Genomic DNA, 144,179 nt, shown 5'->3' on the forward strand with positions numbered 1-144,179 from the left:
GGCGAGGGTGCCCCAGGCTGCAACACCTCCCCCTACTCCCCGCTGGACCGCCCCCCCCCCCACCTTTGGCAGAGCTGCCCAGAGAGATCACAGGCAGCCACATGAAAGGGAATTTTTCCCAGGCAGAGATGAAGTTGAAAGCTGCCTCCCACCACCCCCGCCTGCCCCTGCTGTGCCAGGCCAGGCTGCTGAGCTCCTGGTGCTCAAAGGAAGCTTGTGACACCTGGGAAGGGGTTGGGGGTCAGAACCCTCACCCAACATGGCTGCTTTCTTTCCTCCCAGGAACAATGGCAGAGACATTTCCCCCACCTGACCGCCCACTCAGCTTTAGAAGTTGCCCCTTCGTCATCCCGAAAGCCCTCACCCACCTGAAGCCAGGCCCCAACATGGTCAGGAAGTCCTTCCTCAAGGCTAGCTTCATCTCAGCCAGGCTCAGAGCAGCTGGGTGGGGAGAACGCCTCCTGCTCAAGTGGATGAGAGGCCGCATCCTGCATACATCCAGCCTCTGTGATGTCCAGGGCTGGGGCGTGCAGCTACCACCCCTTCCTGCTCAGGTTGCCCTGGCCTAGACCACGCGGCTGTGTGGTGACTTCCCCAGACATGTTGTCTTGGAGGTCCCAGACGACCTTGTGCCAACAATCTTTCGGCGGAGGTGGGGTGTGTGTGTGGATGCCAAGAGCCAAAGCCAGGGACACGTCCAGGCCTGAAGGGGGGTACGTGGGGATGACTGTGTGTGTGCGTGTGCCAGGCGTAGCCAAGTCCCCAAGAACTTGGGCTAAAACTGATCCCTGGGGATTCACCTTACTAGATCCCTGCAAGGAAGAACAAATAACCTGAACAGGCAGCTCAGTGCCCACCCCCAGCCAGTCCTGCTGGCTACTTTGTAATGATCGGACCTGATGCATTGAGGTGAACAGAGAAGGTGGTCCCAGGTAAGTGAAGGTCCCTGGAGGTCCAGATCCCGAGGTAGGGTGTACAATCAGGCAGGTGAGGTGCTCCAGTACCGGCCACTTCCAGATGAAGAGCATTTCCATCCCGTCAGCCAGGGCTGCCCCCCTTCTGGATCCAGACGGCCTCACTTCCCAAGAGATCCCCCCTCTAAATGTCCCTGGGCCATCCGTCCTCCTTCCTAAGGTAGTCCCAGACAACCCCTGCCCAGCAACAGCCCCCAAGCCAGGCCCCAAAACCGGACAGCAAGAAGCCAGTGGTGCTTCGTGACACAAACATGCATTCGTTTTATTCACAAAACAGCCTGGTTTCCTAAAACAATACAAACAGCATGTTCATCAGCAGGAAGCTGGCCATGGGCAAGGGGGCCCAGGCCACCGGGGGCCCCTGGGCACCCACCCCCACCGGCAGGGCCCACGCAAAGAAGCCCTTTCTTCTGTTGCCATCAGTGAGGCCAGAAAAAAAGGGCTCATTTTCTCTAAGGGAAGTAGCCAGGATCAGAAATATCGAGACATGAGCTTCCCAGATCTCAATGGATAAACGAACAGAACTTTTGTTTTTGCAAAATCATCACTGTTAGGGTTGGGGGGGGGTCCCATTCTGGGGACCGTGGGTACAGCGAGGCTGGCCTGGGCCCGGGGGGTGGGTGGGCTGCTCCCTCCCGCTCTGTGAGCTCCTTGCGGCAGCTCCGCACGCGTGGATGGATACAGAGGGGCTTCGACACGGCGCCATCAACATTCTCTTTATAAACGTGAGTGGATTCTCCAGGCAAACTATGCACTATTTCATGGTCGGAAAGAATCAAAGGAAGTTTAAATGAGGGTGGAGTTAAACTGTGCTAAATTACAGTAGTGCTTATTAGTAACTAGATTTCAAAAGGTTACAGAAAATTTACATTCTCTACACAAAAACTGCATCTCCTGCACAGACAACATCGACATCGACACAGGAAGGAAACTGATTGTCCATTCTTTGCCCAGGAAGTCTCGGTACTTTACAGATTCGTCTTTACCTCTTTTTGTTGTTGTTGTTGTTGTTCTTCCGAAAAAGCAGTTAATTTTTTTTCTTTTCTTTTTCTTTTTATACTAGGGACGTGGAGATGTTAAAACGACAACAAAAAATATATATATAAAAACAGGAATGAAATCTGTGAGAGAATATTTTTGGTTCTAAAGACGGGTGCATCCGTTTGTCTTCGCCCGAATCCCTTGCCGGAGACCACACGAGCAGTGACATTGCACGGAGAGGGCAGCTTTGGGTTCCCGCCGCCGTCACTGAAACCACCGGAAGGCGGCTCCCGTCGGAAGCATCACCTTCTGGCGGGGGCGGGAGACAAAAACAAGGAGAGAGTTCAGTCAGGGTCCGGCGGGGCCTGGTGCAAAGACGTTCCCCTGTGGATGGCCTCATGGCGGAGGAATGGGCATGGAGTAAAAGCAGCCACCCCTTGGAGTTCCTGCCATCCTGGCCAGGCCAGAGAAGCCTGACCCGCTGGACCACCGGAGAACCTGGAGCACCGTGAGGCCTCCTGAGCCGCTGTGCCCAGGAACCCTCCTTCCAGACAGCAAGCCCCCTTTCCCTGGTCCAAAGGCTACAAGCGGCAGGTGGCCATGATGCATCTGGGAGCTGTGTTCACGTTTCTGTCGAATGAGTGTGTATGCGTGTGCACTGGATGCATACAAGGATGTGTGCCTTGAGCTATGCTACAGTGTGTAGTGTGTTTGGAGCTGTGCTGAGAAGGATGGATGCTTGCTGTGTTTATTAAAAGGCTGCATCTATAATAAGACTGTGTACAGGGCAGGGTGTGTGTGTGTGTGTGTGTGTGTGTGTGTGTGTGTGTGTATCTGTCTGTCTCTACATGAGAGGAGAGCGGGTGCTTTTGTGTGCATACAGGTGTGTTTTCTGGGCAGGAGAACAGATATGAGGTTTGGGGCTAGGGTGAGTTGGGGGGGATAGCCATGGCTGGGATGCCATTATTGTTTTCCAACCATTCTGGACATTTGCGTCAAGCCCACTCGTGGAGGGGCGGGGACAGGGCAGGGACAGCAGGCTGAAAAGATGCTTTTGTACCCAGGCCTGGCACCACAGCTAGGCTCTCATGGCTGGGGGCATGGGGACAGGCCCTGCCATGAGGGTGGAGAGAAAGCAGCATGGGAACCCTTCTGCTTTCTCAAAGCCAATCCCATAGTGGACAGGCTTTACCCACATCCCAGGCTCAAGCCACCCTGTAACCCCAAGCCCATAGGAACCCTGGCCATCAACTATGCAGCCAGACTGAACTTGGGGCCGCCGGGCACCCCAAATAGGTCAGCTAGGTACCTAGCGCTAGGGTCTTCCAGGCCTCAGAGCACAGCAGTCAGCACTGGAGCTGCTGTATCCTTGGGTGGCCTTGGGGGAAAGGCTGGGCTCTGAAGGGGCAAATGAAGGACTTATCCCTCAAAGCCAGAGGGTCTACAGGACAGAACCCCTCACATGGAGCAGGGGAGAGTCCCAGAATCTTAGGTCACAGACTGGAAGCTTTACGACATGTCTGAAAGTCAGAGACTTAAGACCTGTGTGGGAATCTCAATACCTGACCCAGAACTCCAGGAGGGGTTCAGAATCCCGGGGCCTGGAGGGATTCTGCTAGGTCCCTGACTGGAATTACATGCTTGCCTAGGTTGCAGACTACAACCTAAGGGCATCTCGGGATGTGGCTCTGACTCTTGGGGCAGTGAACTGCCGTCTCGGAGCCTGGCCTAGGACCCCAGAGCCCATGGACAGGCCGGGCATCCCCCAGACACTTGCCCAGGCAGGAAAGGTGGGGATGGGGGGCGGGGGTGGGTTTGGACTGCCAGACAGACCCAAGAGCCCACACACCTCCCTCTAAGGCGCCGTTACCTCCAGAGCAGCGGAAGGCTTCTTTTTGAGTTCCTCACATTTTCTGAATTTGCAAATCTGATGGCCAGTCTTTCGGTTCCTACAACTGCTGCACTGCTCGCAGTTGATGCGCCGCCGGCAGGGCGCACACATGCCGCAGCGTTTCCGCTTCTTCTTGCCCGAGCTGATGGCGGAGGCCAGCTCTCCCTGCATGGGGTACTCGGCCAGGCCGGCCATGTGCAGCGCGCTCTCAGCCAGGAACACGCCCGCCGGGGTCATGATGAAGAGGCCCGGGTTGATGGGAAAGGCGCCCAGGTAGGGGAAGTCGGACTGGCCATTGAGGGCTTCGGCGCCCGCCACGGCCTCCATGTCGGGCAGGCCAGCGCCCGCCTCGCTCATCAGCGGTAGGTGCTCCTGCACCACGCGCTTCAGCATCTCCGTGGACTGCGCGAACTGCTGCAGCGTCAGCTGTCCCTCGGCTGCCAGCTCCGTGGCCCGCTCTGCCTTGCTCAGCAGGCTGGCCACAGCACCACTTTTGTGCTTTGAGGTAGGGTTGCTTTTGTCCACAGCCATGGCCGCCGCCAGGTCGTGCCCATTGGCCAACAGGGAGGCAGCAGCTGCGGCCGCGGCAGCCTTTTCGGCAGACTCCCCGCCCATCATGCTGCCACCACCACTGCCACCGCTGCCCCCAAAGGAAGAGTAGTGGGAGAGAGGGCGGGAGCGGCGCAGGCTCTTGTTGAGAGGTTCACTGATGATGCCGCTCTTGTTCCGGCGCTCAGGGGGTGGTGCGTCATCCGCCACCGAGGCTGGCGCAGCAGCCGCCGCCGCTGCACTCTTGTCTGCCACTCCCGCCTTTGGGCCGCTGCCACTGCTGCCATTGGCGTTGCTGCTGCTGCTGCTACCGCCGGTGTCCTGGGGGCCGCTGCCGAGGCTCGACATGGTGGGGCCGAGGCCCAGACCCCACTGGTGGGGGAACCTGCCAACTGCGGGGAGTCCACAGATGAGCACCGGAGTCCTGCTGCCCACGACAGAGATGCCTGGTGGGCTCTGCTGCTCAGCGCAGGCACATGGTCAGGCGTCCACGTGCAAGTGTCTTCACTCTGTTGGCACAAGAGGATACAGGGTCAGGGCCTCCTCCACCACCAGCTGTATCGCCACTGTAACCACCACAGCCGGGCTAGGCATTCATTAAGTGCCAGCCACAGTTAGGAATTTCTAATTTGTACTACCTCAGTTAAGACTCACGAGAAACCCACAAGTAGTGGCTAGTAATACCATGTTTCACAGGTGAGGAAGACGAGGTTTGGGAGAAGAACTGACTAGCCCATGGATAGATACACAGCCACCAAGTGGCACGGTGGAGGCTCAGCTGGGTCCCCCTCTGCCCTGCCAGGGTCTGGGAAGACCCGATGGAGGCAGGCAGTCCTTCCTGTGCCGGGGGTAGGAGGGAGTGGGAGAACTTTATTAACCTCAGAGGTTACCCTCTGCTTCCTCATCTTTCACTGACCCAACTATGGAGAAGAGGGGTGGGCACAATCTCTGAACAGCTTGGAGACGCAGACCAAAAGGTATGGGAAGCCGCCCATGGACGCTCATTAGAGATTCCTAATACACATTAATTATCTCAAGGCCCTGGCAAGTTCTGCAGGTAAAGAAAACTGACTTTGTTTAACAGAGTTTGCCAAAGAGAGCGCAGAACCCTTATTTCAAGGAGCATGTACCCTCCTGCTAGAGGGCAGGCAGCAGTGTACCAGAGGACAAGCCTTCTCCCGCAAGAGCAGGGGGGTGGGGGGTGGGGGGCTTGTGCACACATCAACACACACTTCCCCCTCTCTCTCTAACCTTGGGACCCTTGTCTCTACTCAGGCCTCACTGCTATGTGCCAGCCTGGCTCCCAGATGGGTCTGGATGGAGGTCCCAGTGAGAGCAGAGAGGACTGTGGGCCCGAGGGACCTCTGGCTGCTGCCAAGCTGGGACAGAGAGTAGGTGTGACCCTCTAGGGAATGGAGCCTGTTCTTCAGCCACGTCCACGTGTCTGAGGTGCCCCTTCCCAGGACAGAGCCTGTTCTGCTCAGGCCCCAAGACTAAGGCATGTGAGCAGCCAGGCTCCTTGGCCAGGAGCTCTAGAAGGAACTGTTCCAGATGGAGCCGAGTGGTAGTTTCCTCATCAGCCCTGGCTCTCTAGCGTCTGCCTGCCATGGCCCAGCAACCCCCAGGAGAGGGGTGGGAGGACGGGGCCCAGCCCCGAGCAGCTGGCTACTCAAGGGGGAGGCGCACATCTGGCTGGGCCTGTCCGGCCCTGGGCTTAGGGGCGGCACACACTGCATCTTTGTCCCCAGGCAACCCCACCATCCCCCAGTCACAGGACTCAGCCTGGCCCGGGAGGTCATCTAGTCCAACACTGTACACTTACAGAAGGGGAAATCGAGGCCCCGAGCAGGCAGGGCCCCTGGCCCAGGACTGCTAAGGAGTGGCCACGAGGAGGAGTGAGTGCAGGCGAGGGAAAAGCTCTGTCTCCAGGGTGAGGTGAACGGCAGGCATCAGCAGCCAGCCAGCCACTCCCTGCCTCTCTCCAGCAGGCACGGGCCCACCTAAGCTCCTTCCTAGTGAAGGCGGATGGGTGGTGAGGAAGAGCTGGGCCAGCTGGCAGATTCCACCAGGACAAACCCAGGAGGGTCAGGCAGGGTGTCCAGGCTGGGCTGGGGGTGTCACAGAGGTCAGATCGTAGTAAGAAGAAGGGGGTCACACATGCCCTAGGATTGCTGTGCTCCCTTCTACCTCCTAAGGCCCAAGCCCAGGTTGGCTGTTGGGCCCCTGTCCTCAGAGATCAGTACTCCTCCAGGCATCAGTGACCCTGGCTAGGTGTTGGGGACAAGGGCCAGTGAGATCAGGGCCAGAGACTGTCATGCCAAGTCACCTAGCCCTTGCCCATCGAGCTCAGCTGCTCTGCCCTGGACCATAGCCCCAGGAGCCCCAGACACAGGCTGAGGGGAGAAGACAGAAGAAGGCAGACGCCCGCGGGCTGGAGATGTGGGGAGGGAAGCAGTCTGCGCCCTAGCCCCTCTGTGTGTCCCCCGCCTCTGCGGCCTGCTGGCTGGTGGCAGAAATCGATAGCTGCATTAACGCTGCTCTTGCTCTACTCCCTCCCTCCTCCCAGCTCCAGGATCTGGCTTTGCGTGTGGGGCGGGCAGGTCAATTAGAAGTCAGCTCCCTCTGACACAGACTGCTTTCAGGGCTGGCACTCTGGCTAAGTCTCTCTGCTTCTGTCTCCATCCCGAGTCTCTCTTGGTGGGGACCTAATCTCATGTTCTGTTCATCTCTGGCCTCCTCTTTGAATCTCTCTGATCTTTCATTTTTCTGTCCTTCCTCAGGGACAATTCCCCCAAGCCCCCCCCCACTCCCCCACCCCCACCCAGGTCCTGGGACATGCTGACTTCGGGCCCAGAGGATGTGATATGTCATTGAACAGGTGCTGCAGGCAGAACACTGGTTTGTCAGCCTCAGAAAGTGAAGGTGGGGGGTACACGAGGGGGCTGGCACACAGGGCAACTCAAACCCCAGAGTGGACAGATACCAACGTCTAGTCCCCAAAGCCTGGTCCCCAACCAAGCCTGTTCCAGATCTGTCCCTGTACCCGGCTCATCTCCTTCAGACCCTGGGAAAAGCTGATGCCCTGGTCCCAGTGGACCACTGACCACAGGGCTCACGTGCCCTACTCATGGAAGGGGAGGACATAAGAGAAGACCTTCTCCCAGGCCCCGGCCTCTACTGCAGGGCACACAGCAACCCCCTCCCAGGCCAGGAAGGGCCTGGCAGTGCCCAGGCGGCAGGGGAGGAGCTGGGGCTGCGTTGAAGCGGAGCGGGAATGAGCGGGAGGGAAAGCTGGCGGGCAGGCGGGCGGCGGCGGGCGCATCCATCATCGGCCCTGCCAGGAACGCATCCAGCCCCCAAAAAGAAATACTGCGCCTGAGGAGGGACAACAAAGGGCTCCGTTTCATCAGTAATGCGGAGCCAGCGCCCCGCCGCCCCGCCAGCCGCGGTCAGCCCACAAAGGACCCCTTTGTCCATGCAGGAGCCGGGCCGGCCGGGAGCTGGGACCAGGGGCTGACGGGCGGGGACAGAGCCCAGGGGGCGGGGGTGAGGGGGGGAACCCAGGCATAGAGCGCTGGGGGGCAGAGGGGGACATGGGGCCAGAAGAATAGAGACAGGTGGTGGGGACAGAGGATCACGAGACAAGAGAACTCGAGGGGTGGGTCAGACAAAGGGACTGAGAGAGGACAGGGCAAAGGGTCAAGGTTAGAGGACAGAGCATCATAGGGAACACAGACTGAGTTAACTGGGCTCAGAGACGCAGGGTGCCTGGCCCAGCTCAGAGACTAGAGGATCTAAGAGACATGGAAACAGAGCCCTGAGGAGACAGTCCCAGATGCAAGGACCTGGGGACCAAGAGAAGGCAGGTGGACATGCCTATAGGAGAGGCAGGCAGAGGCAGAGGTCAGGGGAGGCCAGATGAGACCCAGCTTGTCTCGAGCCCCAGCCCACTCTGGCCCAAAACCTGGGAGGAGAAAGGAAGGAGGGCTGGGGGTCAGTGGGTTCCTGGTCTCAGGGCCAGGCTGTGGGCCCCACCTCCTATGGGCTGGAGCTCACCTGGCTGAGCTGGGAAGTGAGGGACAGTCAAAGCTGGGCCCCCTCTCCTGACAGTGGAGCCACCTCTGCTTCTACCCCCAGGCCCTGGCCAGCCCCAAAAGACACGGGACACCGTCCCTCCCTAACCAGCTCTCACCAAGCGACTCTCAGGCTCCCTTAACTAACCGACCCTATCCGTTAGCATTTATTGAGCACCTACTGTGTCCCAGGCCCCACACTCTCATGCTTTACATGTCTTCTCTCCCTCCTTGACTCCTCCCCAGTACTCAGGGAAAAAGGAACTATTAACCAATTTCAGAGATGAGGAAACTGAGGCTCAGGGAGGTTCAAGCTGTCAGGCCAAGGTCAAACAGCCGGTGCCCAGTGGGGCTACAACTTGAACCCAGAGCCCAAGTATTAGTCACCCTGCTCTGTGACTGCCTTTGTTCTGCCAGGGAAAGGTGACCCAGCTACCCCGAGGCTGCCCCCACCCCCCCAGAGTTGTTACCATGCCTGTCACCTTTACATGGTCGGGTGGATAAGCTGTTACAGACCCCAGGGGAGTGTTCCCACCTGGGGGGCTTGGAGATACTCAAGCAGGAACCCGGAATGCTGGGCCAGTGACATCATAATGCAAGCTGGCAATGAGGTCACCAGAGGTGGTGGCAGAGCTCTCACTCCACCCTCAGTGCCAGGGGAGCCAGGATTCATCCCCAGCAGGGCTCTGTCCTGAGCCCTTCAGGCCACACAGCAATGGGGGAGGGGGGCAGGACAGGCGGGCACTATGGGGTGGGATGGTGCTGTCTGCACGGAGACATGTACACAGGTGGCCACAGTGAGATGTTCTAGATGTTCAGTTGCACACAGCCTGCACTACCTACCCGATAGCGGCCCCATGCCCTGTGGTCCTGGGGAGACAGTGCAGGAAACAGACCGGCACTGCTCTGGAGGGGTACACAGGAGCTGGGCTGATGGTCACATGAACTGATGTGAAAAGAGAGAGCAGGAAGGGGACTGAGTGGGGCAAGGGGACCTTTCTGGAGGAAAGGGCTGCTTAGCCTGTGAGTTAAGGATAAGGAGAGGTTACCAAAGTAGACACGAACCTGAAAGTGTTCCTAAGAAATGGGGAAGTGGGTGCGAGGTGTGGCTATGAGGTTGGCAGGGTCCCAACGGGGTGGGGCTTGAGGTCAAGGACAGGATTTTTTTTTTTTTTCTTTTGCGGTACGCGGGCCTCTCACTGTTGTGGCCTCTCCCGTTGCGGAGCACAGGCTCCGGATGTGCAGGCTCAGCGGCCATGGCTCACGGGCCCAGCTGCTCCGCGGCATGCGGGATCTTCCAGGACCGGGGCACGAACCCGTGTCCCCTGCATCGGCAGGCGGACTCTCAACCACTGTGCCATCAGGGAAGCCCAAGGGCAGGATTTTTTTTAACAGATTTGCTGAGGTACAGTTTTTACTTACTATAAAATGCACCCATTTCTAAGTGTACAATTCAATGTTTTTTAGTAAATTTACACAGTTGTGCAACTATCACCAATACCAAGGGCAGAGTTTGCACAAGGCACCATCCCTCCCCTACTCCTCTGCTGGCTGGAATAGCCTCCCAGCCGTCCTGCCTGCTGAAGGAAGGCTTCCTGGAAGAGGTGGCATTTCATCAGGGCCTTCAGGACCCCAGGCACTGGCCCAGCAGAGCCTGCCGTCATCTAGGTAGGCCCAGGTTGCAGACTCACACACCCTGGCTCATCGCACCCTTCCCCACACTTCCATGCCCACTCCTGACATCCCTGCTACACCCCTTCACGACCCCTCCAGCCACCTTGATGGGCTGGTGTCCTTGGTCTCCAATGGAGGCAAGATGGACAGACTGACTGATGGTGGGCAGGCCAGTGGTGGCAGGGAGGGCAGACCACAGGCTACGGTGGTTGAACTGAGCTGAGCAATTGGGTGTGTGTGTGTGGGGTTTCCATCTCTGATTTCCATGATTCAGCCTGGGGAGTTTCCAGAGGGAAAAAAAAGCCCTACTCAGGCCCAGGGAGACACACATGGGGACACTGGTCTTGGAGGCCAGGAGAAATGCAGGCCCCGCTGGAGAGCACAGGGCACGTATCCAGCTATGGATGGACACACACATACAAGGACACATTGACCACTGTTAGCACCCAGCAGATGGCCTGGGGTGGGACACGCCCTCAATACCACTAGGCCCTCCCTAAGACTAACACCCCAAGACCAACTGCCAAGGACAGAATGGGGGTGAGGGCTGCAATCCTATTTCCCTGACTCCATACCCCCTGGCCTTTTATGCCCCTATTCTCAAGGCAGGCTCAACCCCCTTGCCTGAGAACTGAAACATGCTGCTGAGAAAACCCAGGAGCATAGGGGGCTCTGTTCGCCCTTACAGAGCTCCCAAAAGGAGCTGGATGAGGGGATCAACCCATTTCATGGACAAAAAACACTGAGGTCCCGGGCAGGAGGTATTCCCTGACGTGGGGCTCTGGGGAACGAGACAAGGGTCCTGGGACACCACTGATAAAGACAAGGCCTGCCTCAACAGGTACCTCCTTTGGGCCAGGTTCCTTCTCTGGAAGAGTCAAAGGACCTGGAGGGCCCTCCTTGCTGTGTGACCGTGGCATATGGCCTCTGAGCCAGTTTCCCCATCTGTAACATGGCATCATGAGGATAAGAGCTTTGTGTATGGAGACCTTCCTATGTGCCAGACAATGGACATGGCTTGTCTCATCGACTCCTCATACCCACCTGCTGAAGGAAGTACTATGATTGCCCCATTTAGAACAGGCAGTTTGATAAGCAATTATGATCTGGAGAAAATGATGGCCTCCCTGTTTGGTAGCTCCTGGATCTTAGACTAAGGTTTCCTAAAGTGGAGATGTCTGAGCTGACACTAGCCTGGGATCAGAGCCCACACACTTACTTAGGACCTCCCTCCCAGTGGGCCTCACCACAGGACAAGCCAGGGAAAGCCAGCTCAGAGACATGTGGGCCAAGGAATTGGTGGGGACAGGGCACATATCCACAGGACTGGCCAGGGGACTGAGTCTGCAGGCCCAGGTTTGTGGCTCCATCCTGTCCCTTCCTGTTGACTTTGACACGCTGCCCCACACTGAGCCTCAGTTTCCATCTGTAAAATGGAGAAGAATGGTTCTTGCTCCTCACCCCAAACTGCAGGAGCCATGAGCCCAGAAGGGCCCATGTGGAAGGAGGTGGAGAGATACAGAAAAAAGTCTCCGGAGAGTGAACACCCCCCTGCCCCCAACCCAGAGGCCAGAACTGGCTCTTGATGTGATTTTCAGATGGGGAAACTGAGGCCTGGAGAGAAGGGTTTTGAGCAGGCCAGAGGGTTGGGACCAAGCCGCAGATGATGTGAGGGTTACTGGGGTGAGCATTCAGACCCCTCCCTCTCCTATCTTCCCAGAGGACACGATAACAGCGGACCCTAATAATGAGCACTCACTCTCTGCCAGGTATTGTGCTAAGCATTTCACGTGCATTTTCTCACTGAATTCTCTCTGAAACTTGCTAACTAGTATTAGCCCCATTTACAGATGAGGCTCACCTGCCTAAGGTCACAACAAGGTCAATAAACGGCAGAGCCAGGATTTGAAACCAAGACTCCAGGCCTGGCTCTCCAACACCGGCCAAAGGCTCTGAGGCACGTTTTGGCTGGAGGGTGAGGTCCAGTTCAGCTCTCAGCCTAGGGGAACCCTCTAGGTTTCTCAAGGGTCCTGGCGGGGTGGTTCTCAGGCTCCGGGCAAAACACGTTGGGATGCTGTTGCAGAGAAGTCTGCAGCTGTACCCTAGGGCCCAGGAAGACAGGGGAAGGGGCTGCGGGTGGGCCGGACGGGCCAGGCTGGGCCAGAGCTCCGGGCATTCCGGCGGCCTCCGCAGGAAGCAGAATGGGACGGAAACCGGCTCCTGCTCCTCCCCCAGAATCCTGCGGGCAGCCCAGCCGGCCTGCACAGAGGCCCTCTTTGTGCCGGCCCCAACCCGCCACCCGCGGCTGGCCCAGGGTTTTGAGTTTCCTGGGGGGTGGGGGCCCCCACCACTGCTAAACCTCCAGCTACCTCCCCCTCTCAGGGGCGGTCACAGCAGTCTGCAGCTGGAGGAGGAAGTGAGTGACGGCCAGGGCTACCCCAGAGACCCCGGGGGGCCTTTAGTCTGTCCACATCTCATTCCCCCAACACTTACACACCCTAATTGGGGGCTGGAGATGGGCAGAGGGACCCAGAGACAGAGCCTGAGAGACTCCCCTGAGCCCGCTCTCCCAGCCAGTGCCACCAAGCCCATCCTGACCCACCCAGAACCCTCCCATTCCACTCCATCTCAGTGCTCTTGTGCCCAAGATGGTGGACCTCCATGGAGGCCGGCCAGGTGGGTAGGGTGGCCCTTCTGTCAACCACCATTTCCTACTTTCCAGGGGCTCCCTGGACACAAAGGGTGCGTCAGAGGGGAAGCCTCAAGCTCACTTCAACATCTCAGGGGACAAAAGCTCCTTGGGTGTTGTAACTGCTCAAGGAACACTGGGCCCCAAGGAGCACACTTGGATTGGAGTGTGTATGGTGAAAGCAGCCCTAGGGACAAGTATATCTGTGTGTGTCCACCTGGGAGGTGTGTCAGAAACCTGTGCACGCTACATGCACAAGAGTGTGTGCGTGTGTGTGCAGTCTCAGCTGTCACTCTGTGGGTTTCAGCGCTGATGTACACATCAGTGTATATCAGTGCTGATGTACACATCGGGCTTAGATACCAGTGGAGGTGGAGGTCTTTGCGTGACTCCCCTGTGTGTACGAGTGGAATGTGGCTATCTGCATCTGTGGACGTACGCGTATGACCGAGGGTGCTTGTGTCCAAGTAGAGTGGTTTACGTGGTGGCTGGACGTTTGTGGGTTCTTCTGGCCTGTGAGCGTGTTCGCGCGCGTGCAGGCGTGCATGCGCTCATTGTGAGTTGTCTCAGGGCCTCTGAAGGGTTCTGGGATGTGAGTCTGGGGCCCACCTGGCGTGGGGATGGTGCAGACAGGAACTGACGCCAGGTGCTGGGGCCCCTGTGGAAACAGGAAGTTGCCCACAGGTACGCCTGGGCTGTGGTGGAGGCTGGGCTCTGCCCAGGTTCAGTTTGTCCCCCTGAAAAACCAACCCAGGGTTCCACTGGCCAAGAACCTGTCCCAGCCCCGAGGGAGGCACCTGCCTTGTCTGCCGTTCAAGACCCGACAGCTCTGCCCAGCATCTGCCTGGCCTGAGCGTGGAAAAAACTGGAAAACAAAAGCCCCCAGACCGCAGGCCCTCCCTGCAGAGGCATGGGGGAGGCAGGCAAGAGGCGGGAGGATGAGGAGGAGGGAGGGAGGTGGCGCTGCAGCCCCGGAACACAAAAATAATGAGGCGAGAGGGGCCATGGGGCCGAGCCGGCTGGTTCCGGAGTCGCTATCTGACCTTGACAGATGCCACAGCTGAGCGCCTGGAGAGGAGCCGCCGCCACAGTGCTGCCTGCCGAACAGCCTCCCCAACCCGCCACCTCCCCCAGGCTGGGCCAACGGAGGTTCAGGCAGGCCCCAGCCACAGGCAGCCGCCCCACCAGGTGGGAGCAGGGAGACCTCAGGGTGCAACCCAGTCAGGCAGGGGGGTGGGGTGGGGGTATGGAGGCAACAGAGTGGGGGCAGGGCCGCTGCAGGGCACGGGAGGCGGCAACTGGGGTCTCCTGGGGGCACCCTGGCCCTCAGGTGCAGCTATGTGTGTGAGAGACACACAGAGCATGCTACTGTGCTTGTATAGCTATGAGGCTGAGGGTGTGTGTGCAAGAGAAGCCAAGTGTGAGTGTGGGTGTGACGGGGACGAAGCTCGTACTTGGGTGCACGTGTTCTTGGGGACACTGATCACTCCCCTGTGCCCTTCCAGAGCCACAGCTGTGCTGGTGGGAGCGAGCCACGCTGGGGCCGGGGGTGGCAGGGTGTGAAGAAAGCCACAGGCGCCCCGCACCAGCAAGTTCTGTCACTTGCAGATGGAGGAGAGGTGGCCCTGTGGCCTGCCCGGGCCTCCCCTTTCTCACACCATGGTGGTGCTCCTGGGCACAGTGATGGGCTCGGGCTTGGACACCACCACTCTGGGGACACCAGTGAGGGGCTTTGGGTATGAGCTGCTAGAGGGGATGCTGGGCTGGAGGCGGATTAGCAATTCTAAGCACTGGCTGCATAATTAAAAAATCATTACGGCAGGCGGGCGGGCAGAGCCGAGTGTGAGCTCGCGCTCAGAGAGGGTGGGGACACTGCCATGGCGCTCCCCCTCCCACCGCTTCCCTGAGGAAAAATCCCACCTGCTAATATAATTATGGAAAAACACAAGCACAGAAATTCAGTTTCAGCAAACGACGTGCGTTGAGTGCCCAGGGCCTGCCTGGCCCTCAGCACAGTGAGTAGGTTGGTCACCAGTGCCCAAGGCTCCTGGCAGGCCCTTCCGGGTCCATACTCCAGACCCCCACCTCCACCCCGTCAGCAGCCCCCAAGAGGGCGGGCGGGGGACATGTAAAGCCCAGCTCCTCAAATTACAAATTCAAGAGAAAACTGGCCTGTCCTGATAGTGGACAGATGGGGAAACTGAGGCTAAGGAATCTGTATAAGCTTATTGTATTTGTGGCAACGCTGAGAGGAAGAGTCGGGTCCCGCTTCACCAATGCAACAGCTCAGGAACTCAACCCCATCCCCATCCCCATCCCTTCCCCAGTATCCCTCCAGCTTCCCTATCTCATCAGTCATCCCCCAGCCCCTTCCACTCCCGCTGGGACGCACAGATCTCTCCGGAGACTGAACGGGACTGTTCAAGCCAGGTGACCCAGCACCTCCCAGCGCCTACCCATGCCGGGACCCCCAGCCTCCTAGTTCAGGGACAGGGAGGGGGACGACGGGGAGCCCCAGCCTCCTAGTTCAGGGACAGGGTGCCCTGGGCTCGTCTGGGTTAAGCTAGGCCAGCAGGGCTGGCTCCCGCCACAGGAAAGGCAGCCAGGTCTGGGGCACAGGCCCCAGGATGGCAGGAACAGCAGCCATAACCTCCGGCCTGGAGCGGGCGGCGGGCGGCGTTGGGAGGGGAGCCGGCCCTAATTAGTCGGCCAGGGACCCGGGCGGGCGCCGGGGCGGCAGACGCAGAAGCAGAAGCCGGAGCCGCGCAGGCACGTCCGCGGCCGGGAGGCGGCGGGGAGCCGGGAGGCCGCGGCGCCCTGGGACGCAGTGGGACAGGCGGCCTGGGAAGGCCCGGGCGGAGGAGATTCCGCACCGAACAGGCCTGGCTTCCCTCATTCCTCGGTGCCACCAGGCGCAGCAATTAGAGGCTTTCAAAGTTTGTTCTTAATTGGTTTCATTTTTGCCTCATAAATGATTCATGGCCCTGGAGGTCTGGGAGGCAGAGAGAGTGGCAGGGGAAATTTGGGGAGGCTTCCTCTGGGAGCCAGGCCCCCTACCTGAGGCTGGAGAGGGGGCTGCAGCCTTAGCCCAGTTGATGATAGGGCCTGGGGAAGCCTTGGGCAGGTGGGATCCTCCAGCAAAAATAAAAACCCAGGCCCTCTCCTTGGGGCACTGACTAATTAGGAACTGCAACTTCTCTGTAGATCAGAGCTCTGCATCCAGGCCCAGAGCCACCGCAGCTGCTGGGGCCCTGGGAGGGTGAATAATAATGTAATGATAACAAAATAACAGTGTCAATAGTCATAATAAAGATGGTGAACACTTAAGAAGGAGTTCTCACAATGTTTTGGACACGAAGCTAAGAACATCTTTTTTAACCACCCATCCTACACCCCCCAAGCACTACCAGGAAGAGGTACCAGGAGCCCCATTTTACAGATAAAGAAACTGAGGCTTGGAGAGATTAAGGTCTCAGGAGCCTGGGGCTCAAGGCTGGACACTGGGAACACTGCCTGCCAGGTGAGTTAGGAGCTGCAGGTCCCCAGGAAGCCTGCAGAAGATCCCACACCCATCTGGGCCAGGTTAGCTCTGCCCCTCACAAGGCTGAGCAATGTCCTCACAGGGCGTCAATTGGCCCAGCTGTCAAATAGGAAAGCAGGAGCCCTATGACCCCCACCCAGTGCTAACTCTGTGCTGGGCATGTGATCAGAGAGATGTCATGGATCCCACCCTCAGGAAGCTCCCAGTCTATGGACACACACAGAGAAGGGTTTAATAAGAGCCTGTGCAGAGAACTCCGAGTGCTTAGCCAGTCACCTGCTGGGAGCTTCTTGGAGGTAAGGTGGGCAGAGGAAGTTTCTCCCCTTTAAGCCCATACCCAGCCCACTCAGGATGCTCAGGGAATGGGTGTGGTCCATTTAAACCCTAGGCTAGAGGTCAGACCTTGAAGAAACCCAGAACTACAGACTACATCAGAGGGCTATGGGATGCAAAATGCCCAGCTCAGCCTGCCCACGACAGTCACTTTTATTCTGAACAACTATGAGAGGTGAGGCCTACACAATTAACTGCAGGGCCCACTTGGTCCCTGGGGACATCCTGGAGGTAAGGAAATGCACTAAACAAATGCAAGAGTAGATGCTGTATGGACTCCCCCTAGAGGCCCCTGGGCTCTGGGCCGCTAGCTGCTGGCTCTTGGGTGCTTCACAAATATCACCTCCTCGTGTGTCCTCCAGCTCCAGTCCCAGCCACATGCACCAGATTCCCCTCCAAAATCTTGGCCTTCTCAGGCTCTGGCACCTGCACAGTTCCATTGGCTCCCTGCTCTCCCACCCATCCGGCCTCACCAGGCAGTGAAATAGTCTGGTGCCAAAGTCAGATGCTTCAAGTGGTTATACCTCCCCGTGCCTCACCACAGCCCTCTGCGTGGCATATATGATCACACCTGTTTCCCAGATGAAGAAAATGAGGCTCTGAGCAGCTAAGGCACTTACTCAAGGCCACACAGCTTAGGGGAACCCAGACCCAAACATCTTGAAAGCCCATGTGCCTCACCTTGCTGGCCTCCTACAGGTCATATCCCTGACCTGTCCCAGGCCTGGCCACCTCCTGCCCCAGCCCCAGCCTATCCTCAGTAGACAAAGACTGTAACAGAGTCCACATTCCTCCGGACACTAGAACCTGGTCAGGCTGTTGTGGTCCAGGGCCCTGCAGGGGGTCCAGGAGGCAGTAGGGTTCCCTACATAACCCAGGGAACCCCAGGGTATGGGGCCTCCTGCCTCAGCCCAGCTGGGTCATCCTAAGGATTGGGTGGGGTGGTGGGAGAAGTCCCCATATGCACATACAGGGTACCACAAATGTCTGAGGAAGGGGAAGGAGGCAGCACAATGATGCCAGGGAGGAAGGGGTTGGCCATGTTCTCTGGCCCTCTCTTTGGGGTACAGTCAACTTTAAGGCTCCTATCACACACATTTGGGAGGGGGCTGCCTGTGGAAGTGTTCATCCCTTGGGAAGAAGCCCAACTTTTATACACCCACTACATCCTGCTGGAGAATATAGCTGAATGCCTTGTCACACCCTCTGAGCCTCAGTTGCTTCATCTGTACAATGGGCCCAATAATGTCCCTTGAGCTCTATGGAAAAGACTTTGGGAATAGGTTTAGAGGTTTCCCTTGAGAAAAGGGATTCGGAAGAACTGGACAAAACACTCAGTAGTCTATGTTGGCTGGGGGCACTTGAGACACTGTGGCCAGTGTATAGTAGAAGCTTGACAATGGCCTGGTGAACACACAAACAAGTGGCTGAGTTCAGAGTTCAGAGTTCAGCTTATCAGGTCCAGGTGACACACCCTTCCCAGGTGTCCCCTCTGGGCCAGGACACTGGTCTGCCCAGCCAGGTCACCGGGATCTCCCTCCCCAGCCTGCCCGGGAAGCTGCACGTCCCAGGCGGGTCAGCACTGACGTCAGTAGGACCAGCTGGGCGTGGAGCCTGCCACCTCTGGAACCACCAATTAATTAACTTTTTCAAATTAATTTCCCAAGGAAAATTCCATAATTACATCTGTCTCCATCAGCCTGAGCTGGGCAGGCGAGAAGACCCCGCAATGAGATAGAACATGACCATACTAGGGGGTGACCATACTAGCCCCAGGAAGAGGTCAGAGAGGCACTGGGGGTTGGGTTTCATCCTGGCAGGGTGAGTGCCTGGCCTCCTTATGGATGCTGAATGAGGGGAGGGGGCCGAGAAGCCAGAGCCCCCCAGCCAGGAGGTGGAAGGCTCAGGGACACCCATGCCTGCCCAGCTCATCCTGCTGCCCCCACCCCCCACCCTGTGCCCCCAAACCACAGTGGGTCTTGGCAGGGCCCAGTAGCAGCACCGGCACCGCAAGGCTGAGGAGGCCGCGACTGCAGCGTTCTAATTTCCCAAAGGGGTTGAGATTAATTAGCTCACACACAGGCGCAGAGAGGAGAGGAGAGTGGGAACAGGGGCGGGTAGCGTCAGGCGAGGAGCTGGCTGGCGCTGCCCCCACCCGCCCAACAGGCAGTCAGGTGGCCTTGACAGCCTGGGTGCTCTGAAGGTCAGTGGCCAAGCCGGCTGAGCCAGCAGACTGGCACTGTCTCCTTCCCAGAAGCCCTGAGACCAAGGTGGGGCGGTGGTGGTGCAGCAACCAAGAGGACAGCTGGTGGGTGTGGTAGGTCACCATGGATCGAGTCTGTGCCAGGTGCTCTGTCCACACCATCTTGTTTTATTCTCCCAGCAGCCCAAAGAGGTAGGCACCATGGCCTTCCCATTTCACAGATAAGAACACTGAGGCTCAGAGCTGAGTTCAAGTAAAGTCACCCAAGTTGTTGATGGTGAGACTAAAATCCAAGTTGGCCCATCTCTAGAGCCCACCTTGCTCCCCCTGGATCCCGTGCTGACATGAGGTCTGCAGGAGCCCTGAGCCTAGGGGACCTGGTGACCAGTTGCAGGTGCAGGGCCTGTGAGTGCGTCTGTCTGACTGTGACTTACCTCCACCTCAGAGAATGTGCAGGGCAGACTCTCAAGTCATTTTACAGATGCAGAAACTGAGACCAGAAAGGGGAAGTAACTTGCCAAACAGCACAGGGCCCCAAACCCAGACTTTCTGCCCCTGTTTAAGGCCAGCAACAACTTCCAGAAATATAAACCCGACTCAGTGACCTTTAGTGAGCCCTGACCCAGGGCCACGCTGTGCCTGGTGCTCTCTTTAGCTAACCAGCACACTGATTGGGGCGGTGGGGGGCGTCACTGTGGCCCCTGTGTACCGAAGAGGAAGATAGCTCCAGCTCAAGGGCACTTTCTTAACTACTCCCTGCAGGGCTCCCCAGAGAGAGGAAAAGAGTCCCCAGGAAGGTGGGGGGTGGGGACGGGAGAGGTGTGTGACGCTGACCAGGCCCCTAAGCAGCTCTCACAAGACTAGCAACTGACCTTCCCAGAACTTGTCTGCAAGGAGATCCCTGCAACCCTAAGGAGCATCAATCTGCCCCCTGGGGAATGCCCTGACTCCTACCCCACTCCCAGTGAATCATGTCTGTAGAAGACAAGGGCAACAGGGCTCACCCTCCCCAGGCCTAAGGGGTCAGCAGTCCCAAGGTTCTTGGGTCCAAGCTAACAGAGGGCCCTAGGAGAGTCATGGGGCTGGGCATAGGTGGGGAAGGGGATGGCCCAACTAGGAACATTACTCATCATGTGGATTATGGGAGATGGGTAGGAGTCCCCCAGAGGCACAGGTTCAGGCCATGAAAGGGTCCAAGTGGGGGGTTTGGAGTCAGGGTTCCTCTCCCACTCTGCAGCCTCCAGCTAGGTGACCTCAGACCTTGATCTTGCTGAGCCCATTCCCTGATCTGTGAAATGCCCACCATGACAGCCCCACCCCCACCAGGGTCCTAGAGAGGCTATATGTGAGGTTCTCAGTGCGGGGCCAGCATGCACAGGCGCTCAATAAGTGAGAGCTGTGTTGTTATTTTTACTGTCAGCATCAGCCAACACGAGAATGAGTGTCAAGGACAGCTCAAGCCAGGAGTGCTGGGTAATCCAGGTTGCAGCCCCAGTTCTGCCACTGTTTGCCTTTGAGCCAATCCCTCATGCCTCAGTTTCCCCGGCCTGAAACAGAACATTCCCTGCCCTGTCCTCGTACCTGCAGGAACACGGGGAGGTGAGCACACGGTAGGGTTCTGAAGGCTACAACGAGGGCAGCACTCAGCTGTCCTTTTCTGGCCACAGGAATAACCCACCACTACTTCCTGTCAACCTTTCCTCCTACCTCCCTGGCCCCCCAGACCTGCCTGCTCTATATCAGCACTTCTTCAAACTCCCACAGTCCCAATAGCCCTTCCACAGGTGTATACTAAGCCCCTCACCACCCTGCAAAGGCCACGTTTGCCACCTGGAAGTCCCTGCTTGAGTCTAACTTGTGGCCTTGCTACCTGTTGGGGGTTAGGGGATAGAAGTCTTGGAACCATGGCTGGCTCTCTGTTTCCACCCATACTGTGAAGCCCCCAGAAATGTCCACCCAAGGACCCTGGGTTCCTCTGCCCCGGGTCCAATCTATTCCCAACCCTCCCCCTCTCTGTGGCCCCAAGCCCAGCCTCTCCACTCCCACACCCCAGCACTGTCATCTAAGAACAGTCCTAGAGAAGGATAAATCCAAGACATTCTAATCAAGGAGTCCTCATTGTGGGGTACTACTCCCAGAAAAATGCCAGCTTTGGTGGAGCAGACAGGTGGAGGGGAGGGCTGGACTCACCTGGAGATCCAACTGTTACATGGTGAGAACCACAGCCCACCACCTACTTCAGCTCTTGCAGTTTTAAGACACAGAGATAAGGGTCATACCCATTTTACAGGTGGCAAAAGTGAGGTCAGAGAGGTTGACACACTGGGCCATGATTTACACAGCAGGCAGTAATCAAGCTCCAAGTAACCAAGCCAGGTGTGGAGCCCAGGCCTGTCCAACTCCAGAGTCAATGGCTCAGGAGACATCCAGTCCTCCTGACTGGCCACTGCTGTTTGTTTTCTTCAGGATGCCTGGGCCCCTCTCTTCTCCCCGATCACTGTCCAGGCCTTTATGGTGGAGACCTATGGGGCCAGGAGATGGGAGCCAACATGGGCCCGAGTTCACCTGCCCCTTGACCTCTGCTAGGCTGTCTCAATCCTGTGGGCCCAGAATGATCTGCAGTTTGAGTGTTAGGTGACTGTGTCCAAAGCCGTCAATGACCATGAAGCCACCCATATCAGACTCAATTCTCTCATCTGAAAAATGATGTACTTTTCAGTGTATGAAAAATGGGTATACCCCCAGTTCTGCTCACTCCAGGGAAGGCAGGCACCGGCCCCAACAGGCAGCAGAAACATAGAGGCTCCCTGAGGGCATCCCTCTAATGCAGCAGCCCAGCCCTTCCTTGTACTCAGGCCAACTCTGTATCCATTTTGCAGGCCAGGGACTAAGAACCAGGGGCTAACTCCGAATTCTAAGTCTCAGGGTGCTGGCTGCAGGGCAGGAGGGGATGACGAGGGGCTTGGGAACCAAGAGGACAGAGGAAAACGGGTGCCAGGGTGAGCAGGGAGTGTGAGCTGACCTGAGGCACAGCCCCCTAGATCAAGGGAGTCTCATTCCTCCCCAGTCTCTGGCACCCCCAATCTCCCAAGGACCCAGCTCCCTGAGTGGGGGGAGCAGCTGGCCACTTGGCGCTCCCAGGAAAATCGATTCTCCATGGCTTTCCTTCTCCAGCCTTTCCTCTTCCTAGCTCCTCTGCATCCCTCCCCCATCGACCCCCAACAGGCTCTGCCTGGACCAGAGATCCCCATACTGGAGGGCAAGTGGGTTTAACACTTCCACACCTGAGACTTGGGCCTCCTCCCCCAGAGAGCCAGCCTGAGGGGTGGGAAAATGCCTCCCTTCCCGTGCCCACCTTGTAGAATTCAGCTGACTCTACATGGCCGAGGGCTGGGCCTCTTTTGTGTGTACAGGGGCCTTTGAGTGAATGGAGCCTCAACTACGCTGAGAGCGCACATGTGCGTGCCAGGCTTGGTGCCGTCAGCGCCCCTGGCCCAACTCTCCGCACCATCTGGGTGAGCTGTGGCCGGAGGACGATGGCCTGAGGCCGTGACAGGATGGAGCAGACACACAACTGCCTTATTGGAGCCGTGTCCCAGGGGCCCAGCACGCCCACGTGTGACTCTGTTTACCCATTCACCTCTGCGTGTGCCAGTGTGCGTGTGCGCCAGAGGCTGGGGCCATGAGTGTGACAGAGAGCGTGCTTCTGGAGTGTGCACAGTGAATGTGACTGGGCCGTGCCCGTGGGGGTCAGCCGTGTGTGCTGGGTCGTGTGGAACGACGTGTGCTGAGTGACCGTCTGTCCCAAGCGTGTGCCCCCGGGGGTGCCGTGTGGGGCGTGCGTGAGTACGCGCTGCCTGCCAGGCCGCAGGGCCTCGTGGGGCTGCTGGGGACCGGGTGACTCACGTCTCCTGAGCTCATCCTGCCGCCAGCCCGCCTAGCTCACCCTGCTCTGCTGGGCTCATGGCCGCCAGCGCAAAGGAGGGGGTGGGGGGAGGCTCGGGCAGACGCGGCAGGGAGGCCAGCTTGATAAATAACCTGCTGCTTCCCCAGGCCTCTGAGAAGGGGAGGCTGCATCATGGGGAGAAGGGGAGAAGCGGGGGGGAGGCAGCCCTGGCCCCCACAGCCCAGGCTACGGCTCCGGTTCCTGTTTCATCGAAACCTGAGCTGGGAAAAGCCTATCGGGTCATCTTGCTGTCCTGCCGGCCGCCAGGCCCAGGCAAGCTGCCCCTCAGGGGACAAGCCCGCAGCCTGGCCGCCCAGCCGGTGGGTGGGTGGGTGGGGGGAGGATATTTCTGTCCAGACTAAATGCAGCTCTAGGCCTCTGTCTGCCCCCCCCACCAACAGCTGCTCCCAGGGGCCCCCTGGCTCTGCAGGACTGACTAAATATAGCCCCCCACCCTAGCAACCCCCAATGTTCACCTCTTCCCATTGACCCCACCCTCATGAGGGTAGGGAGAAAGCCAGGGAGCCCACTGTGTGACCCTGGGCCAGTGTATGCCCCTCTCTGGGCTCTCAGCTAGGAAACATCAAGTATTACTCAGCTCTAGGCCCTGACCTGCCTGAAAGGAACTATCGGAGAGAAGACAAAGGTGACTAAATTGGGGTCTTTGTCCAGGGAGGTAGGGGCTTAGGTCCCCTCCTTCAAAATGACTCCAGCCTGCTTCAGCAAAAGAATGCCTGGGGGAGCCCTCCCCAGCATCCCAAGTACCTTTAGGCTTATAAACATGGCCCCCTTCACCCTGCCTATTCCTTGCCCAGGCTGGGCAATACCAGGCTCCTCCGACCTGCCTCAGCCGGACCCTGGCCAGGAAACAAGTCGTGCCAGGCTTGGGGTGGGGGGAGATGCAGGAGCGTGACAGCTGCTATTTCCTGCAGGCCACAGTTGGGCACAACCCGGATTCCTGCCTGGCTCCACACTCCACCAGACAGCCTCTCCCAGGCTCCGGCCCTCAACAGGGCACCCCTTCCCCAGTGTCAGCACTATCATCAGCCAGGGTCCCGGTCCCACTCCTCCCACTCTACTGATACAGGCAGGAAGAAGGTGCCGGATGCACCTTCTGGCCTGGGCTGGGGAGAATGGTGGTCTCTCCAGGGTTCAACAGGCGGGGGAAGCAGCCCCAGCTTCCCTCCTCCTGCCTGCCTGCCCACCCGGCTGCTTCCCCCAGCCCCACACGCACCAAATTCCCCACATGCCTGTCTGTCTCTGACAGCTCGCGCAAATACTTGGCTGCGCGGGCACCCGCTGTTCTGAGCCCGCTGCGCCTCCTCCCCTGCCTTCCCCCGGGGGCTCTGCAGACGCAGCCAGGGATGGGAGGGGGGCCAGAGCCAAGAAGCTTGGTGGGCAGTAGGGGGAGTGAAGGCGGGAGGAACCAGTCTCAATTCCGAAGCACCAGCCCCGGCCCCCAGGCCTGGGGGAACTGAGGGACTTGGGAGGCCACCATGAGCCAGCCCTGGTTGGGCGGCAGCTGCTGACGCCCCCGCTGCCCCCCGGAACCTCCCAGGAGGACCTTCCGGAGGCCTCCCACTCGCCTCAGCCGATGAAACAGCATCTGCCGCTCCTGCGGTGGCAGCTCAGGACAGGGCGGAGGGCACCGTGAGGCCCCTGGGGAAGGCTTTGAAATCTGGACTATGGCCCGGCCCCTCCTGGCAGCCCGGCCCGCCACCACAGGCCCAGCCCCAGAGCGTGGGGGGCTGTGTTCCAGCCCTCCTGCAGTGTGAGGGGCACACCTGCCCAGCTGCCAGGCCTGGGACGTCTCCATCCGACTGGCTGGGGGCCTTGTTTGCCCCAACTATCCTCCTTCCTGCTTGCCTCACCTCCCTCCCAGGGGACCAGTGGAGGAAACACTTCCTGAGAACAGCTGGGATTTTCCGCTGGACATTGCGCCTCGCTGGCCAGCCCCTTATCTCCCCCCACCGGCACCACCCTCATTCCTTCTCCCAGAGTCACCCCTTTAGCTAAATTATACTCCCACCCCGCAACCAAGGACACCCCTCCTCTCCCCACTACTTGCCTCAGGATCCCTAGTACCCAGCACATATCCAGGCACAGAGCAGACAATGAATGAATGACCTCATGGAATGACACGCTCCATTTTGCAGATGGGTATATCGAGGCCAAGAGAGAGCCCAGTGAGCTAGGTCTCCCATCCAGGGTTCTTCCTGAAGGAGACTCTGTCTGCAGGGCCCTTCTCTATCATTTCCCACCCACCACACTTTCTGCCCCAGGAGCCCATTCAGCCTCCCAGGCTACTGGAGGCATCAGGGCGACTCCAAGCAGAACTTCTCAGTGCTCTGGGTCCAAACGCCCAGCTGGCTATTCAGTACTACTCGCCCAACTCTCCCACAGCGTAAGGGTGGTCTTAAAAAGAATCCCAACTGTATTGTCCTTGTGACGCTAGACTGTGGGGTAAAGCCTCCTCTCCCCATTGCACAGATGGGGCTGCTGAGGCCCCCAGGGGAGGGGGAGCTGCAGGCGGCCGTGAATCAGAGGGGGAGCTGGGAAGCCGCCCGGCCCTGCCGGCTGTCGCTGGAAGCAACAGCCTGCATTTCCTCCTCACACTGGTGCCTCGGGGAAGCGTGGGCAGCGGGCAGGCAGGCACTGCCGTGAGGACCCCTCCTGTGCCTGCAGGCCAGCCGCATCCCCTTGCTGCCTGACTGGGCCCACACAGCCCACTCCCCAAGCCGGCTTCATCTACAAAGAGGGGTAGACCAGAGGCAGGACTGGGTTTCTGTCTAAGGTATGAACTCATGTCACTTGAGGGCACCACAGGGAAGCCCCTCCCCTCAGATCCTCAATGTTCCTAGCATCAAACAAGATTGAAACATGACCATTCACGCATCCTTCCAGCAGTAAAGCCCATGGCTCTGTGATTCTAGAATCCCAACACGACAAGAATCCTGACAAGAATCCCTCAGCTCCAAGCATTCTATGATTCTAGACTCCTGTGCCTTAAAATTCTAGGCCACCAAGAATGGACGCTGCCTGGAAGAAAGGGGGCCAAGCCCACTCCTACCTGCTGCTATGTGCCCAGCTAACCAATTTCCTATCTAGCTTTGGGGGAGGCGAGTCTGGCAGGAGAGGGGCTGGGTTCTTCCATCAGGGTCAACAGGACCCGGACGTGAGGCTGCGGGGCGGGCGTGGGGGGTTATAAGCCTGGGGATACAGCTGGTCTAGTCCTGGAGGACAGGCCACCGCCTCGTGGCACACACAGCCACTGACGCTGCAGCTGTCAGGAAGCCCAGCCCGCGCCAGAGCAAAAGTGGGTGGGTAGGAGTTTGTGAGCCTGCACCCTTACCCTGTAGCTCAGAGGGAGGACGGGCGTCAGGTCAGGGCTGGTCTCCCTGCTTCTCAGGTTCCAAGCCAAGCTCCACGCTTCATCTTCCTGTCTTCACCACCCACTGCTTCCTCCTTCCCACCACAGTCCCCTCACCTCTCAGGCTCCCAGACCAGCTGGCAGCCAGCCAGGGCAAGGTTCCCAAGCCCATTTGATTGATGGAATAACTGAGGTCCAGGGAGAAGACATGACCTGCCCCAAGGGCTCAGCCTCAGCAGCCTACTGGTCTCTGGCTGCATCTCTCAGCCCTGCCCCCCAAGCTCACTTTCCAGAATCCTCTACAGGGCCAGTGGGTCTCCACAGCCAATCTGTGGATCTCTCTGATCACCAGCATAAGCACATCCCCCATTCTGGTGTCCCTTGAGAACACTCAATTCCACAGCCAATCACCTGGTCATTCATTAATTCATTCTTTCATTCACCCAACTAGCCAATCAGCCCATCTTCCCACCAGATGCCAGGCCCCTTGCCAGGAGTCTGGGGGCCTCGAGAAGGAAAGAGAGCACGGCCTGTATTCAGCAGGCATTTACAGAGTGCCTGCTGTGACCAGGCAGTGTGGACCACCACACTGGACCATAGAGACCAACCCTGGCTGTCCTCTTGGTGTTTATAGCCAGTCAAGGGCTCAGCCAGGACCCAATCCCACTCGTCAGTGGCAAGTTCTGAGGCAAGTCACAAACTGTCCAGCCTCAGTTTCCTCATTTGTATATGGGAATGCTAACAGCACCCAAATCACTGGCCTACTGTGAGCATTAAAGGAAGTGAAGGCTAGAAAGCTGCTCACACAGTGCCTGCCCACAGGAAGGGCTTAGGATGGGTTAGCCATTGTCATCACCATTGTTATGACCTATTATGATCATTACAGTAATAACTGGGGGACAGCAGTTGATTAGAGCAGCAGCTAAAGCTCTTCAAACACTTAGCTGGTGCCAGGCACTGGGGGTACAGGAAGCAATCACTGCCACATCCCATTGCAAGGCTGGCAAGGAGCGGGCTCAGTTAAATCCCATAAGCATCTGATGAATGAGGGACTCAATGACAAGAGGCATGGCCCTGCCTCCAAGGAAGGTACACTCCATCATGTGTTCATGTGTGCTGCACATGTATGTGCAAGAACTTAATCATGCATATGAACGCGTCTATGTGGGAAACCTGGGAGGTCCAGCAGGTTATGTGGGAAGCGGGGTAGCAGTGAACAGAACGCAGTTGCTGACGCCGGCTCAGGCCCCCCACCCTACCCCACCCAACCCCTGCCAGTGATCATAGCAGAGCCGAGGGGATCATGGCAAAAGCAAGGACCAGGCCCGGTAGGGAGAGGCCCGGAAAGATGCTTTGCATAGTTCTGACCACCAGATTACAGGCCTAGGCTAGGCCCCTAGGTGGAGGTGTGGAGGCTGCCAGGTGCTGTCCCACACGAATCAGGCCCCAGCGCCCGCACTTCATGCCTGTCCTGGCAGGGCACATGAGGGTTCCTGCTGGCAGACGGGGCAAGTCCGAGGAGGTCAAGGGAGGTCATGGGGAAGAGAGGGAACAGCGGGCCCAAGGGCCATGTGGGGTCTGCTGGACAGGGGAGGGTGGGTACAGGGCTCCCCCGGGGCCACCGGGCAGGCCTGGCTCTGCCCTGCTGGGGCCAGCAGCTGGAGGGAAGTAAATATAGCGCGGGGCGTCCCGGCCACATTCCTGGGAGGCCAGTACGGCCCGCCTGCCCGCTGCTCTAGGCAGAGCGCAGCAGCCAGGGCCCAGAACTGCCACTGCCCTCTTCCCAAACAAACAGAAAAATAAATAAAACCAGCTCTCATGGCCAGCACAGCTGGGGGGAGGGGGCAGGAAGGGGTGGACCCAGGAGGGGGGGCAGACAGGCGCACCAGTTGCTGCGGTTTCTGTTCTGCTGGGAAGGAGAAGGCCAACAAAAGAGGAAAATGGAGGGAAAGGGCAGGGAGATAGTCAGAGACGGGAGAGGAGGGGAGAGAATGCGCAGGAGAGATGGAGGGTGTGACAGGCAGAGGTGCCAGGGAGGCAGGTCAGGAGGGACAGGGATGATGTCAGGGCTGGTTGGGGGAAGGCAGAGGCAGCCTTGGGGTCAGTAATTCAGCAATCCAGCGACACGGATGCCCCTGGGTGGGGGGCAGCAGGCAGACAAAGGGGGCCTGTGCGCTGGGGCAGGGGGCCGGCTCCAAAGGCCATGAAATATTAAAGACCCTAGGCCAATGAGTGACAGAGGTCATAGAAATAAGGAGACTAGCAGGGAGATACAGGGACCCTGAAGCAGACCCCCTCCCAAACCCGTGTCTGTCGCCCTCCATCACCTCCTGAGCAGAGCAAGTCTCCCCCAGCTCTCCTCCTGCTGTGGCTGCTTTCTGTCTTTCCATCCAGACGGAGGACAGGCAGAGGATGGGAGGGGCCGTAGGGATTAGTGATGGCAGGGGACCTTTGCGGTTCCCTCTTCCCTCTGGCTGATCTGCACGCAGCCGGCCTTCCAGAGCTGCCAGCCACCCTAGTAAGAGGGCCAGGAGGCCTGTCAGCACAGCCGCTGCCACAGGCGCCTCCTGGGGAAGAAGGGGGTAGACATCCAGCTTCCCCTTTACAGAAAAAAAATCAGCCAAGCCACCACTTTCCACAGAGACAAGCAGGAGGGAAGGCCATGCCTCACAGCTCAGCTGAGCCAGCGAGTAAACGGGCAAGCAAGCCAGCAGGTAGCCTTCCTACCCACCCAGGTCCCATAATCAGCCTCATGACCTTGGCCAGTCCCCTTGTCCCTGAGCCTGTGTCTTCACCAGCCCCACCCCACCCAGGCTTGGTGTGAGGAAAGAAATAAGAGAACAAGTAATACTTTGAAAACCTGCAGGGGCAGCTGGGGCCAAGCAACTGCATGCAGATAATCCTGTGAGGTCAGACCCATTATCGGTCCCATTTTACAGATGGGGAAGAGAAATCCGGAGAGGCAAAGTGATGTACCCAAGGTCATACACCTGGTAATTAGCAGAATGGAGACAGAAATGCTAACCATGAGCCACGTGTTCTGTCTTCCTTTTCACTGGGGGATATGAAGTCCTCATCACCATAAAAGCCAACTTTTATTGAATGCTGACTGTGGGTTAGCCACTGGCGCTGGGCACTGCACAGCCATCCCTGTGTTAATCTGAAAAAAGCCTTGTGAGGCAGGCACCTCTTATTATCCCGTTTCAGGGATAAGGAAACTGAGGATCATAGAAAGAACACATACGGACCAAAGGTCATATATCCAGCGAGGCAGTGACATGGCCAGGATTTGGAGTCAGGTCTGACTCCTGAGTCAGTGGTCAAATACACTTGCCCAGGCAAGGTCAAGGCAGGAGGTTAGGAGGACCCAGTAGAGGGGAGCCCAGTGATCCTATTGGTGCCTGGAACAGCCAACAGGAAAAGGTCAAAAACAAGGTCACAACTGCTATGCCAGGGGTCGTCAGCAACTGCTCTGGGAACAGGAGATGGGCAGAGCCTGTGGGGACCCACAGTGAGGGCACTGCCTAGGGGCCTGGCCAAAGTGATCTGCCTGGTCTGGGTCTGCCTACCCAGAGCTCATGTACCAGATTACACAAGCCCCTTCCCCTAGCATGGGGATACTGAGGCTGGTCCAAAAAGCCCTGTCCTGTTGGCCCCCAGGGCTGCAACAAGCACCCCAGGGCCAGTGTGCCAGGAACTAATCACCCCCACCTCCAGAGCCCTCAGTGCTGGCAGAAGAGGGGGCAAGATCCCCTCCCTCCCTCCCAGGCCCTGTGAGCCCAGAGGGAGGCCAGCATCAGAGGCAGGAAATGAAGAAGAATTTGCGATCTAATTGAGCTGGCGGGGGATTAGGCGGCAGAATGCAATTACAGGGGCTGGAGCAGGGCCAGGGGCACTGACACCCCGAGATGTGGCCTGGCCCAGGTGACTGGGCCTAGCCAGTCTCTGGCCAGAGACACCCTATGGGGGGTGGGTGGGCAGGGAGGGGGAGACAGGGGGCAAAGATTGGGGCCAGACCGCTCTTCAGCACACACAGGACTACAGGGTTCCAGCTCCATGAAACACCCAGAAACAAGAAGTTTTCCTGAGAATTCTCCCCCAGGGAACAGTCCTGTGGACTCTCCCATGGGGAGCAGAAAGATAGGAACACGCGCTCTCACAGGCTCCACTCATGCATGTACACACACGTGTTCATGCTCCCAGGAAAGCCCTGCAGATCCATGTTCACTTGCAGGGGGACAGACTCCCAACCTGCAGACACACAGCAATGGTCCTTTGCTGCCAATGGCTCCACCAAAGGGGGGAAAAACACAAAACAAAACAGAAAAATAAACCCATGACCTTAAAATCCTTTTATTCCCATAATCACAGGCTGCCATCGCCGTGGATACGTGCTGTCACCCCGGCCCCAGCCTGTCTCCCTCCATGGCTTCCAAAACTCCCAGCAGGCAGGCAGATGGGGAGGCTGCCCAGTTACTGCCAGGGAGGGCAGGGGAGGGGAAAGACTGGGTGGGAGAGGTTCAACATTACATACACTCACACACTCAGGGCCTCAATCAGGGAGAGAGAGACAGAAAGAGAAAGGAACATAGACACCAGCCACCAAAGACAGACATAGACCATTGTCAGCACAGCTCAGATATGCCACTCCCAGAGTCACACACACTTTCTCAATTCAGATACACCACTCAGGGAGCGAGACACTCCGCTATTCACAAGCATATATAAAACACACAGATATACACAAATTATGAACACACCCTCTCCAAAATTCTAAGCACACAGAACTCAGAATATACACATTCCTAGATTTACAGGGACAAATCCAACTTTCAGATACAGGCTCTCAGGTTCACAAACACACAGGTATATGCGATGCATACACAAACAACTACTAGATCCATAGACACATGTCCTGATTCACAAATATACACATGCTCAGACTCCTACATCCCAAGACAGACAGACACACATTCAACACACAGAGTCACAGATAAACACGTCTTGAGTCATTAGCACACACACCACCCAGATTCCCACATCTCATACCAACAGACTAGACCCACACAGCCTCATCCAGCAGCTGACACTGCCTTTGACTTTAGGGGGCAGGTGGAATGGTTGGAGATTCCTGGGTCTTTGAGGGGGCAGTCCTTTCTTATTGCCCGCAGCCTGGGAGGTGGGCTCAGAGTTGGGGGGAATAAAGGGGGAAGTAAGAGAAAGCAAAAAAAACTTGAGTGGGATATTCTTGTTGGGCAGTAGTGCGTGAGTAACTGGGGAGGCTTTTTGTGGTCTGGTGAGTTCCAGCTATGAGCGAGAGTTTAACTATTAATACACTTAATCAAGGGCACTTCACACACACGCACACCCATACAACCACACACACAGGCTACGATGGGACCAGGTGGTGGGGGGTAAGAGAGGTAGAGCCCCAGGAAAAAAATGGGAAAGCCCCATTCAGGGCCCCAGGGGGTAGGGAAAGAGGGTGGAGTTTCTACCCTGGGCCTGCCTCCAGAGCAGGGGCAGAGTCAGTGATTCATTTCTGCACTCCCAGAAGGGTGGGGCTTGACACACAGTAGGTGCTCAAAAAATACACACTGGACCAATGAATGAATAAGTAAATTATATATAAAGAGTGGGCAATAATAATAACAACAGTAATAATAAGTGAGCCCCACCCCATCCTTGGTCAATTAAGGCATGCTTCAGAACACCGTGCTTGGGGAGCTAGTTCTGACTTCATGGTCACCCGACCAGAGGCTCTAAGAAAGTAGGCCTGGGTCTGGCTCATCAGTATCCCACCATTCCTCCACCCTATCAGGCATCCTGGAAAGTCAGCTGACTTCAGCCCAGCCTACACCCCTCCCTCCCAGAGAGACCCCCATCTCCATTCCACTCTCCCATGAATAACTAGATGAGGTCCTAAAGAAGGTGGGGTATTTAATTCCCAGAGACTTGATCCTTTATCCAGATGCAACCCTGCCCCCCACACTCCCATAAGCCTGAGCTTCACATCTGCCAAATGGGTAGAAGGTAGGCAAGAAGCTGGAAAGAGGCAGCAAGAGTTGGGGGCCGCAGTAGGAACCCATAGAACACAGGTTTGAGCTGGCCTGGGCCCTGGATGCAGAATCCTCCCCTCCCCTTCCCTTCCCCCACCCAGCCCAGCCCTGCCGGGTGGACATTCCAGGCCTCACGTGATAAAGACGAGGCCGCTGGCCCACGGGTAAGTCAACAGGCTCTGTCGGGGGAGAGATAGGAGGCCCTGGCCAGGGTCACCTGCTGAGCCGGGAAAACAGCCGGGCCCAAATACACACATAAATAAGGCGCCAACGGACAGCCAGTCAGCCAAGGGTCTGTCTTCTGCAGAGGAACCTCTGCCCCCACCTTGGAAAGGGAGGTGGCATGGGAAAGGGAGGTGCAAAGCTAGCTCTTGCTTCCCTGGGAGAGCCCCCAGGTCCTGCCAGGATTGGAGGTGGGCATGTGGGAGCGGTGGGCTTCTACCGAGACCCCCAGGGCTGACTGAAAACTCAGAGGCCAACCTCCCTCAGCTGTTCCCACCCCTTCCCAGGGCAAAAATCACCCCCTCTCCCTCCTCCCCAAGGAGAGAGGACAATTTCCGTTCTGGGAAGGGGGTGACAGCTGCAGAGCGGGCCACTACCCGCTCACCCCGCCCCAAGCTCTTGCTTGAGTCTCATCCAGAGAAACTGCTAAATCAACACTACGCAGTAGTAGGTAGCGCTGGCCTCAGTCTCCCCGCATCGCTCTCAAAAAGGGGTTTGGGAGGAGGCTTCGGGTTCCTGGGTTTCCTAAGACGGTTGGCACCTAGGGTACGAGGGTCTTTCGGGAGGGGGATCAGGGCAAGCTTAGGCCAGCACGCCCCCTAAAAACATCTAATTTAAATGCTCTCAGTTACATGGACAGCCATCCCCCGGCCCCCCCGCCTCCCGCCCCCGCGGGCCGGGGCAGCTGAGGTGGCGCCGGGCGTTCAAATAGCGCTCCAAACAAGTCCGCAGCGACCGCGCACGCAGCCCCCGCCAGGCGGCCCCAGCGGAAAACTTGAAAGGGACTCTGTTTGCCGGCCGCCCTGGGGCGGCTCCGGCGGGGGCGAGGGCCGAACCAACGTACACGCCCCCTCCTCAGCGCTTCCTGCGCAAACGCGGAGAGGCGGGGGGGCCGGGCCCACCACAAAACCTAGGACTCCGAACAGCGCCCGCGGCGCAGGCTAAGGCGGAGGTCAAGAGGCTGGCTCGCCAGAACCCCCCCCTCAGCCCCTTCTATCCGAAGACGCGACTCTCAGACCACCCAGGGTCCAGGGGGCAAAGTAGGGCGCGGCTGCCAACCCTTCAGACCCCCGTCGCAGGATACAAGAGGAGGGAGCAAGTCTTCCCGGATGAGTGCCTACAGAACCCCCCAAATCTGCAAGGTTCCTCCTTGCAGCCCGTGTCACCAGCCCAACTCCGCGCACCCCTTCCGATTCCTGAAGGGGGGGGAGACCAAAAAGCGATCTTGCTCCCTCATTGGGTGCTTCAGCTCTTCTGACAGGTCCCGGAGGCGGCCCCCCATTTAAAAACTGGGGTCACTCACTTTCTGTTGATCCTACAAATAAACAAAGCCAGGCGCACCCCGCGCTCCCCGCCGGAAAGCAGCCCATTACGGGCGAGGACAACTTCCCCCAGCAAGAAAATTAACACATTCTTCTCGCGGCGGTTCGGCCCCCCGCTCGGGGGAAGAAGAGAGGAGGGGGCTCGGGGCCAAACTTCACGGGTAAATTTGGGGCCAGAGCAACGAAGCAGGCGCCTGGGACACCCGCCTCCCACAGCTCCGCAGCTAGAGGAACACCCCCATTCTCCCTCCCTGGCTTTGCATGCTGCTTGGCCACGCGGGGCTCAGGAGACAGCCTGAAAGACTCCCTAAGGCTAGGGAGGAAGGGAGAAAGAGGCCGCGGAGAGCAGTGGTGGTCGGGGGTGATACTTTGACGGAAAAAAAAAAAAAAGGTCAAACTTGGTCAGCCCGCCAGGCACCCCGCGGGCAGCGGGGGCGAGGAGCCTCAGGGGAAATGTAGAAGTGGCCACCGCCCCCTCCAAGTGGAGGGGGAGACTCAGCCACGCGTCGTCCTGGGCGTTAGAGCAGTAATGCCCCCAAAACACAGGGCTGCGAATGGGGTCTGTTGGGGGGAGTGCGCGCCGGAGATCTCCAATCAGCCGCCCCCGCAGGCGGAGCGCCCGCCCAACACCGAGAGGTGAGGACACGGGCTCCCGCCGCCCCTGTGCCCTCAAGCGCGAGTACTTGGGGAGGGGACCGTACCCCTCAGGGAGAGCCCCGACCCCAATCCATGGCGCCCAAGCCGCCGTCCCCGACCCTAAAACCCCTCTTTTTGTCTGAACTCAGTGATCTGCGACCGAGCTGACTGCGGCTTGGGGAGGCTTGAGTATAGAAGAGGCCATCGAGCAATCACCGGAGCTAGGGATCCCAGCCTCCGGGGCTCCGAGGCTCAGACTACGGGCGCCCCCCGCCACACCCAAACACGGACCCCTCTTTTCCCGTCCCTGGCTCTCCGCACCTGAACTTCGGGGGAGCCCGCGCCGCCAAACTTTCCGCAGACTTGCAGCGAACTCCGGCCCCGGCCGCGCACCGGGCCCCGGGGGAGGAGAGGGAGGTAGGCGGGGAAGGGGAGGGGGCCGGCCTCCGGGGGGGGGTCGGGGGAGGGCCGTGGCCCGACACCTACCGGCTCTCAGAGTCGTCCAAGCCGCCACTGCCGCCGCCGCCGCGAGGCCGAGGGGGAGGGGAGGGGCGGGGAGCTGCGCTCCGCTCTGGGCACCGCCGCCGCGGTGCGCTCCGCTCCAGCCGCGCCGCCCGCCGTGCCCGGGTCCGGAGCCGGAGTCACGCCGCCGCGGCTGGTCGGAGGCGGGGAGGGGGGGGAGCCTGCAGCACCTGCCCCTCCTCCCCCTCCCCGCGGCCCAAATTAAAAAACAACAAAAAGCAACTAATCACCCCCAAGCGTAGCGCTGAGCGGCTGGCGGAGGGCGCAGCGTGAGGCGCCCGGACTCAGCAGGCAACGCGCATGGCTGGGCGCTGGGCTGGGCAGGGCAGGGACGCGGGGCCCGGCTTCGGGGAACAAGGTTCGGCCGCTCTTCTCTCTCGGCTCGGGCGCCTGCTCTCGCCGCCGCCACCGCCTCTGCTGCCGCCTCTACATCCCCGCTCAGGCTCCGCCGCCTCTGCCACTGCCGCCGCCGCCGCGCGCCCGCCCGGGCAGGAGCTCTGAACGCTGCCCGGGGGCTGCCGGCAAAACCCGGACCGGACTCAACGCTCCCTCCTCCTTCCTTCCCCCCCCCCCCCCCCCCGCCAACCTCGGCTCCCCTCCCTCCTCCCTCCGCCTCCCTCCCGACGCAGCTCTGGCCACTTGGACGCCGCAGGCTCTGAGGCCGGAGCCGCAGCCACTGCGCCTCAAGCTCCCCGCGCTCTGACGAGGTCGGCCCAGGCTGAGCTCCCCAGCGCGCCCCGTCTTCACCTCTTTTTCTGCAACTTTACAAAAAATAAGAGGACCTCTCCCGTTCTGTGAGGAGTGCATGGGCTTGGAGACGCACCTTATGGGGAAATCCGCCATCTCTCTGATCCCTCTCTCCAGCCGGCCGCGAAGCTACAAGGACCAGTAGGAAGGGTTTGGCCGCGCCCCTCAGCTCAGGTGCGCGTAGGGCCGAGAACTCATAGCCGAGCACTCTTGGAGCTAGACGCGTGTTCAAAGATTGCACCCTTCCCAGAGTGCATTCCCGTACTCGGTGGGCTCTAGTTACCCGGGAGAAAGGGGGTGGAGGTTCCTGTCCCCATTACACAGATGAGGAAACTGATCCAAGAAAGGACATTTTGTTACCTACGCTGGCCCCAACGGAAACCCTGAGTCCTGGAGCTAAAGCGACTACATTGTGGTGCCCTGAGACCGTGGCCTGTGAACTCTGAGCCCGAAACAGTGCCTAGCACAGAGAAACGCTCAATAGACACTGGTTGAAAGAGAGAACAAAAGCCCAGCGGGTACAGATTTGGGCCCGCATAGCCTCGCCGTCATTCAGTGCCCCCTCCATCTGCCCAGCTTGGGCTAATCCTAAAGCTGCAGATGTCGTCTTCTCACCACTTCAGGGACCCACAGAGCGAGCCCCAGGCTCACTCGTATAATCCCAAAGTGGAAAGTTTCTTCAATTCTGTGGAATTCATGGGGGTGGATTTGTGCTGCCTCCGCGAGACAGAGAAAACACAGCCCCCAGACCAGAGACCCTAACAGGAAAGGGGCAGGACGGTTTGCGAAGTCTGCCTAGGGTTAAACATTACAGCCTGAGAACGATTGGGACCCAGATAACAGGGAGTTAACTGCGGCGACCTGGTGCCTCCAGCCACTGGAGCAGTCTCAGTGGAAGAAGCAAAACTAGCTCCCACCTCGCTGTTTCTTCCTCTGTGCCGTCTGCCTCGGTGTTGGAGGGCCTGGGGCCTAGGTCTCATGGGAGCAGCCGCTGGTGCCCACCCTCCAAGCCTTCTAAATTTGGCTTTGGGACTTTGACCCTGCCAGGGGATAGGGGTGTGAGGGAGGTGTCAGAGGGCAGAGTTCATCTGGAATGTGTTGTCTCTCTACCTGTCCTGACCTCCCAGGCCACAGGGAATGACCCTCTCTTGAACACCCCCTCCCTTCCACAAAAGCTGAGAAGTGTCCTCCTTTAACTGTGTGTCAACGAATGGCTCCCTAGCCTGTCCAGCAAGCTTCCTCAAAGCCACACCAAACGTACCATGTGAGTAAAGCAAGGTACTTGCTCTGAGAACACAGTTTTAAGACAAACGAACACCTCCAGATTATCCCCCCTAAACTGCTTAAAGATAGACATTCTGGGCCCCACCCTGACTGTCAGGTACAGTATGGTGTTAGGCACTGACCATACAAGGCGAAAAGAAGCAGGGTCCCAGGCCTAGATGCTCAAGGATCTGCAAACACTTAGCCCACCACTGTCTACCTTTTCTGGGGAAGCTGAGGCCCAAACTGTGAGGTGGGACCTGTTGCCCAGGAGTCAGCAGCAGGCCTCAGAGGATTAGGACCCAAGAAATGAAACTCAGTCCTCAGGGCTTCTGAAGCCTAGGGTGAGTGCAGAATCAGGCCCTGCATACCTGAAAAAAGCTTCATGCTGAAATCCATGGGGGGTGGGGGTGATAGTAGCTCCACCTTAGGGAATTACTATTAATTACCCACTTTTTTCCCCAAGACCTCTGTCCCCTCCCCATCTCAGGAGGGCAAAGCCCAGGGGGCTGCAGGCTGCAATGGAGATGAGTCAGGTGATACCAATGGTGACTTTCTCAGGGAACGGGTGTTGGTATATGCCTGGCCTAGTTTAGAGAGTGGATCTTGGAGTCTTCCCCTTTTCCTGGAAATTAAGAAGTGGAGGGAGACCCAGATCCTCACTTATCCACCCCAGGTAGGAACCAGAGAGGAGAGTGGCAGAACTGTCCACATGGAAAATGCAACATGAACAGGAAATGCCACGTGCAAACCATCCACATAGAACTCTCTACCATAACAAGTAAGACAAGGGGGAGACACCCAGGAAGGATTGGGCGGGAGGTCTCTGGCCTTGGGAGAGACTATCCCCACCCCAGGCCCCTTCCACAAGAAGAAGTAAAGGGATCCTGGTTCACAGTCCCTCCAAAAAGGAGTATTGGAGTTTCATATTGCTATTCAATCAATCAGCTTAGAGTCAGGAAGCAAATTCCATAAGTCTCCAGTACCTGTCGGGGAGAGAAGGGCCCTGCACCCACCTACCCTGTCTTCCGGGTAGGAATGTGTCAGTCCAGTACCCTGGATCCTGCTCTCCTGGTCCTGGTTATAATATCCATAGCTGGCATTTACAAAGCCCTTACCCTGAGCAGGGCATTAAGCTAAATAGTTAAGGTAACTTATCTCATTTAATCTTTACATCAGCCCCAGTAGTAGTATTGTCCCCATTTTTCAGATGAGGAAACTGACATGAGACTGGCACCAAAGTTGTTTTCCTAACTTCAGAGATTTGCTGTCCTAGTGAGGCTTCTCACACACAGATCTGCCTGGGGTTCACCTGTTCCTCATCCTGTAGTGACTAATCAGAGCCCATAGGGCTCAGCTCAAGCCCCTTCCCCAACTTGGCCTGGCTTCCCTAACTGGTCTGTTCTTCCCTGCAATCCCTAAGCCCTGCTGACCAACACCACTCAACACTGGTGGTTCCCTCAGACACCCCAAAACTTCCCTTCAAGTATCTGTGGCTTTGCATGCACTGTTCCCTCTGCCCAGAAGGGCCTTAATCAAGCTCACCTCCTGAAGTCCTCACTGAAGCCCAAGAGCATGTATCACTCCACTGGGAACCTTCTTTGACTTCTACTCCCCACCTCAGTTTGGCTTATATCTACAGAGCCAGCACTAGCCTTTGTGCAAATTAGAAAAAGCTACCACTTTTTGGCAGATATAGGTACCCCCATGTGGCAGCAGGTCATACACTGTCTTCCAGTCTTCCTAGACCCCTTGGCCAGGTGTCTTTTTTGCAGTGCATGCACTGAACAATTGTACTCTGTGGCCTGGCTTTGGGGGCCCTCATCTGTCCCCTCCTATGGCCACAGTGACCACACTGCACAGAAATAGCTTTTATTTGCTCATTGTCTCCCTGTCCCCTCACTACTACCACCCACGAAAATTTGTTGAGGGTAAGGCAGAGTCTCCTACCTGCTCTGGGCCTGAAGCCTGGCACTAAGTACGTACCAGTAGTAAGGATTGTAGCCAACAGTTTTCTGAGCACTTACTATGTGTCTGGCACCACACTAATTGCTTTCTGTGAATATGCTTATTTAATCCTGGTATTCAAGACAACTGCTTAATGTTACAAAGTAGCAAAACCAAGATTTAAACCCATGCCTTGTGTGGGGGATCTACCTTTTCCATGACTACCATCTATCAGCTAATGTCAGTCATTGATTAAACATCCAGTGACTGGGAACGGCTGCATGGAGAGGAGTGTGGGAGTTAGTCTCCAATAAAGATGGCCAACCCAGAGCTTGGCCTATGCCTCTCCTGAGGCCCCAGTTCCCGCATCTGTATCACAGAAAATGAGAGCCAGGGCATTTGGAGCCCTGCCTCAGGGCAGGGTGCAGGATAATGCTCAGTGGGGTCACACTGGACTGTGACCTTGGCCAAAATTCCAGAGCAGGGCTGGGGGTGCAAACATGGGCAGGGGAAGAGGGAAGCTTGACTGCCTAGACATGGGCCCATGCCTCTGGGGTCTAAGCCCTCACATACCACTGGCCCTTCGGCCCCACCCCTGCCCCCATGACCTCCGAAGGGACAAGAGAACCGTGAAACTAGAAGGAAATTTCAGAAAAGCTAGATCTGTTTCTTAGGAGGCCAAGGTCCAGCCATCCCTAAGAAGTCAGTTTGGTGGCCCAGCCTGGCCCTGAGCTGTGTAAACAGTGGGGAAGGGAGGCGGGCAGAAGGGGGACTCCAGTCCCAGAATAAAATGACTCTGGGGTGAGGCTGGGAGGGAGCAGAGACCAGGCCAACACATACACTCACACTTTGTATTTCCGCTTGCACCCCAGCACACAGCTACACATGTGCTAGACCACCAGAAGTAGCCCCATGCTCTGCCAGGCCCAGGGAACTCAGCCCTTATGTGGTAAGGGAAGGGGAGTGGGGACAGTTGGGGGCGTCATGCCCCTGACAGTAACTCTTTTTTTCTTAAGATCTTCCTTCTTTCCTCCCTCTCTCCCTCCCTCCCTCCCTCCCTCTCTCCCTGGCTGTGTTGGGTCTTCATTGCTGCACTCAGGCTTTGGGCTTTCTGTTGCAGGGAGCGGGGGCTACTCTTCGTTGCGGCGCGCGGGCTTCTCATTGCAGTGGCTTCTCTTGTTGCAGAGCACGGGCTCTAGGCACGCAGGCTCAGTAGTTGTGATGCACGTACTTAGTCGCTCCGTGGCACGTGGGATCTTCCAGGACCAGGTATCAAACCCATGTCCCCTGCGTTGGCAGGCGGATTCTTAACCACTGCGCCACCAGGAAGTCCCCTGACAGTAACTCTTGACTTCACTAGGCACAGTCATGGTTCAACTGTCTCTCCAACAGGAAGTGGGACTGTGTGCTCCCAGAGGCCAAAGCTGTGGCTCCATGGCCTCAGGGTCAAGAAGAGGGAGGGGCCGCAAGGTAACAGAAAGGGGCCTTGGGGGAGGGGAGGACACAGCGTCCCAAACCTGGAGGCCACAGACCAGGCCCAAAGAGGGGGGGCCGGTGGTGGTGTGCCCTGGGCATCCAGAAGCCTGGCCAGAAAGTGCTCTACCCAAGACATGCAGGCTAGGGTGGGGTGATATGGAGAAAAGTTGCTGGAGGTGGAGAGGTGGGGCTAGGCCTCCCCTCACAGATGTGACTCCAGAAGGCAAAGCAGGGTCTTAAATGTCCCTCACACTGAGACTTTGGAAAACAGGACCCAGCCTCCCTCCTCAGACCACACCCTACCTACCAACCCCTACTTTGCCTTCCTCTTCCAGAGAATGGGGTACTCAGGCAGTTGCCTGGGGGTAGGCCCAGGATGAACTGCTCTTTGAACTGGCGGGACTGGTTCTGTGTCTAGCCACCTGGGCAGTCACGAGTTGCTTGCCTTGCTGGGCCTGTGAGGAGGGAGGCCTCAGGAAGGGGCCCCTCGTAAATCGTTAACTCCCAGAGCAGCCTCTGCTGCCGGGTCCCCTCAGCCCCACCCCCAGTTTCGACTCTGACACTTAGAGAGCCCACCAGCCCCCCCGGAGGCCAGAGTCAGAGGTTAGAGGTCAGAGCCAGAGGTCGCAGCACCTGGACAAATCCCTCCCCCGACTATCTGGAGGGAGGTGTGGGGGGGAGATGGGGACGGTGTCTTTGGGGAAGGCCCTTCTCTCTTAAGTTCAGAGCTTCTCACCCTAGTTTGCCCTCCAGCCTTCCTACTGTAGCCCTGACCTTTGCCTCTTAGGAGAGAGTCAGGAGCTCTTGGTGGGCCTCCTGGGGCAGCCCCTGGGCAAGTCCCAACCCCACCAGACCCTTATCCTCAGAGAGATAACTATGCCAGTCCCACCCACTTCACCCTCAAGGGGTATCACCAGGACTAGATAATGAATGGGTTGAGGAAAAGAATTAGATACTGTTCAGAATTGGGATAGGACCCTCAGCATTGTTCCAACCCTGCTTCCTGGTGCTGGGGTCCCCCAAGGGAAATAATAAAGGCTGCCTTTCTGAAGATATTGTGCTAAACGCTTTACCTCCTTGGTAATCTGTTTAGCAATCACATTCTCATTTTGCAAATAAGGAAACTGAGGCTCTGAGAGGAGAGGTGACTTACCTAGGCTGTGGCAGCTGTACAGGAGCAGGGCCAGGATTTGAACCCGTTGTGTGCTCTCAAGCTGAACCCTTGAAGGGTTCTCTGTCTCCTTCTTAAATTCCTAAACTACAGGTGAGGAGACACCCTAAAGCCAGAATGGGCGGAACAATCCCCCCAGTGTAACACTGGTTGTAGCGGGGCTGATATGAGGCAGGTAGGGGAGGGTATGTGGGCAGGAGACTGCCAATGCCCCCAACCTCTCTGTAAGCCCCTCCTCCAGGGCAGCTCCCCCTCAGGTCACGCAGCCCCAGGTGCTACCACAGAGGAGGCTTGGCTGCTGCTCCCCCCACACCTCAGGAAGAACTCCCCTGACCCAGACAGGCTAAGGAGGGAGGACTGATGGTGCTACCACCCTTTTCGCTAGGGAGGCATCTCAGAAGCCGAGGAGACAGAGATCAAAAAAAAAAAAAATCAACTTTTAATCGAGATTGCAGATTCAGAAAAGATTCATAAATGAAATGATTCCCCGAGGAAATATAAAAAGTTACTTACGGCACAGCTAAATTGAGCATGCTTCAATCAGGGGCTGTTGAGAAATCATTAAGATATACAAGACGCTTTTTTAGATATATGTGGGCTCCGTCAGGAGAGATGGCCATTGCTCCAGTTAGAGAGAGATCTGGCCTTGAGCTGGCTTGGCCTGCTGGGTCACCTCCTTGGACTCATGGCTGGGGAAGGAGGGCAAAGTGGGGAGAAACCCTACCTGCCAGGCCTCAAGGGCCACTGCCCAGAGGTTGTTACTGCCCCTAGGGGCCCAGAGACTCTCTGGCAAGGGAGAGTGGAGCAGAAGGGATTATGGTTAGAACTTTTTATTGATTGAAGTAGCTTTTTCCCACTTTCTATCAGCAAAATGGGACGTGGCAGAGCTAGAGCTACTTCCCTCAAAAAACTAAAGAGGGGACCCCCCCCACCCCCATATCCCCTCGCCCCTTGCCCTATTGCTTGGGTCAGCCTGAGGAAGTGATCACTACTTGGACAGAGAAAGACCAGAATGTGCTCTCAGATCTATGTCTGAGGGCTTTGCCTTGGGGGAGGGGCAGGCCAGGGAACACTGGGGTAGTGGACTACCCTGGGGAATTTTCAAGGATGATCACTAGCTTTTGAGAAGACATTCTCCCCTCTCCACTGTAGCCATAATCCATTTCTTCACTGGAAGGCTTATTTGAGGTCTAACCCTCCTCTCTTGCAGCCTGTGGGGGTCTTTCTGCCTCTTCCTTTCCCAATGCCTAGGACTTTCAGGATTGAGGCTAGGACATCAGTGGAGGGTCTCTGCTGAATACTTATCACCTTCCCCCTTCTGTGCACTCCTGGGGACCAAAACTCCTGGGCTTTAGACAAGGTCAAGGCCTTACTCATCTCCATGCTCTGTCAAGTACCTGGTCCTCAGTTGGTGTCAAATATTTACTGAAGAGGAGGGAGGGCATCAGGATGCAGCTGGGGCAATCTGTCCCGTGGGGGTGGGTGTGGAGGAGAAAGGAGACAGGCAAGAGCCTGCTCAGGGGACTGTAAGTGGCAGTGCCTGGACCCCCTTTCTTAGGCCCATCTGCCTGGGTAGCCCCCTCCTCCATTAAATCATCAAGGGTGGCAAGAAACCCGAGCTGGATGGTCGTGGCCACACTGCCTTGTGGGTGACCCGAACCCGATCCTGGCCAGGCCGAGGCGCTATTTTAAACTCCAGCTCCAAGCTGCTGCCTCATACCGCTTGGCCCATCTCTGGTTACAAAGCCACTGCCCACCTCCCCGCCACTTCCTCCTCCCCACCCTAGGACCCCCTAGGCTGGTGCTGGGTTCAATGTGTCTTGGGGAAACCCTGATCTCTGTAGGCCCTGGTCTGTCAACTGGCACCAGTGCTCTTCTCCATCCCCTAGCTGAGCCCAGTTAGGCACCCTCATCCCTCTACCCACACAAGGACCTGACCTTTATTTTGACTGAAAATTCCCCCATGGGGTTCTCTTCCCCAGGAATAAGGGCACACCCTGGCCAGAGAACCACACAGCCCAGGAGAGGGCAGATGCTACAGGAAGAAAGGAAGTAGGTTAGACTTAAGTAGGGACTTCCCAGCAGTGACACTATGCTCTAGAAAACTTTCCCTTACCTCAATGCCTGCCTGCCTGCTTGAGCAGGAAGAGGGAGATGACTCCAGAGGGAGCTCCCTCCCCCAGTCCTCAGGCTCAAGGGCTTCTGGGTGGGGGGGGACTCAGGTAGCACTTAGCCACCCACAGTGTCTTCTTTCCTCCCCTTCCTCAAGGGGAGAGCTCGGCATTCAGGTGGCCCAGCTGTCAGCTGGCTGGGCCCGCTGGACTTGTGTCCACAATCCTGCTCCAGGCAGTAGCCCCCACTGGCTCTCAGTCCTGCCAGACCTACTCCCAACCCAACACTGGCCTAGAGGGAGGCAGCAGAGACATTGCCAGGGCACCAAGGGAAGGCAGGAGGCTGATCATCCATGTTGGCTCCCCTCATCTCAAGCTGGCTGGACAGAAGGTCGCACAGGCAGCCTGAGTACCCCCATGAACGCCCCCGCTCCCCCGCCCCCATGCTATGTAGTCTCAGCAGTAAGGTGTTGGCACCAAGCCTGGTGCAGCTGAGCAGTGACGCCAAATGCTCTGCCATCTCAGGCAAGCATGGTTCCCTCCAACCTAGCAGGGGCCATGGGGAGGGGGGAGAGTGTCTCCCACCCTCCTGGGCCTGAGACAGCTGGGGACAGAGCCTTTTTGGAAACCTCCCTTTCCACTACTGAAGAGGATATATGGCATCCCCATGGGGTCCTAGCCACCCCTTCCAACCCAGGGGGCTGGTCCTGAGGTTAGACCAGTGATTCTCAACTAGAGCTGATTTTGCCTCCCAGGGGGCATTCGGCAATATCTGGAGACGTTTTTGGTTGTCACAACTGCTGCTAAGCATCTTACAATGCACAGGACAAAGAATTAAATGGCCCAAAATGTCAATAGTGCTGAGGTTGAGAAACCCTTGGAAGAAGTCCTTGACTAATCTGGGAGCCTGGTAGGAGATAGGAGGTATTCTCCACACAACACTCACGGGGGCCGAGGCTCATCATTTCCCACCCCCAACAGGCAGAGAAGGCCCTCCTGCCATTCTGGCTTCAAAGGCCCCTTATAGCCTGAGGAATGTGGTAAGCTGCCTGCCTGCCCACCCACCCACCAGCCTCTGGGCTTGTTAGAAAAAGTGCCCATGGGGGGATGGGGACGGCAACACTTCACCTGCCCATGATGGGAATTCAGACATATCCTACCTACCAAGCGAGCCCTACAGAGCCCTCCCCTCAAGAGGATCTGTGGAAAAGTATAGGGGTTGCCCTGCCCCACCAGACCCATCCCCAGAGGGTTGGCCCAGCATGGGGCTGGCTGGAAGCTCTGGCCTCCTCCTCATCTCTCTGCCTCCTCCCATTTCTATTTAGGAGGCAGCCATGGTGGCTCGGCTCTTGTCTCTGGTTTCCTAGGGAGCTCTGCTGAAGCAGCCCAGCCTCCATGGGTCCATCTGTCAGGGAGGCTGTTCCGCCCCATCGATTGCTGTTCCCAGGGGGCTGTGCTGCTCGAGGGACCCAATGTGGCGGCCAGATAGGAGGGAACTACACCGATAAGAGGGGGGTGGGGGCAGCTTGGCAGCAGGCAGAGCTGAGGGGAGCTGACACTTTAGGGAGAAGAAACAAAGCTAGACAGGCATGAGAAATGCAGAGGGCCGGGGCACCAAGGCAGGAGGCTGGCTGGAATGACCTCTGAAGCCAGCTGGCACTCTCAGGACTCAGTTTTGCTCCTGGACACACCAAATTCCCACTTGCAAAGACAATAATAATAATTGCTAATACATGTTGAGCAGGAACAGTATGTCCAGCACTGGATTGGGGGCTTTGCACACCTCTGCTTTCATCTGAGGCTCACACTCATCCAAAGCAGGTGCTGTTATATTCCTCCACAAGGGAGGAAGAGAACCAGAGAGGTTACAGCACTTGTCAGCAGGCACACAGAGGAGCTGGGACTAGAATTGGAGGCGGGTCAGCCTGGGCAGCAGCTATGCCCCAGTCCCAGACAATGCCAGGCCTAGGGGGAGGAGGCGCGTCTCGCCAGGCAAGAGGCCCTGCCCGCCCTCCCCATGGAGCCGCCTCCTCCCCTGGGCTCTGTGACATCTGCCCCGCTTCCCGGCCCCAGACAGCTGCCCGAAGCCACGTCAGCACTTCCACCGGGGAGCCTGGAAACTGGCTCTGGCCCCTGGGCAAAGGGGGACCAGGAAGGCTGAGTCCCCGACATGGTGGCCTTGAGAGGCTGTGATCCACTCAGCCCAGCAGGTGGTGGGTCAGCATGACCTTGGGTTGGGCTTTTCTGAGCCTCAGTTTCCCCGGTTCAGATGGGGGGGTTGCTTTGGGAAGGGTTCAGAGGAGAATGCAGCTGCGTCTTGGGTGGACAGGAGCAAACATTCCCTTGCAGCCAGAGTTCTGGGGGCACCCCAGGGAGCCTGCGACCCCCACTGTCCACTCGGGGCCAGGTGGTCATTTGGCGAGGCTCATATGGGTGAGGAGGAGGGTGGGGAGGTGTCTATGCCCGGCTCAAGCCCGAGCACTGGCTGGCTGGGGCCAGAGATAACCGGCGCCTCCCGGAAAATCATTAGCATCTGTTTGGGCCACGGCAAAGCTGGCCCGCAGGCGCCTCCGCCCCGCCGGAAACAGCCCCCCACGCCCCCACCCGAGCGCACAGGCGCACCGACCATGCCCCCACCCGCCCCGGGGCCAGCTCAAACTAGTGGAGCGACAAGCATCCACCCACCCAGGGAGGAAGGTCTGGGTGCAGGGCCGCAGGCCGGGCAGGCGGGGATCTGGCCTCTCCGTCGGGCGTCCTGGCGTGGGCGGTCCGGTCCGCGCTCTGGGCGATCCAGGCCGGCTCTTAGTGGCGCCCGCGCTGGCGGCAGCCCAGGGAGTGTGTGGAAATGACACCGCCAGGGCGGCGGAGATCCCCCCTCCTGACATTGGCTGGAAAGTGGAGCAGCTCGTCAGGGACAATCAATGGCGATCGATCGCTGCACGGCGCGGGCGGGCGGCGCGGGGGAGGGGCAGTGGTGCTGGCATACGCGGCTGAGGTCAGACAACACACAGACCCGAAAAGGGGCACAGCGGCACATGGGGTGACACGGACACACAATCTGTACAGGGATGGGCCACTATGGGCCACTGCCCCCACCATGGAAGCACACTCACCTCACGGAGTTACAACATACTACAACAGTCTCTGACACAAGTTAGGACAGGAGGGTCAAGGGGTCAAACAAATGGTTCCCCCGGACACACACAATAGGGTCACAGACACATAACAATGCAGCCAGTCACGCTGTCACACAACCAGTTCACACCACCACAACCGATGACCCTACACTAGACACCCACATCACCAAAATACAAAATAAGTCATACATTCTACTAGCTGGTCTCAACTACAGGACAGAAGGGAGTTACATACTCTGGCTGCACAACAAAGCAAAAAAGTCACACAGCCAAATTATACACCATCACCATCACCTCAAAAAACATTGTCAAATTGGGTCTTAAACTATGGAACAACACAGTGGAGCCCCATATTGGCAACACAAAACAGGACAGAGAGTCCAAGTATACAACAGAACCCCACACTGCCACAAGTTGCACTTCAGCAAGTAAGACAGAGGTGCAGCTGTATCACATCTGCCAACGAGAATATAACATGGCACAATAAACATTGTGGCACAGGCAAACCAGCATTAACTCTCAGGGTTCTGACGGAACCAAATGAGTTACTGCAGGTTAGGCACTTAGCACAGGGCCAAGCACATGGTAAGCACTCAAAACACAGAGGGTAGTGGGATCATTTTTAATGTCTGTATACTAGTTAAGTCATATCAATATGATTGTAACTACTTAATAGCATCACTCTCTCCAGATAGGTCCATTCCTGTCCAGGAACCTGATTCATCCCAACAACAAAATTAGTTCAGCCATTACACACACCTGGGAAACACAATTCAAGTGTCACAAACCACTCACACTGCTGCACTCACTCACACAGTGGCCATACATATCAATTCCCCTAGTACACTGCCACACTGGCCACACACACTTTGGGACTTCCGTGGGGAAACCACCCCCAATCTCTCATCAGGTGCAACTCAACTAGTACATAGCTACTGGCCCCATTTCCTGCCACTCTCACAAGGCTGTAGAACACAAAGCACCGCCCACCCAGCAGTGATCTGCTCTCTCAGTTAAAACAAGGTCCAGAACCTCCCACGCAAGCTCCTTAAGGACCATCCCTAATCAGTCTCTCTCTCCATTCCGCCATTTTTTGTACAGAAACCGAGGCATCAGTTCCAGAGCGCTCCCTTTTCCAAATCTAAAGCAGGAAAGAGGGCTGGCCCCTGATCTCAGAAATCTACCCCACCCCTCAGCACCACCATTTCCCAGTGGTACATGTGTGTAGGAACAAGGCCAAGATCCCTCATTCCTTCAACACACCCTTACAGGCCACTCCTGTGCTTCCAGTTGTAGGGCCAGCTGGGCTGTAGCCCTTATTTCCTCCAGTTAAGGCCTGGGACCTCCCAGGGGCTTCCAGGAATCCCTTGCAGCCAGGGAGCTCCCCCTAAATGTGCCACCCGGAAAGACTTCAAACATTCCCTAGTTTTGCCTGGCTGTTTAACACTGCCTAATTCCCCAGCCTCTCTGTGCCTGGATCCCAAATCCTGCCTGTTGATCCAAGATTCCAACGGCTGCCCCCCTTCGAGACCTCATGCACGCACACACAGGCACTCTTTAAGAGAGCATAGAACCACTAGGTGGCCTGTGCTCTAGAATGGGGGAAAGCAATGATTCTGGGCTGTGGGCAGTGCTACAATCACCCACGTCTCATCCCTTACTCTCACCCTTCAGGTAGGGCGGGGAAACAGCGGGGGGAGGTCTGGCCTCCTTCCACAACATCCCCACTCCCAGATGGCTGGAGGCAGCTCTTCCCAGCATCCCCTTCCAGGCTTTTATTCACCAGAAAGGGTATCTGAGCTCCCCTTTTGTCCCCCAAGAGAAACAGAGGGACACAAACCCTATGCAGGGGCACACAGGCTGGCCAGGCATGTCCACCATCTAAATGCCTACCCATTCTGTTTTTAGGCACATTCTTTTTTTTTTTTTTTTTTTTGCGGTACGCGGGCCTCTCACTGTTGTGGCCTCTCCCATTGCGGAGCACTGGCTCCGGAGGCCCAGGCTCAGCGGCCATGGCTCACGGGCCCAGCCGTGGAGATCTTCCCGGACGGGGGCACGAACCCGTGTCCCCTGCATCGGCAGGCAGACTCTCAACCACTGTGCCACCAGGGAAGCCCTAGGCACATTCTTGCAGGCCTTGCCAAGTGGGTATGAAAGGCATAGGCCCCAAAGGGGCCCAGACAGCCTGCCCCAAGTCCCTGGGTGTCCCAGGAGCTGGTCCTGCTCAAAATCATCTGGCTTGTATAAGAGTCCAGCAAAAATGTCCAACTACCCACGCCTACTACCCTGAATCCATAAGCACCCACAGCCGCAACCCTTTAATTTGATAAGGCCATTTTCCACCAAGCATTGCCTATGGGCCAGGCTGGGCCAAGTGCCCATTTTCCAGATGAGAAAACCAAGCAAAGGAGAGAGAAATTAGTTGCTCAAGAATATACAACTGAAAAGTCATGGGCCTGTGATTCAAATACAGATTCGACTTCTGTTCCTCAAAGGCTACACAGTTTAGGCTCACACCCATATGCATAAACACTAAGGAATGTCCATGCTCACAATTCTCTCACACGTTCCTACACACATGGGCAGCCCCCTCCCGCACATACTCACACATACAAGCAGGCCTACACTCTCCCACGCCTGGGGCCTGTCAGCCACATTCTCCATGGCTCCCTCCCTCCAACAGGGACAGGGACAGGCAGGGAGTCCACATTCCCAGGTTTCCGCCCTGACCCTGCCCCCCCACCCTTCCCACTCAAAGCTCACATTCCTCCTGCTACAGCCAGATAACCAGCCCCAGGGGGAGGCCTGGGAGAAAGCAAGGCATTCTGGGGGCCAGACTGCTGGGCCTACTCTGGGCTGCCTAAGCCAGCTCTACTGCCTGGATCTGGCAAGGTAGGAAGCCAGCAGCTTTCCCTGCAGATAGCCCCCACCCTTCTAGCCACGCTAGACCCGAGGCTTCCCTCCATATTCCAGGAACTTTCTTATGCTCAGAGATTCACACTCCAGGAAGGGCCCCCAAGGGTCTCCCAACTCACCCTTTGGATGCAAAATCCCTTATACAGTTAGTAACTAGAGCAGGACCTAGGGAGCTCCCAGGACTCCTCTCTCTCCCACTCTTAAAGCATCTCTCAGCAGGTGAAAGCGCAGGTTCCATGCACCAACAGCCCCCAGGCAGTTTTCCCCATCTGGGGGTAGTGGCAGTTAATTCTCACAGCTCTGCCTGGGGTGCAGCCACTTGGAGGGCTCAGCAAATCTGGAGATATTTGCATACCCAGATGGCCGAGCCTGGAATTTCAAAGAATTCCCCAAGAAGAGGCAGCTGGCTTCCGGGTAGTGGCCCTGGAGGCTCACAGCTGTTGGGCTGGAAGACTGGGGAGTCTAGGGCCCCAACACACAAGATAAGATTGAAAAGGACAAGGGAAGAACATCTCCCAGGCCCTATCACCAGCCCCCAGCTCTGTTCCTCCTGTCCCCAGCCCTCCACCCCTCAGGTATGAAAAGTCATGTCCTGGTTGCCCAGAGTAGGTAGGCAGGCAAAGGAGACAGGGCTAGTTGGCTAGAGTCAGAGAGACTGCCTGCCTTTGGGGAAAGGTAACAGTGGGCACCAGACAGAGAAGTGCCAGAAATATGAAATCCCCCTGTTCACATGAAGCAACAGACAGGCCTTTGTCCCCATGCAACCTGCAGTTAGGTGGGCAAAGCCCTGGCCTGGTCCCTACGAACCTGTCCACACACAGGCATATGGCTACTATACCAATGGTGAGGGGAATGGGGAGCTGGTGGCTTGACACTTCTGGCAGGCCTTGGGCTAGAATACTAATCTGTTCCCTCATTGTGATTAAGGCTATGATGGAGCATAATGAGCTCGACACTGGGCCATCCAGTTCTGGATAAACAGTAAACAAAGCCAAACCCAAACAGGCCTCCCCACCCCAACCAAAGCTCCTCCCAGGTTCTGTCCAAGCCGATTTACTGACCACCTACCTCATGGTTGTTACAGCTATAGGTCACCACTGCCCTCTGCTGGCAACTCAGGCACTAGCATCCACTCAGATACCAGCTCGCTCCCTACCCAAGCAAATGCACTTCAGTCACCTCCTCCATCTGTGGGCATAGAAACTTAAGCCTACCCAACTGTCACTTAAGTCAGAAGGTGGCAGGGGGCAGGGTTAGCAGGGAGGAACCCAGGGACACAGTGTGTCAGAGGAGAAATCACAAAGGAATTCTGCCCCTCTTCCCAAAATTTACGTCCAAAACTTCAAGTGTCCTTTCTCTCCAGCTTAGAGGTTAAAACCCCACACTCATGGGAACAGTGCCTGCCCCATAACCTGTTGCAATGCAGCAGAACCTCCCCTTTACCCCTTGTCTTATGCCTTCTCTTTGTCCCCTCCAAAGGAGGGCCAGGCTTAGATGATCTGGAACCATCCTTTGAAAAAGCTCAACTTCTCTGGCATGTCTGAGAAAGCCTTTGTTCCCCTGGTTCCTTCTGTTACACTGCAGCAGGTGACTGGAAGTCCTGGGTGCCTCTGAAACAAGGCCAGCTCCCCTCAACTTTTACTGCAACACCCTGCAAGCAGCCACACCTTTCAAAGATGGCAGAGATGTGGAATGGAGGTGGGGGGAGACTGCCCAGAAGGACCTAACCAGTATTGCCCCTTAATTAGCTGGGGGAAGCTCCAGAAGCCCGTCAGGTAGGTAGCCTAGATTTGCCAACTACCTCAAGCATGGAACATCTCTCACCCCTGAGCTGGCTCTGGAGCCCAAATGTCAGGTTGTACTTGTGTACTGTTTCTAGAAACCTCCAGGTCAGAAGGCCTAAGTAGCAGTTTTAGAGCTTTCAAAGCTACTCACTTCCTATGGAAAACTTCAAAGGTGAGAAAGCTGGCCAAACCCTTCCTACTCACTCTCGTCCTCTATAGAGGCCCTACAATTTAGGGTAGGGGAGTACCCTTTAAGAGTCAAGATTTTTAAGTACTTAGGAAGAAATTCAAACAGGAGAACAAGTGGCTCAGGGCAAGGAGCGAGGTTCCTGGGAAAATGGCTGCTGTCGCCCCTCGTAGCCTTAGAAGTCTGAAAAGGAACATGGCACACTGACTGAGGCTGGTGCTGCTCTTCTCTGGACATCAGTCACCAGAGGCCTGGGCACTCAGTAACTTCTTGGCCTTTCCAAAGGTGATCAACCATTTGCTTTCAGTGTATATACACTGTAGGGTTATCAGGAACCCCAGCCCTGGAAAAGGCCATTCTATTAATAACAACTCACACAGGAGATTAAAAGCAAACAAAACCCCCACTCAATTGAAAACTATTAAGTGCTATCCTGGTGCTAAGACATTCATATAGTTCTTCATCCGATAAGAGGCAGGCTACAGTTTGCCTCCAGTTAAGGTGCAGCTCCACAAAAAATTCAAAGATGAAAAGTAATCAATTGTCACAAAAACGTCTGACTCTGCCTCTTCTTCAATCAGCCCAGGAGCAGGCACTGAGAAAGGGCAAAGCTGGCTGGTGACTGTGTCACACATTGAGCCACTGAGACCAAAGGCCTTAAAGGCTTTACAGTCAGTCCCAAGCTTTGAGCTTTGCCACTTATATTGACTAGGGTAAAATATGGCAACAATGGGGGAATGTATGTGTTTCGGGATCACCCTGAGAAGGTGATCCCATGGCCGGTTTTCATTATTTCTAAGCCCATCCCAGGAATTGTATTCAGGCACCTCTGAATATCCCTGGAAATATTCAGAGGTGCCTGAATACCAACCACTTATACCAGCTGGGGCTAAGGTTAGGAAAAGGCTTTTAAGGAAGCCTTTTGTTTGGTACAGAGAACTCAGAGCCACTTTTCATCTAAGCACATGCACAACAAAGGAATGATGAAACAGGAAACAGGCTCCAGGAGTGTCCCAAAGGAAGTCTATTTTCTCTTCCTGGATGGATATGAATGTATATTCTGATAGTTTGCTACCTTCATAGTTATTCTCATATTAAAAGTCTGTTTTCTCCACCCTCTCCAGGCTGCTGGCCCCGGCCAGGATCCTGAATGGCTTTTTAGCACGCTCTAAGTTCTACATTTGGGAGCTACCAGATGACAAACCTGACTGGCTGAAAGCCGGACTGGCCTTGGGTACCTCCATCTTCTTGTGGATCTATCTCATCAAACATAATGAAGATGTTTTAGAATATAAAAGAAGAAATGGGTTGGAATAAACTTTTGATATACTAATACAGTATGTCCCATATAGTGATTATAACTGTTCCTCTGGATTTACCAATCTGTTGAGTTATAAACATAAGAGAAAAAGTTTTACGTGATATTACGTTGAGTCAGCATTTGTGCTTTGCTTAAATGGGAAAAAAAAAATCTGCTTTCTCTACCATCACAATCACCAGAATAACCCATCATGTGAAATAAAGACTGTTTCACAAAGGGAATGAAATGGAGATGGCTTCCTAACATGAATGACAATTTTCTGCAGGGGTAATAAAGATGCTATTCCTGAGTAGGAAGGAAGGAAAGATGTGTTCATAATTCAGAAGATCTAGGAACTGAAGAAAGTTCTTCTATTAAAACCTAGCCACTGGTTGTTAATGGGTATGGTACAGCAGACTAAGACAAAAGCCACAGTTTCACTCTAATTGCAGACAAGGGGCGGTTTACAGGCATTCCAACTGTAGTTTAGAAATAATTCATTTCTCCTGACAACCTACCTAGGGCTCCAAATTACTTGTTGAGGCAAAGAGGAATGACTAGAAAAGTGGAATACTGTAGCTGTTGGAAGTAGAAAAGGAATGCCTCAATTTCTAGGTCAGTGCAGAGAACATGGGCCCCCCTCTCTGACCACCACATCCTTCTCTCTAAAGACCTCCCTGCTGCTCCCACCCCAAGAGTCCTCTTTCCAAATCTTTATATTACAAACTAGCAGGACAACACTACCTTTGACCACTGGCCAGTAACAGAGCATGCAAGTATCCAAAATCATGTAGCTTTACCAAAAGAGACTGTTCCAACTATAACTTGATCAAGCACTCCATGTTGTTAAGAAGCAAAGCAGGGGCTTCCCTGGTGGCGCAGTGGTCAAGAATCTGCCTGCCAATGCAGGGGACACAGGTTCGAGCCCTGGTCTGGGAAGATCCCACATGCCGTGGAGCATCTAAGCCCGTGCGCCACAACTACTGAGCCTGCACTCTAGAGCCCGCAAGCCACAACTACTGAAGCCCGCGTGCGCCTAGAGCCCGTGCTCCGCAACGAGAGAAGCTACTGTAATGAGAAGCCTGCGCACCTCAACGAAGATTAGCCCCTGCTCACCACAACTAGAGAAAGCCCGTGCACAGCAACGAAGACCCAACACAGCCAAAAATAAATAAATAAAATTAATACATTAAGAAAAAAAAGAAGCAAAGCAATTAACATATACACACTACTATATATAAAATAGATAACCAACAAGGACCTACTGTATAGCACGGGGAACTATACTCAATATTTTGTAATAACCTATAAGGGAAAAGAATCTATCTATCTATCTATCTATACACACACACACACATATATACATATATATACATATGAAACTGAATCACTTTGCTGTACACCTGAAACTAATACAACACTGTAAACCAATTATACTTCAATTAAAAACAAAAAAGAAGCAATGGGAACCCATACACTGACATTCCTTTGTAACCACTGCCCACCAAGATAATCAAATCTACTGCAAACAAGCTTTCACATGTGATAAAACTACAGACACTTCTGTAAAAAGCAATGTGATCCTAGATGAGACCCATCCTGAGTTACGCACTTTTTTTGTGAGTGGGGAAGGTGGTCTCCTCACTGAGCCTTCATTCTGGCCAAGGCATATGTAAGCAGACTGCACCAAATATGTTCCAAACTCAAATGAGCAAGACCAAACTGCATTCAAAAGCCAAATGTTTCATGAACACCAGGATGACTTTTACTTAAAAGTACTCTTGTGAAAATATCTACATTATGACCTAATAAATGGTAATAAGCTGGCTGCTGTTTAAGATGACAAAGAATGGGGCTTTCAGGATCTGTGCAACTAACCCATGGTCAACAGTCAAAAACTGAATTCCCACTTACCCATGATACTGAGAATGAGGGTAATTTTAGGTTAGAGCTCAATTCTAACTCCTTTACCCACAACTATTAATAGTCAAACTTCTTTGCAAGGTCAAGGATGCTAGAAATGCTAATAATAAGTAGCCAGCAGCTAAAATGAAGCACTTTAAAGGTTTCAGGTATCACACCTTAGTTCTGAGATGGAATAGTGACACTGAGAGATAAGACAAGTTAAACAAGTTTAAAACCAAAAGCAGTGGACATTTATTCCTCAATTTTTGTGCAAGAGTGTAAAGATGCATTTGAAAGAACCTGACGGCTAGAGAGCATCAGCCATTGCTTTCAGGCTGGCCTGGTTTACAATTAGATTAGGAGAAGTAGGGGGAAAAAAAGTAACTTGCCTAGTTCACAGGAACGATGTTTCTGGCAAACACAGCTGTTTACAAGTTTCAAACTACATTTTACTAGCGTCAAGGGAAGACCAAAAAGCCACATACAGTACAATTTAAAATTGGATGAACATCCTGCAATGTTAGTGCAAAGTAATTATGTAGACTCTCCAATACAAGATTGTGCTCATGTTTCCCAGGTTTGGTCAATGTTGTTTTTACAATCACAATCACAGAAGCTGAACTTACCAAATAGCAATGCCTTTGTTTTATGTCCTATGTACCAAAGGAATGTCACAAGGTTTCAGTGAAATGCAGCTTAGTTTCAATAATAAAGCAAATTTCTTATTTAGTTTAACAGTCATGTTCCTGGAATACTGCACATATAAATTTCATGAAAATTCTTTTAAGCTTATGTGTTTATCTTGTTCAGTAAAATTACTTTCAAGATATCCTTTTTACTATGTAAACTGAATTGTTTCATGATTTTGAAATGCAACCAGTATAAATGAAAACATTTTAGGGGTGGGAAAAAATCCACCACTAATCTCAGCTAGACAAAATTCTTAAAATCAAAAAGCCTATTCACACAAAATTATATGTAATGACTGTAGTAATCAGTTTATTACACAGATTAATCATTCTTGAACGTACAGGCTCCAGAGGAGCAATTGGGTCTTTAAATATACACAAGTATTTCCATCGAATGAATTTTCACCCTTACATCCAGATAGACCTAAGCAGTTAAAAACATAAGAAAAATAAGAGCTATTAGCTATGTATTAACTGAGAAACCACATACAAACCAAAGAATATGGAAGAGAGAAAGAGGGGCTGAAGGACGAAGGTTGAAGGGTGGGGAGATGTAAAAGAGTTGGAAACAAAGCCCATCACACTTTACTTACTAATAGCTCCAATCCATTTAAATGTTGACCAGTTAAACTTAGACCTTAAAATACAGGATGTAGGTAGAGTTTAATCTGATTGGTCATAACTTTCACCTAAGACGTTAAGTCCTTCGGAATAAAACGAATACAGAAACAGCTTCATGTTCTTGGCCTTGCTTTTCATAACTGTTTTGAGTTTAATGGGATTTCACTTAAAAAACAATCTCCTACAGGTCAGTGGAGCTTTTCTTCCCCATCCAAGCACACAACATACCCACCACCCCTCACTCTGCCGTTATCCAAATTTAAGTCAATAAGGAAAGCTTTTAGTCTCACACCTAGGTTATGCCTGGAGAACTGGCTTGTCACACACACACTTCTCTGCTAGGAGGCAATGTTGGTACAGAAGTACAGTATTTCTAGTTTGTTGTTCCAAGTATGTACAACACGCAGCACTGCTGTATCAGGTAAACATGTGCACAGGGGAAGATGAGGCGTGGGCTCATAGAAAGCAGTCAAATGGAAATCAAAAGGACTTTCTCTTTCAGAGTTCCCCTATCTTTATTTGTAGAGGTTATCCAATAATTTCTTTAATTACATCGCATACTTCTGAGTCCATTCCCGAGCTATTCTGTTGTACCTGTACACACAAAGAGAAGCTTAGCTTAACACAGGTGAGGAGTCAGTTAGAAAGCAAGAGTTCATTCATTATCGAATGCAGTAACTTGAAGGGAATAACTTATAGTATATTCAAGCTAAGCCATCTTCCTACTCCAAATTTTTAATAAGCATTTATTCAATGACAGTGGGAAATATCCTATAAATGCTACTAATACAGGATTCTAATTAAATTTTAGCACTTGCTGGCATATCCTCAGTCTATACTTGATCGACGTATTTCTAACAGACAATCTTCAACCCTTGTTTGACTTATTTGGAGTTCTTGGAACAATATAATTCTATATTATATGGTGCTTGAAATCATATAATAATGATTAAATTGACATAATACTTTCCCCTGCATCAATAAAACAACCAGTTCTGGCAGACTTATTTTAACAATTTGGTTGCTAAAATGAATGGGTTTATTGCTCCAGAAGAACATTCTAGTAGTAAAATAAGCAGGGCAAAAGGATCTTTAATTCTTTGATCAAAAAAGTTCTGCTGACCATTACCGCCACAATGACTTGGGAAAAATGCCCATAATTCTAAATATGGGACAAAATGGTTCTCTAATCAAAAAATGTATTTATGGGCTTCCCTGGTGGCGCAGTGGTTGAGAGTCTGCCTGCCGATGCAGGGGACACGGGTTCGTGCCCTGGTCCGGGAAGATCCCACATGCCACGGAGCGGCTGAGCCCGTGAGCCATGGCCACTGAGCCTGCGCGTCTGGAGCCTGTGCTCCGCAACGGCAGAGGCCACAACAGTGAGAGGCCCGCGTACCGAAAAAAAAAAAAAAAAAGTATTTCTAAGTAAATTCACAAATAGAAAAAAGCATGATCTAATTTTATTCTGAATGCAGCCAAGAATACATAGTTATAGATACTATTCAGACCTAAATACAGAAAAAAACTAAACTAAGAACCAATTGCTGTTAGAATTCCCCATTCTCAATGCAGCTCCATTTTAAAATATCCTATTTATATGCCTCTCTAACCAATAATTCAATTAATTGTTTAATCTTTGATATTTTAACTTTAGAAAATTATCCACTACCTCCCAACTATTTCCTTCACACTCTAATTGAATAATACACAAAACAAACAAACAAAAATTTCAACACTTTCAGTTATTATCTCCTGTGATATCCTGACCACTCTTCAATAATTCACAATACAATTCTAAAATATGTAAATTCTACAAGTTTTGTTTTAAAGGAAACTTGGGGCTAATAACATTTATTAATAATCAATGTCTTGTAACATTTATTCACTTTCTTTTTTACATTATTCCAAATGGTAGAAAATCAATTCTCTTTCCCATTAATTTATAAATACCTACCTAAGACAAATGGGCTCTTGATGCAAAATCTTTACACGTCAAAAGCCAAGCAGAAGACCTAAAGCTGTTGGAAAATATACTATAGAAAAAGTTTTTCTAGGCAGTAGGAGTCATGAAACAATCAGATATAAAATCATTTACTTATGATGATACTCGATGCAAATACTCCTCTTTCCTGTCCCCAGGTGAGTGTATTAGGACTTCATTTTAAGTATCTGACAGATACTCAGCCCTTAGACAAAAACATCTCCACCCTACCACAGATACTCTGCTGTCTGGAGACCATACTTACTTTTCTCTATCTGTTTTGTAGATCCGAGCAATCTCAGGCACTAAAGGATCATCTGGATTGGGATCACACAACAGAGAACAGATGGACAAAAGTACTAGAATGAAAAAAACATACAAATTAGTAGAGGAACAAAAGCAAAAAGGTTGAAAGAAACATGAGATGCCAACACAAGAGAAAATTCTAAGACCCTATTTATATTGTAGTGCCTAACAGCTTTGTAAGCTCTACCTAAGTTTACAGTAACAGTAATCAACAAAGATTCTAAGATTTCTCTATGCTTGAACCCCTGAGGAAGCTGGCCCAGGCTGGTGAAGTGTCTTGCCTCATGTCCCTGGTTAGTGAGTAAAATTAGAGTGGAATTAGAATCCAGGTCTTCCAAATCCTAGACCAATAACACTTTTCCCAGCTTATGAAGTTCAATTTTTAGAAGCCCATGTTCAGGGATAAATGGCTTTCAAAATTCCAAAGACAACCACACTACTGAATGCTCTTAGTAAGAAATGACAACTATGAAATCCAACAATCACTGCTTTCTCCATGGCAGGTACTATATATTCAGATGCAATGGATTTGTTTCATTTTTAGTTGAAAACGATTTAGTCTAAGAATATAAAGGCCAGTACTTGCTCCCAAATGGGGCTGGCCACACTTATTATAGAGGATACAACATATCTCAAACTAAAGTCTCAAATTATTTTCAGTAATGATTTAGAATCTCATCTAAGCCATTTCCTCAGTGACAACCTGGAATGTAGCAGACAGATCTCAACAGTACAATTTCCTCTGTTCAAATTCATTAACTTATGTATTCCTTATTGAAAGCAAAGAGGAGGCTAAGGCCACTAATTACATTAAATCCAGTGGTCTCTGACATACTGAAATAAATTCCAATCCTTCTATTCTGATGTTACCAGAACTCAGCTACCTTATTTCTCTCTAATGTTCTGTAGCAAGAGACAATGATTCAGAGCCCACGTTACTCCCCAAACATCAAATTCATCAGGAAAAGGAATATTCCTTTTCCTATCAAATCTGTTCTACGGAGATGAGGGGCTTCAGAGAGATGAGAAAGTTTACACGCCCTTTATCATTCAGTTGTTAACAAAAAAAGCTATTTCCTTGCCTTAAGAGTATATGGAAAACAAAAAACATCAGGCAAGATGTTTTCTGACTCTTCATTCCTGTTGCCCACAAATGGCAGATGGCATTCCCAAAATATCTTCTCTTCCCATTGTCAGGTGTATCACCTGATGCCCTCTTCAAGCACAGAACATTCTAACAGCAATTAGGAAAGATTTCATGTATTTCCTGGAAATGACAACAAGGAGTTATAGATCTTTGAATGTTCATGAAATTACTGACTATAGAAGAAGAAACTTATCTGGCCTATCAAGCTGGCAAGAATACAACTGATTCTTCACCTAAAATTAGACATACGACCATTAGTATTTATTTACTCTTCCAACTATTTCAATAAGGCAACTTTAAAAAGACAAATTTTTTTTTTTTTTTTTTTTTTTTTTTGCGGTACGGGGGCCTCTCACCGTTGTGGCCTCTCCCGTCGCGGAGCACAGGCTCCGGACGCGCAGGCTCAGTGGCCATGGCTCACGGGCCCAGCCGCTCCGCGGCATGTGGGATCTTCCCAGACCGGGGCACGAACCCGCATCCCCTGCATCGGCAGGCAGACTCTCAACCACTGCGCCACCAGGGAAGCCCAAGACAAATTTTTTTAAAAAATTGAAGTATAGTTGATTTACAATGTTGTGTTAGTTTCAGGTATACAGCAAAGTGATTCAGTTATACATATACATATACATATATACTCTCTTTCAGATTCTTGTTGTGCATTATAGGTTATTACAAGATACTGAATATAGTTTCCTGTGCTATACAGTAGGTCCTTGTTTATCTATTTTATATATAGTAGTGTGTAACTATTAGTTCCAAACTCCTAATTTATCCCTCCCCGCTCCATTTCCCCTTTGTCAACCATAAATTTGTCTTCTATGTCTGTGGGTCTGTTGCTGTTTTGTAAATAAGTTCATTTGTATCATTTTAAAAAGATAAGTTTTAAGTAAATAACTTTTCTCTCTTTCTTTCCAGGAAAGGAAGGTAGGATGTGGGTAATCTGGACCTGGTAAAACAGTTCTTAGTACACTACTTAGATCCTTGAATTTGTAGAAAATTGATTTGGCTTATAATATACTATACCTTCTTTCTCTATAAAGAGAATAACTTCTATTTCTACAGCTTGTAGAGACTCTTCACTGAAGTAACTAAATTTTCACCAACATATATATATTCCTCATCAGTACATACCCATTTTCATTAGTGTCATAACCCACAGTCACTTCCAATTCTAAAAACATATAATCAAGTGGCTTTATGATGCACTTAATCTGCTTCCTTTAAGTTTTCTGTACATTTAGGTCCCTTACCTATATACTCAAAGTGGAGGGCATTTTGGGTCAAGATTACTGCCCTCAAAAACAGACTATGGGGCTTCCCTGGTGGCGCAGTGGTTGCGAGTCCGCCTGCTGATGCAGGGGACACGGGTTCGTGCCCCTGTCTGGGAAGATCCCACATGCCGCAGAGCGGCCCGTGAGCCATGGTCGCTGAGCCTGCGCGTCCGGAGCCTGTGCTCCGCAACGGGAGAGGCCACAGCAGTGAGAGGCCCACGTACAGCAAAAAAAAAAAAAAAAAAAAGAAGAAAAAAAAAAAACAGACTATGGGGACTTCCCTGGTGGTACAGTGGTTAAGAATCTGCCTGCCAATGCAGGGGACAAGGGTTTGAGCCCTGGTCTGGGAAGATCCCACATGCCGCGGAGCAACTAAGCCCGTGTGCCACAACTACTGAGCCCGCGTGCCACAACTACTGAAGCCCACGTGCCTAGAGCTCATGCTCAGAAACAAGAGAAGCCACCTCAATGAGAAGCCCGCACACTGCAATGAAGAGTAGCCCCCACTCGCCGCAACTAGAGAAATGCCCGTGTGCAGCACCGAAGACCCAATGCAGCCAAAAATGAATTAACTAATTAAAAAAAAGAAAAAACGGACTATGTTAAAGGGATAATTATATCACATACAGGATTCAGGCCTTCTTTAAAACACTAAACCTAGGTATGTTGATATAACCAAATTCAACAAAATGGCACTGCAGGTATTTTAAAAGATAGCTATCTAGACAGAACATATCAAGTCAAATAAACTAACAGCCCTTATGATTTAGAACAACTGAAAAAATCAACACCAGGCACAGAAGGGAAAGGGAAAAAAAAAAAGCTATGGTAACAATTTCAGGTATCTAGACCCCCTCGCCCCGCCAGACACACAGACACACACACAGACACACACACACACACAGACACACACACACACACACACACACACACACACACACACACACACACACACACACACACACACACACACACACACACACACAGTCCCACCTCTCTTGGCCCCATTTACATCTAGATTTCTATCTCTACAGCTACTTGGTAAAAGAAGAGCAACCAGGCCAGGAAATCCAAGAACAATAGGCATATGAACACTTTCACAAGCAGCCCTTGAATTACAAGGAGGCCTTCAAAAAGAAAAGGGGCCACTTATCTGGAAAACTATTTTAGTCACAATTTTGAAAAATGTGGTCCTCTGATTTTTTGTTTGTATTTTTGCCTGGGACCCCAGAAATCTTAATTTAATGCCCCAGAGTTTTTGTTTCCTTCAAAAAATTAACTTTTAAGAATATGCAAGTCTTACCGTAATTACAACATGACAAATATCCAATAATTTTTTAAATTATTTATTTATTTTTGGCTGCACTAGGTCTTTGCTGCTGCGTGTGAGCTTTCTCTAGTTGCAGCAAGCGGGGGCCATGCTTCGTTGCAGTGTGTGGGCTTCTCACTGCGGTGGCTTCTCTTGCTGTGGAGCACGGGCTCTAGGCTGCGGGCTCAGTAGTTGTGGCACACAGGCTTAGCTGCTCCGCAGTATGTGGGATCTTCCCAGACCAGGGCTCGAACCGATGTCCCCTGCATTGGCAGGCAGTTTCTTAACCACCGCGCCACCAGGGGAAGTTCCTATCCAGTACTTTTTTTTTTTTTTTTCTTTTTTTGGGCTGCGTTGGGTCTTCGTTGCTGCATGTAGGCCTTCTCTAGTTGCGGCGAGTGGGGGGCTACTCTTTCTTTTGGGGGGGGGCTACTCTTCATTGTGGTGTGCAGGCTTCTCACTGAAGTGGCTTCTCTTGTGGTGGAGCACAGGTTCTAGGCGCATGGGCTTCAGTAGTTGCAGTGCGTGGGCTCTAGAGTGCAGACTCAGTAGTTGTGGCGCACGGGCTTAGTTGCTCTGCAGCAAGTGGGATCTTCCCGGACCAGGTTGCGAAACCGTGTCCCCTACACTGGCAGGCAGATTCTTAACCACTGCACCACCAGGGAAGTCCCCTCCAAAACTTTTTACAATAGTACCTTTATCCCAGTTATTTAGGTGCTTACAAGGTACGAGTCAACTATGGATTTTTTGTTTTTTTTTTGTTTTTTTAAAAAATTATTTATTTATTTAGGCTGCGTTGGGTCTTCATTGCAGTGTGTGGGCTTTCTCTAGTTGCGGTGAGCGGGGGCTACTCTTCATTGCAGTGTGCGGGCTTTTCATTGAGGTGGCTTCTCCTGTTGTGTAGCACAGGTTCTATGCACTTGGGCTTCAGTAGTTGAGGCACACGGGCTCAGTAGTTGTGGCCCCCAGGCTTAGTTGCTCCGCGGCATGTGGGATCTTCCCGGACCAGGGATCAAACCTGTGTCCCCTGCATTGGCAGGCAGATTCTTAACCACTGTGCCACCAGGGAAGTCCCCTCCAATACTTTTTACAATAGTGCCTTTATCCCAGTTATTTGGGTGCTTACAAGGAACCAGTTAACTATGCACTTTTTGCTTTTTTAATCTTCATAATAACAGTGAAATAGTTTTTATCATCCCTATTCTACCGATGAAAACTCTGTGGAATGCAGAAGCCAATCTGTCTCAAGTCTCATCCAATAAGAGGTGGAGCTGAGATCCTAATACAGGCAGTTGCATCCAGAATCTATGTTCTTTAACATGAAACTATGTTGCCTCTTGTCTAAATGTATGCATTAAAGAAATGATAAAATTTAAGTAGACAGAAAAGAAAAATATTTTTATGTACCAAATTTCATCCCCAAATACCCAAACTATTTCTTTCTAGCTATTTAATATACTTTCTATACAACGCAAGTTACAATGTGTAACACTTTATCTCTTTTCTGCTTTTTTCAAACATTGTATTTTCCTATTTCCCACAATATTTTTAAGGATCAATACTCTTTTGAATGCATTTTCCAGAACCAATATATTTTCTCCTCTACCGTTGAGTCTATATGTAATTTCTATTTTTCAGAAATAACACTGTTGCAAATGTACTTGCACAGAGAACTTTTTTTAACTGTTGGTCTTATTTTTTTAGTACAAATGAATGAACCTAGAATTACTGGGTCAAAGGGTATTAATGATTAAATCTCTTATTTCTTAATACATACTGGCAGACTGGACTATACAAATCTATACTTCTATCTGTAGCATATATAAGCACTCATTTCAATGCAGTTCACCAACATTTATTTTTCTTTTGTAAAGATCTTTGTTAATTAAAAAGGTGAAAAATGGGAACTTATTTTAATTTTTATTTCCTCTGTTCCTTTCTGTCCATTGGGATCTAGGTTTTTCCTTACTGATTTATATATGTTCTTCATATCTGTTAAACATATTGGCCCATTATCATACTTGCAGCCTATTTCTAGTATCTGTACTTTGACAACATTTAATCCACTTGTGATTTCATTTGGGTATGATGTTGAGGGGTTGAACAATCTCACATCAACAAATAAGATAATATTCAGTTCAGGAATATAAAAAAATCCCCAACCTCCTCATATAACTAGGTCTTATTTTAAAGAACTATTGGAGGGGGACTTACCTGATGGCGCAGTGGTTAAGACTGCACACCCAACGCAGGGGGCCCGGGTTCGCTCCCTGGTCTAGGAACTAGATCCCACATGCATGCCACCACTAAGAGTTCGAATACCACAACTAAGGACCCTGTGACTTCCCTGGTGGTGCAGTGGTTAAGAATCCGCCTGCCAATGCAGGGGACACGGGTTCGATCTCTGGTCCGGGAAGATCCCACGTGCTGTGGAGCAACTAAGCTCGTGCGCCACAACTACTAAGTCTGCACTCTACAGCACGCAAGCCACAACTACTGAAGCCCACGCACCTAAAGCCTGTGATCCACAACAAGAGAAGCCACCACAATGAGAGGCCCGTGCACCGCAACGAAGAGTAGCCCCTGCTCGCCACAACTAGAGAAAGCCCACATGCAGCAACAAAGACCCAACGCAGCCAAATAAGTAAGTACTTAAGTAAGTAAAGAAAGAAAGAAACAACTACTGGATCTTCCATCACTAAGTTGGTAACTAACTTTCTCTACACATTTTCACCCTCCCCCACACACAATATACCAAAGATTAAGATGCTCAAATAAAAATTTATATTAAATTGATTATCTTAGAGGGTGATTCTGTTCCTGACAGAAACCTAAAGATAAGAGCTGGTAAAACCTTAAAGAATGTGAATATGAATTCACCTATACTTTGCTCTTCAAGAAACTACTGTCTATGCTTATAGTATACAAGCATTCCTCTACAATGGCTGTTTTTTTAATTATTCTGGAACAATATCTATCCTTTCCATTCATGGATCTCAAGGTTGGAAGAGACATTGTTTGTCTTCTGCTTTTACTATGCTCTAAAAAAACATTCATACCAAGTAGTCATATTCCAACCTATGCTTGAATAGCAAGAGCAATGGACAGAGAGCAGTCACGACACCAAGGAATACCTATGCTTGAAAATCCAGCTCTCTCCAGTGGGTCTAAAGATCTTTTTAAGAATAAGGGGCGGGGGGGGGGGGTGCTTCCCTGGTGGCGCAGTGGTTGGGAGTCTGCCTGCCAATGCATGGGATGCGGGTTCACGCCCTGGTCTGGGAAGATCCCACATGCTGCGGAGCAACTGGGCCCGCTCGCCACAACTACTGAGCCCGCACGTCTGAAGCCTGTGCTCCACACAAGAGAGGCCGTGATAGTGAGAGGCCTGCGCACCGCGATGAAGAGTGGCCCCCGCTCACCACAACTAGAGAAAGCCCTCGCACAGAAACAAAGACGCAACACCGCCATAAATAAATAAATAAATAACTTAAAAAGAAAAAAAAGAATAAGGGGGATTGCTACCTCCTCTTAAAAAAGGAATCCGAGCAATCTTTCCAAGAATAAGTAATCTTAAAAAGACAAAAAACACAGCAGGATTTTTATACTGATATCAAATACTCATTCTATTACCTTTTGAAATAGTTAGTGCTGGAGACCACTGTGACCGTAGAATATCAAGACAAATGCTGCCATTACTGTTAATATTTGGATGATAAATTCTTGTTGTAAATGCAACCTATCAAAAAAGGAAAATTTTTTGTAAACTGTTTCAATAGTATTGTCGAAAGTAGATACAAAACAATTGTCATATCCCAATTACCTTAGGTGGTTTGAAGGGGTAATCTGTTGGGAAATGAATTGTCAAGAAAAATACTCCACCCTGATAGGGACTGTCATTCTGTTGATAACAAGAAAAGTTGGATTAAAATGAGTGAATTACATAAACTATTTATTCTGAAATTAATCTGAATACTTACTGGCCCCATTATTGTAGCTTGCCAATGGAACACTGAAAAAGAACAACAAAAAATCACCATGAAGCAATATCCACAGTATACCTACACCATAATAACATATCATTCCCCATGTAATCTCAGTTCATTTATTAGCAATATGATGAGTCCTGAGCAGGATGAGGAATCTAAATTAAGTTGGAGTCTGAACAGAGAAAACAAAAATGACTAGCATGGTATAGAACACTGATAAGGTGCTCAACAAAGAAGTATTTGGGCTAAAACATCTTGAAAATTCATGTCAGGGAAACAAAATTCTTGACAAGGTCCAAAATTTCACTTTTAAACAGGCATTTCCTTACCTCAAAGGGTAAAAAAGAACCACAAGATTCAATTCTTTCATGTGTTATATCATTTCCCCAACACAAATATATATAATATACTCCTTTTATAATACTGGCATAGAGCAGAACAGTAAACTTAAAGTAGACAATACTCAAATTAGGAAATGCTGGCTTTTTTCCAGTGAGAAAAAAATTTCCAAGAGTTCTCACCTGTAGGTGTTTAGAATTGCTGGTACCTCAGTAAATAAAGAAAACATCAGCTGAAAGCCCCAAGCTTGATTACAAACTCGGGATAATCCCAATAAATTATATACTTGTTTAATAAGGAAATTTTCTCTTCAAACTGCAAAAAATGGTGCTTGTTCCATTTCCAAGGTAATGCCACTAAGGACAACACAAAGATCAAAAAGCCAGTTTTCACTTTCTAAGCAAGCTACTTAGCATTTAACATTCACACTAGGATTTAAGCAAACTAAGGGAAGCTATCACTGGGATTATACATGAGCAACCCAAACCACCTAACCCTCGACACAAAGAGGAAATGTGAAGACTAAAAAACCGCACGAAAATCCACTGGGATATCAGGCCAAATCCTTAAATTCCTTCTGACCACCTGCATGAGAACTGACCCTATGGTTGGCCTGCCCCTCACTGGTGCCTGAATCTACAAAGAGCAGCCTGTTTATTAGGAATTAAAAATAAAGGATAGGTACTGCTGAGGCTCTCCTTTTTACGTTACCCATCATTAGTACTGAGAAAAATTCCTCATAACTTCTGCCAACCAATTTTTTATGGATTAAGCAGCTAAGGAGAAAGTCACTTTGAGTCACTAAGATTAGTCCCAGTATCTTTAACAAAGGTCCTATTAAAAGAGCCCTAAGGTCCTATTTAAAGAAACAAGTCTCATTCTGTTTTTAATCATAAATATATTTACAATTCGAGTAAACAAAACACACTGATAATTAGAGTAAACAATCCCAATGACAAAGCTGAAAACACTATTAAAAATGACCAAGCTACAGGTCAAGGGAATTGTTTTAAAGCAATCTTATTCTTCCATTTAATCCTTCTATATTTTTAAAATTTGTGGCTGTAAATGGGAAGATATATTTATACCTGCACTCTTGTTAAAGGTTGTAAGAATCAGATAAGGAATAAAAAGAGAGAACTAAAGCACTTAGATGATAAAATATACAAATATCGAGACATGCTAAAAAATTTAGTTAAAAATTTTTAAAACTATCTAAGTCCTAACTTTTTCTTCTGAGTCTTTTCAAGATCAATCTTTCTCTTGCTAAAAATACTGCCAGACTTAAGAAGTTATTGGAAAAATTTAAACCTGAACAAATTCTTGGCTGAAGGTAAAATATTTATTTTTGGTGATTTCCTATTCTTCCTCTACAGAAAACAAAGACCATTTTATGCTTTATGATTAAAATCGACTAAAAATTAGACAACATAGAAACCCCAAAGGCTTGGAGCAGAAATTCTGACAAGACAAGCTGGCAACTAGAACATTTACAATTACATAAAGGATACCCTTCCTAGAAGAAGATGTGAAAAGATCAATATTTTCAAGTAATAATGCAATCTCTTTCATATCTGGCACTCTGGAAAATTGAAAATATTCTAGTATATTTAAGCAAGAATCTTATATTACTGAGAACTCTTATAAGCAACATCAACAGGCTATTTCATATGTAATTCATATCCATTTAGTTAGTAAATCATGTTTAATATTCCCCAGTAGAACTAAACTTATATAAACCATTAGTTCTAAATAAAAACCCATTAACACTCAAATGCTAACCTTTATTAACTTGTTTCCGTCTTTATAAATAAAGGGTCAAATACTGTCACCAGAAAAATGAGCAAAAGCACATACACAGGGCTGTCTTTAAGAGTGAGAGGGGAGAGGAATAAGGAAATTGCTAATGTAGCAACTGAGATCAACAATATTTATGTCTCTTGTTAAAATGATCTAGAATCTACAATACCAACAAAAGGCAGAGAAGAACAAAATAAAAACACATTAATTTGGGGCTTCCCTGGTGGCGCAGTGGATGGGAGTCCGCCTGCCGATGCGGGGTACACGGGTTCCCACCCTGGTCCAGGAAGATCCCACGAGCCGCGGAGCGGCTGGGCCCGTGAGCCATGGCTGCTGGGCCTGCATGTCCGGAGCCTGTGCTCCGCAGCGGGAGGGGCCACGGCAGTGGGAGGCCCGCGTACCGCAAAAAAACAAAACAAAAAAACAACAACAAAAAAACACATTAATTTAATTAACAAAAGCATTTCAAGACCTACCATTTAAATCTTAATTGAGTATTCTGCCACGCTGGTTAAATATAAGAATACCTACTGGAATCAATGACTTACGTCTCCCTCTGGAGCACATTTGTTTCCATGTCTTGGCTATTGTAAACAGTGCTATGAACACTGGGGTGCATATTATCTTTTCCAAGTTAGTTCTCTCCAGATAAATGCCCAGGAGTGGGATTGCTGGATCATATGGTAACTCTACTTTTAGTTTTTTAAGGAACCTCCATATTGTTCTCCATAGTGGCTGCACCAATTACATTCCCACCAACAGTGTAGGAGGGTTCCCTTTTCTCTACACCTCCAGCGTTTACTGTTTGTAGATTTTTTGACAATGGCCATTCTGACTAGTGTGAGGTGATACTTCATTGTAGTTCTGATCTGCTTTTCTCTAATAACTAGCAATATTGAGCATCTTTCCATGTGCCTATTGGCCACCTGTATGTCTTCTTTGGAGAAATGTCTATTTAAGGTCTTCTGCCCATTATTTGATTGGGTTGTTTGTTCTTTATCAAAAAGCTTTTATTAAGCTGTATGAGCTGTTTGTATATTTTGGAAATTAATTCCTTGTTGGTTGCATTGTTTGCAAATATTTTCTCCTATTCCACAGGTTCTTTTTTTGTTTACAGTTTCCTTCGCTGTGCAAAAGCTTTTAAGTTTAATTATGTCCTATTTGTTTATTTTTATTTTTATTTCCATTACTCTAGGAGACGGAGCCAAAAAAATACTGCTGCAATTTATGTCAAAAAGTATTCTCCTTGTGTTTTCCTCTAGGAGTTTTAGAGTACCTGGTCTTACACTTAGGTGTTTATTTTCAGTTTATTTTTGTATATGGTGTGAGAAAATGTTCTGATTTCATTCTTTTACATGTAGCTGTCCAGTTTTCCCAGAACCACTTACTGAAGAGACTATCTTTTTCTCCATTGAATATTCTTGATTCTTTTGTTGTAGATTAATTGACCTTAAGTGCGTAGGTTTATTTCTGGGCTTTCTATCCTGTTCTACTGATATATATGCTTGTTTTTTGTTTTCCTGTTCCATTGATCTATATGCTTGATTTTTGCTTTCCTGTTCCACTGATCTATATTCTTGTTTTCTGCACCATACCCCTTTGATTACTGTAGCTTTGTAGTACATTCTGAAGTCAGGAAGCATGATTCCTCTAGCTCCAGTCTTCTTTCTCAAGATTGTTTTGGCTATTCGAGGTCTTCTGTGTTTCCATACAAATTTTAAATTTTTTTGTTCTAGTTCTATGAAAAATGCCATTGGTAATTTGATAGGGATAGCACTGAATCTGTAGACTGCCTTGGGCAGTATGGTCATTTTAACAATATCTGTCTATATCATCTTCAATTTCTTTCACCAGCAACTTATAGTTTTCAGAGTATAGGTCTTTTCAGCATAATGTTTTTAATGCTCATCCATGTTGTAGTATATATCATTTCATTCTTGTTAATCTTCAAATAATATTCCATTGTATGGATACACCACATTTTATTTACCCCTTCATCAGCTGGTGGGTATTTGGGTTGTTTTCACTTTTTGGCTATTATAAATAAAGCTTCTATGAACAATCATGTATGAGTTTTTGTACAGATATACGTTTCATTTCTCTTGGACACATACCTAGGAATGAACTCACTGGGTTATATCGTAACTCTATGTTTAACTTTTTGACGAACTAACAGGCTGTCTTCCAAGCTGGCTATATACCATTTTGCATTCTACCAGCAATGTATGAAGGTTCAAATTTCTCCACATCCTCATCAACATTTGTTATTATTTGACTTTTTGATTCTAGCCATCCTAGTGGGTGTAAAGTGACATCTCATTATGGTTCTGACATGCATTTCCCTGATGATTAATGATGCTGAACATCTTTCCATGTGTTTATTGGCCATTTGTATATCTTATTTGGAGAAATAGCTATTCAGATCCTCTGTTTATTTTAAAATTGGGTTATCTATCTTTATATTGCTGAGATACAGACTTTTAAAAAATATTTTGGATAAATATGCCTTATTAGATATATATGACCTACAAAATTTTTCTCCCATTCTGTGTGTCTTTTCACTTTCTTAATAGTATCATTTGTTGCACCTAATTTTTAAATTTTGATGAAGTCTAATTTATCTTTTTCTTTTATTGCTTATGCTTTGGGGGAGTTTAACTCTCCAGGGTAAGCATTTTTTCAATCTGACAAAGGAATGTAATAGTACTAACTATGGTAGAAGCAAAGGCAAATTACTTTAGCACACTACAGAACTTCAAAAATGAAATCTAATCCCCAGACTTCAAACGCTTTTAATTAAAAATCAGCCACTCTCAACTTTGAGGAATTTACCTGAAATAAAAACACTCTTTCAATTGAATGACCACACTGATGCAGATGGATTATATGATAACCGTGAAATGACAAAAGTAGAATCAGAAAACCTGAGAATGAGTCCACTTCCGGAACCTCCACAAGCCTCTCACCAGATTCTTCTCTAAAATAGTTTACAATTTCTATCCCAATGACCTAAAAGAATTGTGAGGCGTAAATGAGATAATGTGTGTTTAAGTACTTGTCCTGTCCTGTTTGGTATCAAATACTATAGTTACTCATACTGGACAGGTCTAAACATAACATAAATCGGATTTTTCATCACAAGTACTTAGTCTTATAATTTATAACATCTGTTTTATCTATAAAGCAGTCCTTGTACAAGGGCTTTGCTTTGGTTCTTAAGGATTTAGGAGACCAAAACAGCAATCTAAGAAAAACAAGGAAAAAATTAATTTACACACAAACTAATATAACCTCATTTATTTTTTGTCTTAATCTATATACTTCTCTTACACAAATGTTTCCAAGTATACTCCAAGTATATTCCATTTTTTCCCTATTTGCTAAATGTTGCATTTTCTGTGTGTGAATTAGTTTTGTGTTACAAGGCACAGCCTCTTCAAATATCCTCCATTTTAAAAAGGATAAAAGATGGTATAAGGGGAGAAAGCTGTGTTGAGACAAAGTGGAACAAAAACAAAATTATTATCCAACATGTACGATAAGTACAATAGATTATTTTAGACAGGATTAAGGAGATAAACTGGACATTAAAAATAAATTGTAGCTGTCTTCACAAGTATGAGTCAATAGACAGACACAGACCCACATACATACATACACATATACATATACACACACATACCCCCCCCATCATCTTTAGTATTATCTTACTGAAAGAACAGTAGCTTGCTGTAAGTAAAAGCTCGAATATTTTGACTCAAGTAAATATCCAGAAGGGACAAAGGACAGATAAGAAGGAGCCAGGACAACTACACAGACAATGTCTGGCAGAAGAGGTTCAAAATGTAATAAACAGTACAGAAGATGATGGGATACACATAAAACTGCACCTTTCATGGGCAAGTAAAGGTAAATACTGCCTCTTCTCTACTGCATAATTATCTCTTCACACAAAATAACCTTAAGAGATGTATATTTGTCAGTCCCAGAGTTCCCCAGAGGCAGATTTTTATGCTGTTTTATGTTTCACTCTATCATTCCTTTCACATACTTACTATCATCTCCAACGGGACCTGCTGAACACTGTGCTGGGGGGTCCCGCGCCAGGTCGTTCAATTCCTTAAGAAGGAGAGAAAAAAGAAATGTATTCAACATAAATATAACTTTTATCCATTAATAAAATTGTCACTGTTACCAACATTCTCTGTCCCACCAGTAAAGCTCTTTTAGGAGCACTCCTTCAAAGTCAGAGAAGGGTAGATTAATGAAATCTTTGGGATTTCATTATTTGGGATTCTTGAATGCAAATATATGTTTATACAAGTAATCATTTTTGCTTTGTTCGGAGTTTAGTAGGTAGTAAATATAAGGAAGGTAAACATGTATCGTACTAAAGAACCACAAAAACTGTTTTTAAGTAAAAACTTATTAGTTTTCAAAAAAGATCAACAGCTTTTTTTTTTTAAAGATTTAATTTTATTTTTTTGGCTGCAGTGGGTCTTCGTTGCTGTGCGTGGGCTTTCTCTGGTTGCAGCGAGTGGGGGCTACTCTTCATTGCAGTGCCTGGACTTCTCACTGTGGTGGCTTCTCTTGCTGCGGAGCACGGGCTCTAGGCATGCAGGCTTCAATAGTTGTGGCACGCAGTCTCTGGAGCGCAGGCTCAGTACTTGTGGCACACGGGCTTAGTTGCTCCACGGCATGTGGGATCTTCCCGGACCAGGGATGGAACCCGTAACCCCTGCATTGGCAGGCAGAGTCTTACCCACTGAGCCACCAGAGGAAGTCCCTATAGGCTGGTTTTTGTACCTCAAAACCATTAGGTTATACTTGAGACAAACTCTTTAAGTCATCTTTAAGTCATAAATGTTCCAAATTACACGGAACCATCTGACAAGATACTGGTATTTTTTCAGCTCATATCCACTACCAAGGTTTCAAAGGTAGTAGAAAAAACTTAAAAAAGGATATATTACAGGGCTTCCCTGGTGGCGCAGTGGTTGAGAGTCCGCCTGCTGATGCAGTGGAGACGGGTTCATGCCCCGGTCCAGGAAGATCCCACATGCCGCGCAGCGACTAGGCCCGTGAGCCATGGCCACTGAGCCCGCGCGTCCGGAGCCTGTGCTCCGCAATGGGAGAGGCCACAACAGTGAGAGGCCCGCATACTACAAAAAACAAACAAACAAAAAGGATGTATTACAAAGGCTGGCTGAACATAACCCATCATAAAGATTTGTAATCAGAGATGGAACTACTTGTAGTAATGCTCCACAACCAGATGCCAGCTTCTTAGCTACTTTAACATAAGAATCCACAAACTTGAGACTTGTTACTGGGTGGGGATGCCTGAAAAACCACAAAGCAGGAAATCATACTATATTCCCTTTCCCCTTGACTTGGTATTTGAGATAAAAACAAGCTCTGAGGGAGGACTAGTTTTAATTATATGTTAAAACCAGAACAGTAAAAACAGTAAAATCTATTAAAAGTACAATAAAAACTATCTCAAATCTTATTAATGAGTTACATAAGTAAACTTTTTAACTTGCAACACATAGATATTTCTGTAAGTCCCTTCTTCTGAGTTAACTTATTCAACCAGCCATTTGGTTACATCAATTATCCTGTTTTATCCTATCTGTAAGCTCGGAGGACAAAGCATAAAGTATAGAAATAAAGTTCTGTTTTGTTTTTTAAAGGGCTGGGGTTGAGATAAAGATTTAACAATATTTACTTTCTTTTGTATCTCAATTTGGTGATTTTGTATTTCTCTACAACAGAGATTCCTTGCCCATCTCAAGGAGGAAAATAAACAAAAAACAACCTACTGTACAGTTCCTATTCCCAAATGTTTGTAATAAAGTTCACTATAACTAAGAATGCTTGCTTGATTTGAAACAAAAAGTTAATCTACTTCTGACTAACATTTATCTAAGTGAATATAAGATCCATCAGATGGTGATCACTTTGTAATGTACAGAAATATCAAATCACTATGTTGTGCACCAGAAACTAACATAGTGTTGTGGGTCAACTATACTTCAAAAACAAACAAACTCATAGAAAAAGAGATCAGATTTGTTTATCAGAGGTGAGGGGAGGTGGTGAGTTAGTCAAAAGGTACAAATTTCCAGTTATAAGATAAATAAGTACTAGGTATGTAAATGTACATCATGATAAATATAATTAACACTGCTGTATTTTAAAAAATATTTTATTTATTTTATTTATATTTTTGGCTGCGTCGGGTCTTAGTTGCAGCGCTCGGGCTCTTTGTTGTGGAGCGTGGGCTTCTCTCTAGTTGTGGCATGCGGGTTTTTTCTCTCTAGTTGTGGCACGTGGGTTCCAGAACACGTGGGCTCAATAGTTGCGGCACACAGGCTTAGTTGTCCCTCGGCATGTGGGATCTTAGTTCCCCAACCAGGGATCGAACCAGCATCCCCTGCATTGGAAGACAGATTCTTTACCACTGGACCACCAGGGAAGTCCCAACACTGCTGTATGTTATACATGAAAGTTGTTAAGAGAATAAATCGTAGGAGTTCTCATTACAAGGAAAAAAATTTTTTTCTTTACCTTTTATTTTGTATCTGTGAGATGATGGATATTCACTAAACTTACCATGGTAATCATTTCATGATATATGTAAGTCAAATCATTATGCTGAACATCTTAAACTTACATAGTATGTCAATAAAACTGAAAGGAAAAAAATTTGAGCCATTAAAAAAAATCCATCAGTCCACTTCATGAGCCAGTATGATATAATTAATTCAAAAAACCTTAACCCAAACTTAAGCTAATACACAATTAACATACTCATTCAACACTTCCTTGGTTCAAGGCACTCATATGGATGAATCTCAAAGGCATAATGGTAAGTGAAATCAGTCAGACATAAAAAGACTATAATCTGTATGATTCCACTGATATGCATTCTAAAAAAGGTAAATTTATAGTGACAGAAAGCAGACCAATAGTTTCAGGGGCTAGAGAGAGCTGGAGGGGATTGAACTGCAAAGGGACATGAGGAAAATTTGGGGGGTTATGGAAATATTCTGTATCATGATTTTCATAGGGACCACAAAACTGTGTATATATTTATTAAAACTCAAACTGTACACTTAAAATTGTTGAATTTTATTGCATATACTATATATCAAAGTTGTTTACTAAAAAAGCATATATCCATTCATCTTTGTATATGCATAAAATATCTCTGAAGAATACATAAGAAACTAGTTCACAGTATTTGCCTTCAGAAGGAAAGTCTGTTTTGGGGGTGAGAATAGGAACTATATGTATTCCTTTTATACCTTTTAACAAGTGTATTTACTGCCTATTTGAAAAATAAATTACCAGGGGCTTCCCTGGTGGCGCAGTGGTTAAGAATCCACCTTCCAATGCAGGGGACACGGGTTCGAGCCCTGGTCCGAGAAGATCCCACATGCTGCGGAGCAACTAAGCCTGTGTGCCACAACTACTGAAGACTGCGCGCCTGGAGTCTGTGCTCCGCCACAAGAGAAGGCACCGCAATGAGAAGCCCTCACACTGCAACAAAGAGTAGCCCCCACTTGCTGCAACCAGAGAAAGCCCGCGCACAGCAACGGAAGAACCAATGCAGCCAAAAAATTAAATTAATTAAATAAATCTATATTAAAAAAAATAACTTACGAGTTCTGACTATAAATTTGGATTAAAATAAAATAGCTATTAAAAGCTGTGACCATCTCATTTCAAAATAGTGAAAAGCCAGTTAGACTGAATAGACACAGAAGCTACAAAATTTGATGTGCCTGCATTAAGATGAAAACTGAAGGGAGTTCCCTGGTGGCCTAGTGATTAGGATTCCAGGCTTTCACTGCCATGGCCCAAGGAACTGAGATCCTGCAAGCCGAGTGGCGTGGCCAAAAACAAAACAAAGATGAATCTTGAAATTAAATAAAGGCACTGATCTAGACAGATCACTTGGGCAGAAAAAAATACCCTAACGCATCAGGCTATTTTTTGTTTAACAGTTGGCTTTATCATATGCCTTTATACCTATACATTGATTTCCTTGACTTCTTATTCCAAAAGAAATAGTATTCAGATTTGTCTTGTATATCATATAGCAAATTACGCATTACTGGGATTGAGAGTAGGGCTAAGACAAAACCCAAAACCAAGGAATTTTCCTGTTTATTGAAAAACTTTTCTATAGAAAGAGCAATAGAGAAATAAAGTATATATAATTCAATTTAGAAAAAAGAGGGAGGAGGGAACTTTGACAGGATCCTCAATTTCTAAAAAGATTTTATAATCTTCCTTTGAAATCTAAAAAAAATTAAAATAAAGGTCCTGTTTTGGGAATAAACTGGATATTACTAAATAGTTCTCAATTAAAATTTTTTTCTTTGATGGTGTACACTCCCCTTGTTTATAGGTATACAGCAGAACTGTTATTTTTAAAGATTAAGGGTTATAAACAATTTTGATTCTCTGCAACTTTCCCAAGTATTTCTTATCTTAGTTCAAACAGCCCCAAAACCTTACACAAATTAATTTAATTATTTTCAAGTAAGGTTTAATTCACTACAAACTTTTTTTTTTTTGGCTGTGCACCACGGCTTGCGGGATCTTAGTTCCCTGACCAGGGATCAAACAGAACCATGCGCCCTGCTGTGGAAGTGTGGAGTCTTAACCACTGGACCACTAGGGAAGTCCCCAAACTTTTATATTTTATTTATTATTTTTTTAACTTTTTTTCAAACATCTTTATTGGAGTATAATTGCTTTACAATAGTGTGTTAGTTTCTGCTTTATAACAAAGTGAATCAGCTATACATATACATATATCCCCATATCTCTTCCCTCTTGCATCTCCCACTCCCTCCCACCCTCCCTTTCCCACCCCTCTAGGTGGTCACAAAGCACTGAGCTGATCTCTGTGTGCTATGGGGCTGCTTCCCACTAGCTATCTATTTTACGTTTGGTAGTGTATATATGTCCATGCCACTGTCTCACTTTGTCCCAGCTTACCCTTCCCCCTCCCCGTATCCTCAAGTCCATTCTCTAGCCAAACTTTTAAATACATTTCCTAATACTACCTTTTTTGGCTCAGGAATATGAAATCCAATGAAGAGATACACAGGAATGATTATAATGCCTTATATGACTCCTTAAGAATACCTACTTTCCAAAGGATTACCCCTCCTTTAAAAGGGACCACTATTAAAGAAAACAGAACGCTAAAGTCTCTGAGCCTCAGATATTTCTGTATCATAGCACTGTAGCAAAGAGAAAGGAAACTTCCTGGGACTTCCCTGGTGCCCCAGTGGTTAAGACTCCACGCTTCCACTGCAGGGAATGCAGGGTGCGGGTTGAGGGGAAAGAAGAAAGAAAGAAAGGAAACTTCCTAGCTCTGTGGGGAGGGGGTCCTGCAAGGGATATGTAGAGTTTCCTTTCACTGTATCCTTAAATACTCAAATAGGTCATTAGTTGGTAAAAATTAATGCTACTATTAGCTATTTTTAAAAAACCTCTTTCCCCAGTCTTAACAATTATGAAGCAAAATACAGACTGCATGGAATACAGATTTGTTTCACCATTTTGGTCTTTACCCTATGGCATATGGTGAGAGAAACAAGATGGGAAAATGAGAGGTTATAGTTACTTTCACAGAAAATTGGCTTCAAAGTCAATTTTTTTTGACTTTTTTTTTGACTTTGGGAAGCCCCAAAGTCAATTTTTAATAGTTCTAAATTTTGCTGTACAAATCAAGAATCTTTGGTGGTGTTAATCAGGATATGAGAAGATTTAAGCAGAAATTATGATTCAACACCAGAAGAGATCATCTAGACCAATCCCCAATTTTATTTTTAAAAAAAGATACAGGGCTTCCCTGGTGGCGCAGTGTTGAGAGTCTGGCTGCCGATGCAGGGGGCACAGGTTTGTGCCCCGGTCCGGGAAGATCCCACATGCCGCGGAGCGGCTGGGCCCATGAGCCATGGCCGCTGAGCCTGCGCATCCAGAGCCTGTGCTCCGCGATGGGAGAGGCCACAACAGTGAGAGGCCCACAAACCACAAAAAAAAAAAAAAAAAAAAAAGATACAAAGTATCCAACCCAAGTAAAACATGTAATTAGTAATTAGAGTAAGGACATGGTGTTCTACTATACATGTTCTACCATATCATGTCTTTTTAGTCTGAATCTAAAAAATACTAGAAATGTACAAGTTAGAATGCCTGAGAAACTATGTTGCCCAGGAAATCAAGCTGAACCTCCTTTTAAGATGAATGAACTGCAAAGAAAGAAGAGCTAGATAAGTAGTAGTTCTCAAAAATGAGGTCCTGGCACAGCAGCACCATTATCACAAGAAAACTTATTAGAAATGCAAATTCTCAGGCTCCAACCAGACCTACTGAATCAGAAACTCTGCAGTGTAGCCTAACAATGTGCATTTTAACAAGTCCCCCAGAAAATTATGATGTACACTGAATCCTGACTGCCTTTATGTTTGACAAATTAAGCATCAGAGACAGAAGACAATGCTGGAAAACTCACTACCAGCAAAACTGAAAGTGAAGGGAAGGTGAAGGGCAACATGATAGCACAAAATGAAGAAATCAAGAAAGGGGTGAGACACGTGCCACAACTACTGAAGCTTGCGCACCTAGAGCCCGTGCTCTGCAACAAGAGAAGCCCGTGCACCTCAACGAAGAGCAGCCCCCACACACTGCAACTAGAGAAAGCCAGCGCACAGCAACGAAGACCCAACACAGCCAAAAATTTTTAAATTAATTAATTAATTTAAAAAAAAAAAAGAAAGGGTGAGACTTAGAAAGATAAGGTATGTTCCGCGTTTTCAAGACACACTGAAGGGAAGCAGTCTGTCATCACCATAGTACTGCATTCTCCCTGCTGCACTATCTTACCAGGGTTGCAACAGAAATGTTAACTTATATGTCCAGCATAATACTTGAAGCTAGTATTTAAAAATTAACTGCTAGAGTATTTAAAATTACAAATTTTTAAAACTTAGGAAATATTAGTAACTCAGTTATCCTAGATGAGTTTGAAAGAAAATTATTATAATTAACTTCTGAAAATATCAAATTATAGAATCTGGTACTCTAATATTTTCTATTTCCCTCTTAATAATGTTGCCTTCTATTTTAAAGACAGACAAACTGATGGAAACATGTATCAATACCAATCTTTCCCTGAACTCAGTATAAGCAGAAGTGGTAACCTTATTTGAGGTTAAAGTCTGTACTCTTTTTAAAAAATTCAAGTCAACTAAAAGTATAGAAAATACACAGCACAAACCTATGACCCAGCTTTGCCCAATCTAAACATTGTTGTATCAACTCTGGATCTTTAAGAAGTCCTCTTTGTTTTCCTCTCCAAAGTAATGATTACCCTGAATTTATTGTTTATCATTCTCTTGCATACTTTTATACTTTTCTATGTGTCCATAAACAACGTAGCTTTGTTATCACGTTTTTAAACTTTTATTTAAAAAGTGTTACATGGCATGTATTCTTCTATACTTTGCTTTTCCCTCAACATAGTAAGATGTTTTTCCATGAGGATCTAGTTTATAGTTTATTCCTTTTTACTGCTGTTCATTTTGCTAGTAGGTGTCTAAACCAATAATGTTTCCTTTCTTTAGGTGATGGACATTTGTTTCCTATTTTTCACTATTACAATGTTTTGGTAAATATTTATACACACATTCTTGAATTCACATGAGTTTTTCAAGCTAAACACTTCTTTGACTTAAATAACAAGTACCCCTCCCCCTTTTTAACCATGCACCGATGCCTTTTATTATGTATGGGTTTTTAAAAATTATTTCCTCAATCCATACACACAGGCAAAAATAAGTGTACTGTTCAACACACTGGAACTTGCAAACCTGATCATTACCTAGAGAAGGGAAAATTATCCCTAGAACATGCTTAACCAGGAGGCCAATTCATCTGCCAACATCCAAGAGCACAGAAATGAACGTGATAGACACTATCTTCCATCTGAATCTTCATTCACCGCCATTTGACAACCCTTCTATACATATTGGAAACTAACCATTTCATGTGTAATTATGTTAATGAAAATAAGTTTCCATAAGGATTATAATGGTTATTCTACAACCTGTTTGTGTTCTTGCTGATATCAGCAGGGGCAACAGGCAGAATTCAGTTTTTCCAAGTCTTCATATCCTTTGATGGGACTTCCCTGGTGGTCCAGTGGCTAAGACTCCACACTCCCAATGCAGGGGTGGGGGGGTGGGGGGCCTGGGTTCTATTCCTGGCCAGGGAAATAGATCCCATGTGCCACATAAGAGTTCACACACCACAACTAAAGATCCCACGTGCTACAACTAAAGATCCCACGTGCTGCAACTAAGATCCAGTGCAGCCAAATAAATAAATATTAAACAAAACAAAACAACAACAAAACTTGTATTTGTGTTTAAAATATACATATATATATATATATATATATATATATATATATATATATATATATATATCTCCTTTGACGTTTTCTCATTATTCTGCTCTTAGGTAACTTTAAGCAAGTCATTCAACTTCTCCAGATCAGAACTTTCACATCTATAAAACAAGGAAGTTAAACTAAAATAGCATGGTTTGGTTATAGATTTAGGGGTCAAATAAGTTTGGGAAATGTTATAATCCACATACTTATAAGAATATTCAAGGTTCTTAAGAAGTCCTGCATAAAGAAAACACTATTGTTTGGACACAGAAGCAGGCTTTGCTTCCTTCCTTGGCCCATTCTTCCAATGCCCCGTTCCCTGCCCAAGATTTTATTCTCACAAAATGCCTAATGCCCTTGGGAAAGTCCGACATAAGTCTGAAAGAATCACGAACACTTTTTATCCCAAAGAAATATTATTGTTGTAGAATAAAAGAATTTTAAGCATGACATAGAGAAATCTACACAACATGGCTAATACTTTCCTAAAGTTATCTACACCTTGTCTCTCACATCTGGACTATAAATTACTTCAGTGTGGGTTTTTTCGTGTGTGGTAAAATACACAAACATAAAATTTACCATCTTACCCATTTTAAAGCGTATAGTTCAGTGGTATTAAATACATTCATAATGTTCTGTTCAAAATGTTTTAAGAGAATGCTTATAGCAAGAAAAAGCTCATTATGAGTAGCTTTTCAGATATGGTTAATACAACATAAATGCCCTTTCTAAGGCGATTACATGATTCTATTAATTTCTGGAGACGGGTTTTTTCTGTTGTTTTTTTAAGTTACTTTTGCCAAGTTCCAGGAAATCCTTACAAGTGCTATTTGTGTGACAATATCCATAGCTTCGTAGTGATCAAATAGATAGCTGATGTGTCTCTGGCTTAAAACATTTTTTCTAGATAAAAAGGGGGAAAAGCACTTTTCTCACAAAGGACATATCTTTTAAAAGGGAAATGATATGCTACATAAAGATATTAGCAATATTTGTCATTTATATAATCCTATCTGTTGTACTACAAAATGTTCAAATACTGAAAGCTTCTACTACTCATATCACAACCTAGAAAGGAAAGCTAAGCAAGGTAACCTTATTGTACTTATACATATAAAGTCAACAAGATCTAAAATTCTATGTAACAAAGGAGATCCTGATTACCCTAAGGTAAAACAAGGATTAAAAGAATTACAAAATTTTAAAGAAAATTCTTTCTTTAGACTCATTATTGACTTTAATTATGCAACCAGGGCTTGAATAAAGGGGCAGGGGTAGGGGAGGAGGGGAGGAAAGGAGGCAGGAGTCAGGAAGTCAGAGTATAATGAGGGCTATCACTATTCTGTAAGTGGGAAAACTCAACTATAGGAAAGAAGCTGTGAGTTCAGACTTATATGGTATTTCTTTCTTTCTTTTGGCCGGGCCCACTTGCGGGATCTTAGTTCCCCGACCAGGGATTGAACCCCAGCCTGGCAGTGAAAGCACTGCATCCTAACCACTGTACCGCCAGCAAATTCCCTGATATTTCTATAAATTACAGCTGAGTTATAAGGGATTCATATTTGTTTTGGCATATTTAAAGTTTCACAAAGCAGAAACCAATATGAAATTCTGACAATGGATATAATTAACCCAATTATGAACCTGAAGTTAAAAATTGTCAAGGGAGGAGTCAAGATGGCAGTGTGGGAAGATGTGGAGTTAGCGTCTCCCCACAACTAGGGCATCTACTGGCCGCTGGTGGGGGACTCTGACCCCCAAGGAGATGGGAGGAACCCTGAAGTGAACCGGTAGGACTGGGGGACCCAGCGGGGAGGAGAAGTGGAGGTCAGACAAGATCAGCGCCCCTGAGGCCAGGGAGATCAGGAGAGGCAGGAGGGAGGGACTCTCTGGGAAGAGCAGGAGAGGAGCAGAGGTCGATCACCTGGCCCACTCAGGCAGGGGAGGCTGCTGAGCTCCCAAGCTGCTTCCTTCCCTATCTAAAGCCCCACCTAGGCCGCGTGGGTTCTGGGGGCATGGGAAGGAGGCCGGGGAGATCAGGAGTGACAGGCTGGAGGGGCCATCCAGGAGGAGCGGGAGAGGAACGGAGGGCAACTGCCCCACCCACTTGGGCCAGGGGAGCCTGCTGAGCTCCCAGGCCACATGGGTCCTTGGGGGCATAGTAGGGAGGCTGGGGAGATCAGGGGAGGCAGGTGGGAGGGGCCCTCTCAGACCCCAGACTGGAGGAGCAGAAGAGGAGAGGAGGGCGTTTGCCCTGTCCTCTTGAGCCCAGGAAGCCTGCTAGTGCCCAGGTGAGGTCCCCTGCCCTCTGAGACCAGGCTGGGGGGCAGGCCTGGGCCCCTTCTGTTCCTTGAGCCTAAGCCCCATCCCCCACAGCCCCCAGCACCTTTTCCAGCCCTGTGGGTCCTGAGCATCGGCCCCGCCCACCACCCAAACCTCGCCCTTGCTTAAGACCCACTCTCCACAGCTAAGGCCACCCGCCCCCCGCCGCCATTTTTCCCTTTTCTTCCTCTTTCTTACTATTGTGGTACTGATGTACCTTCCAGTTGTTGATTCATCTATATTTTTATTTTCACATTCTAACATATCTGTTAGCTTCCCAGTCTAATTTTATTTTTTACTTTGTTATTTTTCTCTCTCTCTTTTAAAGTTATTTTTGGCTACATTGGGTCTTTGTTGCTGCATGTGGCTTTCTCTAGCTACGGGAGCGGGGGCTGCTCTTCATTGTGGTGCACGGGCTTCTCATTGTCGTGGCTTCTCTTGTTGCAGAGCACGGGCTCTAGGCCCACGGGCTTCAGTAGTTGTGGCTCATGGGCTCTAGAGCGCAGGATCAGTAGATGTGGGGCACGGGCTTTGTTGCTCCACGGCATGTGGGATCCTCCCGGACCAGGGCTCAAACCCATGTTCCCCTGCATTGGCAGGCGGATTCTTAACCACTGCACCACTAGGGAAGCCTCTCTCTCTCTCTCTTTTTTTTGCCACCCCACGTGGCTTGTGGGATCTTGATTCACAAGCCTGGGTTCGGGGGGAAGCTCCTGCGGTGGGAGCTCCAAGTCCAAACCACTGGACTAACGGAGAACCTCAGACCTCAGGGAATATTCACCGGAGTGAGGTCTCACAGAGTTCCTCATCTCAGCACCAAGACCCAGCCCTACCCAATAACCTACAAACTCCAGTGCTGGAAGCCTCCGGTCAAACAACCAGTAAAACAGGAACACAATTCCACTCATTAAAAAAAAAAAAAAAAGAGAGACGGCAAAAAAAATATGTCACAGATGAAGGAGCAAGGCAAAAACCTACAAGACCAAATAAATGAAAAGTAAATAGGAAATCTACCTGAAAAAGAATTCAGAGTAATGACAGTATAGATGATCCAGAATCTCAGAAATAGAATGGAAGCACAGGTTGAGAAAATACAAGAAATGTTTAACAAAGATCTAGAAGAACTAAAGAACAAACAAACAGAGATGAACAACACAATAACAAATAAAAAGTACACTAGAAGGAATCAATAACAGAATAACCGAGGCAGAAGAACGAATAAGTGAGCTGGAGGACAAAATGGTGGAAATAACTTCCGAGGAGCAAAATTAAAAAAAAAGAATGAGAAGAATTGAAGACAATCTCAGAGACCTCTGGGACAACACTAAACACACCAACATTCGAGTTATAGGGGTCCCAGAAGAAGAGAAAAAGAAAGGGTCTGAGAAAATATTTGAAGAGATTATAGTGGAAAACTTCCCTAACATGGGAAAGGGAAGAGTCACCCAAGTCCAGGAAGCACTGAGAGTCCCATACAGGAACACCACACCAAGACACATATTAATCAAACAAAAATTAAATTCAAAGAAAAAATATTAAAAGCAGCAAGGGAAAAACAAAAAAGTAACATACAAAGGAATCCCCATAAGGTTATCGGCTGATTTTTCAGTGGAAACTCTGCAGGCCAGAAGGGAGTGGCAGGATATACTTAAAGTGATGAAAGAGAAAAATCTACAACCAAGATTACTCTACCCAGCAAGGATCTCATGCAGATTTGATGGAGAAGTCAAAAGTTTTTCAGACAAACAAAAGCTAAGAGAATTCAGCACCACCAAACCAGCTTTACAACAAATGCTAAAGGAACTTCTCTAAGTGGGAAACACAAGAGAAGAAAAAGACCCACAAAAACAAACCCAAAACAATTAGAAAATGGTAATAGGAACATACATATCAATAATCACCTTGAATGTAAATGGATTAAATGCCCCAACCAAAAGACACAGACTGGCTGAAAGGATACAAAAACAAGACCCATATATATGCTGTCTACAGAGACCCACATCAGACCTAGGGACACATACAGACTGAAAGTGAAGGGATGGAAAAAGATATTCCATGCAAATGGAAATCAAAAGAAAGCTGGAGTAGCAATACTCATATCAGATAAAATAGACTTTAAAATAAAGACTGCTACAAGAGATAGGGAAGGACACTACATAATGATCAAAGGATCAATCCAAGAAGATATAACAATTATAAATGTTTATGCACCCAACATAGGAGCACCGCAATACATAAGGCAAATGCTAACAACCATGAAAGGAGAAATTGACAGTAACACAATAATAGTAGGGGACTGTAACACCCCACTTACACCAATGGACAGATCATCCAAACAGAAAATAAATAAGGAAACACAAGCTTTAAATGACACAATAAACCAGATAGATCTAATAGATATTTATAGAACATTCCACCCCAAAGTGGCAGAATACACTTTCTTCTCAAGTGCACATACAACATTTCCCAAGATAGATCACATTTTGGGTCACAAATCAAGCCTCAGAAACTTTAAGAAAATTGAAATCGTATCAAGCATCTTTTCTGACCACAACGCTAAGAGATTGTAAATCAATTACAGGAAAAAAACTGTAAAAAACACAAATACATGGAGGCTAAACAGTGTGCTAAAAAATAACCAAGAGATTACTGAAGAAATCAAAGAAAAAAAATACATAAAAACAAATGACAATGAAAACATGATGACCCAAAACCTATGGGACACAGCAAAAGCAGTTTAAGAGGGAAGTTTATAGCGATTCAATCTCACCTCAAGAAACAAGAAAAATCTCAAATAAACAATCTAACCCTACACTTAAAACAACTAGAGAAAGAAGAACAAAGAAAACCCAAAGTCAGTAGAAGGAAAGAAATCAAGATAAGAGCAGAAATAAATGAAATAGAAAGGAAGAAAACAATAGCAAAGATCAATAAAACTAAAAGCTGGTTCTTTGAGAAGATAAACAAAATTGATAAACCCTTAGCCAGACTCATCAAGAAAAAAAGAGAGAGGACGCAAATCAATAAAATTAGAAATGAAAAAGGAGAAATCACAACTGACACTGCAGAAATACAAAGGATTATAAGAGACTACTACAAACAACTATATGCCAATAAAATGGACAACCATGAAGAAATGGACAAATTCTTGGAAAGGTACAATTTTCCAAGACTGAACCAGGAAGAATTAGAAAATATAAACAGACCTATCACAAGTAAAGAAATTGAAACCGTAATTAAAAATCTTCCAACAAACAAAAGTCCAGGACCAGATGGCTTCCCAGGCGAATTCTATCAAACATTTAGAGAAGAGCTTAACACCTATTCTTCTCAAACCCTTCCAAAAAACTGCAGAGGGAGAAACACTCCCAAATTCATTCTATGAAGCCACCATCACACTGATACCAAAACCAGACAAAGATAGTACAGAAAAAGAAAATTATAGACCAATATCACTGATGAATATAGATGCAAAAATCCTCAACAAAATACTAGCCAACAGAATCCAACAGCACATTAAAAGGATCACACACCATGATCAAGCAGGATTTATCCCAGGGATGCAAGGATTCTTCAATATATGCAAATCAATCAATGTGATACCCCACATTAACAAATTAAGGAATAAAAACCATATGATCATCTCAACAGATGCAGCAAAAGCTTTTGACAAAATTCAAAACCCATTTATGATAAAAACTCTCCAGAAAATGGGCATAGCGGGAACCTACCTTAACATAATAAAGGCCATATATGACAAACCCACAGCGAGCATCATACTCAATGGCGAAAAACTGAAAGCATTTCCACTAGGATCAGAAACAAGACAAGGATGTCCACTCTTGCCACTCCTATTCAACACAGTTTTGGAAGTTCTAGCCACAGCAATCAGAGAAGAAAAAGAAATAAAAGGGATACAAATTGGAAAAGAAGAAGTAAAACTGTCACTATTTGCTGATGACATGATACTATACATAGAAAATCCTAAAGAGGTCACCAGAAAACTACTAGAACTAATCAATGAATTTGGTAAGGTTGCAGGATACAAAATTAATGCACAGAAATCTCTGGCATTCCTATACACCAACAACAAAAAATCAGAAAGAGAAATTAAGGAAACACTCCCATTTACCACTGCAACAAAAAGAATAAAATACCTAGGAATAAACCTGCCTCAAGAGTCAAAAGACTTGTACTGTGCTTCCCTGGTGGCGCAGTGGTTGAGAGTCCGCCTGCCGATGCAGGGGACGCAGGTTCGTGCCCTGGTCCGGGAGGATCCCACGCACTGCGGAGCGGCTAGGCCCATGAGCCATGGCCACTGAGCCTGTGTGTCCAGAGCCTGTGCTCCGCAACGGGAGAGGCTACAACAGTGAGAGGCCCGCGTACTGAAATTTAAAAAAAAAAACAAAAAAAGAAAACAGAAAGACTTGTACTCAGAAAACTATAAAACACTGATGAAAAAAATGAAAGATGACATAACAGATGGAGAAATATACCACGTTCTTGGATTGGAAGAATCAGTATTGTGAAAATGATTATACTACCTAAAGCAATCTACGGATTCAGTGCAATCCTTAGCAAACTTCCAATGGCATTCTTCACAGAATCAGAACAACAAAATCTTACAATTCGTACGGAAACACAAAAGACCCTGAACAGCCAAAGCAATCCTGAGAAAGAAAAACAGAGTTGGAGCAATCAGGCTCCCCAACTTCAAACTATACCACAAAGCTACAGTCATCAGCTACAGTGTGGTACTGGCACAAAAACAGAAATATAGATCAATGGTGCAGGATAGAATGCCCAAAGATAAACCCACGCACATGTGGGCACCTAATTTACGACAAAGGAGGCAAGAACATACAGTGGAGAAATGACAGCCTCTTCAATAAGTGGTGTTGGGAAAACCAGACAGCTACATGTAAAAGAATGAAATTAGAACACTACCTAACACCATACAAAAAATAAACTCCAAATGGAGTAAACACTTAAATGTAAGACCAGAAACTATAAAACCTTTAGAGGAAAACATAGGAAAAACACTCTTTGACATAAACCACAGCAAGATCTTTCTTGACTCACCTCCTGGAGTAACAGCAATAAAAACAAAAATAAACAAATGGGACTTAATTAAACTTAAAAGCTTTTGCACAGCAAAGGAAACCATAAATAAGACAAAAAGACAACCCTCAGAATGGGAGAAAATATTTGCAAATGAAACAACAGACAAAGGATTAATCTCCAAAATATACAAACAGCTCATGGAACTCAATATCAAAAAAACAAACAACCCAGTTAAAAAATGGGCATTAGACCTAAATAGACATTTCACCATAGAAGACATACAGATGGCCAAGAGGCACATGAAAAGATGCTCAACATCACTAATTGTTAGAGAAATGCAAAACAAAACTACAATGAGGTATCACCTCATGCTGGTCAGAATGGCCATTATCAAAAAAGTTAGAAACAATAAATGCTGGAAAGGGTGTGGTGAAATGGGAACCCTCCTACACTGTTGGTGGGAATATAAACTGATACAACCACTATGGGAAACAGTATGGAGGTTCCTTAAAAAACTAAAAATAGAACTAGCATATGACCCAGCAATCCCATTGCTGGGTATACACCCTGAGAAAACCATAATTCAAAAAGAGTCATGTACCACAATGTTCACTGCAGCTCTATTTACAATAGCCAGGACATGGAAGCAACCTAAGTGTCCATCGACAGATGAATGGATAAAGAAGATGTGGCACATATATACAATGGAATATTACTCGCCATAAAGAGAAATGAAATTGAGTTATTTGTAGTGAGGTGAATGGATCTAGAGTCTGTCATACACAGTGAAGTAAGCCAGAAAGAGAAAAACAAATACCGTATGCTAATGCATATATATGGAATTAAAAAAAAAATGGTACTGATGAACCTAGTTGCAGGGCCGGAATAAAGAGGTAGGCATAGAGAATGAACTTGATGACATGGGGTGGGAGGGCAAAGCTGGGGAGAAGTGAAAGTAGCATCGACATATATACACTACCTAATATAAAATAGTTGGCTGGTGGGAAGCAGCGGTATGGCACAGGGAGATCGGCTCGGTGCTTTGAGATGACCTAGAGGGGTGGGATAGGGAGGATGGGAGGGAGGCTCAAGAGGGAGGGGATATGGGGACGTGTGTATCCATATGGCTGATTCGCTTTGTTGTGCAACAGTAAATAACACAGTATTGTGAAGCAATTATACTCCAATAAAGATCTATTAAAAAAATGTCTTAAAAAGGCTGGACCCCAGTTCACTGTTATCTATTTTCACAATAGCACAGTTATGATTTTTTTTTTTTTTTTTTACGGTACGCGGGCCTCTCACTGTTGTGGCCTCTCCCGTTGTGGAGCACAGGCTCCGGACGCGCAGGCTCAGCGGCCATGGCTCACGGGCCCAGCCACTCTGCGGCATGTGGGATCTTCCCGGACCGGGGCACGAACCCGTGTCCCCTGCAACGGCAGGCGGACTCTCAACCACTGCGCCACCAGGGAAGCCCCCACAGTTATGATTTTAAAACACATCAACACTAAACACTTCCAATTAAAAAGATTACCTCTAACACACCATTGTAAAGCAATTATACTCCAATAAAGATGTTAAAAAAAAAAGATTACTGTTCACACACTGCTTTTTTAGGATGAAAAATAATCGTTTTTATTCCCCAGGGACTTCCTTCTTTCTCCAAGCAGCTTATTGTTTATTAACTATACTATACAAATATAGTATCATATATGGTATGGTACAGTAATATCTTGCGATCAATATTTTATCCACAACTACCAAACTCTGTGTACCCTTGCATCTACCCCTTGAATGCTTAATTCTTTTTTTATTCTTTCTTTTTTTTTTTTTTTGCGGTACACGGGCCTCTCACTGTTGTGGCCTTTCCCGTTGCGGAGCACAGGCTCCGGACGCGCAGGCTCAGCGGCCATAGCTCACTGGCCCAGCCGCTCTGCGGCACGCGAGATCCTCCCGGACCGGGGCACGAACCCGCATCCCCTGCATCGGCAGGCGGACTCTCAACCACTGCACCACCAAGGAAGCCCCTTGAATGCTTAATTCTAAATCCCTTCAGTTAGAGACAAGGTATATCATATTCTTTTTACTGCATTTCCTAGATTGGAACACAAGAGACACTCAAATGTCTAAATGGGTGGATGAATGAATGCCTAGCATGCCTAGCACAGTACATATCAAGCAGAATTGGTGCTCAAACACTTGCAAATGAGATGATAAACAAAAGCACATAAACAACTTGCAAGGGGAAGTCCAGTTCAATTCAGCCTAATCACCTATAGTGTCAGGAAAGAGAAAGTCTATAGTGACAAACAGTATATTAAGATTTAATTACTGAACATGAATGGAATAGGTGTTTTTGAGTGAGACTGGATAACACCAGAGAACAAGGAGTTCGGTTTTTTGAGCACTTCAGCAGCAACCACTTAGGTGGAAATGTTCTGTTATAATTAAAGACAATATTCTTTGTTCATTATTGAAGATCAAGAACCTTTCCTAGACCTCATTTTACCTACATGAACTACCATTTACTCATTTCAAAACTTTTTTCTTAATCAATTAGTTTTAATTTTAATTTTTAAAAGTTAAATTTTTTCTTTTTGCGGTACGCGGGCCCCTCACCGCCGTGGCCTCCCCCGCCGCGGAGCACAGGCTCCGGACGCGCAGGCCCAGCGGCCATGGCTCACGGGCCCAGGCGCTCCGCGGCACGCGGGATCCCCCCGGACCGGGGCACGAACCTACGCCCCCCGCATCGGCAGGCGGACCCCCAACCACTGCGCCACCAGGGAAGCCCTAAAAGTTAAATTTTTAATTTAACTAGTTCAAGACTCTAGGAACAGTTTGCCTGGAATACTCTGCACGCCCCACCCCAACTCCATGCGCCTTTAGTCTTCATGTAAATGTTGTGCTTAGAGACAGGTCTCCTAGAAGCCCTTCTCCCCTATTTCCATCCCGTTTCCTGTTAAATACTACGATGGAAAAGTGCAAGTTGCCTTAGCAACTCAGGATGGTTTATAGTCTATGTGTGATTATTTAATGTCTCTCAACCCAATGACAAATAGGGACCTGACCTCCAGCACAGTCCCTGGTCCAGGGTGAGTCCCCAGTAAATATCTGTTGAAGAACAGATTGTTACAATTACACACAGTAATTTTAAGTATGTAGAGAAAGATAATACCATCTTTCATTGATTGTAAGATTTTTTTTAATATACTTGAAATCAAACTGCATACTACAATCAATGGCATGTCAGCTTAAGTGGCAATACCTTTTCTTTCTTAGTAGTACGTCTTTCAATTAATTGCGTCTTAGATTCAATGAAGTAAGGCACTTGGAAAGGCAGTAATATACTGATACTGCATCCACAGGATCATATACCTAACAAGGAACAAGTTTAAAATTTTAGCAGTCAAGGTCAAAGCAGAAGATGGTTGAGTAAATGACAGTGTTAAGATAGGAAAATCACAACTCTTCCGGAAGACTACTTCTGTAGAAAGTAAGGGGACAAAAATATTAGCGTGGTACACATGGTACCAAAAGCAAAACAAGCAAATAGCTGTTTCTTGCTTCTGGAACTGATGATCACTGGTAGCTAAGTTGTCGGGACAGGTTAGACTCCACACAGGGTCTCTGTCAGGATCTGAAATTACCTCTCCTTTTAGCTACTGAAGCAGCGGTCCGTGCTCTTCAATACTCTGTTTCCAAAACAAGTGTGGCACATAGCCAGGTAGATGGGAAGAGTCTACGTTCTAATAGATGGTGGAGCATCTATGCCAAAAGATTCCAGCGCTCACTAAATTCCAAAGAAAATACTGTAATGCTAAGGAAAGAGCTCCCTTCCTGGCATTTGAATAACCAGGATCTACAGCAGTCAATTCCACCTCAGTTAACAGCTACATACCAAACTAGAAATCTAAAGAACTCTTCTATAGCATTAATCACCATGTACCATAGTCCCAAGCTTGAGAAAATGGGGATATAAACAAACGGTGATATCATTATCTTGGTGTGCTTCTAGGCTACTTAAAGTGGCAGGACAATGAAGACCTTAAAAAGAGGTAAAAAAGACATCCCTTTTCTCATTATACCCTGTAAAACTATGTGCTCCCACCCTCCCAAATAACTCACATGCACTATTTTTAGTAAGTAGCATATGGTTAAGTTCTGGTACTCTGATGTTTTGAAATATATAAAAACTATTCACCTAGAACTGTAAATCCTTGAAATTTAAAAATAACACTTCTCACGGACTTTACTCTTCACTCTTCCAAAGCATAGTCAGTTTCTGTTTCACAAGTTCTCCAACACTAACCTAAGGAGCTCAAGATGATGAATCTACCCACAGTTAAATCAGTCTTCCTATAGACTGACAACCTCTGTAAGACAGGTGACCAATCGTCAAGCAAGCTGTTAAATTTTATTATGCTAGAAGACTTGCTACATACTTGCAAAACTGTCTCATGTGATGATCAAAGCATAGAAAACACACTTCAAGTTTAAAAAAAAAACCCCACACACAGAACCAATATTTAATCCTGGGATTACATCTTAGAACAACTATTGAAACACCAACAGATTTTTGCATCTCCCTGTAACAGTCCAACCTCCAAAACAAGACACTAAACAGTATTAACAAAAGTGTCTTTTCAAAGTTAAATTTTATGTAAGCCTAGAGACAGGAGCTCTCTGTCCACACTAAAATCACTTGAGATGCCATTTAATCAAGTATCTTCTACACAGTAATAGAAACATTTACTACTGTCTTGGAGGAATATATTACAGCACCATGACAATAAGACAAATGAACAGTTTCTGTCTTACTATGATGAAGTTCACAGCCTAAAAGGATTTCCATTTTGTCTGCAGCAAAGGTTGGGGAAGGGCCAAACAGAAATTTCAAGTATGTAGTTAGGCTGGAGAAAGGTTTGGTACTGTTACCTGTTTCAAAAACATTTTATATTCCTGATATTAAGAACAAAGCATAGTTCTCGTAAGCAGTTTTTGATATGGCAGACCTGACCAATGAACCTACAGGGAATGTTTAACCCATATAATCATTACAGTGGTGCTACTTGAGGATTCTGAGAGCACTTTTGAGATTAACAAAGAAGAGATAGCAGGAAGAAGCTGCTCTTTGGTATGGTAATAGGAAAAGTATGAAAACACTATGAATCAAGTAAAAAAAAAACCTCCCCAGCCTAGTCAGTCTCATGTGTGTTAGTTATCAAGATCATGAGTTATGTGAGTGTCTTGGTAAGAACAAACAAGGCTGGTAATATAAAATTACTCCTTCCCATGACTCAATTTTATCCAACACTTTCCAGAATAGACAGGCAACCAAGAAGGCAGCCACCTCCGTGGTCTTTAGACTTTTAAAGTCTTATATTATAGGAAAAACTTAAAGAATACCAGGTAAAAACTCAAAAGAGCCTAGTGATTACATTTTAATGCTACAAGAAAGAAATAGTTTAAGCCCAGGACATATATGACTTTTTAGAACACTTACATCGTATCTTTTTAATTCCTTTTCCTTAGTCTCCAGCACTAAGCTAAACAAAGCAACTTGTGGGTGGTGGGGAGATGGTGGAAACGGGGAGATGTTGGCCAAAGAGTACGAACTTCCAGTTATTAGATAAATAAGTTCTGGGGATCTAATGTACAACATGGTAATATAATAATACTGTATTATATACTTGAAACTTGCTAAGAGAGATCTTAAAATGTTGCCACCACAAAAAAATAAATAATAATGGGACATAGGGACTTCCCTGGTGGTCCAGTGGTAAAGAATCCGCCTTACAATGCAGGGGATGCGGGTTCGATTCCTGGTCAAGGAACTAAGATCCCACATGCCGCGGGGCAACTAAGCTGGCTTGCCACAACTACTGAGCTCATGAGCCTCAACTAGCGAGCCTGCGTGCTGCAAATTACAGAGCACACACGCTCTGGACCCTGTGTGCCACTAGAGAGAGAAAACAACCCCACATGCCATAACTAGAGAGAAGCCCACACACCACAATGAAAGATCCTGCGTGCCTCAGTGAAGATCCCACATGCTGCAACTAAGACCTGGTGCAGCCAAAAAATAAATAAAAAATAAAATAAAATAATTATGGGACATGATGGAGGTGCTACCTAACACTATGGTGGTAATCATTCTGCAATATGTAAGTATCAAATCCACACTGTGTAACAAACTTACACAATGTTATGTGTCAATTATATCTCAATAAATTTGGGGGGAAAAAAGAAAAAAATAAACAAAGCAGCTTATGAAGTTTATTTTGACAGGAAAAGGCAAGGACCCAAGTAAATGGTTATACTTCTCCTCAAAACAATCACATTTTTAGATTTCACATCCAACAAGCCTTTCCCTTACCCTCTACTCTTCCCTTCTTCCCTCCTCCTGTTGACTGGCCAAACGAATCTTCATAAAAAATTTCTTTGAATTAACATTTGGAAAAAATGTTAACTTAATATTACCCAACCATTTAGAACTGTTTTTAATGAATCCAAAGAGGCAAAATTCTACTACAGAATTAAATTTTTAACAGGTGACCTTATCCAAGAAGTATGTTAGTACTAAGACAAAACTTACTACAACTTCCCCTGCAGTAAGTAATCTCCAAAGATGGGTGCCAACAATTTCTCCCCTCCCTGTAAGAACATACCACTCCTCTTATCAAGAAGTGGTCTACTTCCCTTCCCCTTGAATCCCAGCTGCCCTGGATCTTGCTTGACCAAAAAAAATTTAAATAAATATGACACCATGTCAGTTACAAGTCTACTGTTTAAGAGGCTTGACAGCTTTTCTTCCTGCTCTTTCATAGCTCTAAGCTACCACATAGGAGGTCCAGGCTATCTTGCTGGAAAGGCCATTTAGGGGGCAGTGGAGCACATTCCAGCCAATAGTCAGCAACAAGGCCCCAGACACGTGAGAGAGGTCTTCTTGGATCTTCTAACCCTGATGCCAGCTGAACACAGCCACAGGGATAACCCTGGCTGATAACACATGAAACAAAACCGCCAAGTCAATCCAGAATCCTGAGAAATAATAAATCACGTTGTTTTAAGTTTTGGAGTCATTTGTTATACAGCAAAGCTAAATGATAAATACCCCTATGTAGTCTCTAAAGATAATAGGCTCAATAATAGATCCTTCCAACAATTATCACCATACCAGTTTCTCAGCAAAACAATACCAAATTTCTAATTTTGCTAAATACTAAAATAAACAAACACACACACACACACAACCTCCCCCCCAACCTACCCTGCTACTGGCCCAAGAGAAATATTTTTAATATTTTAAAATACTGTTAAGGGGTAAAGTCATGATAAAAGTAGTTTATTTCAAGTGATCCATATCCCTTCAGATTTGGCATCCCAGTATTTTGCCCAAGGTCCTTTATAAAACCAAATAATATATAATCTTAGCAGGTATAAATATTTACCTAAAACCTCAATAATAAGGTAAATAATCAGCTACCCATCTTAGCTAAATTTAAAGAGAGCAGCCATTTTTAAACGTTACATATTGATCTAGGAGAAAATCACAAACTATTTAAAAAACATGTAGGGACTTCTCTGGTGGCACAGTGGTTAAGAATCCGCCTGCCAATGCAGGGGACATGGGTTCAAGCCCTGGTCCAGAAAGATCTCACACGCCGTGGAGCAATGAAGCCCATGCGCCACAACTACTGAGTCTGTGCTCTAGAGCCCGCGAGCCACAACTACTGAGCTCACGTGCCACAACTACTGAAGCCCACACGCCTAGAGCCCGTGCTCCGCAACAAGAGGCCACCGCAATGAGAAGCCTACGCACCACAGCGAAGAGTAGCCCCCACTCACCACAACTAGAGGAAGCCCACGCACAGCTACAAAGACCCAACACAGCCAATAATAAATAAATAAAATAAAATTTAAAAAATAATAAAAATAAAAAATATGTAAATGTCCAATACTTTTATCAGCTACATAAAGATGGTAAGATCCACAGGGGTTTTGTATTTTATGACTTTTCAAGTGCTTGCTCTTTCAGAGTTACAATTCCTAGAAATATAAATTTTGGTGTAATACAATAGCATGTGTTCCAGAAGAACCATTGAAAGTACCTCAGACTTCCTTATCTCAGGGTTTCTCAATCTGGGAAATGACTGACATTTGGTGCAGGATAATTCTTTGCTGTGGGGGGCTGTCCTTTGCATCGTAGGATATTCAGTAGCTCCCTGGCCTCTATCTATTAGATGCCAGTAGCAGCCAGTAGCCTCCCAGCTGTGACAATTAACAGTGTTTACAATGCCAAACATCACCTGGCGGGCAAAACCACCCCCAATGAGAACCACTGCATTATTTCTCAGTAACACATTCTGAATTATTTACAGATAAAATGATATGACATTTGGGATTGGATTTAAAATAATCCAGTAAGTGTGGAAGAGGTAATCAAGAATAAACACAAAATGATGGGTCACATGGTGATATGTTATAGAATACTCAATGTTTGGATATGTTTGAAAATTTCACTGAAGTTTATTAGACATCTGTTTTGTGTACTTTTATATAGTGTATTATATTTATAACAATGAAAAATTTTTAAGAAAAAAAGTTAATTAAAAACTCGCATATCCTATAGTTGGGTGTCTAAAAACTTTGCCATACAATTTGGCATTACCTTACAAAACTAAAAAGCATCAGACTCTATAACCAAACAATTCTACTGACTATTAAGAGAAACTCTCACCTATGTGCACCAAGAAATTTGTATGGGGATATTGATGCTTTGGTATCTGTAGTAGCAAAAACTTGGAAACAAATGTCTATTATAGGTGGAATGAATTTTAAAATATATTGTTGGCATATTTGTATTCATTGAAAATGCATGTTATTTAAAATGTATACATTTCCAAGACATCTATGTAAATTTTGACATCTAAAACAGTACTATATGTTGTTTATGGGTACAAATCTTAAAACTAATAAAAATAAAACTTAAAACTAAAAGTGATATCTAGATCACTTCCTTGATTCCACCAGTGAATGTCCTTCCCATCCACGCAAACCAGAGGTTTGTTCTCCAGAGAGGATACAACATAAGTTCTCAGGACTGAGGGACACTAAGCACCGTCAATGGCATGGATGATGTATGGAAATCAGGAAGGTTAAGCTAATGTTTACATACACACTTTGTTCCAAACGGTCCTGAGAACACTGGAAGCTTTGCCTATACCTTCCAGGCAGATTAAAAGATTCTTCTCGAGAAAAAGTGACCAGCACAAGATAAAGATCTATACAATTCACGGACATCAGTGGTTCATCTGGAGAAACAGCCCTGCCAGTAAACCATAAATTAAGTCCCAGAGTTGCCAAACCTCACCCCCACATGCTCAGACCCTTTAATCAGTGTTTTACTCTAAAATAAGGATCAACAACTGACAATGAAGGATACTGGCCATCTTCAACATGATTCATCTTCAACATGAAAGATAAAGACCAAAATAATGTGAAGAAAAAAAGAAGCAGGAGAAAACAAAGACCATGAAGGAAGAAGAAAAAGTCAAAACAAAAGAAAAACTATCATGGATATCCTTAAAGCTAAGAGATGCTACTACTTCCATGAAACAAGAGCAGAATCCTTAAAACAAGCAAGCAAACATTCTGAGAATGAGAAAGTCTTTCAAAAAGTGGATAAAAGATAGAAAAGAAAATATAGCAAGACTAGTCCAGACACTCCCCAAATTTATCTACAGATCCCACGAAATCTCCATCAAAATTCCAAATGCCTTTTTCTTAAAAAAAGAAACAACAAGCACAACCTAAAATTCATATGGGAATGCAAGGGATCCAAAAAACCAAAACAATCCTGGGAAAGAACAAAGTTGGAGGATTCACACTTTCTGATTTCAAAACTTAACACAAAGCGACAGTATTCAAGACAGTACGGTACTGACGTAAGAACAGGCATAGGTCAATGAAACAGAATTGAGAGTCTAGAAATAAACCCATACATCTATGGCCAATTGGTTTTTGACACAGCTGCCAAAACAATTCAATGTGGGAAAGAACAGTCTTTTCAACAAATGGTGCTAGGACAACAGGATACTCACATGAAAAAGATGAACTTAGACTCCTATCTCAAACTATATACAAAAATTAACTTAAAAATGGATTAAAGGCCACTATCTCATTCCATCAGGATGGTTACTATTAAAAAAAAACAACCAACCAACCAAACAAGCAAAAACAGAAAATAGTAAATGTTGGTGAGGATGTGGAGAATTTGGAACCCTTATGCATCACGGTGGTGGGGGAGGGGGAACGTAAAATGGTGTAGCCACTGTGGAAAACAATATGGTAGTTGCTCAAAAACTAAAAATAAAACTACTGGGGACTTCCCTGGTCGTGCAGCAGTTAAGAATCCGCCTGCCAATGTAGGCGACATGAGTTCAATCCCTGGTCCAGGAAGATCCCACATGCTGCAGAGCACTAAGCCCGTGCACCACAACTACTAAGCCTCGGCTCTAGAGCCCGTGAGCCACAACCACTGAAGTCCATGCGCCACAACTACTGAGGCTGCGCTCTAGAGCCCGCGAGCCACAACCACTGAAGCCCGCGCGCTCTAGGGCCCACGTACCACAGCTACTGAGTCCGCGTGCTGAAACTACTGAAGCCCACACACCTAGAGCTGGTGCTCTGCAACAAGAGAAGCCACCGCAATGAGAAGTCCGCGCACCGCAATGAAGAGTAGCCCCCACTCATTGCAACTAGAGAGAAGAAGCCCACAGGCAGCAACGAAGACTCAACGCAGCCAATAAATAAATTAATTATATATAAATAAATAAATATAATTACCATATGATCCAGCAATTCCAGTTCTAGGTATATACCCAAAATAACTGAAAGCAGGGTCTTGAAAAGATACACCCATGCTGACTACAGAATTATTCAGAATAGCTAAAATGTGTAAACAACCCAAGTGTCCAACAGCAGATGAATGGATAGGCAAATATGGTATATACATACAATGGAATAGTAAATAGCCTTCAAAAAGGAAGGAAACTCTGACAACATAGATGAACCCTGAGGACACTGTGCTAAGTGAAATAAATCAGTCACAAAAAGAGAAATACTGTATGAGTCCACTTCTATGAGGAACCCAGTCAAAACCATAGAGAGATAAAGTACAATGGTGGGTGCTTAAAGGCTAGGGAGAAATCAGGAGTCACTGTTTAATGGGTACAGACTCTCAGTTTTGAAAAACAAAGAGTTCTGGAGATAGAGTAGTAACGGTTGTACAACAATACAAATATACTTAATACCAATGAACTGTATATTTAAAAATGGTGAAAATGGTAAATCTTATATGTATTTTACAACAATTAAAAAATTGGGGCTTCCCTGGTGATGCAGTGGTTGAGAGTCTGCCTGCCGATGCAGGGGACATGGGTTCGTGCCCCGATCCGGGAGGATCCCACATGCTGCGGAGCGGCTGTGCCTGTGGGCCATGGCCGCTGTGCCTGCGCATCCGGAGCCTGTGCTCCACAACGGGAGAGGCCACAGCAGTGAGAGGACCGCGTACCGCAAAAAAAAATAAAATAAAATAAAATTGGAAAAAACAGATCAAATACCTAAATGTAAGAGTTAAAACTATAAAATTCTTAGAAGGAAACAAAAAAATTAAAAATAAATTAACCATATGATCCAGCAATTCCACTCTGAGGTATATATCCAAGAGGAATGAAAACATACGTTAACACAAAAATTTTAAAATAAATGTTCATAGCAGTATCATTCTAATAGTTAAAAAATGAAAACAGGGCTTCCCTGGTGGAGCAGTGGTTGAGATTCCGTCTGCCGATGCAGGGGACACGGGTTCGTGCCCTGGTCTGGGAAGAGCCCACATGCCGCAGAGCGGCTGGGCCTGTGAGCCATGGCCGCTGAGCCTGCGCGTCCAGAGCCTGTTGCTCCGCAACGGGAGAGGCCACAACAGTGAGAGGCCCACGTACCGGGGGAAAAAAAAAAAAAAAAGAAAACAACCCAAATGCCCATCAACTGATGAATGGAAAAAGGAAGTGTGGTAAATTCATACAATGGAATATTATTCAGCCATAAAAAGAAATTAACTACTGATATATACAACTTGGCTAAACCTTGAAAACTCTATGCCTAAACAAAAGAAGCCAGACACAAAAGGTCACATATTGTATGATTCTATTTACATGAAAGGTCCAGAATAAGCAAATCCATATAGATAGACTCAGGGACTTCCCTGGTGGTCCAGTGGTTAAGAATCGGTCTTGCAATGCAGGGGACGCCAGTTCAATTCCTGGTCAGGGAACTAAGATCCCACATGCCGAGGGGCAACTAAGCCTGTGCACCGCAACTACTGAGCCTGTGCGTCACAACTAGAGAGCCCACGTTCCACAACTACAGAGCCGACACGCTCTGGAGCTGGCACGCCACAACTAGAGAGCCCATGTGCCACAACTACAAAGCCTGCGCCCTCTGGAGTCTGCGTGCTGCAACTAGAGAGTCCATGTGCCACAACTAATGAGCCTGCATGCCACTACTAGAGAGAAGCCCGCATGCTGCAACAAAGAGCCCGTGTGCCGCAATGAAAGATCCCACGTGCTGCAACTAAGACCCAATGCAGCCAATAAATAAATATTAAAAAAAAAAGACTCAAAAAGACCAACTGAATGTTGAGTAAAATAAGTGAAAACTGACCTACACCACCAAACATCATGAAATTTCACAACATTGGGGACAAAGAAAATCTATAAGCTTCCAGAAAGGAAGGTGGTCACATATATAGGACCAGGAATCAGAATAGTTTGGGACTTAACAGCAATACTGGAAGCCAGAAGACAATGAAAGTACAGACTATAAAAGTAAAAGGAGAGCTTCCCTGGTGGTGCAGTGGTTGAGAATCTGCCTGCCAGTGCGGGGGACATGGGTTCAAGCCCTGGTCTGGGAGGATTCCACATGCTGCGGAGCAACTAGGCCCGTGAGCCACAACTACTGAGCCTGCGCGTCTGGAGCTTATGCTCCGCAACAAGAAAGGCCGCGACAGTGAGAGGCCCGCGCACTGCGATGAAGAGTGGCCCCTGCTCGCCGCAACTAGAGAAAGCCCACACACAGAAACGAAGACCCAGCACAGCCAAAAATAAATAAGTAAAATTTAAAAAAAGTAAAAGGAGTGCCACACTGGTGGTCCTACCTCACACTCCCAGATTAGATCAAGTCATGTTCATGATCCAATGCCACTACATTGTTACCTTCAAGTTGTTCTTCAAAGTCTGAACAATCTTCTTAACCTTGTATTAATGGTTTATGTGACCTCATACAATTTAATTTTCATATCAAGTTATAGGTTCAACAATAGAGGAACTGAAATAAGACTTGGATATACTGAAAAAAAATATTGCATAAGCATGTTTTGGGATTGTCACTGTAAGTTAAACAAATTTTTATTCATTAGAGATTTGCCCTGTAGTGATAAAAATAAATGGTATAACTATTTCTCTTTGAAAGGAATTCAAATTTCTGTTTTAAACCAATTTAATCAGTGTTTTAAACATGTGGGCAATGATTTCAAGTCAACCTTGAAATGGATATAAATATCATGGCAATTCACAATTTTAAAAAGAGCTCACAAGCATGTATGATATACTCCTGGTAAGCTCAATTACTTCAAAGTGGATTTTATTACTTCTAGTCAACAAAAGTGAAACACAATGCTTAAAGTATAAATAACCTTTCAATGGACAGGAATCTAGCCTACTACTTAACTCAGTGATGATATAGTATTGCCTTGATGCAATAGGTAAAGTAGGGGAGGTTTCACAAGTAATTCCCCATTACTTACAACAATGTACCTTTATCAAAACATGAATATTTCTAAATATATGCAAAGATTCCAAGCTCATAAATTACCAAAAGAAGCCATGGCTCCTGACTAAACTTTAACACTGAAGCTAAATTAGGTAGGTCTGAATCTTAAACTGGATAGTAAGTACCTAGGTGTTGGTCACATCAGTATCTAAAACTTTCTGTAGACATAAAAATACTTCATAATAAAAGATTAAGTTTCGGGACTTTAAATTATGGTTCCTTCCAACTATTTCTAAGAATGGAGACTAGTTTATACAGGTTACTAGTATAATTATCAAAATTGTCTCATAATAATAACACTAAACTAAAATTATGGTTTTAGTTTTTTCCAAAAATGGGCTATAGAAAATGCCATATTCCCTAACTGGGAAAAGTGCATGTGGTCACAATCACTAGATTGATTTTTCCATATGTGTTTTAAGTAACAATTAGCATTATTATTTTAAACAGTTTTTAATCTAAATATTTATGTCAAACAAGTCCTATATTGTAATTTGTTTTTTAAAATAGTGAGGCTATCCACAGGGGAATGGGCATGACCCAGTGCAGGATGTCCAAGATAGGACAGAGTTAAGAAGGGCATCCCTAGGAGAGACGGGGACAAAGAATCGTATCTATGCAGGTGGGCCACAGCAATGGGAAGTTGATTATACACAGGGGAATTGATCAAATGAGTAAATACATTAACGGAAGCCAGGTTTTTCACTGTAAGAAAAGGAATACCAATATTGAAAGGAAAAAATACGGGGTGAACCCTATGGTACTGGACTGGAATGAGAGGCACCGGTGTGAACTCATGGTTTTTGATATATATAGAGAAAAATAAATCTATACATACACATATTCCCCTAGCTACATCTACTGATTACACTGAGAAAGCCTGGAAACAGTGAGATTCCAAAAGCAATGAGCATACCTAGCATCCAGATCTTGGTTTCTAAATACCATTCACCACTAAAAAGACCAAGGGATCCTTGGAAAAATAGATGATAACAGAGCTAGAGCAGGGAAGGTAGAAGAAAATGCAGGAAACATCTTTTTGTGCCAGAACTTAAAGAAGTGCTCAAATGATGGGGAAAAAAGCAAACTGGGGACAATTTGAGGATTAAAGTAAATAATAATAAATTATTAAAACCCACATGAATAAAATAGGAAATCATGAGTCCATACAAATATAAACTTTAAAATGAGTAAGTTAAAATTTTTGAGTAACAGCGTGGCACCCACACTCCAGGTTGGCTCCCAACGATCCTGAACTCCTAGTATTCACACCCTTGTGCAGTCTTCCCTGCCACACTGTACCAGGGGTAATCTGTGAGGCCAACAGAACATGGCAGAAGTGATGGTACGCCTGTCGATTCTGAGATTAGGTTATAAAAGATACTACAGGCTTTCACTTGGATGCTCTCTCTCTCTTAGATCACTCTGAGGGAACCCAGCTGCTATGTCTTAAGCACACTCAGGCAGCTCTGAGTCGGAGAAACCCACGTGGGGAGGAAATGAGTCTGTAAGTCCAGCAACCCACAAGGAACTGAGATCCGCCAACAACCACGGAGTGAGCTTGGAAGGAGATCCTCTAGTCTTCAGAGTACTGCAACCCTCGGCAACAGCTTGGCTGCAACCTCAAAAAAGACCCTGAGGGCTTCCCTGGTGGCGCAGTGGTTGGGAGTCCACCTGCCGGTGCAGGGGACGCGGGTTCGTGCCCCAGTCTGGGAGGATCCCACATGCCGTGGAGCTGCTGGGCCCGTGGGCCATGGCCGCTGGGCCTGTGCGTCCGGAGCCTGTGCTCCGCGACGGAAGAGGCCACACAGTGAGAGGCCCGCGCGTACCGCAAAAAAAAAAAAAAAAAAAAAAAAAAGACCCTGAGCCAGAACCACCCAGCTTTTAGCCATTCTTGGATTCCCAATCTTCAGAATCTATGTGATAATAAATGTTTATTGTTTTAAGCAGCTAAGTTTTAGGGTATTTCCTTATGCAGCGATAAAGAGTAAAAACAGAAGAAGTACATATATTCAAAGCAACTCCATACAAATTATTTACTCATTACAAAAGGAAAAAGAGTAACTTTACAGTATGAAACCTGGTAGATATCACCTTAATCAAGTGATGGAAGTGAAAATTCTCAGTAATGGGTCAAACTGAAACTGTATACCACCTGACAGGATGGAATGAAAAGAATCCAACCAAAATCATGTACCACTTGATAGGATGTAGAGACAGACATAGCATTGCTTCTGTGACATTCCTGCCAAAGATGCATGACCTAAATCTAATCACAAGGAAATATCAGAAAAACACAAACTGAGAGACATTCTGCAAAATAACTGGACTCTAATCTTTAAAAGTGTCAAGGTCATAAAGCAACTACACTTTAATTTAAAAAAAGTGTTGAGGTCATGAAGCAAAGGAAAGACTAAGGAATTAAAGAAAACTAGAGATAGATAACTAAATGCAACAAGTAACTACAGACTGGATTCTTTCCTATAAAGGACATTATTGGAACAACTGGCAAAACTTAAATGGAGTCTGACGATTAGATAGCAGTAGTATCTCAATGGAAATTTCCTAATTTTGATGGTTATACTGCGATTATGTAGCAGAATGTCCATTTTGTAAGAAATACACATTAAAGTATTTGGGGTTGATGAGTCATCATGTTGGCACCTTACTCTGAAATGGTTAAAGAAAAAGATGTTCTAGGTATTGTATTTGCAACTTCCCTGGTAGGTTTGAGATTGTTTCAAAATTTTAGAAAGATAAAAACAAAATCAGAAAAGCCCAACTGTAATTACAGCAGTCACTTTATTAGAATTTGGGGATTAGATGGTATACAGCATTGAATGGTCCCTAAAACGGTATGTGGCACATCTTAATTACTTGGACCTATAAATGTTACCTTATTTGGAAAAAGGGTCTTTGTAAACATAATTAAATTAAGGATCTTGAGATAAGATCATCTTGGATTACATGGGTGGGCCCTAAGTGTCCTTATAAGAGATAAAAGAGAAGACCACACACAGAGAAGGTAGTGTGAAGATGAAGGCAGAGACTGAAGTGATGCGGCCACAAACCAAGGAATGCTTACAGTCACCAGAAGCTGGAAGAGGCAAGGAAGGATCCTCCCACAGAGCTTCCAGAGGGAGTGTGGCCCTGAAGGTATGCTCATTTTGGACATTTAGCCTCCAAAACTGTGAGAGAATAGATTTCTGTTGTTTTAAGCCACTCAGTTTTTTGTAATTTATTACAGCAGCCCTATGAAACTAATACAGATGGTATAAATGAGGACATTTAATCTAAAGAAAATCACTCACTCCCATTAGCATACTATTATTTTAAGAAACCTATTTCTAAACTGTTATCACTGCAGCTTCTGTAAAATTCAGCTTTGATTTCAAATGTTTTATCTGCTATACGCCCTTAAGAAGTTGGCAAAGGAGTGCTATCACTTATATAGGCACTGATGTTCTACAAGTGGTGCGGGGACATGCTCAAAGGACAGCAGCAGATACTTCTATTACAAGATTATGTTAAGAGAACTGTTTTCACGTCTAGGCTTACAAAAGTATCACATTTATTGAAAACGTATTAAGATAACAACAGTTAGAACTTTGTTGAAGAAAAAATTTGGAAGTCAGTCCCTTTTTTCATTTAGAAATATTAGAAAACATCACCTTACAACATCAGGGTATATTTTTTTCCCTTTTCTTTCTTGGTTGGGGTACCAATGAAGGTGAAATGCTAAACAGACACTTAACACTGACACCTAAGATTTCAAGATTCTACCAATTTCATGGGTCATCATTACTGGGCAGTTAAGCCAGTGGTAATTAATATTAAAAACTATCTTTTGGGTTTCCCTGGTGGCACAGTGGTTAAGAATCCGCTTGCCAATGCAGGGGACACAGGTTCGAGCCCTGGTCCAGGAAGATCCCACATGCCGCGGAGCAATTAAGCCCGCGTGCCACAACTACTGAGCCTGCGCTCTAGAGCCCGCGAGCCACAACTACTGAGCCTGCGTGCCACAACTACTGAAGCCCATGCGCCTAGAGCCCGTGCTCCGCAACGAGAAGCCACCGCAATGGGAAGCCCGCGCACCACAATGAAGAGTAGTCTCTGCTCACTGCAACTAGAGAAAGCCCGCGTGCAGCAATGAAGACCCAACGCAGCCAAAAATAAATAAATTAAATAAATAAGTTTAAAAAAAACCCAAAAAACAAAAAACTATCTTTTACATGGTCCATATTTTCTTTCTACTCATCCCCCACAGGCTTGCAGGGTATGTGACACTATCCTCATTCTATAGGCAAGGAAGCTGAGGCCAAAAAAAAATCAGTGAAGTAACTTGCCTAAGGCCACAGGGTTAGAACATGACTCAGTAGGCACGTTGCTCCAAAATCCTACTATTTTTTTCCACTATACCACTTGCTGTTGACTTTCATTAAATGTTGCTGGCAAAAACTGAATGCCTACTATACATCAGGTACTGGGAATATAATAAGTAAGACAGGGACTTTGCCCAGAAGAGCTCAGTCTAGAGGGGGTAATAATCTATCATGTCTACATACTAAGAAACAGTTCTACAGCAGAATCCTACTGCCTGCATTACTGGGGCATGTTTCACAGAGAAGCAGTCTGTTGGATCTCCAAGGATGAAGAAAGAATTCAGGAGGAGAGAGTGGGTTGAGAAGGCATAAGGAAAAGCACAAAGACTAAAGGAAAATAATTCTGAGAAAGATCAATTAGAACTGTTTCAATTACACTAATATTTCTCATGAGACACTAACATGTATTATAGGAATAAAAATGGCAATCTTTTTGTCCTAAATTTTATCTACTTTTATATGTCTTTAAGAAATACTACATATTTCCACGAATTTAAAGCAATAATTTGCCTCAAGAAACTTGCACACCACAAAGCAAATTATATGTGTTCCGATGCATAAACAGCATTTAACCATGGGTATTACCTGACTTCAGTGAACTATCCTGTTTATTATCATAATTCAATATATATTTGAGAAGTTATTTAATCAAAGCTTATTGAATACTAAATATTTCTACATTCCCCATGGACTTATAGCTAGAATATGGAAGGGTTTTGTTTGTTTTGTTTTGTTTTGTTTTGCGGTACGCGGGCCTCTCACTGTTGTGGCCTCTCCCGTTGCAGAGCACAGGCTCCAGACGCGCAGGCTCAGTGGCCATGGCTCACAGGCCCAGCTGCTCCGTGGCATGTGGGATCCTCCCAGACTGGGGCACGAACCCGTGTCCCCTGCATCGGCAGGCGGACTCTCAACCACCGCGCCACCAGGGAAGTCCCATGGAAGTTTTAAATGAAAAGCAGAGTCCTTTGATTCTTAAGCCCGAAAAACCAGATTATTTTAAAATAAACATGAGCAAAGCATATACTTTTTATTTTTTAATTAGGTGATCTGTCTGCCCATGAGACAATTAATAATGTTGGTAGTGGCCTAATTGCATGAATATTGCAAAACATGCAGTTTTAATTCTTTCTTTTGTTGTAGTGCACCTGCCTGAAAAAATTTTCACATTATACTATAATGAAAACAATACAGAGTAACACATCGTCTTTTTCTTTTGGCCATGCCACACGGCTTGTGGGATCTTAGTTCCCTAACCAGGGATCAAACCCAGGCCCTCAGCAGTAAAGCGTGGAGTCCTAACCACTGGACCGCCAGGGAATTCCCAAGAGTAACACATTTAGTGCAGCACCTGATGAGGATCCCTTTCATTTTCTTAAAATACTATTCTTTAGGTGTTTGTTACTTTATAGCAAAATGACAATGAATAATGTTTCATCTTAATATATTTTGTTTTTAAGTTAATTTACCTATTTTTGTGCTTGTATATTATATATTGATTATGTTAATTAGCTTACCTAATTGACAGCCATTTGTGCTGTCAATTTTAATCCAAGTGTGCATTATTTCATGAACTTTTGTTTGTATCCATAAATAATATTAGTTTGAAAAGTGTTCTAATAACGTTAGGAAATACTAACGTTATTAGAACACTAGATATGAGAAAGGAGGAGAAAGTTTATCAAAAGTTAAGGGAAATGAGTAATAATGTGAGTATAATCACACTAAGTGTTACAAAACTGAGGTATCCATTGAATTTGGCAATTAAGTAATCATCAGTGACCTTACTGAACAGTCCCAGAACAGTGAACAGACACTATTCTGTCAAGAATTTTGGCACTGAAATGCCAGAGATGGAAGGGATAAAGAGGAGGAAGGAAAGGAATCAGCTCTAGGGGAGAGGAGAGTTTAAAAGTTTTTTTTTTAGGATGAGGAAAGTCTTAGACAAGTTTGGATGCTTAGGAGAGTCAGAGAAGGGATTAGAACTAGGAAAGCAGGGACAATTACTAGAGAGCAAGGACCTGGCAAAAAGAATAGGATGAAAAAAAAGTTAGCTTGCAATGGGTAAAGTATAGATTCTTCAGAGACAAAAGGGAAGAAGGGCAATGACTAAGGTATATACTTGGAGCAATGGCTGGCTCCATAGTCAAGACCGAATGCATTTGAATCCTGGCTTTTCCTATCATAGCCATATAATCACAGGCAAGTTTGTTTACTTCTCCAAATCTCCATTTTCTCTTCTAACCTGGGGAGAACAGAATTTTCATAGGGTTGTTCAGAAGATTCAGTCATTCTGATACAGAGTGAGTACTCTAAAGATGGTAGCTGTGGTGTTTGGTTTTTCTTTTTCTTTTTAAAGGCCTCAAAGGAAATTTGAAAGAATTCACACAAATTTCTATTTCCTCTACAGAATAGGTAATTGGGTCACCTACTGAGATTAAAACAGAATGTTTAAGGAGACGGGACAGTGATTCTTAGTCTTTTGGAGAGATTAAAAAACCCATTTGAAAAAAAAAAAAAACCATTTGACTATGATGAAAGATATATGGAGGACAGAACATCAAAAATTTGCATAGTTTCTTATTTTTCTGCTTTTTGGAATTAAAACATTGAAACCCGCCCCCCCCCCAAAATCTACATAGTTTTAAGGGAATTCATAGACACCTCTCCAACAATAACAAGAGATGTTGAGGAAAAAATATTCTGGTTCCAGGGCATAGTTTAAATATCCAATTGTTCAAACAAAAGAAAAAGATTGCATCCTCTGGATTTACATACCTAACGACTATCTACGAGTATAGGGCCTGCCAGAAAAGACACTGGGCACAGTCAAAAAACCCAGGTTCTTTATCCAGCCCTACTAAGTCACATGGCCTTTTCAGACAGTAGCTCTGAGAGGTGATGCAGTGCTAAAATTTTCTGATTCTATTACTTGAAATTTCACTTGACTGTGCAGACAAAAGAACAAATGGTACTTTATTTCCTATGTCATAGTTTAACATGATTTTGAAGGTTAGTCTGGGAACCTAACCACCAAAATTTTATTTCTACAGAAAAAACAAGTGTGCTCCTTCATTTCTGGGATGAGGCTGCAGAGGTTGCTGGCAGCATCAGGCATGAGTCAGGTATTCCTATCCTGGGAACTGCCTAGGATATTTTAGCAGCCCTCTCTCTCTGGACTAAAATATCCAGAATTGGGCTTTGTCAAAACTTCCTCCTTGTCAGTCAGCAGTACAGTAATACACACTGGGAGACTTAAAAAAAAACCCTAGATTTATTAAGTTAATGACGGCTGTTTAAATTACATTTAAATAGCAACCCAGAAGAGCCAAATAAAGTTTCTCAATTCAATGAACCTTTGCGAAACAAAAAATCCTTTTCTAAAGGAAAAAATAAAAATCTTCCCTGAGATTTCAAGAAGCTTATCTTTTGGAGTAAGAAGGTATGTCTGGGGCTTCCCTGGTGGCGCAGTGGTTGAGAATCCGCCTGCCAATGCAGGGGACACGGGTTCGAGCCCTGGTCCGGGAAGATCCCACATGCCGTGGAGCAACTAAGCTCGTGCACCACAACTACTGAGCCTGTGCTCTAGAGCTCGCAGGCCACAACTGCTGAGCCCGGGTACCACAACTATTGAAGCCCGCACGTCTAGAGCCCGTGCTCTGCAACAAGAGAAGCTACCACAATGAGAAGCCCACGCACCACAACGAAGAGTAGCCCCCACTCGCCGCAACTAGAGAAAAGCCTATGCGCAGCAACGAAGACCCAACACAGCCAAATAAATAAATAAATAAAAAGGATGTCTGCTTTCCAAGATAAAACTAATTCAAACAGTCATCTTCTGTCAACCATTTATTATACTGAAGTTCCAAATACTCAAGACTATTTGCTAATTTGTTTCATCATTTTGACTGGAATTCACTGGATCCTTACCTCTGATAAGATTAATGCAATGTATGATATCACACTTCTAGTACAGTATTTTAAAATAATCTTAAAATTAGTACTGTTACAATGTTACAACTCCTTTCCCATATCCTTAAAAATCACCCTTTGGTAACTGGCAATCTTAGACATTTTGAAAGTATGTAGTCTACAGAAAGATGATTCATAACATGAAACAGGATCACAATGAAGTTAAGAGTTAAGATGTAAACTCCTACCATGGGATCAATGCATCTACTAAATTGGCTTTTCCTATGACTATAACCATATAAAACTTCACCAAAGAAGTTAATTAGAAGTTTACAAAAAACTACTGATACTTAATTGTACCCATTTACATAAAACAATACTTTGACACTTTTAAAAAGACAAAGTATGGTTTAAATGATTTAATCCTTACACTCCTGGTTACTTGCTGAACCTCAATCTTCGGTTATTTTTAATTCATATACTAAACTGGTGCCTACCAATCTACAAAAAAGTGTGGTGGTGTCTTTTGGTTTTGTTGTTTTTAATTTGAATTGGCTGCCAAAAATCTGGATTTGTGGCTTCCCTTAAAAAAAAAAAATCTGGCAACTTTGGGCACAGATCCTGGCAATAGCAACATTTGGAGGGAGCTGAATAGCAGCTGCCCTCTTCTAATAGCACATGCAATTTCTAGCTCCCTCCAATTCTCTTTGCTCACTTTGGTCACCTGCCTAGCCATCAGAGTTTGAAATCTTTATTTTACTGGAAAATTGACTGACTGGGCTTTTCAGGGGCCTTAAGACCTTTAATCATAGAAATACAGTAAATCAAGTGATAGCCCTGGCATTAAAGCTATGTATTCCAAATGTTAACTATAACTAGCACGACACCATTAAAATGTACAAGGCACTATCATTGTTAAGAGCTTTTTAGTATCTTAACTTTGGTCTGTCTTCAATTCTTCAAAGAATCATGATATTCAGCCTTTTACCCTTCCTCAAAATAAAGAAATTAACCTTGTATTTCAATATTATGGCACGCTAAGAGCAACAAAAAGCTTCCTGCATCTGTATAACAAAGGTAAAGAAGAAAAACAGGAAGCAAGTAAAAAAAGGTCTCTGATCAGTCAGACCACACAGTTCACAGAACACATGAAGCCCTCTTCACTCAGAGCCTACTGGATCTTATTTTAGACATAATTTTAATAAGCTCAGTGATCTGGTTTCCCAGCCCACAACAGATGAGAGGCAGCCAACTGGAAAAGGGCTGGGGGTGGTGCTGCTAGAGGCAGACACTCAAAGCATCAAAATCAAAGCTGAAGACTGATAATGTCAGCAGAAAACCTCAAAACGTAGCAGGCTGGGGCCATTTGGTGTAGATACGAACAATCCCAAAGGGTCCCAATCCCTGCACAGAACTACAATGGATGTTCAAAATGAAACCTCTTTGGTAAACTCTGTTAAAGCATAGGTCAGTTGACCTTAAAGTATATATCAAAATAAAGTCCACCAAAAGCTTTTTCCAAAAAAGTCATGGCATTTAAAGGACTGTCAGATTCACAGAACACTATTTCCCTCTGTCAATGAAACACAAGATACTGAATTCCTAAAGATGCCACATGTCAAAAGTATTTGTTCTTAATAAAATTTTATTAGAACCCAGATGCAGTAGTTCATGATATCTGAAGTTGAGAGGTATTTAAGCAGAACTATTTTCTCAGAGAATAGCAACTGGGAATGTTCAAGACCAAGATCAGTTATGTAAGCCAAGTATGTCTTTGGGGGATTCCATCGCAGATACATTACTAGGGCTGAGGGTGAGATAGGACTGGTCTTATCCAAGTCTGCATTCAATTTAAAATTGGTGTCATACAAAAAGTTAGGGGAAAAAAATCTCCATTTTGTTTTCACAATCTTATTGACTATGACTAGTATGTACATCAAAAATAAATTTTATTTTTCTAATCCCTGGCAGTCTCAGAAGTTGAGCCATACTTTGAGGATGGCTCTAGGTTATAAACCAGGTGAAAAAAGGTTAATACTGAGTTTTAAAAGTTCAAATTATCATTGTGTACACTTGATTTTCCTTATTAAAATTTTAATAAGGGCATCTTTTAGAGAAAATCTAGAGAACATGTAGTATTCAAAAGAAATCATATTATTGGAGGCAAGGATATTAGAAGATTAAAATGCATGTTTTGAGTGCTAGTTCCTTTTCTGAAAAAACCTCCATAACATACATATCAGAGTAGAGATTAAAGGCTACATTTCTTGATTTGTAAGTGATCGCACATTATACTCACTCTTCTTCAGGTTTTAAAAATAAGGCCACAATCTTCCACAAGTATAATCTTGAATTGATAACTTCTCAATTAGTCTTTAAAATCTCATAACTCCTTAAAGCCTTAAAAATGCATATGTATTATTTACTTGGAAGACCTGTCCTCTAAGAGATCTTTGCTTAAAGTTCAAGCTTCTTTTAACAAATAACCGGCTTCATTTTAGTAGATTTACTCTGTCTAAAGTCTGCCCTTTTTCATCTGATAGAAATCAAAGTCAAAAGAAGTTGGTGAGGATCTAACCTAATTTACAGTAACCATTGGGATTAATTCCACATTAAAGGTCTTTGATCAAGAATGAAACGAAGACAAGCTGCTGAGCTGAGGTGTTTAAACTGACCAAACCTGCATTTTCACTGAGTTTAAGGCAAGGTGAAAATTGGTTCTCTTCCCCTTGCATCTCTATCCCATCCTTTAGGATGGATAATCCCAGGATCTACTTCTTACTGGCTAGAGGTTTAATACAGCCTCTCCAAGTAGCCAAGTGAAACACCAAACAAAAATCACCAGTGCCGTTTCCCCACTTCTGAGAAGAAGAAGGAAAAAAAGATAGTGAGAGGTAATAGGAGGTTACAATATTACAGGGAAGGGAAAAAACCCTAAACTTTAAGCTAAACCCATACTCCAGAGCAATATTAGAAAAACCTCTGTAGAGGCAACTACAAATAAATAACCCTTCATCCTAAAGGGCAAAGAAATCCTTCCTAATGGAAAAAGGTAGCAAAATACCTCCTACATTAAAAGGATCTCCCTGAACATATCACCTAATTTAAGCGTTAAAATCCGTTTTGCGAAGAGAATTTAAAAAGAAACTTTATGAAATTCTCTCCAGTGGTTTTCAATTTTCAGGTTTCTACCTCTACCCTTGACAATTTAACAGGTTTTCTATTAAATCCATTCCTGCAAACTGAAGTGTCAGTTTCTGACTACATTTGGCAACCTCAAGGAATAAAACGCTTCTCCCTCTACTTCCCTCCTGCCTCATAAAAGTCATGTTTATTTCCTCCTGAACTTCCTACTCTTAACAGTTTCTGGAAGAGTTAAGTGGACCGAAGCGTGCGGCCACTAAGAGGCAAGTGAACTCCAGAAATATTTGTGGATCGGACAAAAAGGCTTCCTCAGTCTGCCTGAGATACGGGCCCCAAGCTCAAGCGGTTCTGTGCAGGAAGCCTAGGCAAGTGGGGGTAGGGGTTTTATGGGCAGAGATGGGGCATAGAGCCCTTTCGACCTCCGTCGATGGGGCCGCCCAACGCCCCAGTCCCAGCACCCCCTCCCGGCACGGCCGGACAATGGCCCTCTGGCACTGCAGTCCCAGGCCGGGGAGAGGCCCTGGGACTCCATACCACGCGGGGCCTAGAGAGGAGGCTGGGAAGGAACGCTGAGCCGGCGAACATACCTCCGGCCTAAGCGCGGGCAGCGCGCCCGGGCCTCCGTGGGCGCCATCACTGGGAGTGGGGTGTGAAGGCAGCCCGGCCGGGGCATCGCCGGCAGCCGGGTCCAAAGAAGCTGCGAGCCCGGCGGAGGCGACGGCGGGAAATGCAGGCCGCAGCCTGCTCAGCCGACCCACCCGGCAGCCCGACCCGCCAAAGCCGACCTTTGGCAGCTTACCTTGTGGATTCTCTTCAGAGCCATCGTGGGAGGCAGGTGGAGGCGGCCCCCGGGGCGGGAACAGGGGCAGGGGAGGGACGGGGAAGGGACGAGGGGGCGCGAGGCCGCCTCGGTGATCGCGGGTCGGCCGGAGAAGATGGGGAGTTCCGGAGCGCGGGTCCGGCGGGACGGACTTGGGGCCGTGGCCCACTCGGCTCCTGAGCCTGCCGCAGGGGTCACCGCATCACCCGGCGGCGGCCCCTTTATGCGCTGCCGCCCGAGCCGCCGCCGCCGCCACCGCGGTAGCTGCCTCTTCCTTCTAGGCTCAGCGCCGCCTCCTCAGCCGCCGCGGATCCCTCCGCCAGGGAGCAAGAGCCCAGGCCTCGGGCTCGGCCGGCGCCTCTGGGTCGGACGGTCGGAGGGACTGCTTGCTGCAGGTGGACCGAGGGACGCGCGGGCGGGCGGCGCCGCCGGGGTGGGGCAGGCGGAGCGCGGGGTGGGCCCAGGCCGAGGGGCAGGTCGGGAGAGCGGGGATTGGCGGGCCGGGGAGGGAGGGCTGGGCCGCGCCGGCGGCGGAGGGATACGGGCCGCCCCTGTAAGTACCTTACGCGCTGTCGCCGTCGCTGCCACGGCCGCCGAGACGATGACGCCGAGAAGCGCAAGGAGGAGGAGATCTCGCGAGACCTGTGGTGCGGGTCGCAGAAGCTCTTTCGCTCGCTACGACCGATGAGTCCCTTGTTTGTGGTTCCTCATTCGCGTGACATCTGAGATCAATAAACGTTAAAAGCGAATGTTTTTCAGATCACCCGACCATCCCCAGAGCGTAGACGGACCCGGGAAGAGCGCTTAGGTCCATTGCAATGTTCCTGAAGGAGGAAGGGACTTGTCCAAGGTCACACAGCTCCACAGTGGCAAAGCTGGGACTTCCCTGAAGTCGAGAGTTTCGTCAGATCCCTCCCTGGAAGCCGCGTGGCAACAGCCTGGGCACCTGCGGGAATGTGGTTGTACAAGCACGCCGCAGGCAGCCCTGAGATGGTGTTTCCGACAAAGGCCCCAGCTGAGAGACAGTTTGAATGTCTCAGCCACTGATATGTCAGGAGAAGTGCTCTGCTTGGTAAATTGTTACAAATAGGCACTGTAGCTGTTACCTCAGGGAGAAAAAAAAAACAAAAAACTTGCAAAACGTGTGCTCCAGTAATTAAAACCAACCTTGCGTTCAAATCACCATCAAATGCAAGGTTAGAAAACCTATTTTGGGGTTGTTTTTAGAAGATGAAGGCAAAAGGCTAGTTCACTGAGCAACTACTCTGTGTCGAACCCTGCACCAGGACTAGTGAAATATAAGGCTCACTGGTTTTATAAGGCCTGGGCTGGGAGGTGCTTTTTACCTGTCTGGAGACACTGGGAACACGGAAGAATAGTAAAGAATATTTTCCTGGGAGGTGATGCCCACATTCTCAAGTCTCCACCAAGGTTTTCTGATTCTAAATCTGTTCTTTCCTCTGTCTGGAAGGGACCTTGAAGATCATTGATTAAGAGAGGAGAAACTGGAGTCCCTAAGGAAAAGAATCTTGTCAAAAGTCACATAATACATCATCAGCAAAACTTGTACTGCTTCATCTACTGAGTAGAGGCTGGACCCATAGGGCAGGGCCACCATGGACCCAGTGAGTCAAAGGAGGGAAAAGCTGTGTCCAGTCGCCCAAGATGCATAGGTTTTAGGTTGAAGGTGAAGAGGAAGAGTCCAAAGTCCTAAATCTTTTCTTCCTGAGAACTGTGATGGGAGAGGTACAAAAATGCCCATTGGTCAGATTTTTAAAAATTTTTCTTCAGCAATAACGTTTTTATATTAAAAAGTAATATATATTTGTTGCAAGAAATACAGATAAGTAAAAGGAAGGAAATAAAAGTTAACCATACTCCCATCATCCAATGATTAACCATTTTTGGCATTTGGCTTATGTCCTTTCAGTGTTTTTCCATTATATATATATACATATTTTTCTTTGAAAATGTAGGGTTATGCCATTATACTATTTGGTAATCTACCTTTTTAAAAAAAAATTTATGTACTTAAGATGTACAGCATGTTGATTTGATATACATAAACATAGTGTTATGATTACTACATCTCTATCTCCTCATTTGTTGTGTGTGTGGTGAAAGCACCTGAAATTTTTGATAATTTACTTTTAAAATAAACAATATATGGTGAATTTTCCTGTGTCAAGACATATGTCTACTATATTTTAATGGCTACATATTCAATCATATAAATGTACCATATTTAATTAACTTGTCACATTTTGGGGGATATGTAAGTTGTTTCCAATTTTTACCATTAAAAATATTGCTATAAAAAAATATATATATATATATTGCTATAGGGCTTCCCTGGTGGTGAAGAATCTGCCTGCCAATGCAGGGGACACGGTTTTGAGCCCTGGGCCGGGAAGATCACACATGCCGCAGAGCAACTAAGCCCGTGTGCCACAACTACTGAGCCTCTGCTCCAGATCCCATGAGCCACAACTACTGAACCCATGTGCCACAACTACGGAAGCCCGCGCGCCTAGAGCCTGTGCTCTGCAACAAAAGAAGCCACTGCAACGAGAAGCCTGCGCACCACAATGAAGAGTAGCCCCCGCTCGCCGCAACTAGAGAAAGCCGGGGCGCAGCAACGAAGATCCAATGCAGCCATAAATAAATAAATAAAATTAATAAATTAAAAAAATATATATTGCTATAGTGAAAAAAATATATTGCTATAGTGGATATTCTGTAGTTGATCTTTGTACAACTGTAAGAGGGCTTTTTGGTATAAATTCCTAAGAATGAAATTGCTATATCAAAGACTGATCAGATTTTTGCATCTATGTTCATGAGGGATAAGGGTTTATAATTTTCTTTTTTTGTAATATCTCTGTCAACTTTTCATATCAACGTTATTCTGGCCTCATAAAATAAATTGGAGGGCTTCCCTGGTGGCGCAGTGGTTGAGAGTCCGCCTGCCGATGCAGGGGACACGGGTTCATGCCCCGGTCCGGGAAGATCCCACGTGCCGCGAAGCGGGTAGGCCCGTGAGCCATGGCCGCTGAGCCTGCGCGTCCGGAGCCTGTGCTCCGCAACGGGAGAGGCGACAACAGTGAGAGGCCCACGTACCGCAAAAATAAAATAAAATAAAATAAACAAAATAAAAATAAATTGGAAAGTGTTCCTCCTCTATGTTCTGCGTGAGTATGTGTAGGATTGTTTTTTTCCTTCATTAAATATTTGATAGAATTCTCCAGTGAAGCCATCTGACCCTGGAGTTTTCTTTACAGAAAGAGTTTGATAATAAACTTAATTTCTTTCATATGTATGTGTCCATTATGATAAGTTGTGTTTTTCAAGGAATTTGTACATTTCATTTAGGTCATCCAATTTATTAGAATAAAGTTACTCATAATATCTTATTTTTCCTCTACTATATGTAGCATCTATAATGGGATCCCCAGGGACTTCCCTGGTGGTCCAGTGGTTAAGAATTTCCCTTCCAATGTAGGGGATGCAGGTTCCATCCCTGGTTGCAGAACTAAGATCCCACATGCCCTGGGGCCACAATGAGAGAGAAGACCGTGTGCCACAACAAAAGATCCCACATGCCATAATGAAGATCCCATGTGCTGCAACTAAGACCCGATGCAGCCAAATTAATTAAATTAAAAAATATATATATATATAAAATGGTGTTCCTTTTTTATGCCTGATGTTGGTTATTTGTGTTTTGTCTATTTTTTTCTTGCTAAATCTTGCTAGGAATTTATCAATATTTAAAAAATATATGCCTATTTTAGTCTTACATTTTTATTCTGTTTAAATGCTGTTTGAGACATTTAATCTTTTTTTTTTTTTGGTGGCGCGGCATATGGGGATCTTAGTTCCCCTGCCAGGGATCGAACCCCTGCCCCCTGCAGTGGAAACCTGGAGTCTTAACCACTGGATCATCAAGGAAGTCCCAGGGATTTATCAATTTTATTAATCCTTCCAAAGAACCAACTTTTGACCTTACATTTTCTCTATCATTTGTCCATTTTCTATTTTATTGATTTATATTCATTATTTTTTTCTATTTATTTTGGATATAATTTGTTCTTTTCTAGCTTCTTAAAGTAAGAGCTAAGATCACCAATTTTACACTTTTCCTTTTTTTCCCAATATAAGCATTTTGTAATAAAGCATTTTTATAAAGCACACTGTTATTGCTGTATCTTACAACTTAGTTATGTTTTGTTTTTCATTTTCCTTCAGTTTAAAATAGTTTCTAATTTCCCCTGTGATACATTCTTTGACCAAGGGTTATTTTCAAATACTTTGGAATTTATAGGTCATCAGGGAGATGCAAGTTAAAATCATAACAGGATACCATTTCATACCCACTGGAATGGCTAAAATCAAAAACATTGACAACCATAAGTGATGACAAGGAAGTACAGCAATTGTCACTCTCATTGCAGGTGAGAGTGTAAAATGATACAACCAGATTGGAGAACTGTTTGGTAATTTGTTATAAAATTAAATGTACATCTACCATATGACCCAGCAATTCTACTCTTAAGTATTTACTCAAGAAAAATGAAAAGATATGTCCACAAAAAGACTTGTACACAAATGTTCATAACAGCCTTATTTGTATATAGCCCAAAAGTGGAGACAGCCCAAATGTCCATCAACAGGAGACTGGGATAACAAATTATGACAAGTCATACAATGGAATTCTACAATAACAAAAAAAGGATGAACTACTGACACAGTTAACAACATGGATGAATCTCAAAACGATTATGTTAAGCAAAAGAAGAAAGATGCAAAAGAATATGAACTGTACAATTCCATTTATATGAAGTCCAGAAACAGACAAACTGATTTTTGGTGTTTGAAGTCAAAAAAGTGCTCTTGTTGAGGAGGTGATTTGCCAAGAAAGGGATCGAGGAAACTTTCTGGGGTAATGGAAATGTTCTATATATTGTTTTGGGTGGCGGTTACACACGTACATATATTTAATTGTCAAAACTCATAGAACTGAACATAAAAGAACATTAAAGGTCTGAGCATTTTATTATATGCAAATGTATATATAAAATAAAACAATATTAAAAAATTTAAGAGTATGCAGAATTTTTAGATCTTCTTATATAGTAGATTTCTCCTTGGGGTGATTTTTCCTCCACTTACCCTACATGGATCTTAGAGCCCACAATTTACCTTCCATTGTCCTACTGAAACTGTGAGCACACTGCACATTCTTGGTTGTCAACCCAATACTACAAGCTTTACAGTATTTAAAGGCTTTCCCTTAGCAAAGGTGTTTCCAGAGCTGACAGCTGTGATTAAATGATAAGGAGGGGCTTCCCTGGTGGCGCAGTGGTTAAGAATCCACCTGCCAATGCAGGGGACATGGGTTCAAGCCCTGGTCCGGGAAGATCCCACATGCCACGGAGCAACTAAGCCCATGTGCCACAACTACTGAGCCTGCACTCTAGAGCCCATGAGCCACAACTGCTGAGCCCACGTGCCACAACTACTGAAGCCCACGCACCTAGAGCCTGTGTTCCGCAACAAGAGAAGTCACCCCAACGAGAAGCCCGCTCACCACAACAAAGAGTAGCCCCCGCTCACCACAACTAGAGAAAGCCCACATGCAGCAACGAAGACCCAACACAGCCAAAAATAAATACATAAATTTATAAAGAAATAAAATAAATGATAAGGAGTATACTCATTAATATAAATAGACAGATGATTGCTGTGGGTTGAGTAAAGAGTACAGTGCAAATAATTTGGGAATTCCCTATTTTTGGATCTCAGCAACCCTATAGGAGAGTTCATTGTGTCTTATTAGAATAACTGAATAAGAAGTATTAGGTAAACCAGGAATTGATTTTCTAGCTGCATCAGTATAACCCCTTTTTGTGATTTTTTTTTTTTTTGGCCGGGCCCCGCTTGTGGGATCTTAGTTCCCCAACCAGGGATTGAACCCAGGCCATGTCAATGAAAGCACTGAGTTCTAACCACTGGATGGCCAAGGAATTCCCTATGATATTTTCTAAGGTGTAGATTTAAAACACAAGAATGCCCCCAAACATCCCAGACTCTTTAAGATAGTACCACCATTAGAGGCTATCAGAGGTAAACTATTTCCTAGGAAAATTAGGTTTTGTGAGTTTGAAGTAGCTAATTTTTTCATGGTCAAAAATCAGAACAGTGGCTTACCAAAAGAGTTGTATTCAATTTTACATTATTTTTGAACAGTCTCTCTCTCTTGTTATATATGATTTGGAGTGTGTTCTGCCTACCAGCATTAATTATATTGTTGGGGTCTGGGGCTATATCCATGCCCTACTTCGTAAGAATTGCTAACTGAAGAAATGACACTAACTTTGCCACCTGCCTCCTATAACACTTTCTTATGTTTTTTGGCAGACTGGTTTTAGCCTAAAAGTCATCTTTCAGGAAGCTTTCCTGACCAGTCACCCAGACTAGTTTAGGTGCTCTTAGAGTCCTGCCCAGAGGTTGATCACACTTTATTTTAATCGTTGGACAACAGTCTCATTCAATAGATTGTCAGTTTCTGGAGAGCAGAGATGTTGTCTCTTTTGTTACACTTTTAATCCCCAGTGCCTGGCATATCAAAGACAGATGTTGAATGAATTTAGGAGCAGCTCAAGAAAACCTTCAAAACTCACAAGTTGTTGGGTAAGATAGCAGATCCCTTAAAAACCCAACCAAACAAAAACACTCTGTAGTATTCCAAGACTTTATGCACAGAACACAGTCTAAACCCAGTGTAGAGGTTTCAAAATCTAGTAGGAAGGAAAAATACCGTCCCTGCTCTCTCCTTGGAGAAGATATCATTGTGCACATGTGGACTTCCTCCTGGTGAAATAGGTTGAAAGGAGGAGATGGTTGTGGGCCCTTGTGCTGCTTCCCTTACTGAGGTCAGGGGTGTTGAGAGGTAGTGTGATCCAGTGACACAGTGGTTTAGAACCAGGGCTTTGCAGTCAGTGGGTTTGAGCCGTACTCTGCTATTTGCTCCTAGTGTGAAGTTTATGCAAGTTTACTTGACCTCTTGAAACTTGGTTTTTCTCATCAGTAAAATGGGGATAATGGTAGGATCTTCATAGAATTATGAGATTAAATAACAAAAGGTATGTATAGGGACTTCCCTGGTGGCACAGTGGTTAAGAATCCGCTTGCCAATGCAGGGGACATGGGTTCGATCCTTGGTCCAGGAAGATCCCACAGGCCGCAGAGCAACTAAGCCCATGTGCCACAACTACTGAGCCTGTGCTCTAGACCCCGTGCTCCACAACTACTGAAGCCCGCACGCCCAGAGCATGTGCTCCGCAACAAGAGAAGCCACCACAATGAGAAGCCTGCGCACAGCAACAAAGAGCAACCCCCGCTCGCCGCAGCTAGAGAAAGCCCGTGTGCAGCAACAAAGGACCAATGCAGTCAAAAATTCTTTTTAAAAGTATGTATAAAGTTCCTGGCCTGAAGGAAGTGCTTATAAATATTAGCTATGATGATAATGATCCTTTTTCTGAGAAAAGTAGTATTATAAAAGACTGGTCCTAGGCAGTCTTTTTCCTGAAAGAAGTCTACAAACTCAGCCCCTGTGAAGCTGAGATTGGTTTCCAGAGCCCTCAACCACTGCTCTTTCTGTGAACCTTGTGGTGGGGATGAGAATACAGCAGCAAAGGGTGGATGGCTTCCTGCAGGCTCAACCCATACCATTGCCCTGGAAGGGGAGGGGAGGGTCTAAGGACTAAGAGACAGAAGAGGTGGCAGAGCCCCTAGACAGCTAAGTAAAGCCCCAATTTCTGAGGACTTGGTGGTTCTCGTAGTCTACAGCTTAAAAGGACCCAGCTGCTTCACTGCTGGGAATGAGATAAGGACTCCGTATTCAAATGCCAATGGCTTCAGCAGCAAAAAAGATGTATAGTTCAACCTTATTTGTTTTTCCAATAGTGTATAGAGACTACACAATATAGATGATGTACGTGCTATATGCAGAGAATAACATCTGTATTTGGTGGTTTCTGAGAGGGGATTATGAAGGACTTTTGCTTTCTAAGACAAACATTTCTGAAATGTTGAATGTTTCATACTGAGCGTGTATTATTCTTATGTAAAGAAAAAACAAGTTTTTAAAGTTTTAAAATCTGGACTTCCCTAGTGGTGCAGGGGTTAAGAATCTGCCTGCCAATGCAGGGAACATGGGTTCGAGCCCTGGTCCAGGAAAATCCCACGTGCTGCGGAGCAACTAAGCCTGTGCACCACAACTACTGAGCCTGTGCCCTAGGGCCCGTGCTCCGCAACAAGAGAAGCCACTGCAGTGAGAAGCCCGTGCACTGCAATGCAGAATAGCCCCAGCTCGCCACAACTAGAGAAAGCCCGTGTGCAGCAACGAAGACCCAACGCAGCCAAAAATAAATAAATAAAATAAAAATAAATTTTAAAAAAAGTTTTAAAATCTAATAACATGTTATAGCAAAAACTTGGACACAGTGTAATTATTCATCAACTGGAAAAGGTTAGAGTACTGTAATTCATACTACAGAAAAATATGCCACCATGAAAAGAATGAGTTAAATCCATATGTCCCACTGTGGAAGAACTATCACAATATTGTTGAGGTAAAAAACAAAAAACAAAAGCTGCAGCAAAATCTGGTTGATATAATTCCATTTTTGTGGGTTAAAAAAATGTCTAATAAAAACTCATGGAGCTGTTTACACTTGATATTTGCACAATTTATTCTAAGTAATATCTCAATAAAAGTTTTTTTCCATCTTCATGAAATTCTGGTTGCGTGTGTATGTGTTGGAATGTGCATGGGAAAAGATCTGAACAGATGAAAACCAAATTTTTAACAGTAATTGTTACTTAATTACCCCTGGGGAATTACATGAGGAAAGTGAGGGAAGACACTTGCACTTTTTGTTTTACATACTCCTCTATATTGTTTACATTTTAAAATAATAAACATGGGAATTCCCTGGCAGTCCAGTGGTTAGGACTCCTCAGCTTCCACTGCAGAGGGCACTGGGATCCACCCCTGGTCAGGGGAACTAAGATCCTGCAACCACATGGCCTGGCCAAAATAATAATAACAAGAACAACATGATTTTCTTTTGTTGTTAAAACAAAAGCAAATAGAAAAAAATTATTTGTTTGCTATGGGGTCCCTTAAATCACTCCATCAATTTCAAGAACATTTAAAAAAATACTTATTCGCTTGCACCGGGCCTTAGTTGTGGCATATGGGATCTAGTTCCCTCACCAGGGATTGAACCCTGGCCCCCTGCATTGGGAGCACAGAGTCTTAACCACTACACCACCAGGGATGTCACCTCAAGGACATTTTTGCTGCCTTCCCTCCCTCTCAGTGGGTAAAGAAAATGAAGTTAAGAACAGTCCAAAGGCTTCAGGCAAATTGTGTCCAGTCCACATCACGGTATTGCTGATTTCCCTGTAATTTACATTAGAGAAATTGAACTTCTGGTTGAAGTCGCTCGTGTTTCAAGCAGAAAGCAGACGAACTTTAATGCTACGTACGGTCTCACGACCTTTTAACGTTAACACTGCTCTCAGGAAAGAATTGGGATTTGGCGGCGAAGCTCTGCGTGAACATTATCACTTTTTAAATATCTATTTTTACCGGTGCCCTAGAAGCATTCTTTTGGAAACGTTCTTGTTCCAGTAAAAGTTAGCCAATGGGAAACAGGCATGCGGGATCTGAGAGGAGGGACTGGTTTTGAGCATCCTCAGCCGCGAGTAGAAAGCGGCACCTACAGCCAGGCCCCTCCCTACAGCCTGCGACCGTCCTGTCCCCAGTGCCGCCTTGGGGGCAGTTGCAGCCCTCCCGCCAGGTGGGGCCGGGGACCAACCGGAACGGTGACCTTCCTCTGCATCCAGCCCCACGTACAATCCAGGATCCACACAGATTTAGAGGGATGATTGAGCCCAAAAGAGGCAGAATGATCAAAGATATGAACACAAAATAGGGCGAGGAAAGGGGGACGTCCTAACAGAGGCTGGGGGCCCACCTGCCAAGCTTTGTCTTTCAGAATAATATTGTGACTATTGTAGAGTAACCCAGATCCATTATTAGGACATGGAAGAGGGGGTACCACAGTAGATTTACCTTTTTAGCTTTTAATATTTTTGTCTGATTTAAAGTCATGTTTATTGTCAAGCAATGCAGAAACCTATAGAGCTGAAAATTAAAGCCCCCTTCCCTAATTCTACCTTCCCAGAAATAACTACCATAACTAATGCTGCGTGTCTGTCCAAACTTTTTTTTTTTTCCGGTACGCGGGCCTCTCACTGTTGTGGCCTCTCCCGTTGCGGAGCACAGGCTCCGGATGCGCAGGCTCAGCGGCCATGACTCACGGGCCCAGCCGCTCCGCGGCATGTGGGATCTTCCCGGACCGGGGCACGAACCCGTGTCCCCTGCATCGGCAGGCGGACTCTCAACCACTGCGCCACCAGGGAAGCCCTGTCCAAACTTTTTAATGTAAATATTGTATATATAAATATACATATGGTATGATGTGGTGGTCAAGAATACAGACTGACTTTGACAATCGAGCCTTATCCTGGACATCAGTTTTCTCAAATATATAATATTTTCTCAAATATTATTTCTCAAATAATAGCTGCTTTTAAATTTTTTTACAGAGGTGGACTCATACTACATATGAGGCTCTATAAATGTAATTTCAAATTTATTTTTGAAATACTTATAGATTCACAGGAAGTAGCAAAGATAGTACAGAAAGTTCCAGTGTGCCCTTCAATCAGTTTCCCCCAATAGTTACAAATTACTTATTTATAGTACAATATCAAAACCAGGAAACTCATGTTGGTACAATGTGCGTATATAGTTTAATGTCATTTTATCACATGTGCAGATTTCTGTAACTACCACTGGAATCGAGATGCAGAACTATTCCAACACTGCAGAAATCTCCTTCATAGTACCTGTTTACAGCCACATCCACCAACCACCAACTGCAGCATCTCTAACTCCTGGCAATTACTAACTTACTTTTCATTGCTGTAATTTTGTCATTTTGAGAATAATATATAAAGGGACTAATACAGTACACATGAATCATTTGAGACTGGCTTTTTTCACTCAGCAAAATACCCTTGAGATCCATTTACATGTATCAACATTTGTTCTTTTTTATTGCTGTGTAGTATTCCATTCTGCAATGTACCTTAAAACTTCTTTTTTTTAAAAAGTATTTATTTATTTATTTATTTATGGCTGTGTTGGGTCTTGGTTGTTACACATGGGCTGTTCTCTAGTTGCAGTGAGCAGGGACTTCTCCTGTTGAGGAGCACGGGTTCTAGGCGCAAGGGCTTCAGTAGTTGTGGCTCACGGGCTGTAGAACACAGGCTCAGTAGTTGTGATGCATGGGCTAAGTTGCTCTGCAGCCTGTGGGATTTTCGCGGACCAGGGCTTGAACCCGTGTCCCCTGCATTGGCAGGCGGATTCTTAACCACTGTGCTACCAGGGAAGTCCTACATCTAGGGATTTATCCTACAAATGTGTTTAAAAAATTAAACTTGGGCTTCCCTGGTTGCGCAGTGGTTAAGAATCCGCCTGCCAGTCCAGGGGACATGGGTTCGAGCCCTGGTCCGGGAAGATCCCACATGCCGCAGAGCAACTAAGCCCGTGCATCACAACTACTGAGCCTGCATTCTAGAGCCCATGAGCCACAAACACTGAGCCCGTGTGCCACGACTACTGTAGCCCGCGCACCTAGAGCCCGTGCTCTGCAACAAGAGAAGCCACCGCAATGAGAAGCCTGCGCACCGCAACGAAGAGTGGCCCCCACTCGCCACAACTAGAGAGAACCCATACACAGCAACGAAGACCCAACACAGCCAAAAATAAATAAATAAATAATTTTTAAAAAGAAAAGAAAATCCTTGTTTAAAAAAAAAATCCCTAGATGTATTATTGCTGGATGAAAGGATATGCAAATTTAAATTTTCAGTAGATATTGCCAGATTATTTGCTAAGGAGGTCATAAGATTTACACCCCGTATCAATAGTATACGAGACCACCTGTTTCCCCACACCCAAAGACATCCCTCATCACAAATGAGGTTAGGCACACCTTTTCATATGCTTTCTGGCCACTTGTGTTTCTTGCTCAGAGACCTGCATGCCTATATCTTTCAAGCTTTGTGTCTTCATTTATAAAAATGGGGATGTGGACTGCTGGGAATCCCAAGCATGAGAATTACAAAGTTAAGAATGAGGGACTTCCCTGGCGGTGCAGTGGTTAAGACTCCGTGCTTCCACTGCAGGGGGCACGGGTTCAATCTCTGGTCAGGGAACTAAGATCCCGCATGCTGCAAGGTGTGATGGAAAAACAAAAAAAAAGAATGAATGGTCCCTCCTGCACTATTGGTGGGAATGTAAATTGGTACAACCACTATGGAAACCAGTGTAGAGGTTCCTTAAAAAGCTAAAAATAGAGTTACCATATGACCCAATAATCCCACTCCTGGGCATATATCCGGAAAAGACAAAAACTCTAATTTGAAAAGATACACGCACCCCAATGTTCATAGCAGCACTATTTACAATAGCGAAGACACAGAAGCAACCTAAATGCCCATCAATAGATGAATGGATAAAGGAGATGTGCTATATATGCAATGGAGTATTACTCAGCCATAAAAAAGAATGAAATAATGCCATTTACAGCGACATGGATGGACCAGAGATGATCATACTAAGTGAAGTAAGTCAGACAGAGAAAAACAAATATCATAGAATATCACATGTGGAATCAAAAAATGATACAAGTGAACTTATTTACAAAACAGAAATAGAGGGCTTCCCCGGTGGCGCAAGTGGTTGAGAATCCGCCTGCCAATGCAGGGGACACGGGTTCTATCCCTGGTCCGGGAAGATCCCACATGCCACGGAGCAACTAAGCTTGTGTGCCACAACTACTGATCCTGTGCTCTAGAGCCCGTGAGCCACAACTACTGAGCCCGTGTGCCACAACTACTGAAGCCCACACACCTAGAGCCCATGCTCCACTATGAGAGAAGCCACTGCAATGAGAGGCCCACGCACCGCAACAAAGAGTAGCCCCCGCTCACCGCAACTAGAGAAAGCCCGCGCGCAGCAACGAAGACCCAACACAGACAAAAATAAATAAATTAAATAAATTTAAAAAAAAAAAACAGAAATAGACTCACAGACATAGAAAACAAACTTATGGTTACCAAAGGGAAAAGGGGGGGAGGGATAAACTAGGAATTTGGGATTAACAGATACACACTACTATGTGTAAAATAGATAAACAACAAGTACCTAATGTACAGCACAGGGAACTATATCTTGTAATAACCTATAATGAAAAAGAATCTGAAAAACAGTGTGTGTATATATATATATATATATATATATATATATATATATATATATATAATATACGTAACTGAATCACTATGCTGTATACCTGAAACATTGTCAATTAAAGAAAAAAGAAGGAAGGGCGATGCTTGTGCAGTTCCTACCTCCTTACCCCCTCCCCGCAGATGAGCACCCCACACAAGATGGCACCCTTTTTTAATAAAGCCCCTGGCCCTGAAGAGAGCACACTAGGGACTTCTGCTGAGTGGCTTTTGAGCCCTATCTGTAACTCACTGGAAGCTCCCAGGTGATGATAGCCAGTGACAAACAGCCTCCACATCCATCTGTAACCCTAGGTGACACAAATTTATGGGAGTTACCAGACACTACAAATTAAACACAAGAATCCTTGAGAGGCACTGGGGGAGGTTCTAACGTGGGTCCGCTCAACCCCTCCTTGAAGGTGGGTGTCCAAGAGGCAGAGTTGTCCACTAGATGGAGGTTCTGCCCACTGCCATTTACTTTGCTGAATAATATTGGGCCAGTGGCTTCCCCAACTCTGAAAACAGTTTCTTCATTTGGGGATGATAATAGCACTGAAATGGGATTGTTGTAGGATGTGGTGAGCTAATGTGCCAGGCACCAGGCACCTAACCAGGTAGTTATTATTATTCTTACAGATCTCTGACAGGAGGTTTCTAACCTTTCTATAAGCAGCCCACTTAACATTACTGTCAGTAGGTAAATAAAATTCCTCTTGTAGTCTAATCTCATCCCTCCTACTGCTGGTTCAGCTCATTCACTTGAGTTCTGTAGCAAGAAAAGGTTATTTTTAGAGACCCTCTGTAACTTACTCTTTTTCCCATCGTTCTAGGCACAGTCTGTCAAATTCGGTGGGGGAGAGAAGGAGGCATGGGGTGGGGGAGTGCTCATGGTGGCACCTTCCACTCTTTCTTTGCCCGCGCCTGTATCTGGAGACCTACATGCTATGTGCTGGTGTGGGGAGAGGGGAGAACATTCTCACCTGGCCCAGCTTCTGTGTGTAGCTTTTGCCTAGGTCCACCTGGATCTTTTCTTTGTTTCTTTTTGGCTGTGTCGGGTCTTAGCTGCGGCATGGGGGATCTTCGTTATGGCATGTGGATCTTTCGTTGCGGAGCAAGGGCTCTTTGTTGTGGCGTGTGGGCTTCTCTCTAGTTGTGGTGCGGGCTCTCTAGTTGTGGCTCTCTCGCAAGCTCTGTAGTTGCAGCACAGGCTTAGTAGCCCCTCTGGCATGTGGGATCGAACCAGCGTCCCCTGCATTGGAAAGTGGATTCTTAACCACTGGTCCACCAGGGAAGTCCCCAACTTGGATCTTTAAACTTCTTCTGCCAAGGCCCCAGGGGGACTATTGACCCCTTCCAGAGAAGGAAGGGGTGGGTGATTGGGCCAAGTTTGGAATTGGGCCCCTGCTTATTGTTTAATAATCATCATAAAAGCCTTCCTGGCTAGGGAGCCTTGGAGCCTCCTGAGGGGCTTTCACATTTAGGATCCTCAGGCGTCCTTTGATCCCTCACCCTCCAGTGGTGGCCCAGTAATACGTAACAATGGCCTCTTGTTACTAAGCACAGTAGCACACAAAGGACCATATCTTTAGCACTTGGTAATAATAATAGCTAGCATTTATAGAATGCTTAATAGATACCAAACCCCTCACAACTCTCCTGGGAAGAAAATACTGTTACAGTCAAGCAAAAGAAGAAGGAAGGTCCTTAACTGCTCAAAGTTATGGCAACAAAAGGGCCAGCTTGGCACCTAAAGTCCTGCTGGGACCCTGAACCCAGTATGCTCTACCTCCAGGCAGTATGCTCTACCTCCAGGCAGGCAGGCTGCACTTCCAAACCTGTCCGTCCTCTTCCTCCTGCTGGTGCTTCAGCTTCCCCTGACTTCCCCTTACCAGGAGTTTTTTCCAGGTCCCTTTCTCACCTCCAGGCCATCACTGGTATTTTCAATACCCTCCGTCATCAATCATTGTCCCTCCAATTATTTAAGAATCTCCTGGGGTCACAAAAGGATTAGCTCCCCAATCCCTCCCAGTCCAGCCACCCCTCCATCCTTTCTGGGGTGCGTGCATGCACACACACGCACACACACCCATATCCAACAAAACAGTCTACAACCATTACAAATTGTGCAGCAGCAGGTTTTAGTGACAGAAGCAAATATTTAGAATGTATTTTATTTACCTTTTCATATTTTTGAGGAAAATAATAAAACATTATATCAAATATTTCTTCTTGTTGCTTATCTGTGGTTTCTAATTTATTTGCAAGTGATCTTGTATTAATTCTGTAATGAAGGGAGAAAAGTCCCTATTTGGAAACACTTGGGTACAGATGGGAATTGATGGCCTTTGGCTTTATATTTAGCCTCTGGATAGATTCCTGTCTCCCCGTGGCCCAATAAACTCCAGAGTAAGAAGCCCCAGCAGATCTAACCACTTGGGTCAAAAGAAAAGCAGTAGAAAGAAAGAAGACCCAAGAACTTTTGTGGTCTCTTTTCTGATACCCCGTGGTAATAACAGTTGTGTCTTTGATGATCTGGAGAGTCAGGGACATGATCCTGGCAGTGCCAAGGGGGGCTGGGAGTCCCCTCTCTTTCTTTGATATGGATATTGATGCCTTTTAAAAAAATAGATGCCTTTTAATTCTTACGCAGATAGACTTCCAAGACAAGTTTCCCAGAAGCCTCCTTCCACAAAATGCATCCCTTGGCGTTCCCTGGTACCCCAAGGGCCTGAGGTACCTCCTCCAGAGGTTCCAGCCCCTCCCCCAGTCTTTCTCCCATTATCCTCCTGCCATTTCCCCTGCCCTCCCCCTTCACTGTCCTTTGTTCAGGAGATGGACTCAGTTGATCTGTGAGCTGAGGAGGGTGCTCTGTGAACAACAGCTACAGAGATTTAACAGGGATAGCTCGCATTTGGTAGGGAGACCGCAGAAGGCTTAGAGGATGAGCTGGATGCTAGACCTTTGCATCTTCAATAGCCTCTTGGGTGAATAGCATCAGGTAAATATTTTTGGATCACTTCATACATGTCATGTATGGCACTAAGCACTTTTACAGCATCATCTGATGCCAGTCTAGGTCTCTAACCACTGCACAACATTGCCTGCCCCTAGTTCACTTAATCCTCTCACAGCTCTTGTCACATCTTGTCCTCATGATTTACTCATCTCCCGTACTAGCCCGTGAGTCCCAAGAGAACAAGAATGACATTGTTCTATCTGTCCCATCTATCCAGCATTGCCCAGCGCAAGGTCTGGCACACAAATTGGTAAGTTCTGGGGAAGGACTGATATGGTGGGATGAGGTTTTACATTCTGTGCTCACCTCTGTGGGTTGCCCAGTTGAGTGGAGGCTTTGGATTGGATGACCTGGTTGGGGGACTGAAGCACATTGGGCATAGGCATGGGCATATCAGGTTATTTATCTGCTAGGGTCTAGATTCCCCATGAAGGCTACCAGCTCAGACCCTCCATCAGCTTGCATTGCCCCAGATCTGGCTGGCCTCCTCTCATGTGCTTGCCTCTAGTTTTCAGGGTACCAGATGCCAGTGGGTAGGTGATTCAGTGGTACCCATTCCCACAGCTGGAAAAGCTGCTCAAAGGAGTGTGCAGTACCTGCCTCCAAGAATCTATAAATCAGTTCTGTTCAAAGACCTGAACTGGCTCCTGGGGGGTGAGGTAGCCTCCTCAGGGCCTGGGCACCTGGTGGGGTAAGGGATGAGGGACGCTCTTTATCTTTTCTCCTCCTCATCTTCTTCTCTTCTAATTTCCCAGCTCAGTCACCTCCCCAGCCATTTTTGTCCCTAAAACTAAGCACAGAGTGTTCAAACATATTTATAATCATGACATATTGTTCCTTAGTTTTTCCGTTTTGTTTCTAATAACATCAGTTCTAGGCATGTTAAAACTTTGGGATCATTGTAGGGTATGTGACAGGAAGGCTTTTGAGATGGGTCCTAAATGGTGAGGAGAGTCAGAAGGTAGGGAAAATGGGAAAAGGGTGTATAGGCCAAGGCACAGAGGAGTCTATGATAAAACCAAAGGATATGAGGAAGGAAGAGATGGGAAGTGACAGGAAGTGACACTGAAAGGGCATTGCAGGCCAAGCTAAAGGTTTGCACTGTATCCTGACTGCAGTCAGAAGCCATTGAAGAGTGTGGACCAGTGAGTATATTCCAGCAACACAAAGAGAAGTGTTAAATAGCGAATATTTATTGACCACTAGCTTTGTAATGAAAAAGATTATTTCATTTAGTCCTACCAACAATCTTATGAGCTAGTATTATTTCCATCTAATTTTAAGGGAAGCTAGAGATGGGAAGACTGTTTCCTCAAGTCACAGCTAGGAGCTGATCCTGTAATCTATTCCTTTAATTGTCATGCTAGCAGGTCTGAGAAAGGGCTGGGGTCAGGGAAGGGTCCTGGAGATGGTTAGGAGACAGAATGGGCCTCCAGACTCCATGACCACCTGGATGTGGGTGTGAGGCTGAAAGCCTTCTCAAGAATGATGTCCAGTTCTCTGATTTGTGCACCTGGGAGAAGCGTGCAGAAGCACAGACTCTCTGGGACAAAGCGCGGAGACGGGAGCCAGCGCCAGCCAGCTAGTTGCTCCAGCTGCGATGGGTTGATCGCACCCGCGCGGCAGGCCCAAATCTGCCAGACAAGCAGCGCTATAGCACGAGCAGGCGGCCCGGAGTGCCTTCCCGGTCCTTTCCTGGTGCCAGCCAAGCGGCAGGAGGGGCCGAGGGGGATGCCCGGAGCAGTGCCATGTAGCGGAGGCCGGACCCTTGGCAACCGAGCCCCATGAGGTGACCACCCAGAAGCAAGCCGGGAATGGCAGCTGCTGGGGTGTGTCACCAGCGGGACAGAGGAAGAGTATGGACCCAGCTGCGGGCTAGGCCTCTCTGGTGGTCTCCGTCCTACTGTGGACACAGGATACACCAGTTTGTGGGGTCTCCCGACTCTGGGGTCCCTGAGGTGCAGTGCCTTCCCTACTCCCAGCCTGTGTCCTCAGGCAACAGGCATGGACACTATGGTCCGACCTCTCAGACCCCTCAGATTCCACACTGAATCCCTTTGTTACCCAGTTCGGGTCTGTTTGCTTGAAATGCAGCCAAGCCAATCTACCGATACTGGATTGTGGTGACGGAAATTACAGTGTTTACTGCGGGGCACCAAGCAAGGAGAACTGGGCAGCTAGTAATCAAAAGGCTCAAACTCCCAATGGCTTTCAGGCAAGGGTTTTAAAAGGCGACATGGGGGTCGCAGGGAGTATGATCAGCTCCTGGACATTTTTTGGACTGGTTGGTGGTGCTTCAGGAATCTCAGTCATCAACCTTCTGGTTCCAGCCAGTCTGGGGTCTACATGCTTGTGGTCAGCATGTAGTCACCATCCTCCACCTGGTGGAGGGTCTGAGTTTCTGCAGAACAACTCACATTATTATCTATATCCCTTCAGGAGGAGCCGTGACCCTATTATTCTAATCATTAACTGCTTGAGTCTGCTCTTTGGAACTCAGGGAAGGCCAAACCAAAAGGGGGGGGCACAGAGGGGCTTGTACCTGGGAAGGCCTCGCAGGGTCCTGCTCAGTTTCAGTCCCCCCTTTTCTCTGATAGTCCTCAATCCTGAGGGGAACAGCGATGGGACAAGAAAGGGAATAAGGTTTTGGACAGAGAGGTTAATCAGAAACTCAGCATGGGAACTGGGTTTTAGGGGTCCCTCACACTCCTCCGACTTCCCTTACCAGGTTTTGGCTCCTCACCACCCATTCCCTTGCCCTCTGGCTGCCTCCTTTCCCTTATCTCACAGCCAGCACGTTACCAGGTCCTGGGAATGCTCCTGTCCCCACTCCTCTCCCAAATTCAGCCACTTCTCTGGCCCTACTGCCTCTTTCTTAATTCAGGCCAATATTCACTCCAGGCTGGAAGGCCACATCGGCCAGCAGTCCTGTCCTCTTCAACCCACTTCCTACATTGCAGCTAGAGGGGGGATCTTTGCAAAGATTCTGGTTGTTCTCTGGATGAAAGCTCTTCAGGGGCTTTCTGATTCCTTTGGTGTAAAGACCGAACTCCTCCGTCTGACCCACGAGCCTTTCACAGCCTGGCCTCTGCGACCTCCAGCCCATCTTTCACAATGCCTCCCTCACATGTTGAGCCACAGTCCCACCTGCAACAAAATCACTGGTGGAGCTTGTTAAATGTGCAGATTCTGGGTCCCTACCCCAGGTCCACCAAATCAGAATCCCTGGGACCGGCACCAATGATTAACAAGCCTCCCATGATTGAAACCTACTTCTTGCAGCTCCTCAGAAAGGGCTCTCTTTCCTCCTGGGCTGTACACAGGTTCCTCTTGCCTAGTGGCTATACCTCCTCCACTTCCTTCAGACTGAGTTTAAACATTACCTCCTTCCTACCCTGGGCTTACTCCTAAAACAGCACTTATTAAGTGGAGATTTGCCTGTCTGCTTCTTTGTCTTTCCCCCCAACCAGAATGTAAGCTCCTATGGCAAGGTACCTGGCACAGAGAGGGGACTCAATAAATACTTGTTGAATCCAGAATGAATGAATATCTGGGCATACTCCAAGCTCAAGGACCTGCCATGGTGGCGGGGGAGAGAGAAGAACAACCAAGAATAAGCCACCATGAGGATGGAGGAGAGGACATGACTGGGGGGTGGGGGGTGGTGAGTCTTTCCAGTTCCCCTCAAGCTACCACCCACAGGGGTCTGGTTTAGGGGCACACCCACCTCCCAGGGATGCTAAGGAGAACCTGTTCCAATAGATCAGCTTTCTTCTCTGTCGCCTCAAGGACCCATTCCTGCTCCTCTGCTGGAGGTTTTGAATGCCCCCCACAAACACCATGCCATCCAGGGCAGCTGGGGTGGCATCTTGGTACTCCAGCAGCACTTTGTCTCCCTTTGTTTATTGACCTACCAGAAAAATCTCAAGCCCAGTCCAGACAAGTGACTCAGTACAGCCTCAAGGAATGAAAGCTGGAAAACAAGACTCAGACAGCAGGGCCAGTCCCTGCCCAGCCCAAAGAGAAGGTGCTAAGGGAAACCAGTCAGCAGATGCCCTCTAGAGCCAACACAGACCACCACTGTGTCCTGGGTCTTCTCTGCATACACAGTCAAGGTATTCTGCCCTCTGCCCTCTGCCCTCAAGGATGTCTCCATCTAGTTGGAAGTTGTGGGAAGGACTTGAATTGGGTCTTAATTACAACAGCAACTGTAATAGCAGCTGTGATTCTTATTGAATGCTTACCACATGCCAAACATTGTTCTAAGCACTTGACAAGCGGCCTCTCTCACAACTCAAATAATCCCTTTGCAGATTAGGAAACTGAGGCTCAGGGAGGTTAAACCCATCCGTACAGTTGAAGGGATGGGTATAAAGCAGAGTGGTTGAGAGGAGGGCTCTGGGTGAGTTGGAAGGTGATGCACACTCAGTTTGGGCCACATTTCTTCAGTTGGAAGCAAAGGCATGTGCTGGGGAGTGTCACAAGGTGATGGGAAAGCCCTGGTTGCCAGGCTAAGGTGCTTGTAATTGCTTCTCTAGGCTCCATGTCAATTGCTCCTTTCCTCTGTGTTTTTAATCTTAGGTGGTCAAATGCTATGATATGACCTAAGGAACTGGAGCTGGGAGTCCTGGTCCTGCTACAGTCTGGCTGTGGGACCTTAAGTAGGCTCCTGCCCTCTCTGGGCCTCGGTGTCCTCACCCTGAAAGGAGCCTTATTCAGGAACTTCCAACCCAGCCCATGGGTTTCTATTCATAGCTTCATCGCTCCAGAGCCCAATTAAGCTTAGATGCAGGAGCAGCTTTTAATTAACTTTAGCCTTTTCCTACAATAGACCCTTCCCGCACCTCACAGGTGCCCCTAGGACACAGGACAGGCACAGAGGAGGAAGGCAAAAGAGAGAGCAGAGATACTTCTCTCTGTACATCCCTGAGCAGGTGAGTTGTCTGGCTCCCTCCTGGAGTCCAGGTTGGTCCACCTAGTTAGATCTCCAGGCCCAGAGAGACAGCATCTCTTCTTCCTCTTCCTCTTTACTGTCTGTATTCATTCATTCACCCATTCATCCATTTCTTCCTCAAAGGGCAGGGCCTCCTCTGTGCCAAGCATTGTACTAGGCCCTGGAATACAGCTATGAACCAGATGCACAGGACAGGCAGATGGTGGGGTTGCCTCTGTCCTAGTCCAACTGGCCACCAGGTGTCACCAGTGCCAGCCACACAGCCTCTCTCGGGTCTGAGAAGGAAAGTGGAGCTGGGATGGGGAAGTGTGAACGGGTGAACCAACCCAGCTCTGCTCAGCCAGCCTGAATCAGAAGCAAGTTCCTCTAGTGGAAAAAATAATCCATCTCCTTACCCCTCCCCCACCAGAAAGACACCCTCATGACTTCCTCAACAGCCCAGCTCACTTGCGATCTTGGGAACTCATACCCCTCTTCAGTCTGGAATTCTCTCTACAGCCCATCCTTCACAGAGAGCCCACCAGTTTCTTGTAAACCCCTTTGGTGACTGCAGCTCACTACCTCACAGGTGAGAGAGGCAGAGACCTGGGACCTTTACTGCAGTGCTTGCCCCTGGACAAATGTTTTCTCAAGCAACAGAATACAAAGAAACTATAAGGGACTAAAAATAACTGCATGCATGCCCAGCTGTGGCAAATTATGAACAAGATACAAAAAGACCAAAACCCAACTGCCATTTCTGAGGAAGGGGGAGCAAAAGCAGGGTACTGCACGTGATCCCTGCACACGGTACCACCCAGGGGGTAGGCAGACCACCTACGCCGCCCCTCTGGCCCGACCCACCAATTCGCAGGTACCCTCACCCCAATTAAGGGACCAGCTGCCTCCCCACCTCCCACCTCCCCACTCGCCCCCCGCCCCACCCCCACCTTGGGGAGCGAGCAAGGGAACCTGTTGCTCGTTTTCTTCCCTCTTGCTGCAGCACCAGTCCCAATAAAGCCTTGCTTGAATTTCTTGTCTGGCTTCTTATCAATTTCTATTGATTAAAGAGTCCAAGAACCTGGGTCAGTAACACAGGCAACCTATATTATTAGAAGACCCTTCCTGACTTAGAACCAAAATTTGACAATCACTTTGATTTGTCCTCGTTTTACCTTCTATAGGTAAAAAGAGGAGGGCTCTTCTTTCCCATACAGCACTTCAGGCGTTTGAAGAGATTGTTCAGATCTCCTGAGTGTGTTTGTTCATTATTCATGTCTGTATACAGAGCATTTACTATGTGATAGGCCTCGGGGCCACAGCAGAGAACAAGCAAAGTTGAGGCCTGTCCTCCCATGGCTTGTAGTCTGTCCAAGAAACCCAAAACCATACCAGCAGTAATGATAAAGTTTGTACAAGGCCAAATAGGAGAGATCTGGTCTGACATGGAGCAGGGGGCAAGGGCCTCAGCCAGCCTGGTCCCTAGGAAGACTTCCTGAGATCTCCCTGTGGTCAGACAAAGGGTGAGCAACTTCAATGCCGTTCAATATCAAACTTTTTAAGAAAAACTGGGAGAATTTTGCTGGTACCCTGAGCTTAGAAAATGCAGCATCATGGTGGTGGGGGGGTTGATGGGGTGTTTAGGGGACAGAGGTGGGGACAGAAAAGCCATCCAGGCAGTGAGAGAGAGGATGGAGTATCTGGGGGACTGACAAGGCCCAGACTTGCTGGAGTACACAACTGAGGAAGGAGCTGTGAGGCAAGAGTCCCCAAAAGAAGGGAGAGACACCTTTAGGCCCTTCAGTGGTTTCTGGATACCAGTATCCAATGCCCAGATCTGGTGTGATGTGGGGTCTGGGGAAACCATGAGGTCACCTTCCCTGATGCAGAAACACTACATTCCCATGAACACAGCCCAGGAAAGCAGCAGACTTTTGATGGGGACTTGCAGTGTAATTGTGGTCCTCTAAAGCCCTCAAGGGTTCTTCACTCAAGCTGCTAAGAGGCCAGAGAGGTCCCATCTAGGGATCTCATAGCTGAGTTAACGAACCTCAGGCTGAACTGTATTTCCTCTGTTCTCTTGTTTATTTCCTTTTTTCTTAGTTTCATGAACAACATGCATTCATTTTAATAAAATTTACAAATACGATAAACAAAATAAGAATCTAAAATTACCTTGTATTATTGTATTTATTTCTGTGTAACAAATTACCCCTAAATTTCGTAGCTTCAGACCACAAACATTTATCTCCCAGTTTCTCAGATTCAGGTGCTTTGGAGTAGCTTAAGGATTTGGCTCAGGATTTCTCACAAGACTGCAATCAGATTGTCAGCCAGAGCTGCAGTCATCTGAAAGTCTGACCAGGGTTGGGAGTTTTATTTCTAAGGTTGCTGATTTGTACACCCAGCAAGATGTTGCTTGTTGTTGGTAGGAGGCCTTGTAGCTCACCACGTGGACCTCTCCATGGTTGCTTGAGTATCTTTTGACCCAGCTGCTGACTGTCCCCAGAGTGAATGATCCGAGAAAGAGAACAAGGAAGAAACCACAATGCCTTTTATGATCTAGTTAATCCTATACTTGGGAGGGGAATTAGGCTCCACCTCTTGAAGGAAGGAGTATGAAAGAATTTGTGGATATCTTTTTCAACCTCCAGATACCCCAAATCCCCTTCCCAAATAACTACTATGAACATTTTACCAGAACTTTTCTCACTCAACTATATACATCAACCTTAAAAAATAAAAATGGTATCATAATGTACATACTGTGGTTAATTACTATTTTATGTAATGTTTGAACAGGTGATAACTCACAGTATAAAAATTTAAAGGTACAATAGCACAAAAGCATATGCTGTTAAAAGCGAGTCTCCCTCTCTCACTTGATTTCAGCCACTTAGCTCCCCTCCCTGAAATATGCCTTCACCTGTTTCTAGCATACCACAAACATATGCATATCTATCCTTTTGTTTCCACACTCACTGTTCTGCAACTTACTCTTTGGCCTCACTATATAGCTCTCAGATATTTCCATATCGGTACATAGAGAATTGCCTCATTTTTAAAAGAGCTGCAGAGTGTTTTACTGAATGGAGGCAGCCAAGTTTATTTAATATGGACTGTTTTGTAACTAGTTCTGTGATTTTAAAATGTACTATAAATGTCTTTCAGCATCAGTAAATCTAGTGCTACGTTATAGTGTGTTGTGGCTGCTAACCATGTACTGTGACTATTTTAACTGATCCCCTGGTACTGAAAATTTGAGTTGTTTCCTATTTTCTCATGGTGGCTTCCAAGACAAACAGCATACATCTAGTGAGACTTTTGGTACTACCCATCAGAAGCCTGAAAAATAGGCATAATCTTTGATCCAGCAATTCCACTTCTAAGAATCTCTCCTAATAATCAGAAAAGTGCACAAAGATGCACCTTCTTATGTTTGTTGCAAAGTTGCTTATAGCAGAGAAAAATTTTTTAAAAACCTATACATCCCAAAATATGTGACTGATTAAATCATGATTCATAATTCTATCCATGGAATGCTAGGTATACACCAAAAATTATGATGTAATCTTATCTTCACTGATCCACAAATATGTCTATGAAATGTTCCCTAGTCTTAAAAAAAAAAAACAAAACAGGTTACAAGACTGTGTATCTAATAAAATTGTGAAAACAATTCCATTTACCATAACATTAAAAAGAATAAAATAGAAAACAATTTGGGGGTCCCTCAAAAAGTTAAACATAGATTACTAAATGACCCAACAATTCTACTCTAGGTACATGCCCAAAAGAATTGAAAACAGGGCCTCATACAGATGCTTTCAAGTGAATGTTCATAGCAGCATTATTTACCATAGTCAAAAGGTGGAAACAACCCACGCGTTCATCAACAGATAAATGGATAAATAAATGTGGTACCCACATACAATGGAATATTATTCGGTCATGAAAAGGAATGAAGTTCTGATACATGCTACTATGTGGATAAACCTTACAAACATTATGCTAAGCGGAATAAGCCAGACACCAAGGACAAATATTATATGATTTAACTTATATAAAATATAGAGAGTAGGCAAATTCATAGAGATGAAAAAGTAGATTAGAGGCTACCAGGGACCGAGGGGAGGGAAAAATAGGGAGTTACTGCTTAATGAGTACAGAGCTTCTGTCTGGGATAGTGAAAAATTTTGGAAACGGATAGTGGTGATGATTGTACAATATTGCCAATGTAATTAATGCCCTTGAATCATACACATAAAATGGCTAAAGTGGTAAATTTTGTGTTATACACATTTACCACAATTTAAAAATTCCAAAAAAAGAGTAAAATACTTGCAAATAAACTTAACAAAAGAAGGGCAAAACTTATACTCTATACAATATAAAACATTGTTAAAAAGAATTAAAGGAGAGCTGAATAAATGGAAAGACAACTCATGTTCATGGACCTGATATTGTTAAGATGATGATACTCCCCAAATTGACCTATGGATTCAACGTAATCCCTGTCAAAATCCCAGATGACTTCCTTGCAGAAATTGACAAGCTGATCCTAAAATTTATGTGGGAATTTAAGGGACCCAGAATAGCCAAAACAATCTTGAAAAGGATGAGCAAAGTTGGAGGAATCACATTTCCTGATTTTGAAACTTACTACAAGCTACAGTAACCAAGATGGTGTGGACTGGCATAAGGATAGATATATAGATCAATGGAAAATAATTGAGAATTCATAAATAAACTCTCATATTTAGAGTCAGTTAATTTTTTTTTTAATAAATTTATTTATTTATTTACTTATGGCTGCGTTGGGTCTTCGTTGCTGCGCGTGGGCTTTCTTTAGTTGTGGCCTTACGGGCTTAGTTGCTCCGCGGCATGTGGGATCTTCCCCGACCAGGGCTCGAACCCGTGTCTCCTGCATTGGCAGGCAGATTCTTAACCGCTGTGCCACCAGGGAAGCCCCCTAGAGTCAGTTAATTTTTGACAAGGGTGCCAAAACAATTCAATGGAGAAAGGATAGTCTTTTTGACAAATGGTGCTGGGAAAACTTGATATCTATGTGCAGAAGAATGAATGTGAACCCCTAACTCACACCACATTAAAAAAAACCTCAAAATGGAACAAAGACCTAAATGTAAGAGCCAAAATCATTAAACTCTTAGAAGAAAATACACACACAAATCATTATGACCTTGATTAGGCAATAACTTCTTAGATATAGCACTAAAAGGACAAGCAACAAAGTAAAAGATAAATTAGATTTTATCAAAATTAATAACATTTGTGTTTCAAAGGACACCATGAGGAAAGTGAGAAAACAACCCAAAGGATAGGAGAAAAATTTTCCAAAGCATTTATCTGGTAAGGGACTTGTATCTAGAATATACAAAAAACTCCTATAATAATTACAATAATAAATTATTATAATAATAAAAAGGCAAATACCCAATTAAAAATGAGCAAAGGATATGAATAGACTTTTCTCAAAAAAGATATACAATAGCAATAGGCACATAAAAGATGCTCAACATCATTTACCATCAGGAAAATGCAAATCAAAACCACTATGAGACACCACTTCATACCAGTTAAGTGAGGATAGCTATACTCAAAAAGACATATGCAAACGCGGGCTAGGATCTAGAGAAATTAGAACCCTCATACATTGCTGGTGGAAATGTAAAATCATGGAGCCACTTTGGAAAACAGTCCAGTCGTTCTTCAAAAGGTTAAACAGAGCGTTACCAAATGACCCAGCAACCCCACCTTGAGGTATTTACCCAAGAGAAATGAGAATATATGTCCATACAAACACTTGTACATGAATGTTCACAGCAGCATTCTTCATAATAGCCAAAAAGTGGAAACAACTTAAGTGTCTTCAGTAAATGAATAGGTAAATAAATGCAGTATATCTATACAATGGAATATTATTCAGCAATAAAAAGGAATGAAATGTTGATATATGCTGCAACATGGATGAATCTCTAAAACATAAGAAGACAGACACAATCACATATTGCATGATTCCATTTATATGACATGTCCAGAACAGGAAAATCTATAAAGAAGGAAGGTAGATTTATGGTTGCCTGAGGGTGAGGTGGGGGTGTTGGCTACAGGAGTTCTTTTGAGGTGATGAAAATGTTCTAAGTTTGATTGTGGGGATGTGAATATACTAAAAACTAATTTTTTTAAAATGAACATATCTTCCCATTTGTATTTGCCTTTGAAATGGAAGTCTTTTATTCTTTAGGACTTTTTTTTTTTAATTTATTTTTGGCTGTGTTGGGTTTTCGTTGCTGTGCACGGGCTTTCTCTAGTTGTGGCGAATGAGGGCTGCTATTCATTGCAGTGCGAGGGCTTCTCATTGCTGTGGCTTCTCTTGTTGCGGAGCACGGGCTCTAGGCACACGGACTTCAATAGTTGTGGCTCGTGGGTTCCAGTAGTTGTGGCCCATGGGCTCTAGAGTGCAGGGTCTGTAGTTGTGGTGAAGGGGCTTAGTTGCTCTGCGTCATGTGGGATCTTCCCGGACCAGGGTTCGAAACTGTGTCCCCTGCATTGGCAGGTGGATTCTTAATCACTGCGCCACCAGGGAAGCCCACTAAAAATTACTGAATTGTACATTAAATAAGTGAGTTGTATGGTATGTGAATTATATCTCAATTAGGCTGTTACCAAAAACTAACAAAAAACAGCAGTAGATCTCTCCACCCTGAGGAATACCCTCTTCCAGGAGGATGTAGGTCCATTATTTACTCCCTGAAGATACAGAAGCTCAACCAGCTGTGCTTCCCCAACCCCAATCATGCATCATCCAGTCCCTCTTTCTCTATCACATCTACCAGGATATTGTCTTGTCCTGGAAAGCCCATGACACACAAGGCAGCTCCATGATGGGGCAATAAAATTACAACAAGGAGGTGGCTGAGGTCAGACTCAGAGCCACCAATGGATGAGACATCAAGTCTCTGTGTCTGCCGGAGAGGTGACTTGAGCCCAGGGTAGAGGCCAAGATGACAGGGACTGGCAACTCCAAGAGTGTGATTGTCAATGGTGATGATGATGATGGTGGTGGTGGTGATTAGAGTTGACAATTACTGAGCACTTACAAGTCAGGCCTACAAACACATTATTTCTTTTCATTCTCATGACAATTTTATGAGAAAAAAGGTATTACCACCCTCACTTTAGGTATGAGGAAACTAACTCTCAAAGAAGTTATATAACTGGGCCAAGGTCACACAGCAAGGAGAGGCAGAGGCAAGATCCCAGGTGTACCATGGTCAGCTGATATCAAAATCCTCCCAATGTCCCTGCGCTAGCAGGATTCAGGAACATTTACACACAAATATCAGGGACTTTTAACCATGAAAGGCATTGCATGGGCAAAAGAGTGGCTCCTTAGAAGCCAGAGGCCTCCTTATCCCACTCGTGGTCTGTCCCAGAACGAGCGTCCACTGAATGAGTGCTTAGTGTTTTCTTCTCTCCCAGTAACACTGATGACAAGTTTCAGGGAAGACACGTGGGAACTGTAACTAGGCTGGCAATGGAAATGAAAGCCATCCCAGACCAGCACTTCTGGGGTGCCTGGAGGGAACACGCAACTACCAGGACGTGAAGGGAGGAGGCCCCAGGAGTGAGCAGGCTGTGGAGCAGTGTGTTGGCACTCAGCAACACTGACCCGAGGGCAGCAGCCTGTGAGCTGGGCAGTCTGGAACTTAGACCTAACTTCCCTCTGTGGTCCTCGGTTTCCTCCTTGTGTGCCAGATGGCCAGTCTGGAAGGGCTTCAAGGTCCTTGGCCATCAGCACAGCTGATGAGGACAATCTCATCCGTGCAGTCGTTGTGACACTCCCCATGCCCTGAGACCCTGGCCACAGCCCACAAGGCTCCAACCAACTCTCCAGTACCCTTTCTTACATCACTGACCTTGTTATGGGTTGAACTGTGTCCCCCCAAAAAGATATGCTGAAGTCCTAACTCCCTAGTACCTGAGAATGTGACCTTATTTGGAGACAGTGTCTTTGCAGGTACAATTGAATTAAGATGAGGTCATTAGGGTGGGCCCTAATCCAATGGGACAATGGCTGGTATCCTTATAAGAAGAGGAAATGCCATGTGAAGACAGAGATGCACAGGGAGAAGGTCACCCCGTGATGATGGAGTCAGAGGCTGAAGTGCTACAGCTGCAAACCAAGGAACACCTCGGGCTGCCAGAAAGTGAAAGAGGCAAGGAGAGGTCCTCCTCTAGAGGCATCAGAGGAAGCATGGCCCTACTAACACCATGATTTCAGACTTCTGGCCTCCAGAACTGTGTGAGAATAAATTTCTGTTGTATTACACCACCAAGCTTGTGGTACTTTGTTATAACAGCCCTAAAAAAATA

General features: G+C 46.8%; 2 protein-coding genes across 3 annotated transcripts; both read right to left on the minus strand.

The window, feature by feature from the left end:
• Positions 1–1,207: 1,207 nt before the first annotated feature.
• Positions 1,208–35,489, minus strand: CXXC5 (CXXC finger protein 5). 2 transcript variants are annotated; one of them, XM_060008740.1, is made up of 3 exons: positions 34,950–35,489; positions 3,826–4,904; positions 1,208–2,264 (listed from the first exon to the last, which is right to left on the minus strand). In XM_060008740.1, exons 2-3 carry the CDS (start codon positions 4,741–4,743, stop codon positions 2,220–2,222), a joined length of 963 nt encoding a protein of 320 aa, XP_059864723.1. In that variant the 5' UTR covers positions 4,744–4,904; positions 34,950–35,489; the 3' UTR covers positions 1,208–2,219. The 2 variants fall into 2 exon arrangements, with proteins under 2 accessions (XP_059864723.1, XP_059864724.1); XM_060008741.1 differs by lacking the exon at positions 34,950–35,489 and adding an exon at positions 34,785–34,845.
• Positions 35,490–56,729: 21,240 nt separating this feature from the next.
• UBE2D2 (ubiquitin conjugating enzyme E2 D2) lies at positions 56,730–114,832 on the minus strand. Its single transcript, XM_060008742.1, has 7 exons — positions 114,376–114,832; positions 72,434–72,497; positions 66,231–66,262; positions 66,074–66,151; positions 65,884–65,989; positions 58,486–58,579; positions 56,730–56,833 (listed from the first exon to the last, which is right to left on the minus strand). Exons 1-7 carry the CDS (start codon positions 114,397–114,399, stop codon positions 56,788–56,790), a joined length of 444 nt encoding a protein of 147 aa, XP_059864725.1. The 5' UTR covers positions 114,400–114,832; the 3' UTR covers positions 56,730–56,787.
• Between the last annotated feature and the right edge of the window lie 29,347 nt (positions 114,833–144,179).

Source organism: Delphinus delphis, chromosome 3 (assembly GCF_949987515.2).
Source record: "Delphinus delphis chromosome 3, mDelDel1.2, whole genome shotgun sequence".
NCBI classification, from domain to species: domain Eukaryota; kingdom Metazoa; phylum Chordata; class Mammalia; order Artiodactyla; family Delphinidae; genus Delphinus; species Delphinus delphis.

Excerpts from the sequence above, each read along its gene's own strand:
- CXXC5 (XM_060008740.1), bottom strand. The coding sequence starts at position 4,743 with ATGTCGAGCCTCGGCAGCGGCCCCCAGGACACCGGCGGTAGCAGCAGC. Across the intron at positions 2,265-3,825 it reads AGCCTTCCGCTGCTCTGGAG|AAGGTGATGCTTCCGACGGG; the intron begins GTAACGGCGCCT and ends CGCCCCCGCCAG.
- UBE2D2 (XM_060008742.1), bottom strand. The coding sequence starts at position 114,399 with ATGGCTCTGAAGAGAATCCACAAG. Across the intron at positions 66,263-72,433 it reads AGGTCCCGTTGGAGATGATA|TGTTCCATTGGCAAGCTACA; the intron begins GTAAGTATGTGA and ends GTTCTTTTTCAG. Across the intron at positions 65,990-66,073 it reads ACCCCTTCAAACCACCTAAG|GTTGCATTTACAACAAGAAT; the intron begins GTAATTGGGATA and ends CTTTTTTGATAG.